This window comes from Callithrix jacchus, chromosome 2, assembly GCF_049354715.1.
Source record: "Callithrix jacchus isolate 240 chromosome 2, calJac240_pri, whole genome shotgun sequence".
Lineage (NCBI taxonomy): Eukaryota > Metazoa > Chordata > Mammalia > Primates > Cebidae > Callithrix > Callithrix jacchus.
In genome coordinates, this window is record NC_133503.1 from 69,687,391 (window position 1) to 69,830,557 (window position 143,167).

At 45.9% G+C, this 143,167-nt stretch overlaps 4 protein-coding genes and 1 pseudogene across 19 annotated transcripts in view; 3 read left to right on the plus strand and 2 right to left on the minus strand.

The window, feature by feature from the left end:
• Positions 1-1,831, plus strand: part of RNF44 (ring finger protein 44) — a 10,802-nt gene extending 8,971 nt beyond the window's left edge. For all 7 annotated transcript variants that reach the window (XM_078364680.1, XM_078364686.1, XM_078364682.1 and 4 more), the window contains one exon: positions 1-1,831. This exon is cut by the window's left edge and continues 511 nt beyond it. The gene's annotated coding sequence lies outside the window, so the exon portion shown is untranslated.
• Positions 1,832-15,305: 13,474 nt separating this feature from the next.
• Positions 15,306-76,939, minus strand: FAF2 (Fas associated factor family member 2). Of its 5 annotated transcripts, none has more exons than XM_035290672.3 (12): positions 76,837-76,939; positions 45,027-45,095; positions 38,249-38,383; positions 35,810-35,886; positions 32,860-32,998; positions 31,130-31,215; positions 30,939-31,030; positions 28,551-28,728; positions 26,252-26,423; positions 24,855-24,998; positions 19,694-19,727; positions 15,306-18,535 (listed from the first exon to the last, which is right to left on the minus strand). In XM_035290672.3, exons 1-12 carry the CDS (start codon positions 76,897-76,899, stop codon positions 18,525-18,527), a joined length of 1,200 nt encoding a protein of 399 aa, XP_035146563.1. In that variant the 5' UTR covers positions 76,900-76,939; the 3' UTR covers positions 15,306-18,524. The 5 variants fall into 5 exon arrangements, with proteins under 5 accessions (XP_035146563.1, XP_035146560.1, XP_035146559.1 ...); XM_035290669.3 differs by lacking the exon at positions 19,694-19,727 and adding an exon at positions 71,143-71,217; XM_035290668.2 differs by lacking the exon at positions 19,694-19,727.
• LOC103790524 (SAP domain-containing ribonucleoprotein pseudogene) lies at positions 61,488-62,295 on the plus strand (annotated as a pseudogene).
• A 30,708-nt stretch (positions 76,940-107,647) lies between the features above and the next one.
• Positions 107,648-125,151, plus strand: LOC144581376 (uncharacterized). Of its 6 annotated transcripts, XR_013532014.1 has the most exons (11): positions 107,648-107,694; positions 110,948-111,064; positions 113,361-113,428; positions 113,875-113,899; positions 115,662-115,735; positions 116,190-116,214; positions 119,584-119,651; positions 120,113-120,134; positions 121,133-121,197; positions 121,422-121,505; positions 121,654-122,894. XR_013532014.1 is itself a non-coding variant. In XM_078364691.1 (10 exons), exons 1-9 carry the CDS (start codon positions 107,667-107,669, stop codon positions 121,177-121,179), a joined length of 474 nt encoding a protein of 157 aa, XP_078220817.1. In that variant the 5' UTR covers positions 107,648-107,666; the 3' UTR covers positions 121,180-121,197; positions 121,422-122,894. The 6 variants fall into 6 exon arrangements, 5 of the variants coding, with proteins under 5 accessions (XP_078220817.1, XP_078220816.1, XP_078220815.1 ...); XM_078364691.1 differs by having other exon boundaries at positions 121,422-122,894; XM_078364690.1 differs by having other exon boundaries at positions 121,133-122,894.
• On the minus strand, positions 123,150-143,014 carry LOC108590349 (uncharacterized). Its single transcript, XM_078365973.1, has 5 exons — positions 143,007-143,014; positions 141,556-141,902; positions 141,069-141,277; positions 128,783-129,040; positions 123,150-127,033 (listed from the first exon to the last, which is right to left on the minus strand). Exons 1-5 carry the CDS (start codon positions 143,012-143,014, stop codon positions 126,671-126,673), a joined length of 1,185 nt encoding a protein of 394 aa, XP_078222099.1. The 3' UTR covers positions 123,150-126,670.
• Positions 143,015-143,167: the final 153 nt, after the last annotated feature.

The window sequence follows — 143,167 nt, forward strand, 5'->3', positions numbered from 1 at the left end:
GGTGTCACAGGCCATATCCTGAGCCCCAGGGCGGAATGCTCCCTCCTTGACCCCAAACAGCGAACTCAGGCTTCCAGCTCTGGGTTGGCTGCTGTGAGGGCGGAGTCTGGCTCCCTAGGGGACCCTCAACCCAGGCACAACATTCCAGCCTTGTCCTCAGGCTGGAGGGTGTCCCAGCCTAGCCCTGAGCTGGGGCACACGTAGCCTGAGGGGCCTGTATTCCCAGTGGCTGCCCCTCCCAGGGATGCGGTCAGACCTGTGCCCGATCTCCTCTCCCTCTGTCGTTTTGCATGAACGTGAGGAGCAGCAGTTTTTGTTTATTCATTTGGCCCAAAATCGCGTGTAGGATTTGGGGATGTGGATATTTAAGACATTTTTTTTTTCTTTTGGTTTAATGGGGGCGGGTATAGGGACCAACTGGGACCGAGTGCCCAGGGGGCCAAGCACGGGTGCGCTGCCCAGCCCACATGCATGCGTGTGCCGGGCTGGGTGGGACTGGGTGCCGGTGGTCGTGGGGCAGAGTTGGGGGTCTGTGCTCAGCTGATAACTGCCATGCACTGTACTGCACACGTCCCTTGAGCCCACTGGGACCAGATGCTTTTCAGGGCATTTCTCCCTCCAGCCAGGCCCCGTTTCCCACCTGCCTGGGCAAGTCTCCTCCAAGGAAGTCCCAGGAGGATCGGGACCAGGAAGGTCATGGACCCCCATCTCTTGGGGCCTCCCAGCCTGATCCCTGCCCTCCAAGCTCTGGAGGAGGCCCCTGTAGGGTCTGGCAGAGCTTCCCACCCTCCTTCCCTGGTCCTAGTCCTTTCCTGCCCTACCCCCAGCTGGGGTTGCTGCCCTGAACGAACCGCGTGTGGGGCCCTGCACATCCTAGCAGGCAGCCCCTGGCGCCTGCTGCCTCAGGGATGCTCCAACCACCCTCGTTCTCCCCGCAGCGGCCCTGGCTCCCACCTCCCACCCCAGCCTGCCGTGGGGTCCGTCAGCCTGGTCCCACCCCCATGGAGAACCCAAAGTCTTACTGTATATAACTCCAGGTGACGTTTCTATATTTATAGCAGTGTTGAAAACCCACGTGTTTTACACAGAAGCACCCTCTCCAACCCCCTCCCTTTCCGACCCCAACAAAAGGTTTTCAAACCCCTTGTGGTTCCTGGGGCAGGCGGAAACAGGCTCACAGATTGTGTGTCGGCTGCAGCATTGATTCTAACAAGCAGCTATTGAGGGGGGAAACAGCATTTCAAAAATCATTAAAAAACCAGATTTCTACAACAATTACTTAGGATGTTTGTGATTTGCCGACCTTGCTGTAGTTACCAATGATTTCCTGTGGTGGGGGCTTGCCATTGTTTACTCTTTTATTTACCAACTTCCGGCCTAGGCATGACAGTGGGCACCTTCCCCCAGCCCTGGCTGGGCCCAGCGCCTGTGTTCTGTGTTAGAAAGGTTTTATATATATAAAATTACATATATATATATAGAAATATATGTAATTTTGGGGGCCCTGTTCCTTGCACATTTTACAGTTACCTCATTTTTCCCATGTATGTATTTGAGAAAATGCTAATATATAGAGAAAATAATGGTTCTTAAAGCTTAAATGTGTGGTTTTTTCCATTCCATGGGATTCACATTGGTTTGTAGCATTTAACATAACTAGTATGTTGTATTATATATATGTGTATACTGATTGAAATTTTTAACAGATTTGTACTTTTTTTAAAATGAAAGTTGCTAGTTCTGCTTGACCAAGTAGTGCAATCATTATTTTTTTTAATATTGTTGCTGATTTCAGAGGGATATTCACTAATAAATGTATGATGTATACCAACGACCGCCCACGCTGCCTTTGGCTGCCTGTGTCTTTGGTGGGAGCTGGGATGGGAATGAGGCTAGGAGCAGACAGGGTTGCTCTCTGCTATGGAACTGTGGGGCAGCCGACACCCCCTCATCCATAGGGGTCTGCCAAGCCAGTTCAGTGGTGACCTTCTCTAAACTGTCTGCTTCACATGTGAGTTAGACAGGCTTCTGTTAGCAAGTGACAGGTTTCCATTTAACTGGTTTGAGGGAAAAGTCACTTATTGGTCTCCTGTCATTTGAATCCCAAGGTAGAGGCCAGTTGTGGTGGCTCACGCCTATAATCCCAGCATTTTGAGAGGCCGCGGCTGGTGGATCACTTGAGGTCAGGGATTTGAGACCAGCCTACCCAACATGGTGAAACCCATCTCTACTTAAGGATACAAGAAAATTAGCTAGTTGTGGTGGCACAAGCCTGTGGTCCCAGCCACTCAGGAGGCTGAGGTAGGAGAATTGGTTGAACTCAGGAGGTAGAGGTTGCAGTGAGCCAAGATGGGGCCACTGCACTCCAGCCTGGGTGACGGCAGACTCCATCTCAAAAAATAAATCCCAAGGTAGGTTCTTGTGTCGTGACTGGATCAGGAGCTCAGGCCAGTCATGGGGAAATAAGGTCTCCCCCATTTCACAACTTTTTGTTGGTTTCTTTTTTCAATAGGAATGAGTCTTACTATGCTGCCCAGGCTGGTCTTGAACTTCTGGGTTCAAGCAGTCCTCTCACCTTGGTCTCCCAAAGTGCTGGGATTGCAGGCGTGAGCCGCTGCACCTGGCCTGCAGCCTTGCTTTTCTCTGCGCGGTAGCACTTGGTAGCCCTTGCTCAGTTTCCTCTAATTTAGCATCACCTCTGGTGATGGAGAGTTGTCAGACCCACTTTGGTTGTGTCCCCACACCAGATCTCTTTAGTGATGTTTGGGAGTGAGAGCAGCATGACTGGTCAGGCCTTTTACATACTGCCCACCCTTCAACCCCACTGAAACTACAAAGAGCTGCAGCCCTTGGACCCAGGCTCAGTGGGGATGAAGTGCCCAGGACCCGTGAAGGAGACCAGATTGGTGATGAGGAATGTCAGCCAACTTCTTAGCATGTCACAGCAGTGTGGTCTAGAGCCAAACAGTGGGCTGGAGTAGGAGACCTGCGACCCTGTGTCTGTGATGCCACTAACCAGAGCCTTGGTCAGTGCATTTCTCTTTCCAGTCTTTGGATCATCTGCAAATTAGGGGACAAGATCAGTTGAATAGTTCTCTAAGTGTGTTTCTGAGAAAGTCCGCTGAGACCCTAACAGCGTTTATGCAAAAAAAAAAAACAAAGAGCTCCATGGTCAAATCAATGTGGTAAACTAAATGGTTTTTTTTTTTTTTTTTTTTCTGAGACAGTCTTGCTCTGTCACCAGGCGTCAGGCTGGAGTGCAGTGGCACGATCTCGGCTCACTGTAACCTCCGCCTCCCGGGTTCGAGCAATTCTCCTTCCTCAGCCTCCCAAGTAGCTGGGACCACAGGCGTGCGCCAACTACATCCAGCTAATTTTTGTATTTTTTTAGTAGAGACAGGGTTTCACCATGATCTGGATCTCTTGACCTCATGATCTGCCCGCCTCGGCCTCCCAAAGTGCTGGGATTACAGGCGTGAGCCACAGTGCCCGGCCATAAACTCCATGTTGAAGGTAACAGAACAGAAGCCCTAAGCAGGGCTTCTCTGAGGCTTGGCTATGATGATGGGCATTGTAAATCTCCAGCAGTTGATACTGTGGCATTTCCCCCATTTGGTTACTTCGGCCATGTGTAGGGCTCAAGTTACATTTCCTGGAGCACACTGGTACAAGGTGGACTAGAAGGGCGGTAGCCTCTGAGTTCCTGCGGCCCTATAGGTCTGAGAAGATTGTTGGGAAGTTTCCAAGCTTTTTATAATATTTCACAAAGGCTAAAGAAAAGTTACATGAACACATCAATGGATGCAAAAAAGTAGTTTGACAAAATTCTACAATTCTCCATGATAACTGTCAACAAGCTAGGAATAGAAAGTAAATTCCTCAGCTTGATAAAGAGCATCTACAGAAACCCCTGCAGCTAACATCATACTTAATGGTGGAAGACTAGATGCTTTTCCCTGAGATTGGAATGAGGCAAGGCTGTGTCCTCTTGCCACTCCTATTCAACATTGTATTGGAAGACCCAGCCAGCACAATAAGGCAAGAAAAAGAAACAAAAGGAAAGGGAACAATAAAACTCCCAATTTACAGCTGATAGGATGAAAATCCAGGTAGAAAATCTGAAGAATCTACAAAAAAAAACCTCTAGGACTAACGGAGTTCAGAAGGTTGTACGTACAAGATCAACATAGAAAAATTAATTGATTCTGCTGGGTGCCATGGCTCTTGCCTGAAATCCCAGCACTTTGGGAGGCTGAGTCGGGTGGATCATCTGAGGTCAGGAGTTCGAGACCAGCTTGGCCAACATGATGAAACCCCATCTCCACTAAAAATACAAAAATTAGCTGGGCATGGTGTCAGGCACCTGTAATCACAGCTACTTGGGAGGCTGATGCAGGGGAATCACTTGAACCCAGCAGGCGGAGGTTGCAATGAGCCAAGATTCCACCATTGCACTCCAGCCTGGATGACAAGAGTAAAACTCTGTCTCAAAAAAAGAAAAATTGATTACATGTGCTAGCAATGAACACGTGCTCTGTTGCCCAGGCTGGAGAGCAGTGGCGTGATCTCAGCTCACTGCAGCCTCTGCCTCCCAGGTTCAAGTGATTCTCCTGCGTCAGCCTCCCGAGTAGCTGGGACAACAGGTGTGCGCCACCACACCTAGCTAGTTTTTTGTATTTTTAGTAGAGTCGGGGTTTCACCACGTTGACCGGGATGGTCCTGATCTGATCTCATTATCCGCCTGCCTCAGCCTCCCAAAGTGCTGGGATTGCACTCGTGAGCCACCATGCCCGGCCTTGTTTGTTTTTTAAGACACAGACATGCTTGTGCTGGGCCTGGTGGCTCAATCCTGTGATGCCAGCACTTTGGGGTTTTGTTGTTGTTTGTTTCTTTGTGGCAGAGTCTCGCTCTGTCACCCACGCTGGAGTGCAGTGGCACGATCTTGGCTCACTGCAACCTCCACCTCCCGGGTTCAAGCGATTCTCCTGCCCCAGCTTCCCGAGTAGCTGGGATTACAGGCACCTGCCACCATGCCCAGCTAATTTTTTATATTTTTAGTAGCAAGAGGGTTTCACCATGTTGTCCAGGCTGGTCTTGAACTGAACTCAAGTGATCCACCCACCTTAGCCCCCCAAAGTGCTGGGATTACAGGAGTGAACTACCACATCTGGCCCTTTTTTGTTCTTTTCTGGGGGGGTGGCGGTTTTTTGGAACAGATTGTCACTCTGTCACCCAAGCTGCAGTGCAGTGGTGTGATCTTGGCTCACTGCAACCTCTGTCTTTCGGATTCAAGCGATTCTTACGCCTCAGCTTCCCAAATGGCTGGGACTATAGGTGTGCACCACCACATCCAACTTTTTGTATTTTTAGTAGAGACAGGTTTCTCCATGTTGGCCAGGCTGGGCTTGAACTCCTGGCCTCAAGTGATCTGCCCACCTTGGCCTCCCAAAAGGCTGGGATTAGCCACCACGCCCGATCTAATGCCATTAGTTCAGGAGGCAGAGGCAGGACAATCACTTAAGGCTAGGATTTGAGACCAGCCTGGCCAACATAGCAAGACCCTGTCTCTACAAGAAAAAACAAAAAAAGATACAGGCCGAGACGGGTGGATCATGAGGTCAAGAGATCGAGACCATCCTGGTCAACATGGTGAAACACCATCTCTACTAAAAATACAAAAAATTAGCTGGGCGTGGAGGCGGAGGTTGCAGTGAGCCAAGATAGCACCACTGCACTCCAACCTGGGTAACAAGAGCGAAATTCGTCTCAAAAAATTAAAAAATAAAAAATAAAAAGACACAGACATACTTTAAAATGTATATGAAAAGGTAAAAGAATGAGAATAGCTGAAACAATTTTGAAAAACAAGAATAGGCCAGGCACAGTGGCTCACGTTTGTAATCCTAGCACTTTGGGAGGCTGAGGAGGGCAGATCACCTGAGATCAGGAGTTCAAGACCAACCTGTCCCACATGGTGAAACCCTGTCTCTACTAAAAATACAAAAATTAGCCGGGCATGGTGGTGAATGCCTGTAATCCTAGCTAGTCAGGAGGCTGAGGCTGGAGAATCGCTTGAACCCAGGAGGCGGAGGTTGCAGTGAGCAGAGATTGAGCCATTGCACTCCAGCCTGGGCAACAGAGCAAGACTCCATCTCAGAAAGAAAAAAAAAAAAAAAAAAACAATAGGCCGGGCATGGTGGCTTTTGCCTGTAATCTTTGGGAGGCTGAAGGAGGCAGATCGCTTGAGCTCAGGAGTTTGAGATCATCCTGGGCAACCTGGCAAAACCCACCTGTACAAACAAAACAAAAACTAGCACAGCATGGTGGCACACGCCTGTGCTCCCGGCTACTTGGGAGGCTGAGGCAGGAGAATCACTTGAGCTCAGGAGGTGGAGGTTGCAGTGAGCCAAAATCATGCCACTGTACTCCAGCCTAGGTGACAGAGGGAAACCCTGTCAAAAGAAAGAAAGAGAAAGAAAGAAGAGAGAGAGATAAAGAAAAAAGAGAAAGGAAGGCAAGAATAAAGTGGGAAGAACTGTACCTGATTTTTTAAGAGTTACTGTAATAGCTTATTAGTCAAGACAATGTAGTATTTGCAGAGGGACAGAGAAAGACATCAATGGGACAGAATGAAGAACCCAGAAATATACACAAGTATATACACAATTATATACACAAGTATAGCCAACTGATTTTTAAACATTCAATGATGTTTAAAATGATTTTCAATAAATAAATCCCTGGGTCTGAAATACTATGCACAAAACAATTTAAAAAAAAAAAGACTCGGTGGCTCTTGCCTGTAATCCCAGCACTTTGGGAGGCCGAGGCAGGTGAATCATGAGGTCAACAGATCGAGACCATCCTGGTCAACATGGTGAAACCCAGTCTCTACTAAAAATACAAAAAATTAGCTGGGCATGGTGGCGCGTGCCTGTAATCCCAGCTACTCAGGAGGCTGAGGCAGGAGAACTGTCTGAACCCAGGAGGCGGAAGTTGCGGTGAGCCGAGATTGCAACATTGCACTCCAGCCTGGGTAACAAGAGCGAAACTCCGTCTCAAAAAAAAAAAAAGAAAAAGAAAAACAATAAATAAATAAATCTCACAACTTATACAAAAATTAACTTAAAATGGGTCATAGATTTGCAGGTAAAACATAAAACTAGAAGATGTTGAGAAGAAAACAGGTAAAAATCTAGGGCTAGGTGTAAAGGTCTTAGACATGATACCAAAAGCAAGCCATAAAAGAAACATCTATAATTGGACTTCATAAAAATTAAAACTTTTAATTTGCAAGCCACATATCTGACAAATAGCTCACATCTCAAATATATAAAGAAAATTTCAACCTGAGAAAGCTGAAGAGAAACTCTCAAAACTCAACAAACCCCAAAAGATCAACATACATTTTGCTAAAGAGATATTTCATGTACTCACAAAAATATGTTCCACACCTTTAGCCATTAGACAGATGCAAATTGAGCCACAATAAGGTATTTTTACACACCTATTAAAAGAACTAAAATAAAAAATAATGACTGTTGGCCAAGCTCGTAATACCAGCATTTTGGGAGGTTGAGGCAGGCAGATCATTTAAGTCAGGAGTCTGAGACTAGCCTAGCCAACATGGTGAAACCCTGTCTCCACTGAAAATACAAAAATTAGCCAGGCATGGTGGCACCAGCCTATAATTCCAGCTACTCAGGAGGCTGAGGCAGGAGAATGGCTTGAACCCAGGAGGCCTAGGTTGCGGTGAGCCAAGATGGCGCCACTGCACTCCAGCCTGGGGTACAGAGTGAGACTCCATTTCAACAAAAAAATAGGGGGTGGGAAGAGGATGGTGTGACTTTTAAAGAGGCAGAATGAGGAAGATCTTTGCAGTGATGGAACAGATCTCTATCTTGATCATAGTGTGGGCTACATACATCCACATGTGATGAAATTCATAGAAATTTATATAATACACACAGACACACACACAAATAGGTGCATGTAAAACTAATAAAATCCATATATTGTACCAATGTTACTTTTCTGGTTTTAAACAGGATGCTGCCATTTGAGGTTCTCAGGCAGAGGTTCTTTCTGTAATGTTTTTGCAATGTCCTATGACTCTTAAATTATTTCAAAATTTTGAAAACGTCGTTTGTGCCGAGCCATTCATTCAAAGTCAGGCCAAGTGCTTCTGTCTGAGCCAGGCACAGTCCTGGGCATCGGGCCTACTCCAGTGGACAAGATGGAGCTGCTGTCGCCAGGAAGCCGGCCCTCCCTTCCCAAAGGACCGTGGGACAATTAGCAAGTCAGCAATTATTTCAGAGCATAATGAGGGCCATGAAGGAAAAGTGACAAAGTCACAGAGGGTCTGTCGGCCCCTGACATAGGAGTGGCCTCTGAGAGGAAGCAGCCTTGAGGTGGGCGGGGCCTGAGTGGTAGGAAGGAGCGGGTCTGGAGAACAGCATTCCACACAGGACACAGCATGAACAAGGCAGAGGCAGGGTGGCGCTTGAGTGGGAGCTGGAGGGAGCTGGGAGTGGGGAAGTGGCAGAGGGGGCAGGGGCAGGGCCAGGTCCTGGGGCCTTACATGCCCTGGCATTTCATTGTCGTCTTGGCATCCAGGATTGAGGTATTTATTACCTTCTGTTTCTATTTGGAGAAAACAAGGCTGAGTCCTGGCTCTAGGCCCAGCTAGAAAACGGGAGTGTGAGGCAGCCTTGTAGTCCTCATTCCTGCGTTCCCCAAGTCAGAAAATCCACTTTGGTTTTGTTTGGTTTTTTGGCGTTTTGCTCTTGTTGCCCAGGCTGGAGTGCAATGGCGCGATTTCGGCTCACTGCAATCTCTGCCTCTCGGGTTCAAGCGATTCTCCTGCCTCAGCCTCCAGGGTAACTGGGACTACAGCATGTGCCACCATGCCTGGCTAATTTTGTATTTTTAGTAGAGACGGGGTTTCTTCATGTTGGTCAGGTTGGTCTCCAACTCGTGACCTGAGGTGACCTGCCCTCCTCAGCCTCCCAAAGTGCTGGGATTACAGGCTCGAGCCACCGCGCCTGGCAAGAATCCAGTTTTGAAAAGCCCGCATGGAGTCCCCAGCTTTGTTGCCCTCTGCACCTCAGAGGCCCCCTCTTCAGCCTGTCCTGCCTCCTGCCAGATCCAGGTATGCCCCTCACCTGCCACCGCCCCCGCCCAGCCACATCAGGAAGCAGAAGGTCTCTGGCCCTTGGAGGGATCTTCAGCAACAGAATATGTTTTTGCTTTTTTGAACGAGGAGACTGAAATCAGACTGAATCCAGCCCTGAATTTAAATCTGCTTTGCCATTTCAGAGAAAGGTGAAGGCTCTCAAAGGGGTAGGCTTGCAAGCTGGACTCGCCCTCCTCTTGTGTCTTCTCCAGCTTCCCTGCGGGAGAGATGGAGGTTAGTGGAAGAACCAGGATCCCAATCTAGTTACATTTTTGTCAGTTCCCACCTCTCTCTCCTCCCTTCCAGCCATGCTGCAGCCCTCGGGGTCCCCTGTGCCCATTCTAGCGTGCAGGCCGTGTGTCCCTTCTGCCCTGGGCCACTCACACTCTTCGTCCTGCCATGCTGCCACCTCACCTCTGCCAGACCCTTCTGCTTTCTTTCTCTTTCTTCTTTTTCTTTCTTTCCTTTTTAGAGGCAGGGCCTCTCTCTGTTGCCCAGGCTGGAGTGCAGTGGTGCAATCATAGCTCACTGCAGCCTTCACCTCCGAGGCTCAAGCCATCCTCCCACCTCAGCCTCCCAAAGTACTGGGCTTACAAGATGTGCACCACCATGCCTGGGCTCTTCTGTTTTCTTTACAGTAAAACTGTTATTACCTTCCTTGTAGTTCCCACTGAAGAAACGGAAGCCCACAGAGGGAACATGACTTGCCCATTGTATAATGCTGACTCCTTATTCCCCTCCTCATGCCCAATTTTTCTATTTGTAGTAGAGACGGGGGGGTTCACTATGTTGGTCAGGCTGGTCTCTAACTTCTGACCTCAGGTGATCCACCTGCCTCAGTCTCCCAAAGTGCTGGGATTACAGGTGTGAGCCACCATGCCAGGTCTAATTTTTATATTTTTAGTAGAGACAAGGTTTCAGCATGTTGGCCAGACTGGTCTCAAACTCCTGGCCTCAGGTGATCCACCTGTCTCGGTATCCCAAAGTGCCGGGATTACAGGCATGAGTCACCAGGCCTGGCCCACATTTTATGTGATTTTAACCAAAGTATATCCACAAAAAAGCTAGAAGCTGTCCCAGCACAGTGGCTCACTCCTGTGATCCCAGCACTTTGGGAGGCCAAGGTAGGTAAATCACCTGAGGTCAGGAATTCAAGACCAGCCTGGCCAACATGGTGAAACCCTGTCTCTACTAAAAATAAAAAAGTTAGCCAGGTGTGGTGGGGGACACCTATAATCCCAGCTACTCAAGAGGCTGAGGCAGGAGGACCACTTGAACCTGGGAGGCGGAGGTTGCAGTGAGCTGAGATCATGCCACTACACTCCAGTCTGGGTGAGAGAAGGAGACTTAGTCTTAAAAAAAAAAGCTGGAAGCAAATATGCCAAAATATTAATATTAATCATTTTGGATGATGGAAATTATGGTTATTTTTTCTTTATACTTTTCTGCAGTTCTCTTTCTTTTCTTTTTCTTTTTTTTTTTTTTTTTTTGAGACAGAGTCTTGTTCTGTTGCCCAATATTGGAGTGCAGTGGTGCGATCTTGGCTCACTGCAACCTCGGCCTTCCAGGTTCAGGCAGTTCTCCTGTGCTGTGCAGTTTGGCAAGGGCCCCAGCGCAGAGGCCCCTGACTTCTGTCTGGGAGCTGAACCTTGACCTTGGACAAATTGGGGCACTGAGAGCTTCTGAATGCTGCCATGTGAACTACTTAGGGAAATAGATTGGCAGCAGTGAGGAGGATGGAGCGGTGACAGGTATTTGCCTTTTTGTGACTGCTCCCACTATATATTCATGATCTCAATCTCACCTGGGTCCTCAATACTGCCCTGAAAACATTCTAAAGTTTTTCTAATATCTTAGTCTCTAAAGCAGCTGTTTCAAACCTTCCCCACTCTTCTGAGACCTCCGACGCTATCACCTCCCAGTAACCTGACAGAGAGAACAGAATCCATCACATGGGGATACTCTCCACTTCTACCTTCAAACTTGCAAATGCACTGACTTCCCATTGCTTCCTCCTCAGGTCACCACCCCAGGGACATCTTTCTCTGCCTGTATGCAACCTCTTCCTCTAACATCTCATTGCTTTTAGTGTTGGAACATAATGAAGTCTCTCGAATGTTAGAGCAACTAAATAATCCTTCCTCAGTGCTAGCTCCTCTCTGCCTTCTGTCCTGTCTCCCTCCATCGCTTTTACCCACGAGTTTTGTGAGTGTTCCCAGTATTGAGTCTTTCTACTTCCTGGCCTCCCATTTGTTACTTCTGCCTTCTGATACAATACTCCACTGAAATAGCACCTGTCAAGATCACCAGTGACCCTCTTTGTTCCTAAATCCAGTTGTTCCCATCAGAAACCTGGATGTCATCCTGAGTTTCACACTGTCACCCCCACATCTCATCGGCTTCCGAGGCTTGGTCATTGTGCCTTCTAAATAGTTCCTTTACCAACTACTCCATTCCCATGCCACTCCTCATCCAAGGTTGAGGCCATGTCGCCTCATATATCCCCTCCTGATATAGTTTGGATGTGTGTCCCCTCCAAATCTCATGTTGAAATGCAATCCCCAGTGTTGGAGGTGGGACCTGTGGGAGGTACGGGATCATGGGACAGATTCTTTATGAATAGCTTAGTGCCAAACCCCCAGTGATGAGTGAGTTCTTGCTCAGTTCACAAGAGATCTGATTGGTCAAGAGCCTGACACCTCCTCCCTCTTTCTACGGCTCCCTCTCTTGCTGTGTGATGCACCTGCTCCCCCTTTACCTTCCACCATAAATGGAAGTTTCCTGAGGCCCTCACCAGAAGCAGAGACTGGCACCATGCTTCCTGTATGGCCTGCAGAACCATGAGTCAATTAATACTCTTTTCTTTATAAATTACCCAGCCTCAAGTGTTTCTTTTTTTTCTTTTTTGAGACAGAGTCTTGCTCTGTCCCCAGGCTGGAGTGCAGTGGTGCAACCTCCGCCTCCTGGATTGAAATGATTCTCCTGCCTCAGCCTCCTGAGTAGCTGGGACCACAGGTGCACACCACTATGCCCAGCTAATTTTTGTATTTTTAGTGGAGACAGGGTTTCACTATGTTGGCCTGGATGGTCTCGATCTCTGGACCTCGTGATGTGTCCACCTCGGCCTCCCAGAGTGCTGGGGGGATTATAGACATGTGCCACTGTACCCAGGGAAAAGTTTTTGTATGCAACGAAAAGTCTAGGACGATAAACATCGGAATATTAACAATGGAGACCGGGCATGGTGGCTCATGCCTGTAATCCCAGAACTTTGGGAGGCCAAGGTGGATGGATCATATGAGGTCAGGAGTTTGAGACCAGCCTGGTGAATGTGGTGAAACCCTGACTCTCCTAAAAATACAAAAATTACTCTGGTGGCAGGCGCATGTAATCCCAGCTACTCAGGAGGCTGAGGCAGGAGAATCACTTGAAGCTGAGAGGCAGAGGCACTAAGCTGAGATTGCGCCACTGCACTAAAGCCGGGTGACAGTGAGACTTTACTTCAGGAGTTGTGGCAGTCAGTACTGGCTTGTGAGGGAGACGGGAATGAAGGCAAAGAGGTTCTGGTAGGAAGAACTGAGGCAAGTGCAGAGGGACAGAATGGCTTTGCGAGCAGATCAGGGACAGTGAGAGCTGGAGAGAGAAAGGCTGTGCTCGGAGGGACTGGTGCTGAGGTCTTGAGGGTGAAGCAGTTACAAGTGAAGCAGGGCACTGCTGGGAGAGGGCTGGGGGAAAGCAAGCTAACACTGGCTAAGCAGCCCAATGCCCAGTGCCAGACACCTCAGTCACTGGCTCACTTAAACAGCACCCCAACTTTACAAGGATGTGCTACTATAACATTTAGGGGTGAGGAAACAGGTTCTGAGGTCAACAAATATCATTGTCAGCAAGCAGCAGGACAATTTCGAACCTAGATTTGACTCTAAAGTCTCCATCACACTTTCACACAAGTTAAATCAGAAACAGTAAAACCAGAATTTCAGGGAATCCACGTATGTAGATGTGAGAGTCATCTAGGTTGCCAGGGGCGGTCAAAATGCCTATTGTTTTGAGTAAGACTTTTAATAAGTATAAAAAATTTATATATCAGTTGCTAACTTCTGGAGAATAGATAGTAAGCAGAACAGGACAAAGTAGTACAAGCATATGGCATGCTCTTCAGCACTGTCCTTCAGGACCACACACCAAAGTGGCAGGAAAGAAATACAGATCCTAACCGGTCGCAGCAGCTCACGCCTGTAATCCTAGCACTTTGGGAGGCTGAGATGGGGAGAACGTGAGGTCAGGAGTTCAAGACCAGCCTGACCAATATGGTGAAACCCCATCTCTACTACAAATACAAAAATTAGTTGGGCATGGTGGCTCCTGCCTGTAATCCCAGCTACTCAGGAGACTGAGGCAGGAGAATCACTTGAACCTGGGAGGTGGAGGTTGCAGTGAGCTGAGATCACGCCACTGCACTCCAGCTTGGGCGACAGAGACTCTATCTCAAAAAAACAAACAAACAAAAACAGATTCTGCCTCCTGGTGTCAAGATTCATGGAAAATGAGTGGTCTTTGCTGAAGGAGTTTTTTTTTTTTCTCTTTTCTTGTTTTTGCTGAAGGGTTTTTTGAAGTGGCATCTTCAAGGGAAAACCAGGTTTCAGTTAAAGGGGAAGAAACCTGGGAGTTTTAGGGCATCATTTTCTTAGCGAGGACGGACAGACAGGAAAGGGCAGAAGACGAGGAGGGGCTCAGCAGAGCAGTGGCCAAGCTGAGGGACCCTGGGGGCCCGAGGCTACATCAGGGTAAAAGTACACATGGAGCTCTGCCTGCCATACCAGAGAGAGGTACAAAGGAAAAAATGCCAGGCATTTAGCCACATCTAGAGTAATTATTCAGTAGTAAGCTACCACTGTTTTGAAAACAGCAACAGGAAGTATTCCAAACACCTACTATGTGCCAGGCATTGTGCAACAGCAATTCATCTTCACAGCAATGCCACAGTCAACTCTATTTTACAGATGAAATGTAGGTCTATGGAGTTAAAGCCAGAGCCAGACTCTAAAACCAAGTGTTGGCGGAGTGCAGTGGCTCACGCCTATAATCTCAACACTTTGGGAGGCCAAGGCGGGCAGATCACGAGGTCACAAGATCAAGACCATCCTGGCCAACATGATGAAATCCCATCTCTACTAAAATACAAACATTAGCTGGGTGTGGTGGCTTGCACCCGTAGTCGCAGCTACTTGGGAGGCTGAGGCAGGAGAATTGCTTGAACCTGGGAGGCAGAAGTTGCAGTGAGCTGAGATCGCACCACCGCACTCCAGCCTGGTGCCTGAGCAAGACTCTCTCCAAAAAAAAAACAACAAAAAACAAACAACAAAAACAAAAAAGAAAATAAAAGTTATTGGGCAGGCACAGTGGCCAATGCCTGTAATCGCAGCACTTTGGAAGACCGAGGTGGGTGGATCACCTAAGGTCAGGATTTCGAGATCCTCCTGGCCAACATGGTGAAACCCTGCCTCTACTAAAAATACAAAATTTAGCCAGGCATGGTGGCACACACCTGTAGTCCCAGCTACTTAGGAGGCTGAGGGCAAGAGAATCACTTGAACCTGGGAGGTGGAGGTTGCAGTGAGCTGAGATCATGCCACTGCACTCTAGCCTGGGCGACAGAGCAAGACTTTGTCTCAAAAAAAAAAAAGTTATTCTTGCAAGAAAATATTCTTATAAGACACACTCCCATAGAAAGGGAACAAACAATGACATCTATATATCGGGAGTTTCATACACATTTGATTTAATCTATAAACCTCAGGTGGATGGCATTATCTTCATTTATAGTTGGGGAAACTCAAGTTCAGGGAAGCTACAGAATTTGCCTGAGGTTGCAAAGCTGACAAACCAGAGAGCCCAAATTTGAACCCAGGCCTGTCTGCTTTCTCCTTCCATCATACTAAGTTGCTATTTTTCCACAGGGATACAACAGAGAAGACCTAACTCCATCCTTCTCTTTGATTCTCCCTTCCTTCTTGGCAACGCCACGCCATGCTCCTCCCTTCTGGTGGTTTTCAACCTCTCCTTCACACACAGAAAATTATCTACTACATCTGTCCTACAGAGAGAAGACCCACAGCCTGTTACAAAATTTTTGTTATAAAACATTTAATGTTAACCTACAATACAATGTAAACTTTTATGAAAAAAATTTGAAGTACACTAGATTTCTTCAGTAAATTATCACGTAACTATTCAGGTGTAGTACAAGTTGGGGCACTGCATCCTTTGTGGATGGATTTCCGTTGCTGCGTTCCTCACAAGTCATAAAAAACCAGTTGTAGAGTGGAGCACCAGATGATGATGCCCCTGATTTTGCATTCTGGGGGTTATCACTCCTTCTCATTTTCTGAAACTCTTTGCTTGGCCTTGGCACCATTAGCAATTTTCACAAATACTCAGTTGAAGGTTCTAGGTTCTTTTTAGCTTAGTTTTTCAAAGAGATAAGTATTACCCTCTGGCCATCTCTTACTCAAATATAATGGTGGAGACAAGCAAGGAGAAATTACTATTTGCTGCAGGAAATTCTGCAGAAGTGGAAGAAAAGACCAGAAGGGGCCCACTGAGGGTACAAATATTCAACTGACTCCAATTAGGTGTCTTTGCTTGGTCACTTCCCATGGTTATTCAGCTGCATCTTGGGAGCGCAGAACAAAACTTGAAACAAGTGTTTTTAGTTGACTTGCCATTTGGAAACAACAGCTGAAATATCCCAGAAGTGATGTGGAAACAAGAGCAAATGCGTGCAGATCGCCGGCTTCTCAGTGTTTTCCCCTTTGCAGGTCCCGTCAAACTTCCAAAAGTCCTTGGGAGTAACACAGATTGTACTGGCATTGACAGAATGTGCAGCCCATATCTGACTTAGGAGGAAAGAAAATGGCACCTAGGCAGGAGCACTAGGGTCACCAAGGAGACAGGTCTAGGGTCTCAGTAAAGCAGAACTGTTTCAAATGGGACCGGAAAGGGGCATGTACGTCCAGTGAAGCCTCTTGAAACCGAAAGTAAACGGGTAGGCCATGCCAACAGTTGTACTCACATAAAGGGAGACCCTTCTTAATATCAGGTCAGCTGACTTCCTTCACTGAACAACTTATCAAAAGGCAAGAGGCATAAAGTGCACATTGTGGAATGAGACTGAATTATCATGGAAAAATAATCCTAACTCCCCCAAAGAGGTGTGGACGAGATACCTATAGAGTGTACTAGCCTCACAAATGTCCTTAATACTCTCCTATATGCTGCCAGGGAACATATGTGAATTCCAGACAGGGAGGGAGGCAGACACTGAGTTAAATGGAAAAATTCCTCTGCACGGTTGTCAGCAGGAAGCAGATTTCACATAAAGTCAGCCTTAGATGGAGAACATGGGTTATCCTGCTGTTCACTCCAGATACGTTTTATTGACAATAGTCAGATGGTAATTCCCGCTTATGTAGCCTTGGGACAGCAGAAAAGAAAGAACAGAGAGCCAGGGACAGAACTCTATTTTCCTAGAGATGGTGTTCTAGACAGCTGTGTCAAGGCCACTGAAAATTTCTCAGGCTCTCCAGGTTAATTTCTGTGGGGTCCCTTACTCTACCATATGGGCTTTACCCCAACAACTAAGGACTGCAGAGGATAGTAACCATAGAATTGCTACCAAAAACAGTGGTCCTTAGGTTTTAGTTAAGCAAGAAAGCCTTTGGAGACTACAACTCTAACAAGTTATACTTTATGTTGATCTGAACCCCCCTCCTCACAGCATGGAAGAACTACAGTAACGTCAGTCAGTTGCAGTGGTACAACGAGCCTGCACCAGTCTAGCTACAGAACACTTTGGAATACTTGTCAGAGCACAATGGCATCTGTTAATACATGGCTTGACCCATGTACCCATTACCATAAACTCAACCACAGACGAGACATCCAGAGGTTAAAAAAACCTTATTACTTCAACACAGCAATAGAAAGGATAAAAGCTGCCTCCAGAAGGTGGCTGCATCAGAAACGAAAATGTGCCTTCTAATAGTTTACACAGGCTGGGAGTTCTCTCTTGGCTCCCTTCAAGGCCTCTGGTTCCTTCTATCCTTAAAACAGTAATATACTTCCACTGAGACAGACAGGGCACTCTCCTGTGGTTCTGCTGGCTCCACCACAGGCCCTGCTAGTCCTTTGGAAAGGCACCAGGCTTGGCAATTCAGGAAAGCCCAGGGCTGGGAGGAGCAGCATGCACATGTCTGAAGAGGAATGAAGAGCTGCTATCCTTTGGTTTAGACCCCATAACCACCACCTGGTACAGACTCCAAGGAAAAGCTGCAGTTGTGTGTATCTTTACATACACAGCCACTATGGGGGCACAAACCCAGATTTCCTCCCACTGCTCCAAGTGGGGTGCACAGGTGATAAGAAAGGACAGCAAGAGTTGGACCAAAAAGAATTACCTCTCTGGGAATGTGAGAGGGACAATGTCAGAAATAAGCACAAACCAGCCCGGGGCACTTTTATTACACCATTGTGGGCTAAAGGAGCCCAGAGCATAAACTCATGGGTTTAAAGAATTGGCTCTTTATCAAATAAACAAAAAAAAAATACACTACGTCAGCCTCATTCCTTTGGTCATTACAAAACAGAAACAAAGTTATTGAAAAATTATGGGCAGTTCAAGGAACATCTCTGCTTCTCTGCTCTGTGCTTTCTCTTCCCTCTCTTCCCCAGAGGTAGGAGAAGCAAGTCCTCAGGAGATGCTGCAAGTAGCTGGTTGATGGAGGTTTTTCACTTTTGTTTTCCATAAAAGCAAGAATGAATGAGAACTAGTGGGAATGTCCCCTTCCCAGATGGGACAATGGATGTGTTGAAGGTGAAGAGAGTCTGTTTGCTTGAAGATGCATGTGCAGAGGCCATAGGAAGGGTGGGCTTGCTGAGTGGGCACGTTCGTTGCTAACCTTGCGCGCGCGCACACACAGGTTGTAACTCTTCTGGGCAGCATGGTTTCTGATCCTTCCTAAGGATACAGCAGTCTTTTAAAAAAAATATTGTATTATAATAATAATAGGAATTTCTCTCTCGTTTGTTTTTTTTTTCCCCCTGTTGTTGCTGTTTTTTAATTTTTTCCCCATTTCTTTTAGGGACTGGGGTAGGAGGGGAGAAGAAGAAAAAATGTCATTCGTCAGTTAGGTCCTGAACAAAAAGAACTTCTGTGTGGCTGAGTCCGGCCTCCTGTAGCGTAGGGGGATTGGGCCACTCCTCTGAAGGGATGCAGGGCAGCACTCGCCTGGGAAAATTGGCTTCAATCTGAAACTTTTCAGGGCTTTCCTTCAAGGAAAATAAGAAGTCATGGATTACCTGTAGAAAAGTCATATAGAAAAAGAATGGTGGTGAGAAAAAGAGAAACACACCCACCCACACACCCCTATGAAGTCAAATATCCCCCAACTCTACCTAGGATGATTCTATATGAAGAAACACACACACACACACACACACACACACACACGAAGTCAAATATCCCCCAATTCTCCCCAGGATGACTCCATATGAAAGCGCACACACACACACACACACACACACACACACACACAACTATGAAGTCAAATATTCCCCAATTCTCCTTAGGATGACTCTGTATGAAAGACACACACACACACACACACACACACACACACACACACTATGAAGTCAAATATCCCCCAATTCTCCCCAGGATGACTCTATATGAAAGAATCACATTACATTGTAATTCTAGATCTTTTCATTTCCCATGGCATATACACGGGCCAGCCCTTTTAAAAGAAATTACACAAGCCCAACGCTAGTCCTACTCTGAATTAATCTGTTTCTTCTTTGACATGTCTAATAAAATGCTAAAAAACTTAGAAATAATCACAAAGTTATAGAAAAATTTTTCTTTAAATCAGTTGAGAGTGAAGTGCCAACTGTAAGACACATGCCCTCAAGTATTCTGAGGTGATCACAGAATCACAGGACAATCTTCTGTATAAGCACAACTTTACCCTCAAAGTCAGGAAATGTAACTGACACGTTATTTCTGTAATACATTATCTTACTACTTAGGCCCCAAAGTTTTGCCAATTATCTTTTATAAAATAGCAAAAGGATCCAGTTTTAAGCCCATCAATCAATGTGTGGATAAAGAAACTGTAGGGTGTGTGTGTGTGTATGTGTGTGGGTATGTATGTATGTATATGATGGAATACTTCTTAGCCATAAAAAGGAATGAATTAACGGCATTTGCAGTGACCTGGATGAGACTGGAGACTATTATTCTCAGTGAAGTAACTAGAAATGGAAAATCAACCATCGTATGTTCTCACTGATATGTGGGAGCTAAGCTATGAGAACGCAAAGGCCTAAGAATGATACAATGGACTTTGAGGGGAAGAGTGGGAGGGGTGAAGGATAAAAGACTATAAATAGGGTGCAATGCATACGACCTGAGTGATGGGTGCACCAAAATCTCATAAATCACCACGAAGAACTTACTCATGTAATCAAATACCACCTGTACCCCAATAACCTATGGACAAAAAAATACAATCAGTCAATAAATGTGTTGTACTGATCTGTCAAATCTCTTAAGTGTGGAACAAATCCTCAGTCTTTCCTTGATTTTCATGACCTTGAAATGTTAAAAAATTGCCAGCTGGTTATTCTGCAAATGTCTTTCCATGTATTTCTCTGGTGTTTACTCACAATTAGACTCTGATTGTGTGTCTTTGGCAGGAATATTAGAGAAATGCTGCTGCATTCTACTCAATACATCCTATTCAGGAGCGCAGTTTCAATTTGTTCCATTACCTATGACGTTCACTTTGGTCACTTGTCTATGGTGGTATCTGCCAGGTCTTTTCACTGTAAGTCAGTTTCCTCTTTGTAATTGGTATTTTGTGGGGAGGTACTTCGAAACTATGAAGCTGGTCTGTTCCTCAAACTTTCAAATCTATTTATTTAAATCAACATAGATTCATGATTTCCTATTTATTCAACAGGTTACAATGTTACTATCATTATTTAATGTTCAAACTGTGCCAGACAGAGTCAGCCTGAATGTGCCTTTCTGACATGTCCCATCATTCTCTGAACAATTTCTTGCTTTCTGGCACCAAGTGCTCCAGGTTCCTTTTGTGTATTTTGTAGAGACGAGGTGGGGTTGGGGGTGGGTGGGTGCAGTATCTCCCTATGCTGCCCACACTGGTCTCTAACTACTGGCTCACAGGATATTCCTGCCTTGGCTACCCAAAGTGAAGGGATTACAGGTGCAAGCCATTGTGCCTGGTCTGACCTTTTATTTTCCCTCCCTCAGCCCGAGAATCAGCCATTTCTCCAAGGAGTCCTTGGTTCTTCTGCTATTGAGGAGTTGCTGCTCCTAGGCATTCTCTATGGACAGAGCAAGAGAGCATGTGTACATGTATTTGTGTGTCCCGGAATTCTGCATCTGCATCTACAAAAAATATATACATATAAAAATAATTCCCCTCCCCACGTAAACACCTATCTTCTTATACACAGACTCCTTACCCCATTCTGGCTTTGACATCCCACCTTGGGCCAGTTGGGTTCTGGCTTTCCTGCACATGCCTCCACGTGTGGACACTTTCACATTATCAAGATCTGACAACTGATATGAATCTCATCTCTGTGGGAATGCCCTCCTCGCCCTGCTCTGACTCTGAAAGGCACAGGTAAAATCCTTACTGAGAAGGAGGCAGTATCAGGAGAGTCCGTGATGCTAAGTGTGTGAGATGCCTGTGGAACAGGCCACTGTTGTTTCTCCCCATCTCTGCTCTGTGAGCCTCTCCATCTAGCATTCTACTTCTAACAACAATTCTACCAACCCTTTTCAGATCAACCCCAAAGATGAGAAACATGCCATTCAAGTTATTTTTCATTTTGGGGAGGAATCTATTCCTATTTTCTTTTTGTTACACCTCTCAGAATTATGAATTCTCTGGGTTTTATCCCCCTCTGTGTGAAGCAATCCTTCCTTTATTTTTTAAACTTACCTTGTTAGGGAATTTTTTTTTGAGGCAGGTCTCACTATGTCGCCCAGGCTGGAATGCAGTGGTGCAAACACACGACTCACTGCAGCCCCTCAACCTCCCAGGTTCAAGCAATCCTCTTGCCTCAGCTTCCCAAGAAAGTGGGATCACATGTGTATAACATCATACCTGGTTAATTTTTTAAATTTTTGTAGAGGCATAGTCTTGCCATGTTGCCCTCTTTAGAGATTTTTAATGGGCTATAAGTCCAGAGTTTAAATAATAAATCCATGTTCCTCTCATCTAATCCATTCATGATTTTATAAACTTCTCATATTTTAGTCTATCAACCTCACTCATTTTCAGTTTCCTTCTCTTTTTGCAATTCCCATTAATGTTCACTCTTTCTTTTCTCAAGATGCATCAATTAGACTAACACCAACTATTCTTGGTATGAAACCTATATGGGTTTTATTTAAGAGAGAAAAAAATACTTTTTTTTAAAAGACAGAGTCTTGCTCTGCTGCCCAGGCTGGAGTGCAGTGGCATGATCTCAGCTCGTTGCAACCTCTGCCTCCCAGGTTCAACCAATTCTCCTACCTCAGCCTCCCTAGTAGCTGGGATTACAGGTGCACACCACCATGCCCAGCTAATTTTTGTATAATACACAGTTTCATCAGGCTGGTCTCAAACTCCTGACCTCAGATGATTCACCTACCTTGGCCTTCCAAAGTGCTGGGATTACAGATGTGAGCCACTGCACCTGGCCAAAAAATTACTTTCTGATTCCTTTTTAATCACTTCTTGAGAATACCTAACACTGGTACAAACTTGGCTTTTTTTTTTTATTTTTTCGAGATGGAGTCTCACTCTGTCGACCAGGCTGGAATGCAGTAGCAAAATCTGCACTGCAACCTCTGCCTCACAGGGTCAAGCCATTCTCATGTCTCAGACTCCTGGAGTAGCTGCACCACAGGTGCACGTCACCACGCCCAGCTAATTTTTGTTAGTAGAGATGTGGTTTCACAATGTTGGCCAGGTTGGTTTCGAACTCCTGGCCTTAAGTGATTTGCCTGTCTTGGCATTCCAAAGTGCTGGTATTACAGGCATGAGCCACTGCATCCAGCCGGCATTTTTTATTTACCAATGACAAAGGGTTGATAACCATCAGGAAACAGATTATATTACTACCAGAGGTCCCTTTTGGTTTGCAATGGACAGAAAAATTAGTTCTGGGCTTTGGATCTCTTATACATTTATTTAAAACAAAGTCAGCTGCCTCTTTTCTAACCACTCATGGGACCTGGAGATTTTTCTGTAGTGTATGCCTTTTATCTTAACATTTCATTACTCTCCAGAGCCAAGCATTACCCAAATATCTGTCACTCCTCAAGATTATTTACGAAGGACCAAGTTCACAGAAAGGTGACACAAGGTCTTTTTTTTGAGATGGAATTTCGCTCTTGTCACCCAGGCTGGAGTGAAATGGCACGATCTCTGTTCATTGAAACCTCCTCTGTCTCCTGGGTTCAAGCGATTCTCCTGCCTCAGTCTCCCGAGTAGCTGGGATTTCACCATGTTGGCCAGGCTGCTCTTGAACTTCCAACCTCACGTGATCCGCCCACCTCAGCCTCCCAAAGTGATGGGATTATAGGTGTGAGCTACTGTGCCAGGCCATCTGTGAATGTTAAATTACAGGCCAGCACTACCAGGGTACTGTTTCTTTACATTTCTTTCCATCTCTAAGCCCCATTTATGACAAAGCCTTTCTCTCAGACTAATCTCAGGTGGTCATGATGTTCTTTTTTTAATAGGAACCCATCTAAAAAATCTTTAAGGATCAAATAGTTAATGAATGGTTGGCTCCCTTTTGGCCACAAGCCTATTCTGTTCCAGAATTCTAACAGATTTTCCTCTAAAACTCTGAGGAGAATAAATTTTGGTTAGGTTTCTCAAATATAGTTTTATCTATCAGAATTTTTGGGGTAGAAACTCCACATAGCTTGTGTGTACAATAGCAAAATTACTAGAGAACATGAAAGCTAAAATATATATACAAACCCATAGTTAGGAAACAGAGAAAACCAGGGGAAGGAAATTAACACTAACCACCAACTACGTGGTGGGTACTCTGTGAGACACATCCATGTTATCTCAATTTAAAAATCCAAAGTTAGAGACATGGGGCTGCAGTGGCTCACGCCTATAATCCCAGCACTTTGGGAGGCCGAGGCAGGAAAATCACCTGAGGTCATGAGTTCTAGACCAGCCTGACCAACATGGTAAAACCTCATCTCTATTAAAAAATTACAAAAATTAGCCAGGCATGGTGGTGGGCACCTGTAATTTACACCCAGCTACTTGGGAGGCTGAGGCAGGAGAATTGCTTGAACCGAGGAGGCAGAGGTTGCAGTGAGCCCAGATAGTGCCACTGCACTCCAGACAGGGTGACAAGGCAAAACAAAGTTAAGAAGTATGAGCACTTTCCCCAATATAAATAAATGAATAAGCGAGAGAGAAATAAAACAAGGAAGCTAGTTGCTTCTCTCTCACCAGAATGCCTTATAACTTTAATTCTGTAATAGTTCTCTGAGTCTTACATTCTATACTGGCCAATAAACTCCATGAATTCCAAAACTATGTCTCACTCATCTAAATGAACCCTAGAGTATCTAGCTCAGTGTACGACATACCTATCTTCAGTTTAAACTTATTAGAGGACAGATTATACTTCCAGTTCACTAATGGGAAATCTGAGCCCTGTGAAAGTTTTGTATCTTGCTCAGTGTTCACCAAACAAGCAGAAGCAATGAATGTACTATCCAGCCTCACCTGACTATAATGCATCCTCTTTTAATCATGAGGTTTACCTTTGATTATTCTGAGTGATAAGGGAAACCGCAGAATCCTAGGAGCTAGGCACAATGTGGATAACTTAATTTTAACAACAATCCTACTAGGGAGTGCCTATTATTAAACCCATTGTACAGATGAAGAAATTGAGGCTTAGAAATTAAGTAAATTAACCAAGGAAACATCTAGTAATGCTGGAAGAATGAAAATTTGATCCTCATGCTGTGAGACTCTGAGTTTCTGCTTTTAATGACTTCCATGTGGAAATGACAAACACTATTACATGACTATCATATATACAAAGTGGCCTCAGAAAATGGGGCTTCTTTTGGGCTTAGTAGAAAGGGAGAGACACTGCATCCAAACTGCAAATGCACTTATATTCTGATATGTCATCCCAGTGCTTTGAGGTCACTGGAGACAGAGCTTTTTCTACAGAGCAGGGGTTCTGGTGGGATTCTGAAGCCAATGCAAGAGGAGAGATGGAAGAGCCTCCCATCTTCCAACAAGTAAGTCTTTTGTGGGACTTTTATGTAAGGTACCTTTTTTTCTTAGCAGAGCCCAAACATGATTAAACAAAAACTTAAAAAGTGCTTTGAGATGGAAGCTAGAACTGAAGCGGCCTACAGTAGTCTATTGTACTCTTCCTGGTATCCACTGATGGCATACCTATCTCTCTCTCACTCTCTCTTTCTCTGTTCCCTGTTCATCAGAGTAGCAGATACTCCAACACCACTCTCCAGAGTCAGTAAAAGCTCCAAATCTATAGTCCAGATGCTACATACACTTCACAGAACTTAGGTGGTCCTTACTGTTAGAGACTGTGAAAAGTGGAATCGTCTCTCTACTCGAGAATCATTGGGTAATTTGAAGATGATCTTGACACTTTCAGGGTCATCAGGGGAAGGTTCAGGGGGTAGGCATTCCAACTTCCTTTCCTTTTCCTCTTGTAAATTCTGCACAGATACAAAGCAAAGGTTAGGGTATGGCTCAAGAAATAAATACAATGACCATGTAGCTTTCTTATGCAGTCAGAAGAAAAATTAGTGACTAAGTATTCTAAGAAAACCCTCTTGGGAACAGTCAAAAACAACATAAATTCAAAGTATTATTGCATCTCATGTATTATTTATTGACTATGTCTAGGTATTTAACCATTTGAGAAAAAAGGGAAAGGGAGCAGGGTGCCGTGGTGTGCGCCTATAGTTCCAGCTACTTGAGAGGCCACAGCAGAACTGCTTGAGCCCAGGAGTTTGAGGGTGTAGTGTGCTATAATTGCATTAGTGAATAGGCACTGCACTCCAGCCTGGACAACACGTAAGACCCATCTCTTAAAAGAAACAAAAAAACATAGTATCACATAATATCCTGAGCCAAATAAAAAAATAAAATAAAGAAGGACAAAAAAAAAAAAAACAAAAACAAATAGGCCTGGCCTTGTGGCTCATGTCTGTAATCACAGCACTTTGGGAGGTCAAGGCAGGTGAATCACCTGAGGTCAGGAGTTCGAGACCAGTCTGACTAACATGAAGAAACCCCATCTCTACTAAAAAATACAAAATTAGCTGAATGTGGTGGCGTATGCACAGCTACTTGGGAGGCTGAGACAGGAGAATCACCTGAACCTTGGAGGCAGAGGTTGCGGTGAGTCGAGACCATGCCATTGCACTCCAGCATGGGCAACAAGAGCAAAACTCTGTCTCAAAAAAAAAGAAAGAAAACGGAAATGGTTAAAAGACACTGGTTATAGGTAAGTGGTAATACATAATCAAACAAGATAATGTATGTCTCAGTCTGATTGCTAGGGAACAAAAACAACAAAACAAAAATAAAAAGACAATGAGTAAAACGCCAAATTAGCTAGTACTAGTATTAAGAATTATTTAGGGCCAGGCATGGTGGCTCACACCTGTAGTCCTAGCACTCTGGGAGGCTAAGACAGGCATATCATGTGAGGTCAGGAGTTCGAGAGCAGCCTGGCCAATATGGCAAAGCCTGTGTCTTTTTTTAAATTTTTATTAAAAAAAAGAATAAATATTAAATTGTAGGAAAAATTTAACCCATAATCCCAACATGTTCTAGTTTTTTCTTTTTTTTTTTCTCTTAGTCTGTTTAAGGTGGCTATAATGCTTTCCTTTCACATTTAAGACCAAGATGGCATAGTCTTGGCAGTTTGGAACCATAGGGAACAAAGCCACAGGTCCATTACCCGCCGCCGTCTCTCCTCTGCCAGCTTTTGCTGTTGCACCTCTTCCTCCTTCCGCCGCTTACGCTCCCGCTCCTCCCGTTTCTTTCTTTCTTTCTCCTGGTCGGCCCTGAGAGAGGCCAGGTAGGCCTCATCTTGCTGTTGTCTCAGCACCTGGGTCTGGTTTCTTTCTTCCCTGTGAACAGATTGAAAGCAAGAGAAGAAAAACAGCACTCTCACAAAGTTCTGTTTTCTTATATTGAAATTCTGTGTGTGTGTGTGTGTGTGTGTGTGTGTGTGTGTAAAAATGTTGATATTCTTAGCAGATGACTATTTCACACTGCCATAAGGGATTCAAAAAGCAGAGCATGGCAGAATCTGAATAAGCTACCTTTTTTCTCAGTTTAATTTGACAGAAAAGTAGACAGCAAGCTTTCCTCTCTGTTTTTAAAATAAAACTTTCCCCCTAATTCTAACAAACGTAACACAGTACTGTTATTATAAAGGGATCATCAGTATCATATTTTACATCAACCCCATTTTGGGTTACTGCATTTTTGTACTGCTCTCATAAAACCAAAACACACATATATATATCCATACAGATTGTAGCAGATCTGAAATATGTAGTTTTCAGAGTTATTCAGAGACTCAATAATCAAAGATGAAACACTAACATTTGGCATATCTATCTTCTCCCCAACAAATTTTTGTTTTCTCTTAGCCAAAATATTTAGCCAATCAAAATAGTTGAACAGATGAAACATTCTTGCTTTATACTTTCTTTAAAAATTAAGATAAAATTTACATGCAGTGAAATGCACAGATCTTAAATGTACAATTCAATGAATTTTGATAAATGTAACCACATAACCACCACTTCAAGACTAAACATTTCAGTTACCTCAGAAAGTTTCCTCTTTTACACATTTTTTTATTCAGTTAAAACAGCACTTTATTTATAGGGTTTTGATCTTGCATTTTTCCTTTTTTTTGGGGACAGGGTGTTGCTGTTGCCCAGGCTAGAGCGCAGTGATGCAATCATGACTCACTGCAGCCTCAACCTCCTAGGCTAAAGTAATCCTCCCACCTTAGCTTACAGGTGTGTGCCACCATACCTAGCTAATTTTTATATTTTTTGTAGAGATGGGGTTTCACCATGTTGCCCAAGATGACCTCAAACTCCTGAGTTCAAGCAGTCTTCCTACCTCAGCCTCCTGAAGTGCTGGGATTACAGGCTTGAGCCACCGCGCCCGGCCCCGAACCTTAATTTTAATTTAAGGAAACCATCACAAATTGCAAACAAATTATCTCCATGTATGCTATTTATAATAGCAACAAACTGAAAATAATCTAAAAATCCTGCAAGAGTGGCCTGGTTAAATTATGATGCATTTAGACAATAGAATGTTATACAGTAATTAAAAAAAAATATGGCAGAATAATATTTAATGATGAGGGAAAAGGCTGTGATATATTCTTATATGAAGGGTTGTAAAAAAGTGTTATCCCAATTTTACTAAAAAAAACCTGTATGTATATAGGGTGTGTGTTGTGTATAAAATTAAAAAGAAATATAACAATGTTAATGTGGTGGTAGGATTATCAGTGATTTTATATTTCTTCCTTGTGCTTTTTTGTGGTTTGAGGATTTCTTATGATTAATGTACATAAGTTATGTATTGGAGAGGAGTTATAATCATTCTACCTTTTTTTTTTTTTTTTTAACATTTAGGTGCTTTATATTATATTCAGCTATTCTAAATGCCATAATATACATTCTTGGGCATAGAGGCCTGTCTTTATTTTGTTTATTCATTCATTAATTATTATTTTTTAAAGACAGGAACCTTCACACCAGTCTGGAGTGAAGAGGCACAATCAGGGCTCATTGCTGCCTTGAACTCTTGGGCTCAAGCAATCCTCCTGCCTCAGGCTCCCAAGTAGCTGGGACTACAGGCATGTACCACCATGCCTGGCTAATTTATTTTTTGTAGAGATGGGGGTCTCACTTTGCTGCCCAGTATGGTCTTGAACTCCTGGGTTCACATAATCCTCCTGCCTCAGCCTCCTAACATGCTAGGATTTCAGGTGTTAGCCACTGTACCCAGCCCTTGTCTTTATTCTGAAAATCTCTAAGAACACATTTTCTGATATAGAGTAATTTAGGTCAAAGTATGTAAATATTTTGACAATAAATGGGCAAAGCTAAAAGCTAACAGTGGCCCAATGCAGAGAAGAAGCCAGGATCCGTAGAGTCCCAGGTCAGCCCTCCAAATTTACAACTGGTCTCTCTCTGTTCCAGATGGGAACTCCCTTGTACCTTTCTAGGCGTTCTGACACCAGGTAAGTCTGGTTAGCATCCATGATAAATGTCAGTTGGTTAATGAGGTCATCAGGTTGAATGAGGCCTTCTAGTCGTCCCACCACAGTCATCCTTCGGTCCTTCAGCATAATCATGGCCAGGAATGGATAGGTATTCTCTCGTAAAGCCTGTGAGACTGACAAAAAGACCCAAGAGATCAAGCGCAGGACTTGATGGTGAAAAAGATCAATTCTTAGACTTTCTACAATGAGTGAGAAAGAATGGTTTTAATCCTGGTTGGGCAAGACAGGAGGTATCATTTAGTCTCTCCCTTTTACCCCCCTCCTAGTTTCTTTCTTTCTTTTCTTTTTTGGAGCCAGGGTCTCACTATGTTGCTCAGGCTGGTCTCCAGTGACCCTCCCACCTCAGCCGCCTGACTAGCTGGATTACAGGAGTGTGCTGCCATGCCCAGTTTCTCCCAGTGATCCTCCCACCTCAGCCTCCTGAGTAGCTGGATTACAAGAGTGTGCCACCACGCCCAGTTCCTCCCAGTTTTGTAATCTTTTGTTTTTGTTATCCATCTGCATGCTTATCCCTAGGTCATTCACTAGAATAGGACAGATTTTCCTTGTGGTGGTGTGGTTGTTGTGATGATGCTAGGGAAGGGTGCAGAGTTCAAGGGTAATGTCTGCTTAATGGTAGGAAAAAGATCTATAAAGAATCTGGCACAGTTTTTCCCTGAGGGCTCAAGCCCTAAAAGGGCACAAGGCTTCAAGTCTCAGCTGGATGCTACTGAAGATAATCTCCACCATCATCTTTTTTTTCTCTTGCCTAATCCTTTCTTTACCCTTTCTCCCCATGTATCTTTTTTCTATCCTTAAAAAAGGTTAGTTTTTCAGTTTTAAAAGAGCTTATTAATAGAAAACTGAGGCTGGGCATGGTAGCTCACACCTTTAATCCCAGTATTTTGGGAACCCAAGAAAGATGGATCACTTGAGGTCAGGAGTTTGAGACCAGCCTGGCCAACATGGTGAAACCCTGTCTCTACTAAAAATAGAAAAATTAGCCGGGTGTGGTGGTGCATGCCTGTAATCCCATGCCACTGCACACCAGCCTGGGGAACAGAATGAGACTCAGTCTCAAAAAAAAAAAAAAATTGGTTTCTAAATGACCAAGATTTTACCATAACAGAGTTTTACCTATGTTTTTCTTTATGGTGTGAAAGAAGAGATTTTATAAACTTCTATTAAAAAAAAATCCTTACTTTCCTTCTATTCACAACCTCCCTTCCGTCCCCGCAAAGCCATATTAGAATGGCAAAATGCATGCAGGCATTTAGATGTTTAAAAACAATTAGGTGTAAGATTCAGATTCCAGGATGCAGGGATAACATCTGCCACATCTTTGGTTCTCAAGACATGGCACAGTATATGGCATGCTAATATATACTCAAAGGTTGCTGGATAGAAGTAGCCGCAAAAATGAATACATTTTTCTTCACTGGATGCCTTTTTATCTGTACTAACTGTCTAAAAATACTTATCTCCAAAGAAGAGTTACTGTCAGCAAAGATCTGAACTTTCCAAATCCATATCAGCACTCAGGTACTCAAACAATTGACTCACTGTGCAAGGACTCTGTTAAAATTGCTGATGAAGAGAATAATCTCTTCAGTAAAAAGCCCATTAAGATTAAAAGCAAGCTGCTAGCCAAGACTGGGTATTTCTCTGAATGTGACAGGCTTTGGCAATGCTGAATGTGAAGAATGAGCTTTAGAATCTGGCAGACCTGGTTGTACTCTAAAACTTGCTAATTATGGTGGGGTGGGACGTGGTGGCTCATACCTGTAGTCCCAGCATTTTGGGCGGCTGAAGTGGGCTGATCACTTGAGTTCAGGAGTTCAAGGCCAGCCTGACCACATGGTGAAACCCCATCTCTACTAAAAATACATAAAAATTAGCCAGGTGTGGTAGTGCACACCTGTAGTTCCAGCTACTCAGGAGGCTGAGGCAGGAGAATCGCTTAAATCTGGAAGGTGGAGGTTGCAGTGAGCTGAGATCATGCCACTGCACTCCAGCATGGGAGACAGAGCGAGACTCCATCTCAGAAAAAAAAATAACTTAGTTAAATAAAAAACAAAAAATTAAAACTTGCTGATCGTGTGATCTTCAGCCAGTGGCTTAAACTCTCTGAGCCCGTTTCCTAAATCATAAAGTGAAGGTAATATGACGCCCCACAATATTGCTCAGGACTGCTGAGAGGATTAAATGACACAATATAAAACAGCAACTAGCATTGTATCTACCACAGAAAGAACACCCTTGTAATAAATGGCACGGCATGTCTTTCCAGACTACTTCAAAGATACTCCAACAATCTCAATGAGGCAGAAGAAACGTAACTTACCCCTGTATCCCTCAGGTTTGTTTGTAGAGCATGCCCAGAAGAGCATCCTAGTGTTTATTAGTGAAATAACCTCGGGTGCACAGAGTGTGTTGCTGTGGAAAGGTATGAAAAGGACATGAGAACAACTCGCTGACTAAAAACTGTCAGCAGAAAGAGTCAGAAAAGAGAAGGAAAATGATCAATCCACTTACCGACAAAACTCATCAGAGTCCTGGTGATCATCTCCATGAAGATAAACCAAAAGAAAGCGAAGCTCCCGTTTGGCATCGTTAAGTGCCTGTGAGAAACAGAAGATCACTAATTATTATGAAGACTGTGCCTTGAGCTTATATTTAGGCTAAGGGTCCTAATGGATACAGCTATGTATTTAGGAACAAAAGGAAAAATAAGGAAGAAAGGTGAGCGAGAAATCAAAAAATACCTGAGCTCCTACCTTCACACCCCTGGCATTGTTCTCCCTATAGAAACTCCATGCTAACAAGCTTTAATGAAAAGGTTTTAGTGTTGTTAGGATTCAAACAGATACATGAGAGTAGACAGGCTTACAAATACAGGTTCCCAACAAATAACAGAAAAGTCAGCTGCACCCACAGTCTAAAGGAAGATAAAAACAGGAGAATCTAACCATATGAAAGGGAGGTGAGAATTTTTCACAGCTATAACATCTTTTAAGTAAGAAATAACTGGAAAGACAATCCTGATCCCAGGCCATATATCGAGTAGGAATGATGGACTATAGGACCCAAAGGCATTCTAAAGAGTATAGAGTGTAAAAGACCTTCAAAGACAAGGCTGGTGTCCAAGACTTCTGTGCATGCTTTTGCATGTGCATGCTCCTCAGCACATTACACTGTAAGACTGCTGACACAGCCAAGGATGGTATACCCTCAGGGTCATAGCAGAGAGGGTACATGGGAGGTGCTCATCTCATTCATCTCTGTATCTCTAGCACTGAGGACACTGCCTGGCATACAGTAGGTGCTCAGTGTTTGCTGAGTAGGGTGGAAACAGCCAGCTAGGAGACTATGATAAAAAACAGATGTGGGAAAATCAAAGCAGAAAGCAAGGGTGAGCATTTTTCTCTGTCTCCAGATAGATTCAGGAATCCTGGAGGCTGTATAATAGAACCCTCTTTTGCCTATTCCCAGAGCATTCCCATAGTTTTCCCTATTATTGTAGTGTTAATTCTATGTATTTCTCTGGCAAACTAGAGATATACCTAACACCCACAGAACTCTAATTTTTCCTCCCCTGAATACTGAGGTCTGAGTTAAAGGTCTATGTGGCTGAGGCTGAGGCTGATGCTACCCTGAGTCTATGGTCTATGTTCTTATTCAATTCTGTATGAGATCAAAGAAGATTTAGGCTTTGCCTCCAAGGGGCTTACAGTTTGGTAGCAGAGATTAGATAGGAACATAAACAACTATAATATAGGAAAGAATATGAAATTGCTATCAATTTTTAAAAGCTATGGTAGAACAAAAGGAAAGATTGATATTCTAGATTGTGAGATAAGGCAGGATAGGGTGCAACAATCACGGATAGTTAGGAGCAAATGAGCTAGTTTAAGGACTAGCAAGATTCCAATTAGCAAAAATGTGAGGAAGGCATTCTATGTAGAGGGACCAGCAAAAGCAAAGTCACAGAGGTAGGCAAGTATGAAATATGTTCAGGGAATGGATCAGCTGGAACTGAGGGTATGGTAAAATAAGTTGTGTAGAAAAGACCTCAAAAGAAGGATGCATCAGATCAAAGAGGGGCCAACTAAAAGGTTTGGTCTTTTTATATTACCCCGTGTGAGCCGTGAAGAGCTAATTAAGGTTTTTGAGTAAAAGAAGGACATGATCAGTGCTGGGCTATGCTTTCCTTTGAGGATAGAATCATTTCAGTAAGTTGACATCTATATGGATGTGGCACTGACCTGGCTGTACGTTCCCTGGTAGAAGACAGGGTGTGCCCTCCCATATTTCTCTTCAAAAGAGTGCATAAATGAAACAATGTCCCCAACAGGGTCAGTGACCCGGCTGCGAGGGTCAGGCCGTATAAAACGAAGAGCAAACCTGGGGAGGAAGGAATAAATATCACATGAATCCAGCTTACTATAGTGCATATGGAGCGGGCCAATTTGTACAGATTCCTGTAACAGAGCCAGAGGCATGCCAACAAAGGGAGGTGAATGATCTGTGAGTGGACCATCAAATCTCAAGAGTAGAGTCTGGTTCAAAAGCCATAAAGCACCAAGTGTTACACTATTGCCTGTTCAAAAAGAATGCAAACTACTGGGATTGTAAGTTCCAACACTGGTCTATATAATCCTGAGTATTTTTTGCAGAACGATTTAGGGCTAGAACGGTTTGGAAAGGAAGACACAGTATCCAAAAAGATCATGTGCCGGGCTATGCACCCAGATTCTCTAGAATGGTACCATCTAAACACTGCAGCCACTAGTCAAATGTGGCTCTTCTAAATTTAAATCTATTCCATACAGTTACAATTCAGTTCCTTAGTAATGCTAGCCACATTTCAAGTGCTCAATAGCCACATGTGTTTAACGGCTTTCATATTGAACAGTGGAGATACAGAACGTTTTTATCATCACAGAGAGTTCTACGTGATAGTGTTGCTCTAGAACAGAGGTCACTTTCTGGTTGTCCTACTTGTTTCTGTTTTCCTGGGATTCTGAATATTGAGTTCACAACCCCAAACTATTCAAATTATGGATAGGAACTTCAAATCTGAAGTTGCAGTCATTATTTACTTGCTCTTCAAAGGGGCAAGTAAATTTTGCTTGATGATTTATGGTAGATGGTACCCATGTAAGAAGTTATAAAACTGCTCCACAATACCCTGGCAAATGTGGAGTATTGGCAGCTTTTGTAAAGTGAAGAATACAATTCCTAATGGTACCACACATCTGTTTCTAAAGGGCCTATTCTAGTTGTATAGTACCATTTATTTATCCTTTCGTTTCCAGAGAAGGCAATGGGACAGAGACTAATGTGCTACGTAACATTCAACAAGTTGGTTGGATGATACAGCTGCATTAAAATTAGTAATACATGCCATGCATATCTTCCCTAGGAAAGCAAACGATATTCATTTACTTGAAAAACTTTCAGCACAGAAAAGGTGACTAAACTATGACACTTTCCTTACTAAAAAGTGAACCAATTCATTATCCCCACAAATTTCCCATGTGTACACAATTGTACTTGAAATTTCTCCCAAGTAATCAAACCAAATTCATTGACACAAACATTCCAGAGCAAATTAAAAACACAAAATGTAGGAAATTGTATACTTCAGGGGAACGGTTAAACATTCTTTAGAAGACTGATGTTTAAACTACTTTCTTTGAAATTAAGCATTTTAGAATTATCTCTTTTGATGAGTGAATAAAGGCTTTCTTTTTCCTCATTACACTATATTCCCATGAGCTACACAATTTAGGACAATCAGCTTTTTTTATTTTTTAGAAAAAACAGAAATGTCAACTTAGTTTCTATTGATTTTAAAGATTTTTACATGTTCATTCTTAAATAAAATGGGGATGGAAACAGTACTAAGTAGTTAAGTGGTGACCACAAAGAATGTTGCTAAAGCAAGAAAGCCGTTAAGCAGACAGCCTCATAAAACACCAAGGGGCCAATATAAAAGGTACTATCTGACCCTTGTACTTATGCAGCTGCTGGACCCTCACCTTCAGCCTCTGCTCCCTAGAGCAGGACAAAGGCTGACCCATATTTGGAGGGAGGTTCAGGTTCCCTGTATATGCAAGGCCCATACTACATATCCCAGCTCCATCTGCTGGCCTGGATGCCCATGAACACTTTAGTTCTCCATAAAGCCTAGGTGTGGCTCTAGGCCAGATAATCCAATCCTGACATGCTAGGAAGTTGCGCCCCATTCAGTGTCTGGCCTTGGACCCTCTGTAGCTTACAATGATGAGCTCTTTTAATAGTACATAAAGGAAGCTAGAAGAAAGGTGAGGGTATAAAGCAAATGCGTATATACATAAAAGGGTTCCAGTGTTTGCAACAGGTTGCCAGAGCAAAGTGAAAAGGTACAGAAGGTGCTAGGCGTGATGGCTCATACCTGTAATCCCAGCACTTCAGGAGGCCAAGGCAGGTGGACTACTTGATGCCAGGAGCTGGAGACCAGCCTGGCCAACAAAGTCAGACTCCATCTGTACTGTCTCCACCAAAAATACAAAAATTAGCCAGGCATGGTGGCACATGCCTGTAATCCCAGCTACTTGGGAGACTGAGGTATGCGAAGCAGTCAAACGCGGGAGGTGAAGGTTGCAGAGAGCTAAGATTGCGCCTCTGCACTCTAGCTTGGGCGATAGAGCAAGACTGTGTTTCAAAAAAAAAAAAAGGAAAGAAAAGGTATACCAGGAGTGTCTAGAGAGGTGCAACTATTGTGGGAAGAATCAAGGGCAAACTGGGTAATCTCAGAGCAAGAGAATTTGTTGGGATTGTGAGTAGTCAGGTGGAAAAGTAGTTTAAGAAAAAAGTTCTAAGGAGTGTAAAGCTAGGAGAAGATGGTGGTTAGGAAAGGGTGTGGACATCAACTAGGAAATGCAGAGGTGACAAATATGGTGGTGGTGGGGGAGACAAATAAATATAGCCAGACTGGTTTTTTGCAAACAATATGTAAGACTAATTTAAAAATAATTCCATTTCTCAATGCCTGCCAATGGTTCAACAATTTAAAATATTTTTATACAGTATTAAGACAGTTCGGGAAGAGTACTCAATCTCATGACAAATTGGAAAGTTAACACTGATACAGCATAAAACTTATTTTGGCCTAAATTTCAGCTCCAAAGTCTTACTATGCTACTAATACGTAAATACAAAGGTACATACCTAAATATATCAAGTATCGTGTAATAGGTAAACCGGAATGGAAGCATTATCAAGTAATAACCCCATCCAAGCAGCCCCTGAAAGTCCAAAAACAAAGTTAGACGAAATTCTCTCAATCCCTAATACTTCATCAAATGGCTAGTTCAGATTTTCTCATTCTTTTTTGTCCTTCCATGTGATTTGTTCCTCTAAAATATGGTTCCCTCTTCCTGGCCACTTCATCCTTCCTAAGTGCCACCATCTCTGGTCTTATTTCATCTTCTTATCATTTTCTTTTTTGCGGCATAATTTTTGTATTAAATCTGGTTTAAGGCCCAGCACAATGTCTCCTGCCTATAATCCCAGCACTTATGGAGGTTCAGGCAGGTGGATCAACTGCAGTCAGGAGTTCAAGACTAGCCTGGCCAACATGGTAAAACCCTGTCTCTACTAAAAATACAAAAATTAGCCATATGTGGTGGCAGGCACCTGTAATCTCAGCTACTCAGGGAAGCTCAGGCAGGAGAATCGCTTGAACCCAGGAGGTGGAGGTTGCAGTGAGCTGAGATCACGCCACTGCACTCCAGCCTGGGTGGCAGAGTGAAACTCTGTCTCAAACAAACACCAAAACTGCTTTAATACTTTTTTCCTGCGGCTACTTATATAATTGTCAAATTCAATTGCAAGTTAATGTCCCCCAAATGATACATATTCATTCTGTCCTTTTTAGATTTACGTATCAAAATATGGTATATAGAAATAGGCCAGGCTCAGTAGCTCACGCCTGCAATCCCAACACTTTGGGAGGCCAAGGCAGTTGGATCACCTGAGGTCAGGAGTTCGAGACCAGCCTGGTCAACAAGGTAAAACCCTGTCTCTACTAAAAATACAAAAATTAGCCAGGTGTGGTGGCTAACACCTGTAATCCCAACACTTTGGGACACTGAGGCAGGCACATCACTTGAGGTCAGGAGTTTGAGACCAGCCTGGCCAACATGGTGAAACCCTGTCTCTACTAAAAATATAAAAATTAGCCAGGTGTGGTGGCTCAAGTCTGTAATCCCAGCACTTTGGGAAGTTAAGGCAGGCAGATCACTTGAGGTCAGGAGTTTGAGATCAGCCTGGCCAACATGGTGAAACCCAGTCTCTACTAAAAATACAAAAATTATCCAGGTGTGGTGGCACCTGTAATCCCAGCTACTCAGGAGGCTGAGGCAGAAGAATTGCTTGAACCTGGCAGACGGAGACTGCAGTGAACTGAGATCACACCACTGCACTCCAGCCTGGGCAACAGAGGGAGATTCTGTCTCAAAACAAAACAAAACAAACAAACATAAAAACCTAAAATAATGTTTATAGAAATAGCAAAAAAGATAACCACTAACTAACCTTAGACATTGGTATATAAATGTTAATGCTTATTATTATTATTGCTGTTACTAATTATTAAAACTAGCATACATCCAGGGCTCTATAGTGTACAAAGCATTTAATAGATGTCACACTGTGTTAACCTGAGACATGTTCTGTGTCCATGGCCAGGATGGAGCCCCATGGCTGACATGGGAATCTGCTACTGTACTTCAGAAAACCACAAAGCACTACTTAGAAACATGTTTTAAAACATCAAGTAGGCCAGGCACAGTAGCTCAAGCCTGTAATTCCAGCACTTGAAAGGCTGAGGTGGGCAGATAACTTGAGCTCAGGAGTTCAAGACCAGCCTGGGCAACATAGCAAGACCTCATCTCTACAAAAAATAAAAAAAATTAGCCAGGATGGTGTCACACACCTGTAGTCCCAGCTACTCAGGAGGCTGAGGTGGAGGATTGCTTGAGCCCGGGAGGTCAAGGCTGCAGTGAGCCAAGATTGTGCCACTGCTCTCCAGCCTGGGCAACAAGTGAGACCCTGTCTCAAACAGAACAAAACAAAACAAAAAAAATCAAGTACTCCACAAAAAGGCATGATGATGTAGTATATTCTAATTGCTGCAATGTTAAAGGGATGGGAAGACTGGCTCTTTATTCATGTCTGGATCCCCAGTAGCAAAATACCAGGTTACTGAAGTGCTCTTGTATGTCTGTTGAATTTAAGTGAATCACCTCCTTGCTATTAGTCCTTCAACACTTACTTCAAAGATGTGGCCAAAGTTCCTACAAAGATTCCATGTACTTCCCCAAAAGTAGTTTAAGATTAACGGAAGCAACAAAGAACTTGAGTAAACAAATTGGAACTTAAGAAGTAAAAAACACTCTCCAAATAACTGGCAAAGAATAGAAAGAAAATGAGTAGTTTCTATATCAATTCATTGAGGAATCAAGGCGAAGTAATATACCCAAGGGGCCAAGTCTAACTAACAGGTTTATATTCTAAATACTTATTTTGCTCCTGTCACAGGGAGATCAATAAGTGAATTAACTCATAAATAAAAAAGGGGGAAATTCCAGCTATGAAATAACTTGCCCTTGGCTGAGGTCTTGAGACAACATAGCTGTAGATCCTGTGGTCAGTTGTATTAACCTGCAGGGGTCGTGATGGAGGCGGGTTGAAAACACTAGGTACACCCTCTTGCTCATTCAGTCTGTCCTGTACAGCAGCCTGAGAAGGAAAACAGAGTAGCAAGAGTTTCAGTGATGCTCAAATCAACCCAGAAAAAGAGGTGACACAACTATCGCTTGGTATTCCAAAACAAAATGGTCATTAATACACCAAAAGGTTACCTGAGGAGTGTACCTTCACGGACCTTTTAACTGGCTGTACTGGGAGGCAATGTAGAGTGACAGCTCCAGAATTCATACACAGTAGGGGAAGGCAAGGAAACTTGTCTGGAAGCTACATTTATGCAGCAAGCACACTGCCTTTATTCAGATGGTATGTATTATTTAGGGTGGCTGGAATATAAAGTGCTTCACTGTACAATCCCAAGAAAAGCCATCCTCAGAGAATACAATGTGGGTACCCTGGAGTTATGCAGTGAAGCAGTCCTGATGAGTGCCATCTGATGAAGGGCTCTGCAGCAGAGGAACTTCAGTCTGATCCTAGCTCCATCTCTCAGAGAAGTTGCTCAATGTAGGAGCCTCAGGCTGGGGGCAGTGGCTCAAACCTATAATCCTAACACTTTGGAGGCTGAGGCGAGAGGACTGCTTGAGCCAAGAAACCAAAAATATGAGACTAGCCTGGGCAATGAAGCAAGACCCTGTCTCTAAAAATAAAAAAGAAGAAGAAGAAGAAACATATGAGCCTGAGTTTCCTCATGTGCCAAAAAAGTAACAACATTTACATAACTAATAGATGTGTGTATACATAGAAAAAAAAAAAGAGAGAAGAAACAATACTTCTCAGAGTTAATTTGAAAATTTAATGAGTTGGCCATACAAAAACATCCGAATACAACTCCTGGCAGACTACTGATACTCAGTTTAAAAAACTAATTCCCTCCTTAACTTTGTCCTTAAATAGATATTTGTCTCAATGTAGTAAAAAAGTTGACCTTATTCAAAGAGATGTCTGGCCTTTGCCTTTTGGAGGTAATCCATGTCAGACCTAAAAAGTATGTCTTTGTTACCAGATTTTAGGTTGTAGCTTTAACACCCAGTAATCTTAGGATGAAAGCTGGCCTTACCAGAAAGACCAACCATGTGGGGTTTAGAGTGGGGGACTTTGGACAACTTGTTTTCAGTTGACTTGAAGATTGAGTTCAACCATGTGGGCGGCCAAGCAAAACAATCATGATTATATAATGATGCCCTAATAAATACTCTGGAAGCACCTGGTAGGCAATACTGTGGTCCCTCCTTATTCACAGGGATATGTTCCAAGACCTCTAGGGGCCGCCTGAAACCAGGTAGAGTACTAAGCCTGAAAGCTGTTAATCGAAAGGTATTTCTCTTCATGTCTTCCACTCAAAAACTTAATGCCTTTTCCATCTTAACTAAGCACTTTCATGCACTGTGGCCATAATTTTTGCAGTCAGAGGTGTGACAACAAAACTAGCATGAATTTCTTTTTCTTTCTTCACAATTTCACAAACAGAAGCTAGATCTTAGCAACCTCAGCATACAATTTTTTAATTTCCAAGTCAGGAACTTTAACCATTTCACATAAAGGACACATTTCCTGACTTCTCTTGGGCATATCTGAGTTGCCAGTATCACTACTCTTGTGCTTTGGGGCTAATATTAAGCAAAATAGGGGGACCTCAACAAAAGCACTGTAATAGCACAATAGTTGATCTAAAAACAGCTACTAAGTGATTAACAGGTGGGTCCTGTATACAGAGTGAAGACGCTGGACAAAGGGACAATTTGTGTTCCGGGTAAGGTAGAGTGGAACAGAGTAAGATTTCATCATGCTTCTCAGAACAACATGCATTTTAAAACATGTTTATTTCTGGAATCTTCCACTTAATATTTTCAAATCATAGTTGCCTATGAGTAACTGAAACCACAGAATGTGAAACTGGGGGTAAGAAGGGGCTGCTGTACTTCATACATACTGTCATACATCTATGCCAAGAAGGTAATGTGTCCTGACTCTGCAGGAGCGTAGTATGCAAGCTTCATGTCTAAAATCCTTTAAGACTCAGCCCTATTTTTTATTTATTTATTTTGAGACAGTCTAGCTGTCATCAGGCTGGAAGGCAGTGGCGTAATCTCAGCTCACTGCAACCTCCACCTCCCAGGTTCAAGCAATTCTCCTGTCTCAGCCTCCCAAGTAAATGGGATTACAGGCATGCATCACCACACCCAGCTGATTTTTGTATTTTTAGCAGACACAGGTTTCACCATGTTAGCCAGGATGGTCTCACACTCCTCATGATCTGCCTACCTCAGCCTCCTAAAGTGCTGGGACTACAGGTGTGAGCCACCACGCCTGGCTAACTGTGCTATTTGTCTCTTCCTTTAGCTGATTTTAATCTCTGTGCTCCCTATAATAAACTATAATCATGACTATAACAGCTTTCAGTGAGTTCTGGTGAATTAACAAATATGAGGATGGTTTTGCAACTCTCTGAAATTGCAGTTGGTTTCAGAAGTGAAGGTGGTCTTTAGGAGGGCACTGTGCCCTCTAAACTCAATAACTGGCTTCCAACTTTGCAGTTTGGCTAATATCAGGTGGTCCCCTGGTTTTATAATTCAATGAGTAAAGAACAGTCTTTTAACAAATGGTGCTGAGATAACTGGATATCCAATGCAAAAGAAAGTGGATCAACCCCTGGATCACACCATACATAAAACTAACTACAAACACATCAAAGACTTAAATGTAAGAGCTGAAATTATAAAACTCTTAAAACAAGGGTATAACTCTTCACAACCTCAGATTAGGTAAAAGTATCTTAGATATGACAACGAAAGCACAAGCGACAAAAGAAAAAAGTAGATAAAACTGGACTTCATAAAAAATGAAAAACTATTCTGCATCAAATTATACTATCATGAATGGGGCAAGATGGCATGCACTGTAGTCCCAGGTATCAGGGAAGCTGAGGCAGGAAGACTTCTTGAGCCCAGGAGTTCAGGATTATAGTGAGCTATGATCACACCACTGCACTCCAGCCTGGGCAACGGAGCAAGACTTTGTCTCTCAAAACAAAAAACAAAAACCACAAACCACTATCAAGAGAGTAAAAAGATAACTCACAGAATGGGAGAAAACGTTTGAAAATCCAATATGAGATAAGCGCCAGGCATGGTGGCTCATGCCTGTAATCCCAGCACTTTGGGAAGACAAGGTGGAAGAATCACTGGAGCCCAAGAGTTTAAGACCAGCCTGAGTAATACAGAGACCCCCATCTGCACAAAAAATAAAAAATATTAGCTGGGTGTGGTGGTGTGTGCCTGTAAGTCCTAGCTACTCAGGAGGCTGAGGTGAAAGGATCACTTGAGTCTGGGAGGTCAAGGCTGCAGTTAGTCATAATTGTACCACTGTACTCCAGCCTGGGCAACAGAGAGAAACCCTGTCTCAAAAAACAAAAACTGGCCGGACACAGTGGCTCACGCCTGTAATCCCAGCACTTTGGGAGGCTGAGGCGGGTGGACCATCAGAGGCCAGGAGTTTAAGACCAGCCTGGCTAACATGGAGAAACCCCGTCTCTACTAAAAATATAAAAATTAGCCAGGCGTGGTGGTGCATGCCTATCGCCCCAGCTACTTAGGAGGCTGAGGAAGGAGAATTGCTTGAACCCAGGAGGCAGAGGGTGATGTAAGCCATGATTACCCCACTGCACTCCAGCTTGTGCTATAGAGTGAGACTTGATCTCAAAAAAAAAAAAAAAAAAATCCTTTCACAGCTCAACGTGAAAAAGACAACCACATTTAAAAACTGGCAAAGGACTTGAATAGACATTTTTGCAAAGAAGATATACAAATAGTCAACAAGAATATAAGAAAATATTCAACTTTAGCCACTAGGCAAACATAAATCAAAACCATATAGAGATAGTACTTCACACTCACTATGTTGGGTATGATTTAAAGACAAATATTAGTAAGTGTTGGTGAGGGTGTAGAGAAATTGGGACCTTCATACAATGCTGTTGGGAATTTAAAGTGGTATAATCCCTTTGAAAACAGTGTAGGGGCTGGCGGACACAGTAACTCATGCCTGTAATCCCAGCACTTTGTGAGGCCGAAGAGGACAGATCATCTGAGGTCAGGAGTTTAAAACCAGCCTGACCAACATGGTGAAACCCCATCTCTACTAAAAATACAAAAATTAGCAGGCATGGTGGTGCATACCTGTAATCCCAGCTACTCAGGAGGCTCAGGCAGGAGAATCGCTTGAACCCAGGAGGTGGAGGTTGCAGTGAGCTGAAATCGTGCCACTGCACTGCAGCCTGGGTGACAGAGCAAGCAAGACTCCGTCTCAAAACAAAACAAAACAAAAAAAAAACAGTCTAGGAGCTCTTCAAAAGGTTAAATGTAGTGTTATCATACTTATCAGCAAAGTCCATTCCTAGGTATATACCCAAGAGAAACAAAAACACACATTCACACAAAAACTTGAACACTAGGGCTCGGTATGGTAATGTGGGCCTGTAGTCCCATCTACTTGAGGCTGAGGTCAGGGGAATGCTTGAGCCCAAGAGTTCAACTGCAGTGAGCTTTGATCAAACCTGTACTCTAGCTTGGGTGACAGAGTGAGACCTTGTCTCTTAAAAATAAAAATAAAAAAAAAAGCAAAACTCTTCAGATCCTCTGTTCCATTTCCTATCCACTCATTTGTCATTTATTTATTATTATTATTAAATTATACATTGGGCCGGGCGCAGTGGCTCACGCCTATAATCCCAGCATTTTGGGAGACCGAGGTGGGTGGATCATGAGGTCAAGAGATCGAGACCATCCTGGTCAACAAAGTGAAACCCTGTCTCTACTAAAAATACAAAAAAATTAGCTGGGCATGGTGGCGCACACCTGTAGTCCCAGCTACTTGGGAGGCTGAGGCAGGAGAATTGCTTGAACTCAGAAGGCGGAGGTTGCGGTGAGCCGAGATTGTGCCATTGCACTCCAGTCTGGGTAATAAGAGCGAAACTCCATCTCAAAAATAAATAAATAAATAAAAATACTTCGAGTTCTGGGATACATGTACAGAACGTGCAAGTTTCTTATATACATAGGTATACGTAGGTATACACGTGTCATAGTGGTTTGCTGTACCTATCAACCCGTTATCTACATTAGGTATTTCTCCTAATGCTACCCCTCCCCTATCCCTCGACAGCCCCCAGTGTGTGATGTTCCCTTCCTGTCATTAATTACAAACTGAAATTCTCTAGAATTAAGTTCCACAAGAGTAGGGACTTGGCCAGATGTGGTGGCTCCCACCTGTAATCCTAGTACTTTGGGAAGCTGAAGCAGAAGAACTGCTTGAGCCCAGGAATTCAAGACCAGCTTGGGCAACACAGCAAGACCCCGTCTCCATACAAAATTTAAAAATTAGGTAGGCATGGTGTTACATGTTTGTAGTCCCAGCTATTCGGAAGGCTGGGGCAGGAAAACTGCTTGAGCCCAGAGTCAAAGGCTGCAGTGAGTGAGGTATGATTGTGCCGTTGCACTCCAGCCCAGGTGACAGAGGAAAACCCTGTCTCAAAAAAAACTAAAAAAGAGTAAGGACTTATTTTGTTCACTGGTATAATGCCACAGCCTAGAATTTAATAGCTCAAAAATGTGTTGAATATCTAAATCATATTAGAAATATGGTTTTAGGAATCCAGCGCCCTATTTAAATAGTATATAATAATTAAAACAGTAACTTGAGATCAAAAGGATATTGGACAAAATTCAACATCCACTCAATATAAACTATTAATATGCTAAGAATGGAAGAGAAGAGTCAAGAGATATTTATTTCTGTATTATATGCTGATAATACAGCAGTTAAAACAAACAAATCTCTGCTCTCATGGAGCTTACATCCTTGGGGATCTATCTCATAGTAACAACCAACATCATACTTGCTCATAAAAAATCAGAGGCATGGCCAGGTGCAGTGCCTCACACCTGTAATCCCAGCACTTTGGAAGGCTGAAGCAGGTGGATCATCTGAGGTCAGGAGTTCAAGACCAGCCAGGCCAATACAGTAAAATCCCACCTCTACTAAAAATACAAATTAGCTGGGCGCAGTGGTGTGCGCTGTAATCCTAGCTACTTGGAAGGCTGAGGCAGGACAATCACCTGAACCTGGGAGGCAAAGGTTGCAGTGAGCCAAGAGCACGCCACTGCCCTCTAGCCTAGGAAACAGAGCGAGACCATCACACACACACACACACACACACACACACACACAAATCAGTGGCATTATAGTAAGGACAAAATGCTATTACCATTATCAACTGAGTGTTTTAAAAGTTCTAGCTAATTCAATGGTCAAGGAAAAGAGATGCCAAGAACATGATTACCTAGACAACCCCAAAAGAATAAACTATAAAATATGTAGGAAGAAGGTTCCCATCAAGACATCTGGTTAAAAACTAAATATACAAAAACCAATTGTTTTCCCAACAAGATACTAACAAACAGTAAGGGGTGGGCACTATATTGAGGGATTTAGTCACAAATTTTTCTATGATTTTACAAACTTTCTCACATTCTTTACCTTCCCACTCTCTTATTTTTAGAGTCATAATTCTGAAAAAAACAAATCAACTGAAAAGATGCCTGCTTTGGAAAAACATATGGTTTTGATTCTTAATCAGACCAGAGAAAAAGAAATAAGCTCAGAATGTATCCTATTATACCTCTATGTTCCAGTTATGCTGTTCCAAGGTATGACGACACTGATCCATAGATTCTATGCCAGTAAGATCCTGAAAAGATGAATGAAAACAAAAAGTTACTTAGAGAAAAACCAACAGTATATATGTGAGTAGTTTTACACCAAACACTGCTGCTAAGAAAATATACTAAAAATGTTAAAAGTGGATGTTAAAGTATGGTAAACCTTCAGATTCAGAATTTACACAGTTAGCTAACTGTTCTAGGCTCATACAGAAGTAAAAAAATGATAATTCCTTTTAAAACTTCAAGGCTTTCAACTAAGAGGACTACTGATTCAGATCAATATTCTTCTCTCAAATTCAAGTTTTTAAGGATTTTTCAAACTGTAGGCTAAGCAAAATATTATTTTCTTTTTCTTTTTCTGAGACAGAGTCTTGCTCTGTCCCCCAGGCTGGAGTGTGGTGGGGTAATTTCAGCTCACTGCAACCTCTGCCTCCCGGGTTCAAGCAATTCTCCTGCCTCCTCAGCCTTCTGAGTAGCTAGGATTACAGGCATACACCACCACACCCAGCTAGATTGATTGATTGATTGATTGATTGAATGATTGAGACGGAGTTTCGCTCGTTACCCAGGCTGGAGTGCAATGGCACGATCTCGGCTCACTGCAACCTCCGCCTCCTGGGTTCAGGCAATTCTCCTGCCTCAGCCTCCCGAGTAGCTGGGATTACAGGCACGCACCACCGTGCCCAGCTAATTTTTTGTATTTTTAGTAGAGACGGGGTTTCACCATGTTGACCAGGATGGTCTCGATCTCTTGACCTCGTGATCCACCCGTCTCGGCCTCCCAAAGTGCTGGGATTACAGGCTTGAGCCACCGCGCCCGGCCAGTTTTTATATTTTTAGTAGAGACAGGGTTTCACCATGTTGGCCAGGCTGGTTTTGAACTTCTGACTTTGTAATCCACCTGCCTCAGCCTCCCAAAGTGCTGGGATTACAGACGTGAGCCATCACACCTGACCTAAGCAAAATATTATTTAATGCTAAACAACTATTCTATTTATAGTACAGATTGACCATCCCAAATCTGACATCTAAAATGCTCTAACATTTTTCGAAACATTTTGAGTGCTGACATGTCTTAAAGGAAATGCAGAGTGGACCATTTCAGATTTGAGATACTCAACCAGTATAATGTAAATATGCCAAAATTGAAAACAATCCAAATCTGAAACACTTCTGGTTCCAAGCATTTTAGACAAGGAATACTCAACCTCTACAACAATGACGTAATGCACCCTTCCTGTAAAATGTCATGCCTTTCATTAACTTATTTCATTTTATAGGTTGGTATTAACTTAGTTTATAATACGAACTGTGTGAAACTTAACTCCCCCTCCTTTTTTCTTCTTTTTGAGACAGAGTCTAGCTCTGTCACCCACGTTGGAGTGGAGTAGTGCAATCACTGCTCACTGCAGTCTCAACCTCCCAGGCAGAAGCAATCCTTCTACCTCAGCCTCCTGAGTAGCTGGTCTTGCAGGGATGGACCATCAAACCCAGCTAATTATTTTATTTTTTGTAAAGACGGGGTCTCCTAATGTTCTCCAGGCTGGTCTCCAACTCCTGGGTTTAAGCAATCCTCCTGCCTCAGCCTGCGAAAATGCTGGGCCTCCCAACGTGCTGGGTTTATACTCATGAGTCACCATGCCAGGCTTTACCACTCTTTCGTATGCAGATGACTCCCAATTTAATTTGGACCCACCATCACTTCTGAAATTTAGCAGCACATGTCTAACAGCCTATTCAACATTTCCACCTACTTGTGGCACCACAACCTCAAATTGATCATTTAACACCACTGTATCTGTTAACAACACCATCGCCTTCCAAAATATGCAGGAAAACTCGGTGCAATGGCTCATGCCTGTAATCCCAGCACTTTGGGAGGCCAAGGCAGGCGGATCACTTGAGGTCAGGAGTTCGAGACTAGCCTGGCCAACATGGTAAACCCTTGTCTCTACTAAAAATATAAAAATTAGCCTGGCAAGGTGGCAGACAAAATTCCAAAATCTTTGGCCTGGCATTTAAATGTTTCTATAATGCTGTCCCTACCTGCCTAGCTTTCAAGGTTATTTTTCTTCCTTCCCTTCCTCCCCTTTCTTTCCCTTTCTCTCTTTCTCTCTCCCCCTCCTTTGCTCTTTCTTTCTCTCTTATACAGGGTCTCGCTATGTTGTTCAGGCTGGTATCCAGTTTTGGGGATCAAAAGATATTCCCATCTTAGCCTTCCAAAGTACTGGGATTAAAAGCGCGAGCCGCTGCAGTTATAGTATTTTCTCACTATTTCCCTTCAGATGTCCAATACTCAGCAAATCTAATGTATACATCTCATACCCAGAATTTCCACAGAGCTAAACTCTAGCATTCCTTCAGAGCCTAATATAAAAGCCAAAACCATCCATCTATCCATCCATCCTTTCATTTGACAAATGTGTGCTGCCTGCCTATTTTGCCCAGCACTTAACTATGCTGGAGGGATATAAAATGAGTACGATATAGTCTCTATCCTCAAGAAACTCCTCTAAACAATCAGCAATCTTCAGGGCAAAGAGATTGATCTCAACCTGACACGAATGTAGTGGTATGGACTGATGAGTCTGAAAACGGAAGTTCTCGCCTAATTCTGTACCCTATGGCCAAAGACAGGCGCATTTTAACTCTGAATTTAGTTTCCTTTATGTGCAATGTAAAGGGTTTAATGTGGAATGCGTTTCTTTTTTAGAGCTTAAAAAAATACATAAAATTCAAAAACTGAAGTTTGGATTCTTTAGGTATACAAAGTTTTCATTTTTTATAATTACATATATGTAGTACAAAAACTTGCAATAAAAAATTTTAATGTTTAAAATACAGTAAAAATTTCAATACTGAAATTGAAAAGTTCCTTTAAGAACCACTGACTTTGACAGTTCGGAGTCTGGATTTTAAGTCCTGACCATTAGAGGACTCTTCTCATTTGGCTATTCCCTTATGGCTTCTAATAAGACCCCTTTAATTTTCAATTTCCTATATTACAACCCACTAAAGAACTGAGATGTCCAGGGTTCCTCCTTCTCACTGTGGATTCTCTTTAAGAATTGGACTCTAGGCCAGGCATGGTAGCTCACACCTATAATTCCAGCACTTTGGGAGGCCAAAGTGAGTAGATCACTTGAGGTCAGGAGTTTGAGACCAGCCTAGCCAACACAGTGAAACCCTGTCTCTACTACTAAAAAAAAAAAACAAAAAAACTTAGATGGTCATGGTGGAGCACACCTGTAGTCCCAGATACTTGGGAGGCTGCAGCAGGAGAATCACTTGAACCCATGAGACAAAGGCTGCAGTGAGTCAAAATCATGCCACTGCACTCCAGCCTTGGTGACAGAGTGAGACTCCATCTCAAATAAAAAGAACTGGACTCTAATCTTATACTTTTCCCAGTATGCAAATGACTGCTCCCTCCTCTAAATACCTAAATGGCTTTCTACCTCTCTTATGTGACTACTGTTTCCTTTATGATTATTTACGTTAATTCTACTGCCTTCTTAGAGAGCGTAATATAAGTTCCCTGACAGCAGGGAACAATTCACTATAATATTCACGGCCGGGCGCGGTGGCTCACGAGGTCAAGAGATCAAGACCATCCTGGTTAACATGGTGAAACCCCATCTCTACTAAAAACACAAAAATTAGCTGGGCATGGTGTTGCGCACCTGTAGTCCCAGCTACTCAGGAGGCTGAGGCAGGAGAATTGCTTGAACCCAGGAGGCGGAGGTTGCGATGAGCCAAGATCGTGCCATTGCACTCCAGTCTGGGTAACAACAGTGAAACTCCGTCGCAAAAAAATAAAAAAAATAAAAATTCACTAGTACCAAGCGCACAGTAAGGACTTAAACAGTTGTAGAAAAATCAGTCCAAGTTAAAAAGACCTTTTTGTATAAGCTTCAAGTCATCATAGCTATAATATGAAATCCTCTAGATATTATTACAAAATCTCACGGTACATTAATACACTCAGGTTTTGTTTTGGGATTGGTTGTTTTTCTCTTTTTTTTTTTTTTAAAGACAGGCTCTGTCTAGCTCTGTTGCCCAGGCTAGAGCACAGTGGCACAATCTTGGCTCACTTACAACATCTGTCTCCCAGGCTCAAGTGATCCTCCCATCTTAGCCTCCCGAGTAGCTGAAACCACAGGTGTGCACCACCACGCTTGGCTAATTTTTGTTTTTCTGGGGTAGAGACAGTATCTCACCATGTTGCCCAGGCTGGTGTTGAACTCCTGGGCCCAAGTGATCCTCCTGCCTTGGCCTCCCAAAGTGTTGGGATTACACACATGAGCCACCACACCTGGCTACTGGGGGTTTTAATTTCAAATGTTCTGACTAGATGCCAAGCTGGTTGTTAAAAAATTACAAATTTGGGCCGGGCACAGTGGCTCATGTCTGTAATCCCAGCACTTTGGGAGGCCAAGGCGGGCAGATCACGAGGTCAGGAGCTTGAGACCATCCTGGCTGACATGGTAAAACCCCGTCTCTACTAAAAATACAAAAAAAATTTCCCATGTATTGGTGGGGGGAAAAAAAAAAATTAGCTGGGCGTGGCAGTGCATGCCTGTAGTCCCAGCTACTCAGAAGGCTGAGGGAGGAAAATTGCTTGAACCCAGGAGGTAGAGATTGCAGTAAGCTGAGATTGGGCGACTGCACTACAGCCTGGACGACAGTATGAGACTCCATCAATAACTAACTAACTAACTAATTTGTAGAATTTTTCCTGAAAATCAGTAAGTCAGGAAAGAGTTCAGAAAGTAGTGTTTGTTCTTTTTTTTTTTTTTTTTTTTGAGATGGAGTTTCGCTCTTGTTATCCAGGCTGGAGTGCAATGGCGCAATCTCGGCTCACCGCAACCTCCGCCTCCTCGGTTCAGGCAATTCTCCTGCCTCAGCCTCCTGAGTAGCTGTGATTACAGGCACGTGCCACCATGCCCAGCTAATTTTTTGTATTTTTAATAGAGACGGGGTTTCACCATGTTGACCAGGATGGTCTCAATCTGTTGACCTCGTGATCCACCCGCCTCGGCCTCCCAAAGTGCTGGGATTACAGGCTTGAGCCACGGCGCCCGGCCAGTAGTGTTTGTTCTTAAAGCTCCTCAGCTGATTCTAACATATGGTCAACCTGGGAAATCCATGGTATTGATATGTAATTCTAAGTAGGAGTAGAGATTATAAATCCCTCACTAAAATAACTTTTAGGCTAGGTGCAGTGGCTCACACCTGCAATCCTAGCACTGTGGGAGGCCAGGCTGGTGGATGGAGACCACCTGGGCAATAGGGAGAAACTCCATCCTTTAAAAAAATACAAAAAAATTAGCCCTGTGTGGTGATGCACCTATAATCCCAGCTACTCAAGAAGCTGAGGTGGGAGAATCAGCTGAGCCTGGGGAGGTCAAGGCTGCAGTAAGCGGTGCCACTGCACTCCAGCCTAGGTGACAGAGAGACCTCACCTCAATAATAATAACCTTAAATAAATTATTATAAACGTTGTAAGAGAGAACAATCAGAGTGACTGTATATCTTTAATATACTGAAACACTTAACCTAATTTGCAAGCAAAACACTTGTTAAGTAGTGAAGCAGGGTGAGCTGGAAACCCAACTGAACAAGCCTGCTTTCAACCACTACTGATCAGTACTAAAACTATGCCCCAAAAATAAGTGATGCTGGACACACCTGGGACAGGATTATTCATTCATGTATCCACATGTATTTGTATATCCAGGATAAAGATACAGTCCCTGCCCTCTTTAAATTTTCATCCGAGTAAATGGAGACTGGTCAAAACAAATCACACATACAGAAGAAAACACACTAACAAAATTTTCATTTTGTTCTAGAAGATTCCTTTAGATTGGGTGCTCAAGGAAAGCCTCCTCAAGGAGATAATATTTGAGCAGAGAGCTGAATGAAAGATAAGGGGCCAGCCATGGGGAAATACCTGGGAAGAGTATTCCAGGCAGAAGGCCAACATATGCAAAAACTTTGAGACAGACAGAAACCCACAGAACTCGGAGGATCTCTAGATGGAACACACAGAATTTGACAAAAGAATCCAATTATATGGAAAATATGTGAAACAACCTCGCCACAAGGGGGTGGGGTTGCTAACTAAGAAACTTTGGAAATGAAATCTGTAAGATTAAAGGCAACAGGAACTACACGTAAGCACTGTCCTCTAGTTGGTAAGGTTTTTCCCATGGGAGTATGTATTAATTCTGAAGCCACTGTATCTCCTCCATATATATCCCAGAACTGAACAATTAAGTAAACAGATGGTGAATGGTGAAAGTCAGTTTTCTCACTGTGGAAGTGGGAGGTGACAGATAATCAAAAGAAGAAGACTAGAATAGAGTGGTAATGATAGAGCTGGAAACATCAACTCGTGTTTAACTTAATATAGATACAGATGATTGCATACAGAAAAATTTAGTTTAGTATACATACATGCATATCCCTTGCTCAGTCAGCTGAAGGCCCTACAAGCAACAACATCCCAGTAGCAAGCACACCTAATGTCCAGATCTTGGTTTCTAATAACACTCTCTAATAAAAGAATCAGGGCTCCTTGAAGAAGTAGCTGATGCTAGGACTGGGGCAGGAAAGATGTAAGACACGCCTAGAGAATCTTGTAGTAAAAAGGATAAAGGAGGCTGGGAGTGCTAGCTCATGCCTGTAATCCTAACACTTTAGAAGGTCATGGTGGGAGGACTGCTTGAGGCCAGGAGTTCAATACCAGCCTGGGCAACACAGCAAGCTCCCATCTCTACCAAGAAAAAAAAAAAAAACGGATAGAGGAGTCAACTGAAAAAGATCCCAGTGGCAACAGCTGGAACAATTTGAGCAATAAAATAAATATGCATGACATAAATACATGGATGAATAGATGGGGGAGAATAGAAAAATATCCTGCGCAGAAGAATTCCAAGCAATTTCTTTTCACTCCTTCCCAGGATGGTCTAGGCATGGTGACTTCCTTCCAAAGAACACAGTATGGAAACAGTGGCAGGGAGGATTAACAGTGGAGAAACCTGACAAACCCTATCAAAGGTAGGTGATCAAGGCCAAATCATTGACAATGAAAATAGCACTTTACCTCTGTAATCTTTCTGTCAAAAACCCATAATCTCAGCCCCAATTATGAGAGAAACATCAGGCGAATGTCAATTGAGGAAAAATAATCTATGAAAATACCTGACTGGAACTTCTGAAAACTGTCAAGGTCACCAAAAACCACAAAAGCTCAAGAAACTGTCACTGCCCAGAGGAACCTAAGATATGACTACTAAATGATCCTGGAACGAGAAAAGAGTATCAGGTAAAAACTAAGGAAATCGGAATAAAGAATGGACTTTTGTTAATAACAGTGTATCGAAACTGGTTCAGCAATTGTGACAAGTGGACCATACTAATAATGTAAGGTGTTAAATAGGAAACACTGAGTATGAGGCTTATGGGAATTTTCTACATTATCTTCACAATTTTCTGTTAAACTAAATCTCTTCTAATGACAAGTTTATTTAAAAAGTTAAAAAAAAAAAAACATAACTTGAAGGAGGGAGGAAGCACTGGAGGCAGAACCAGCTTGGCAAGTTGACAGATAAGGTCTGAGAAGTAAGCAGGGGAGATCATTCATGTCAGGCAATGTTTTTCCATTTTACCCGTATGAGAAGCACATGAGGAGCTTTTTTTTTTTTTGGTAGAGATGAAGATTTCACTACGTCAACCAGGCTGGTCTCAAACTCCTGGCCTCAAGCAATCCTCTCACCTTGGCCTCCAAAAGCATGAGCCACTGTGCTGGGCCTATATGAGGGAAACGCTACAAGCTGGGTGCAAGTAAATCTGTCTAAAAAGAACAGAAGATATACAAACCTCTCATTGCTAAATCTGACAGGCTTTTAAAAAATAAAAATAAATGAAAAGAATGGAAAAAAGGTGGAAACAAACTGCCAGACAAAAGTAAAAACACTATTTCATCACACTAAGTGTACCGTATGGGAACTACCTGACCTCACTGCTAGTCAGCAGGATGGTTTTCTAGTGATCTCTTCAAAAGGTCAAAGTAAGCTGGTGTGTTGAACTCATTTGGCAGTCACTGTCTAGAAACAGTTGCATTCACAATGCAGACAGGGTAGGCCACCTGGATGTTCTGTAAGTTTTTTTTTGTGTGTGTGTTTTTAATCCTAGTATAGTTAGGTAAAGTTTAAATATTAGAGAAAGATTAGAAATGGGGCAGGGTGAGAGGCTACCCTGTGGTGGTTTACATTTATATATTTCCTCCCAGTTCCCCATACTCCAAGAAGAGAGTTTTAAGGCTTGATTCAACCTCCTTTACAATTAAAAAAAATTATCATATGGGAAACTGTTTAATGGTCTTTTCTTCTCCATCCTACACTGTATGTATGCTGAGAAGAATCCATTCATCTCTGCCTTTGATCTTTAAAGGAGTCTTCTGGGGTTTTCTCTCCTGGCTTGGGAACCAACTTTTTCTTTTTTTCTTTTTTTAATTGAGACAGTGTTTCTCCATGTTGGTCAGGCTGGTCTCAAACTCCTGACCTCAGGTGATCCACCCGCCTTGGCCTCCCAAAGTGCTGGGATTACAGGTGTGAGCCACCGCACCAGGCCTTTTTTTTTTTAAGATGGGGTTTCACCATGTTGGTCAGGCTGTTCTTGAACTCCCGACCTCAGGCAATCCGCCTGCCTTGGCCTCCAAAGTACTTGGATTACAGGCATGAGCCACCATGCCTGACCGGGAATCAACTTTTTCACACCACCTCTCACATTACTACATACAAGTCAAGGTTGGGGAGCCTTCTTCCGTTTCTCTTACCTGTGTGAGAATCCTTTTTTAGATATTTAAAATTTTGCACAGTCTTATTTTACCAAATACTCCCTTATACATTACTCTTCATAACCATGGTTACATAATACTCTACGTGGCTACAACAATTTACATATAGATGTTATGGCTGCTTCCAATTTTCACTATTAAAACAGCACTATGATGATCTGGGGTCTGTGTGCGGGAGGGCAGGAAATAGGGGAGGGACAGTGGGGAGTGGGGAGTTGGGGAGAGATAACATGGAGAGATATGCCAGATATAGGTGACGGGGAGGAAGGCAGCAAATCACACTGCCATGTATGTACCTATGCAACAATCTTGGGGTACTTGTATTCACCCCAAAACCTAAAATGCAATTAAAAAAAAGAAAAATATTCTATCATAATGTACATCTTCAAGGATAATCTTTATTTAAAAAAAAATAGCACTATGATGAACACTACTGTTTATAAAGTTTGCCTGTGTTTAGGATTTCTTCCCTAGGATCCAGGTAAAACTTAGGGTCAAAGAACATACATTATTTTTAGAGTTCTTGACCCACAGTCCCAAATGCATTTCAAAAGGACCATTCCAATTTACGATGGAAGGGCTGGGTTCAATGTGAGTCAAAGGCTAAGTACGTCCCAAGCCAATATTCATCACCATTTCAGTGCCAACCTAAGTTTTGCAATGACAGCTTTGTTCAGAGAGAAAGAATACTGCAGTTTTGGCTGGAGACATTCGATTAGCTTTGCTCCAATTCTCTGCTCAGCAATAAATAATGTTTGGCCATCAGCACTTCTGAAGAGAGGTAAAACAGAGAAGCAGAGGAATGCTAGACTTACCTCAGTCACAGGCTTCAAGCTGCTACCAAAGTAATTCCTTCAGAACTAAGATAATGTTTTATTTTTTGAGATGGAGTCTCAGCTCTGGCGCCCAGGCTGGAATGCAGTGGTGCAATCTTGGCTCACTGCAACCTCTGCCTCCTGGGTTTGAGCGATTCTCCCACCTCAGCCTCCTGAGTAGCTGGGATTACAGGCACACGCCACCATGCCCAGCTAATTTTTGTATTTTTAGTGGAGATAGAGTTTCACCATGTTGGCCAGGCTGGTCTTGAAACCCTGACCTCAGGTGATGCATCCACCTCGGCCTCCCAAAGTGCTGGGATTATAGGCATGGGCCACAGGCCCGACCTAAAATTTTTGTATTTTTTAGAGACAGGGTCTCCCTGTCACTAAGTCTGGAGTGCAGTAGCTTGAGCATAGCTCACTATAACCATGAACTCCTGGGCTCAGGTAATCCTTCTGCCTCAGCCTCCCAAGTAGCTAGGACTACAGACACATACTACCATACATGCCCACCTGTTTTTTGTTTTTTGGGGGGAGGTATAGATTGGGGGTCCCACTATGTTGCTCAGCTTGGTCTTGAACTCCTGGCCTTAAATGATCCCCTCACCTCAGCCTCCCAAAGTGGTGGGATTACAGGTGTCAACAAATGTGCCCAGCCCCATAATTCTCTTTTAAAAGAAACTTTATTTTGAGGAGGGACTCTATTTACGTCTATACTCCCCAGACCCAGTGCAATGCCTTGGCATAAAGTAGGAAATGTTTGAATAAATGAATGAATCCTACCCCAGCCTAACAATCAACTTTTGTTTCTTTATCTCTGTTTAGTTTTTTTTTTTTTTTGAGACAAACTCTCGCTCTCGTTATCCAGGCTGGAGGGCAGTGGCAAGATCTCGGCTCACCTCAACCTCCGCTTCCCAGGTTAAAGTGATTCTCCTGCCTCCCAAGTAGCTGGGATTACAGGTGTCTGCCAACACATCTGACTAATTTTTGTATTTTTAGTAGAGACAGGGTTTCACCATGCTGGCCAGGCTAGTCTTGAACTCCAGACCTCAGGTGATCCGCCTGCCTTGGCCTCCCAAAGTGCTGGGATATCAGGCGTGAGTCATCATAGCCCGCCTTCTGGTTTCTTAAACACTGATCTTCTCATTATTACTCATTTATTGCTACTCCGTGTTAGGAACTAACCTAGCTATCTTTACATTTTCTCAACAATCCTGTAAGAGAGATATTGCTATCCTGACCATTATCAGTTGAGAATATTGAATCTTTGAAAAGAATTATGTGAAAGTAAGTGCTTTAGTAAGCACTTACTCTATACCCATAACAATTTGGGTATAGAGTAAGTGCTTACTAAAGGTCAGCTAAGATTTGCAGCTCTTTAGAACTCTGGTTTACATTAAGATCTACTGACATCTGGCTGGGGGTGGTGGCTCACACCCGTAATCCCTGAACTTTGGGAGGCCAGGAGTTTGAGACCAGCCTGGCCAACATGGCAAAACCCAGTTCTATACAAATGCAAAAAAGTTAGCCAGGTGTGGTTACGCATGCCTGTAATCTCCAGCTACTTGGGTGGCTGAGGCACAAGAATTGCCTGAACTTGGGAGATGTAGGCTGCAGCGAGTTAAGATCATACCACTGTACTCTAGGCTGGGCAACAGAGTAAGGCTCTGGCTTAAAAACAAAAAAACTACTGACCTCTAAGGTGGCTTGAGATAGCACTGTACATAAACAGCTGCAATAGACATAAAGGTTAACTATGGCACTCCCTTCTTTCTCCAGTCTTTCAGGGCCAAGTATCTAATGTTATCAACTGCTACCACGAATCCCCTACTGGTCTGGGACAGACAGGTGACAGAAAAAAAAAAAAAAAAAAAGAAAAGAAAAAAAACCCATCCATTAGGCAGGTCCATCCCAGTCTGTCTTACTGAGAAAAATCCCTTGCTCCATGATCCTTTCCCTCCTTCCTCCTTCCTTCAGAGATACAAACTGACTTTCCAAGGATTTTGGAGAGCACTGCATTTAATTACAGCAAGTTAAACAAAAATGCAATTGCCTCACAGTATTAGTGAGAGAAAGGTATTATTTACCTTTGGGGTATTTTACTAGAGACTGAACCCCGATCAAACTCTAGTAACATGCATAGGGAAGATTGGGGAATTGTGTGAACTATTCTATACTACTTTCCTACTTCAGCTTTGGTCAAACATCTAGTAAAATGTATAGGCGAAATTGGAGAAGTGTGTGAACTACTTTCCTACTCCAGCTTTGATCAAACTTCCTCCTCTTCCAAGAAGGTGTCAGTCACTTGGAGACTAGCTTTTGAAATACTGTGATCCCTGATCTACCTCTTGCTAAAGCATGACTCAAAGAAGATATTACAAACAATAGATGGTATGTAGTATTTTAACCAGATGGCTCAAACGACTATTTGGATAGGGTTTGGGTAACTAGGGTATAATCTCCTCTTTCTCCTCAAAGGAGTTTATCTTTCCATATCTCATCAGTTTATACCAACAAACACTGCATGGGGTTGGTGTGAAATCTCAGCTGAGATCTAAGTACTCTAAATTTCAATTGGCTTGTTGGCTCTGGCTTGCTAAGATTGCACATTTTAGGTCTTGTTTTCAGTTATTCCCAAAGAGAAACTAGGCAAAAACTAAGAATCTTTGTTCTCTTCTTCCGACCACACAGACAGCTTTGCTTTGCTTTATGTAACAGCCAGTATGCCTTTTCTGATAGTGGCAGGAGAAATGAAATCTGAAATCTGTGCAGGAAATTATAAGCGATCAAGGCTAGGCTCTGACCTACAGCAATTTACACTCTTACACACACTCAGATCTTCATTATTCACATTTAATTACTAATACTCCAAATTAAGTACCAGCAGCTCCTCCATTTACTAAACATCTATTACCATATAATAAAATAGATACAGTAAATTTTGAAACCCTTATTTTCATTACTGAGAAAGCCAATGATTCAAAAAGTTACATTCCTTGCCTAAGAATATCCAGATAATGGTAAGTGGTGAAGACTGAAATCTAGACTAACCACTTCCAAAGTCCAGATTCTCTCTTATGCCAAATGCCTCCTATTATTACTTGAAATCGTTTTATTTATTTTGAGATGAAGTCGCCAGTATGCTTGGCTAATTTTTGTATTTTAGTAGAGACAGGGTTTCACCATGTTGGCCAGGCTGGTCTCCAGCTCCTGACCCCAAGCAATCCACTGGCCTCAGCCTCCCAAGGTGCTGGGATTACAGGCGTGAGCCACTGTGCCCAGCTAAAGTAGCTTTCAATAAATCCTTCATTCAGAAAATGTCTGTTTCTGGCCTGGGCATGGTTGCTTATGACTGTAATTTCAGTACTTTGGGAGGCCAAGGACAGCGAATCACCTGAGGTCAGGGGAAAGCGGATCTCAGCGGTTCAAGACTAGCCTGGCCAACATGGTGAAACCATGTCTCTACTAAAATACAAAAATTAACTGGGTATGGTGGCAGATGCCTGCAATCCCAGCTACTCAAGAGGCTGAGGCAAGAGAATTGCTTGAACCCAGGAGGAGGCTGCAGTGAGCCGAGATTGTGTCATTGCACTCTAGCCTGGGCAACAAGGGCCAAACTCCTCAAAAAAAAAGAAAAAGAAAATTTCAATTTCTTTATTGTATATACTAGTAGCTGAGTATCAGTCCATAGATGTATATAAAATTGTTCTCCTTTAGGCACAAGATCAACAAACATGTTGATACAGTTTTTCTCTATGGACAAAGGGCTCAGAGTCAAATAAAACTAGGATATGGGTATATATCTGGCCAGGCTCGGTGGCTCACACCTGTAATCCCAGCACTTTGGGAGGCCGAGGTGGACAGATCATTTGAGGTCAGGAGTTCGAGACCAGCCTGGTCAACATGGTAAAACCCCATCTCTACTAAAAATACAAAAATTGGCTGGCTGTAGTGGCTCATGCCTGTAATCCCAGCTACTTAGGAGGGTGAGGTGAGAGAATTACTTGAGCCTGGGGTGGAGCCGCGCAGTGGAGGTTGCAGTGAGCTAAGATTGTGCCATTGCACTCTAGCCGGGGTGATTAGAGCAAAACTCTGTCTCAAAGAAAAGAAAAGAAAAGAAAAGAAAAGAAAAGAAAAGAAAAGAAAAGAAAAGAAAAAAGGGTGCATATCAAATACCAAATTTGCAATATAATATCGTAAAGATTTTGAAAAGTTCTGCTTTTAGAAAAAAAAAAAATTTAACTTCACAACTTCATATAAAGGAAGGTCTTTTTTTTTTTTTTTTTTTTTAAAAAGTAACATCCCTTGAAGAATGTTCACTTAGAATCAGTTTGGCAGCTTGGACAACACAGTGAGTTGTCTCTCAAACTCACAGTGAGTTTCTCTACAGAAAATATAAAAATTAGCTGGGCGTGGTGGTATATGCATGTAGTCCCAACTACTTGGGAGGCTCAGGTGGGAGGATCACTTGAGCCCAGGAGGTTGAGGCTACAGTGAGCTATGGTTGTGCCACCGTACTCCAGCCCAGGTGACAGAACAAGATCCTGTCTCAAAAAAAAAAAAAAAAAAAAAAAAAAAAGCTTGGAAACCACCAGATGTGGAACCAAATGGTTTGCGCAAATAAACCATTATTAAGATAACAATATCTTAATCTTTTTTTTTTTTTTTTGAGATGGAGTTTCGCTCTTGTTGCACAGACTCAAGTGCAATTGCATGATCTGAGCTCACCACAACTTCCCACTCCTGGGTTAAAGCTTTTCTCCTGCCTCAGCCTCCCTAGTAGCTGGGATTACAGGGGTATGCCACCATGTCTGGCTAATTTTTAGTAGAGATGGAGTTTCTCCATGTTTGTCAGGCTGGTCTCAAACTCCTGACCTCAAGTGATCTGCCCACCTCAGCCTCCCAAAGTGCTAGGATTACAAGCTTGAGCCACTGTGCCCGAACCCCCATATCTTAATCTTAAATAATAGATTGTCAAATATTTGATAACTGATTAGACCCAATGGCAGTACACAGGTGTGGATGTTTAATATGTAAATATTTGAATATACAAAAATATCAAATGAATAAACATTTCCAAAAAGAAACCCACAATATTCTTTATCCAAGCAATTAAGAATAGGTGATGGCCGGGCATGGTGACTCACACCTGTAATTCCAACACTTTGGGAGGCCAAGGCAGGAGGCTTTGAGGACAAGGATTCAAGCCCAGCCTGATAAACATGGAGAAATCCCATCTCTACTAAAAAAAGAAAAAGAAAAAAAAAAGAATAGGTGGAAGAAGCGTCTGAGCTTTGTTGGAAAGTTAGAGACACAAGCAATTCTAATTTGTGCAGCAACAATAGAAAAATTTAAAGCTGGGCTCAGTGGCTCATGCCTGTAATCTCAGCACTTTGGGAGGTGGAGGCGGGCAGATCACCTGAAGTCAGGAGTTCGAGACCAGCCTGGCCAACATGGTGAAACCCCATCTCTACTAAAACTACAAAAATTAGCTGGTCGTGGTGGCATGCGCCTGTAATCCCAGCTACAAGGGAGGAAGAGGCAGGAAAATCACTTGAACCTGGGAGGCAGATGTTGCAGTGAGCCAAGATCGTGCCACTGCCCTCCAGCCTGGACAACAGAGCAAGACTCTGTCTCAAGGAAAAAAAAAAAAGTTAAAAAGAAAAAAGGCAATAACTCTTAATTCCAATTCTACCAAGCACTAGCTTGGTAACCTTAGGTATCTTTCTTAGGTTTAGCTGCCTCATTGGTAAAACATAAATAAAAATAGTGCTTAGTTCCTTGGGTTGTACAGATTAAAGTATGTTATTATTAAAGCTATTATTATTACTGAGAAACATGAGGTCTTCCAGAATCTGAGAGAGGGAAAAGAAAAAAACATGAAGGAAACATTAAAGAGACATTTATAAAGCATTGTAAGACGAGCCTGAACTAGCTTAAAAGGTTCTGAAGTACTACAGTTAGATTTTGGGAGAACCAAATAAATTATCTTTCATTAATGCTTTTTCTTTTTTTTTTTTTTTGAGATGGAGTCTCATTCTGCTAGAGCGCAGTGGCACTATCTCAGCTCACTATAACGTCTGCCTCCCAGGCTCAAGTGATACTCCTGACTCAGCCTCCAGATTATAGGAGCATGCCACAAGGCCTGGCCAATTTTTTTTTGTATTTTTAGTAGAGATGGAGTTTTGCCATGTTGGTCAGGCTGGTCTTGAACTCCTGACCTCAAGTGATCCACCCGCCCAGCCTCCCAAAGTGCTGGGATTACAAGCGTGAGCCATCTCGCCCAGCCCAATTTTGTATTTTTAATGGGGATGGGGTTTTGCCATGTTGGCCAGGCTGATCTCGAACTCCTGAACTTGGGTGATCCTCCCACCTCAAACTCCAAAAGTGCTGAGATTACAGGCGCAAGCCACCACGCCCAGCCTTTCTGATCCATTCTTGTAACATCACTGTAAAGTTTAAAAATATTAGTCATTAAATGTAAGACCTAAAACTGTAAAAGTCCTAGAAGAAAACCTAGTAATATCATTCTGGACATTGGTCTTGGCAAAGAATTTATGACTAAGGCAACAAAAATTGAAAAGTGAGACCTAATTAAACTAAAGAGCTTCTACACAGCAAAAGAAACTATCAACAGAGTAAACAGACAAAATGGGAGAAAACGTTTGCACACTACGAATCTGACAAAGGCCTAATATCCAGAATATATAAGAAACTTAAGGAGGGGTAACAAGATGGTTACTGAGACGGTGGAGCTCCATAAGCTGAAGCTTGCTGAACTAAAGCAAGAAAGTCTTGCTCGTGGTTTGGAGCCAAGGGAATAAAGCAAGATCTTATCCACAGACTCCAGGCATATCTTGAAGAACATGCTGAAGAGGCAAATGAAGAAGATGTACTGGGAGATGAAACAGAGGAAGAAGAAACAAAGCCTACAGAGCTTCCTGTTGAAGAGGAAGAACCCCCTGAAAAAACTGTTGATGTGGCAGCAGAGAAGAAAGTAGTGAAAATTACATCTGAAATACCACAGACTGAGAGAATGCAGAGAGGGCCAAAGGATTCAATGTACCTGTGAGCTTGGAGAGTAAGAAAGCGGCTCAGGCAGCTAGGTTTGGGATTTCTCCAGTTCCGATAAAAGGTCTGTCATCTGATAACAAACCTATGGTTAACTTGGATAAGCTGAAGGAAAGAGAGCTCAAAGATTTGGTTCGAACGTCTCTTCAATCTCCAGAAAGTCTGAAGATGACGAGAACCTGAAAAAGAAGGAATGATTTGGGATTGTCACAAGTTCAGCTGGAACTGGAACCACAGAGGATATAGAGGCAAAGAAGAGGAAAAGAGCAGAGCACTTTGGGATTGCCCGAAGAAAAGTTAGTGTTACTTTCTGTCCTCCAGTGTTTTCCATTTCTCTGATTCTTCTTGGTCACATATATACCTAAATGCACAGTCATGTGCCTATGTCCTGCCTTGCAATGAGGGAGCATGTACCCCAGGTACATCCGTGAACTGCAATAGCAGTTTGACTTATTGCTGTTTCAGCTTTAAGGTTGTTTTGTTTCTGTTTTTGATTATGTTGCTTGTTAATAAAAAAAGAAAAGGAAAAAAAAGAGGGGGGGGACTTAAACAATTCAGTAAGCAAATAATAACAATAACCCCATTAAAAAATGGGCAAATGCCAGGCAGAGTAGCTCCTACCAATAATCCCAACACTTGAGGAGGCCAAGATGGGAGGATCACTTGAATCAGAAGCCCAAGATCAGCCTGGGCAACATAGCAAGACCCTATCTCTACAAAAAATTAAAAAATCAGTCCAGTGTATGGTATGCACCTGTAGTCTCAGCTCCTCTGGAGGCTGAAGTGGGAGGATCATTTGAGCTGGGAGTTTGAGGCCACAGTGAGCTATCATCACACCACTGTATTTCAGCTTGGAAGATAAAAGCAAGAAACTGCCTCCAAAAAAAAAGGGCCAGGCATGGTGGTTCATGCCTGTCTGTAATCCCAGCAGGCTGAGGCGGGCAGACTGCTTGAGGTCAGGAGTTAGAGACTAGCCTGGCCAACACAGTGAAACCCAGTCTCTACTAAAAAGACAAAAATTAGCTGGGTGTAGTGGTATGCACCTGTAATCCCAGCTACTTGGGAGGCTGAGGCAGGAGACATTGCTCAAACTTGAGAACTCTGTCTCATTCTGTCACCCAGGTTGGAGTGCAGTGGCACAATCTTGGCTCATTGCAACCTCCATCTCCCAGGCTCAAATGATCCTCCCACCACAGCCTCCAAAGTAATTGGGACCACAGGCCCATACCACCATGTCTGGTGAATTTTTTGGATTTTTGGTAGGGTTGGGGTCTTGCCATGTTGCCCAGGCTGTTGTTGAACTCCTGAGCTCTAGTGATCCACTGCCTCAGCCTCCCAAAGTGCTGGGATGACAGGTGTGAGCCACCGTGCCCACCCCAGGCACTTCTCAAAAAAAAAGGCCTACATAGGGTCAGGAGTGGTGGCTCATGCCTGCAATCCCAGCACTTTGCGAGGCCAAGGCCAAAGGATCACTTGAAGCCAGGAGTTCGAGATCAGCCTGGCCAACATGGTGAAATTCTGTCTCTACCAAAAAAAAGTACAGAAGTTAGCCAGGTATGGTGGCATGTACCTGTAGTCCCAGCTACTTGGGAGACTGAGGTGGGAGAATCTCTTGAACCCGGGAGGCGGAGGCTACAGTGAGCCAAAATCATGCCACTGCACACCAGCCTGGGCAACGAAGTGAGACCCTAAGAAAAAATATATATATAATATATATTTATATATAATATACTATATTATATATAGTTATATAATGTATAATATATATTTATATATAATATAATATATTATATAATATAGTATATATATTTTTATATAATATATATATTATATATATATTTTTATATAATATATATTATATATATTTTTTTATATAATATATATTATATATATGTGCACATGGCCAAAAATAGTCAATATCACCAATCATTAGAGAAATGCAAAATCAAAACCACAATAAGATACCATCTTATACCAGTCAGAATGGATATTACTAAAAAGTCAAAAAATAACTAGATGTTGGCAAGGCCACAGAGAAAAAGAAATGCTTACACAACGTTGGTGGGAATGTAAATTACCTCAGCCACTGTGGAAAGCAGTCTGGAGATTTCTCAAATAACTTAAAAAAAAAACAAAAACAGAACTATCATTTGACCCCGCAATCTCATTACTGGGTATACACTCAAAGGAAAATAATTCATTCTACCAAAAAGACACCCACTCATATGCTAATCACAGCATTATTCATGAAAGCAAAGACATGGGGATCAGCCTAGATGCCCATCAACAGTGATCTGAATAAAGAAAATGTGGTACATATACACTACATAATACCACACAGTTAGAAAAGGACAAAATCACGTCCTTCGCAGCCATATGGATGCAGCTGGAAGCCGTCATCCTAAGCAAATTAATGCAGAACCAATAAACCAAATACCACATTCATACAGAGGTAAATACTGAGTACACATGGATACAAAGATCAGCACAACAGACACTGAGGACTACTAGATGGGGTAGAGTTGGAGGGCAAGTGTTGGATACTATGCTCACAATCTGAGTGATGCGATCATTCATAGACCAAACCCCAGCAACAAATAATTTACTCATGTATCAAACCTGCACATGTACTCCCTTATCTAAAATGAAAGTTGAAAGAAAAAACAAAACAAACAACACAACAACCACACACACATACACGCACACAAAAATATATATGTCATTTTGCAGATACAGAAACTGAGGCCTAGAAGGCTTGAGCAACTGTCAGAGATCTCAAATTGCCATGTTCCTAATATGGAGCTCTTTCTCTTACCCTGCTGCAAAGATAAGAATATGGTTAACTTTCTATGCTCAAAAACCAAAAAAATAAAAGTAAAAAGGAAGCTGAGGCAGGCAGATGGCTTGAGCCCAGGAGTTTGAGACCAGACTGGACAACATAAGAAGATCATGTCTCTATTAAAAAAAAAAAATTAGGCCGGGCGTGGTGGCTCAAGCCTGTAATCCCAGCACTTCGGGAGGCCGAGGCGGGTGGATCACGAGGTTAACAGATTGAGACCATCCTCGTCAACAAGCTGAAACCCCGTCTCTACTAAAAATACAAAAAATTAGCTGGGGATGGTGGCACGTGCCTGTAATCCCAGCTATTCAGGAGGCTGAGGCAGGAGAATTGCCTGAACCCAGGAGGCAGAGGTTGCGGTGAGCCGAGATGGCGCCATTGCACTCCAGCCTGGGTAACAAGAGTGAAACTCCGTCTCAAAAAAAAAAAAAAAAAATTAGCTGGGTGTGGTAGTGTGGGCCTGTAATTCCAGCTAACTGGGAGGCCAAGGTGGGAGGATTGCCTGAGCCCAGGAGGTTGAGGCTGTAGTGAACTGCACTCCAGCCTGGGCAACAAAGTGAGACCCTATCTCAAAAAAAGAAAAAAAAGGTTAACTGGAATTCTGGCTTTCCTCTTTTCTCTAAAAATAGGAAACTTAATGCTGTTGGAATTGCTTTAACAAAGAGAGATAAATAAATTAAAAAAAAAAAGAATACAGTAACAAATCTCTCTGGGATTGAGATTTCTGATGAATCATTCATTCAATAGATACTGAGGATCTATCATGCAGCAAATACAAAACAAATCAGTTTGAACCCCCCAAACTCTGTAGAGTTAAAAAACATGTAAATATTATTATTATGATAATTACTACACACCAGTAAACAAATCCTTAAGTCCTTCAGTGAACTTATCAAGGAAGAAATCAAGGTTCTAAGCTGAAAACTAGTGGAAGGAGAAATTTCAGGATGAGGGAAGAGTGAGTATGGAGGCATGAGAGGGGATAATATGTTAGGGGAAAAAGTATCACTGGAATAGAAACGGAAAGGGTAAAACTGCAAGGTTTGACAGTAAAGTGAGACCATAAGGTGCAAAGAAAAATTTTATGCTGCTCTAATCAATGCCACTCCAATTACTTTTGTTAGAAATATTATTCTGAAGTCAGATGTGGTGTTTCATGCCTATAATTCCAGTACTTTGGAAGCCTGAGGCAGGTGGATCACTGAAGGCCAGGAGTTCAATATCAGCCTGGCTGACGTGGGGAAACCCTGTCTCTACTAAAAATACAAAAATTAGCTGGGTGTGGTGGCGCATTCCTGTAATCCCAGCTATTCAAGAGAGGGAGGTGGGAGAATCGCTTGAGCCCAGAGGCCGCAGTGGGCCAAGATGGCAGAATGGTACTGCAGCCTGGGTGACAGAGACTCTGTCGAAAGAAAGAGAGGGATGGGGAAGAAAGGGAGAGAGGGAGAGGGAGGGGGAGGGGGAGGGGGAGGGAAAGGGGGGAGGACGGAGGAGGGGGGAGAGAGAGAGAGCGTGCGCGCAAGACCGCACGCGCACAGACACGCGTGCGCAAATTCCAGCACTTTGGGAGGCCGAGGTGGGCAGACTGCTTGAGCTCATGAGTTTGAGATCAGCCTGGGCAATACAACAAGACAAAAATACAAAAAAAATACCTCTACCTTGGATACAGAATCGAGGTTCGTGTTCTAAAAAAGAAAAAAAAGTATAAAAAATACCTACAAAAATACCCACACACAAAAATACCCGATGTCATAGTGTTTGCCTGTGGTTCTAGCTACTCCGGAGCCTGAGGTGAAGAATGGCTTGAGCTTGGCAGGAGCGGAGGTTGCAGTAAGCCGAGACTGCAATGAAGGGAGACCTTGTCTCAACAAAAGAAAAAAAATTCCAGTTGGGTCTAGAAATCTAGTATCAATATGGAAAGCATCTCAAAGCAAGGGGGAAAAAAATTAAGCTATAGAGTTTTGTTTTGTTTTGTTTAAAGACTGTATTTCTTAGAGCAGTTTTAGATTTACAGAAAAATTCAACAGAAAGTATAGTTCCTGGCTGGGCACGGTGGCTCACGCCTGTAATCCCAGCACTTTCAGAGGCTGATGGATCACAAGGTCAAGAGATCGAAACCATCCTGGCCAACATGGTGAAACCCCATCACTACTAAAAATACAAAAATTAGCTGGGCGTGGTAGCGCATGCCTGAACCTGGGAGGTGAAGGCTGCAGTGAGCAGAGATCATGCCACTGCACTCCAGCCTGGTGACAGAGTGAGACTCTATCTCAAAGTTAAAAAAAAAAAAAAAAAAGTATAGAGTTCCTGTTTGGTCCTCATCCCACCTCACCCCACCCCAGTTTCTCTCATTTTTTTTCTTTTTGAGACAGAGGTTCGCTCTTGCTGCCCAGGCTGGAGTGCAATGGGGCGATCTTGGCTCATTGCAATCTCTGCCTCCTAGGTTCAAGCGATTCTCCTGCCTCAGCCTCCCAAGTAGCTGGGACTACAGGAATGCACCACCATGCCTGGCTAAGTTTTGTATTTTTAGTAGAGACAGGGTTTCTCCATGTTGGTCAGGCTGGTCTCGAACTCCCAACCTCAGGTGAATCGCCTGCCTCGGCCTCCCAAAGTACTGAGATTACAGGCGTGAGCCAATGTGCCCTGCCTTTTCCCACTGTTAATATCTTACATTGGTGTGGTACATTTGTTGCAAGTGTACATTATTATTAACTAAAGTCCATAGGTTACATTAAGATTCACTCTCTGTGTTGTAGATTCTATTTGGTTTTACCAAATGCATAACGACATTTATCTAACCTTACAATTCATAAAGAGTTACCGAGCATAGTTCCACTGCCTAAATATCCTCTGTGACCCATCTATTCCTCCTTTCCCCCAACCCCATCCCTGACAACCACTCATCTTTGCACTCTCTATAGTTCTACCATTTCCAGAATGTCACATAGTTGAAATCAGCCTTTTCAGACTGGCTTCTTTCACTTGACAATATGCATTTAAGGTTCCTCCATGTCGTTTTAGGTGTTAATACTCTTATTTTATGCTCAATGATATTCCATTGCATGGATGTATCACAATTAATCCATTAACCTAATGAAAGACATTTTGGTTGCTTCCAAGTTTTGTCAATTATGAATAAACCTGCTATATTTGTGTGCAGGTTTCTGTGTGATATAAACTTTCAATTCATTTAGATAAATGCCTAGGAATATAACATGCTATATATAACTATATAACTATAACATAGTACATCAGACTATGTCCCAAAGTAGCTGTCCCATTTTGCATTCCCACCAGCAATGAGTTTCTGTTGTTCCACATCCTTGTCAGTATATGGTGCTGTATTTTGGATTTTAGGCATTCTAATAGGTGTCTGTGCTGGTATTTCATTGTTGTTTTAATTTGAAATCCCTTAAGGACCTCAAATCCTTAAGATCTGAGCATTTTTTCATATGCTTACATGCCATCTATCTTCTTTGGTGAGTTGTCTGCTCTAATCTTTTGTCTACCTTTTAATTGAGCTGTTTCCTTTAAGTTTAAAAAATGTATTTTGGGCCAGGCATGGTGACTCATGCCTGTAATTCCAGCACTTTGGGAGGCCAAAGTGGGCGGATCACCTGAGGTCAGGAATTCAAGACAAGCCTGGCCAACATAGTGAAACCCCATTTCTACTAAAAATACAAAAATTAGCTGAGCATGGTGGTACACACCTGTAATCCCAGCTACTTGAGAGGCTGAGGCAGGAGAATCACTTGAACCCAGGAGGAAGTGGAGGTTCCAGTAAGCCAAGATCATGGCATTGCACTCCAGCCTGAGCAACAAGAGCGAAACTCTGTCTCAAACAAACAAACAAAAAAACAAATCCAGTTGGTCTTCATTACTACTTACTATGCTATGCAGAGTCTATAAGACAAAGACAGAAGTTTTCTTACCCAATGAGAATGGAACCATAACTGATCAATTAACTGAAGTGAAAGTGAGTTATAAAAATATTCTATATAGTCCAGACGCCGTGGCTCACGCCTAGAACCCTACCACTTTGGAAGGCCGAGGCAGGTGGATCACAAGCTCAGGAGATTGAGACCATCCTGGCTAACATGGTGAAACACTATCTCTACTAAAAACACAAAAATTAGCTGGGCGTGGTGGCACATGCATGTAGTTCCAGCTACTTGGGAGGCTGAGGCAGGAGAATTGTTTGAACCCAGGAGGCAGAGGTTGTAGTGAGCCAAGATCATGCCACTGCACTCGAGCCTGGTAATATAGCCAGATTCCATTACACATAAACTTCTATACATTATGTAAATATTTCATTTTAACATCAAATATTCACATTTACACAGCAACCTTTTGATTAAAAGCCTATTCTTTTCTTTAGGGAACAGATTCACTGTTACTCCTTGGATCTTTTTTATTTTTTATTTTTCGTTTTTTGAGAGGGAGTCTCGCTCTGTCAGCCAGGCTGAAGTTCAGTGGTGTGACCTCGGCTCACTCTAACCTCTGCCTTCCGGGTTCAAGCGATTCTCTCCCCTCAACCTCCTGAGTGGCTGGGATTAACTCCTGAGTAGCTGGGATTACAGATGCACACCACCATGCCCAGCTAATTTTTGTATTTTTAGTAGAGACGGGGTTTCATCATGTTGGCCAGGCTGGTCTCAAACTCCTGGCCTCAGGTGAACCACCCACCTCGGCCTCTCGAAGTGCTGAGATTACAGGTGTGAGCCACTGCACCAGCTATTTTTTTACTTTTTTTGGAGACAGTGTCTTACTCTGTCACCCAGGTTGGAGTGCACTGGGGCAATCACGGGCCACTGCAGCCTCTACCCACTGGACTAAGGTAATCCTCCCACCCCAGCCTCCCAAGGAGCTGGGATCACAGGCCCACAGGCATGCGCCACCACGTCCAGCTACTTTTTTTTATTGTAGCTTTAGTAGAGATGAGGTTTCACTACGTTGCCCAGGCTGGGATTTTTTAGCATAACCCACACTGATTTGATTTCTTTAAGTGGAGTGCAACCTTTAATGTTTGCCAAACAGTAAGTGCATATAATCTTGTATCTCAATGATTTTTCCCAAACTCATTTACAGTTAACTTGCCCACAGCTAAATGAACAACAATTTTTTTTCAGCAATTTACCTGGATAGAGCCCATCTAAAGGTTTTAATTTAGTTTTCATATGAATAAAAACTCTTTTTGCACTGGTATTTTATTGGTTTATGCAGTATTTAATTAAATGTACATAACAAACATAACCAGCACACACTAGTTTGGGAGCAAACATAACTACCTCTTTTCAGGAATACAACTTAACTGGTGCAGAAACGCTTGAGCATATTACAGAGTAGCATTTAGGGAAAGGAGGATAACTGTTCCAATTAATCAGTCAAGTGAAGGTTAAGGTTAAGAGAGCTTCCACATTAAGCGTTTGTAGATCTGTATATGCAGAAGAAGACAAAAATACACAAAGATAAACAACAAACCTGGAATTAGAATGGGGGACTAAAATAAGATTTCATTACTTTTAAAAATACAATTGTATGTTGTTAACTTGCCACAAGCAAGTATTATTAGATTTTTTTTTTTTTTCTGAGACAGAGTCTGGCTCTGTTGTCAAGGTTAGAGTACAGTGGTGTGATCTTGGCTCACTGGAACCTCTGCTTCCTAGGTTCAAATGATTCCCGTGCTTCAGGCTCCTGAATAGAAGGGATTACAGGCCTGTGCCACCAAACCTGGCTAACTTTTTTTGTATTTTATTTATTTTTGAGACAGAGTCTCACTCTGTCACCTAGGCTGGAGTGCAGTGATGCGATCTCGACTCACTGTAACTGCCGCCTCCAGGGTTCAAACGACTCTCCTGCCTCAGCCTCCCGAGCAGCTGGGATTACAGGTCCATGCCACTAGGCCTGGCTAATTTTTATATTATTAGTAGAGAAGGGAATTTGCCACGTTGGTCAGGCTGGTTAGACTCCCAGCCTAAAGTGATCTGCCTGCCTCGGCCTCCCAAAGTGCTAGGATTACAGGCATGAGCCACCACACCCAGCCTACTAGATTTTTTAAAGTAAAAAATTAAGAGAATGCGGTGAATTAGGTAATAGTATCTCCATCTTTTTTTTTTTTTTTTTTTTTTGATAGAGTCTCGCTCTGTTGCCCAGGCTGGAGTGCAGTGGTATGGTCTTGGCTTGCTGCAACCTCCACCTTCCGAGTTCAAATGATTCTCCTGCCTCAGCCTTCTGAGTAGCTGGGATTTCAGGTGCCTGTCACCATGCTTGGCTAATTTTTTTGTATTTTTAGTAGAGACGGGATCTCATCGTGTTGGCCAGGCTGGTCTTGAACTCCTGAGCTCATGATCCACCCACCTCAGCCTCCAAAAGTGCTGGGATTACAGGCATGAGCTACCACTCTGGGCCAGTATCTCCATTATATAGCAAATGAAAGAGGTTCAAAGAAGCAAGAACCAGTTCAAGATCGCAGAACTCACCAGAAGCTGTTGAAAAGTTAAGTCGTGTTTGCCTGGATTTTCAAATCTCTTGTTTTCTCAGCAGTGCCACATTCTCTGGCAAAAAAAAAAAAAAACCCCTCAAATGGACCACGGTATGTTCTGTTTAAAATACATGAACAGAAAGCGCCATTTTTTTTTTCCCTTTAGGTAACAGGTGAAGAAGCTAAAAGAAAGATTTTCAAAATGAGTTATGAATTTGATTCTATAGCCCAGAGTGCAGGTTATCATTTAAAAGGATGAGGGTCATAAATTTCTTCCTCCGTTATAAGCAGAAAAGGGATCATTTCTTCCTCTGCTGGCCTGTAAAACTCCTTCAGTTCCCCCTTCTCTCTGTCCATGTCATCCTTCTCCAGCTGTTCAAACAGCAACTGAGGGGCAGTAAACCAAGGCACTAGAAGAGTCTGCTATATTTGGAAATTTGGGAAAATGAACCCCAATAAAAGTAACCTTCCACATACCTGCATTAGCTCCCCTTGAAACCTATGTCCTTATTCTTTCCCATTTGAAATAGCTTAAAACAATTGCCTGCAATAGTTATTCATATTCAACTGGTTCCAAAATAAACAGAAGTGCAGAACTATAGAAAAATCTTAGAAGAAATCAAATGGGCTGAGAAACATGGTATTAAATAAAATGCCTTGGGAAGTTCTAACCAAATCATGTCACAAAAAAAGTGAAACATGGCGGGGCACAGTGGCTCACGCCTATAATCCCAGCACTTTGGGAGGCCGAGGCAGGTGGATCACGAGGTCAAGAGATTGAGACCATCCTGGTCAACATGGTGAAACCCTGACTCTACTAAAAATACAAAAATTAGCTAAGCATGGTGGCGCACGCCTGTAGTCCCAGCTACTCAGGAGGCTGAGGGAGGAGAACTGCTTGAACCTAGGAGGTGGAGGTTGCAATGAGCCGAGATGGTGCCATTGCACTCCAGCCTAGGCAACAGAGCTGGCCCCATCTCAAAGAAAAAAAAAATTTTTTCCTGTAATCCCAGCACTTTGGGAGGCCGAGGCAAGCGGATCACGAGGTCAAGAGATCGAGACCATCCTGGTCAACATGGTGAAACCCTGTCTATATTCCTGGGTAACAAGGGCAAAACTCCGTCTCAAAAAAAAAAAAAGTGAAACACAGGAAACCTGAGATTTCCAAAATATTTTACTTTCACTAATTTCAATATACCAAGTGAGGAAACATATTAAGAACCATCTCCTAGGAGTGCCATCCTGTTCTGTCCTGACCCCTATGGAGATTCCAAAGACAAGTTCCATACTGTTAGTGAAGCAAACCTGAAACCTAATGTAACTCCCCAGTTGAAAAATCCTTTGATGGCTCCGTTCATCTACAGAGTAAAGTTTAAACCATTGTGAACAGCTTTGAAAGGCCTCCAATATCTGGCTCTAATTTACCTTTCTAGTCTGATTTTCCACTTCCAGTTCTCTTCAGTTCATTACCACAGACACTTCACTTTCCCATCTCCCTACTGTGCGTAAACTATTTCTTCAGCTTTGAATATTCTTCTGCCCAACACCTGCTGAAATTCTATTCCTCAGGCCGGGTGTGGTGGCTCACACCTGTAATCCCAGCACTTTGGGAGGCTGAGGCAAGTGGATCACGAGGTCAAGAGATCAAGACCATCCTGGTCAACATGGTGAAACCCCGTCTCTACTAAAAATAAAAAAAAAATTAGCTGGGCATGGTGGCACGTGCCTATAATCACAGCTACTCAGGAGGCTGAGGCAGGAGAATTGCCCGAACCCAGGAGGCGGAGGTTGCGGTGAGCCGAGATCACACCATTGCACTCCAGCCTGGGTAACAATAGTGAAACCCCATCTCAAAAAAAAAAAAAAAAAAAAGAAAGAAAGAAAGAAAGAAATTCTATTCCTCTTTCAAAGTAGCAAGGTATATTGGTAAGAGCTCAGCCTTCAAATCCAGATCTAGACCCACGGGAATTCCATGACCTAACAGCTTAATCATCTCAAGCAAATACATTAAAAGATATGTTTCCTTACAAATACCACCTATGGTGCTTTATATAAACTGCGGTAAGGATTAAGCATAATAGTTATACATTAACACAATGCCTAAGGCATGGTAGATGCTTAATAAATGTAAACTGCTAAACCATCCTTCTCCCCTCATGAATACTCTTGGTCTTCCCTAAGCTCCCACAGTACTCTTTTAAATACAGCATTATGGCCAGGCATAGTGGTTCATGCCAGCACTTTGGGAGGCTGAGGCAGGAGAATCACTTGAGCATAGAAGTTCAAGACCAGCCTGGGCAACATAGGGAGACTTTATTTCTACCAATAAAAAAAAAAAATTAATTTGCCAGGCATGGAAGCACAAGCCTGTAGTCCCAGCTATTCAAGAGGCTGAGGTGGAAGGCTCAGCTTGAGCCTGGGAGATTAAGACTGCAGTCAGCGTGATCATGCCACTGCTCTCCAGCCTAGGCAACAGAGCTGGCCCCGTCTCAAAGAAAAAAAAAAAAAATTACCCAGGGTTGGGTGCCTCGACTCCTGCCTGTAATATCCCAGCACTTTGGGAGGCCGAGGCAGGTGGATCACCTGAGGTCAAGAGTTTGAAACCAGCCTAGAACACAGGGAAACCTCGTCTCTACTGAAAATACAAAAATTAGCCAGGCATGGTGGCAGGTGCCTATAATCCCCGGTACTTGGGAGGCTGTGGCAGCAGAATTGCTTGAACCCGGGAGGCAGAGGTTGCAGTGAGCCAAGACCATGCCACTGCACTCCAAACTGGGAGACAGAGCAAGACTCAGTCTCAAAAACAAAGAAACAAACAAAACTTAGCCAGGCACTTCTAGTTCTAGCCACTTAGGAGGCTAAGGTTGGAGGATCACTAGAGCCCAGGAGTTTGAGGTTGCAATGAACTATGATCACACCACTGCACTTCAGCCTGAGCGATAGAGATATGTTGTCTCAAATAAATAAATAAGTGTATACATTCATTATTCATGTGTGTACTTTACTTCTCCATTAAGTTATACATAAGATGGCTGTGGATATGAAATCTCTACCATTCTGTTTGTGCAAGTTATTTGACCTCTCAGAACCTGTTTCTTCATTATTAAAATGAACAAGACTAACCCTTTACAGTGTTATATTAAAAGGTTTAGGCCAAGCATGGTGGCTCACACCTGTAATCCCAGAACTTTGGGAGGCCTCTGCGGGAGGATCACGAGGTCAGGAGATCAAGACCATCCTGGATAACCCAGTGAAACCCCATCTCTACCAAAAACACAAAAAAATTAGCTGGGCTAAAGAGTTAAGGGGCCAGGTGCAGTGGCTTACACCTGTAATCTCAATACTGTGAGAGGCTGAGGCAGGAGTTCAAGACCAGCCTGGCCAACATAGCAAGAGCCCTGTCTCTACCTTAAAAAAAATTTCTTTTTAAAGGAGTTAATGTACATCAACTGCTGCTTGGTATAATGTTTAGCATCTACTGAGTTTCAACAAATGTTTGTTTAATGGCAATCTAGATAATGAATCTTATCCAGCAATTGCTTATAGAATGCAAAAATGTTAAAATGCATTTCCCCTTTGGGAGACCGAGGCAGGTGGATCATGAGGTCAGGAGATGGAGACCAGCCTAGCCAACATGGTAAAACCCTGTCTCTACTAAAAATAAAAAAATTAGCTGGGCATGGTGGCATGTGCCTGTAATCCCAGCTACTCCAGAGGCTGAGGCAGGAGAATAGCTTGAATTGGGAAGTTGAAGGTTGCAGTGAGCCAAGATCGCGCCACTGCACTCCAGCCTGGCAACAGAGCGAAACTCCATCTCAAAAAAAAAAAAAAGATGTATTTCCCTCAATAAATCCAATTTAATAAGGCAATCTTAATACAACTGGAACCTGCCACCCATCTAACATAGATTCCCACAGAAGATAAAATGGAGGTTCCTATGCACTTTACACCAGAAATGCTATAATACATTCATATTCATGTTCTTCCAGTATGAGACTGAATATACCATAATTTATAACTCACATTACTTCATTGCAGTTAAACAATATGTTAGCTTAGCCTTGAAGAGATATAAGGGGTAAAATGGGCAGCCAAAGTTAAACAGAACTCTGAAACTGGTGGTCTACCTGGAAGTGTAAGATGGTTATTCTGCTATTTACTCATTCTTTAACTATAATTTGCTGTGTCATCAATTCAATTTCTCTACCAAAAATTCCAGTCAAATGTCAATTACATCTATGACAGCATTTTTCCATTTATACACTGCCAACCCACTGTTCAATTTAGGAAGGGAAAAATATAACCACTTCAAAATTTATTATAGTGAAGTGGAATTTACTATAGTGAATTGAGGAAATTGCAGAAAAGTGGGAACTCGCCAAAAAAAAAAAATTATCTCAACGTTTGCATTGCACAGTCAACTGTATACTGACATATAAGTTGTACGACACAGAAGTCAGAAGCCTGGGAAGGGTTCTGGAAGATGGACACAGCTTTACATCTGACACCACCACTTTCTAGCTGTGTAACCTAAGCATGTTATTTCTTAATTCTGATACTCTTCATCTGTAAATCAGACTGTAACAGTATGAACCTCATAGGGTTGCTGTATTAAACGAGGTTATGTATGCTAAGTGTTTACAAAATACTTACATCTGAAATAGTAAGTGGGATTCTACCTAGCAGTGCTTAGCACTAAGGTTCTTCATAAATACAGCTGAAGAAATGAATATTCACAGATTTTACATAAGGAAATAAGTGTATCAATAACTTTAGGTCTGTCCTAAGTCAAATTAATAGCAGAAACACTATTGGGGGCATTCTACAGTCTACAAAGCCCTTCTGACACCCATATGTTCATTTGATCTCCAGAACATCCTCGGGGGGTAGATATTTTTAAGACAGTCCTTTCAGAGATAAGGAAACTGGTAACAAAGTGCCAAGGCTACCCACCCTATTGGTCTCCTCCAACCATTCTCCAGCTCAGGGTTAAGTGATTAGTGGCAAATGTTCCTAAGCTGTATTAACATAACATTCCTGCAAGTTACCACCCTCTTCAAGCATAGTCAAGCACAGGAGTCCAGGAATAAACCCAAAGTAATAAATCCCGTCAGAAGCCACTGACGACACTTATCATCTTGCATTGTTTCCTCACTCGGTGTCCTCCCACACCTTTAGGGCGAGGACCAGGTCTGTGTGTAGGTGCCCCCTCCCCGACCGGAACCCCCAACAGGAAACCTGGTATCCAAGCGGCCCCAGTAAACGTTTGTGGAAATGGCATGGGATGCTGCTGGCAGAAGGTTTTCCAGAGCCCCGAACTGACGCCAACTCCGCGGTGGGGATTAAGCATCTCCGGCAGATACAGACTCGTTGGGCGGAGAGGGTCCGACCGGTAACCGGGCTGGGAAGGACGGTTGAGAGCTGGCGCCGCTAAGGGAAACCAGGGAAGCTGACACGCTGAGGGCACACGGGCACAGACGAGGCGGGTCTGGCCGCAGCGATGGCTGGAAGGCTGGGGACCAACAGAGGCTCGGGGGCCGGGGGAATCAGGGCAGTTGGAGTCTGGGGGGGAGGGGGCCGGCCTGAACGTCTGAGAAGGATCTGAGCCCAATCTGAGGAGGGTTCTGAACTCCTCTAGGGGCCCACTTCCCATCCCGCGGAGGCATTTGCTGCACCGAGTACTCGCTGCTACCTGAAACTGCAGCAGCTTCTCTGTCTGCTCCTGGGTTAGATCCCGCTCCTCAGGCGCCGCCATTTTGCCGCCGCCTCTACGCTCCTGACCCGTCCGCACCGTCACCCGCCGGAACTGACCTCAGCCACAACTACATCCGGTCTGAATGGCTGCCGGCGCGCAACTGCGTCGGCGCGAGCTGGCCCACTACCCCCCCCCCCCCACGCTCCACCTCAGGCCGTCGCCAGAGGGCGCCACGCTTGGGCCTATCCCGAACACTTAAGGAAACTGCCGAGGGATTGTCGGTACGAGTCGTCTTTACCGTTTTTTGTTGCTGTTGTTGTTTGAGACGGAGTTTCGCTGTTGTTACCCAGGCTGGAGGGCAATGGCGCCATCTCGGCTCACCGCAACCTCCGCCTCCTGGGTTCAAGCAATTCTCCTGCCTCAGCCTCCTGAGTAGCTGGGATTACAGGCGTGCGCCACCACGCCCAGCTGATTTTTTGTATTTTTAGTAGAGACGGGGTTTCACCATGTTGACCAGGATGGTCTCGATCTCTTGACCTCGTGATCCACTTGCCTCGGCCTCCCAAAGTGCTGGGATTACAGGCCTGAGCCACCGCGCCCGGCGTCTTTACCGTTTAAGCGACGAAAGGATCTGCTCCAGACCTAAGATTCCAGCGCAGTCTTGCAGAGCCGTGAGGGCCTGAATGTGCCTCCAGAAGCTACAGAACGTCCCGAATGGCTTTCGGCTGCTCTCTAATCATTTTCCGGCAACCTCAAATACTCTTGGAAGTTCCTCTGGGGATGTGACCGTTCTGAAATATCAGCCGTTTGATCGTTAGCCCCTGCCCTAAAGTTTCCAAAAGCCCCTGACCATCTCTCGGGAGGTTCCGAAAGGCTCTGCATACTGGCGCTGCATTTCCGACGCTGCCTTTGAAGCAGAAGCTGTGGGCAGGCTTCGGCCACCTTCCCATTGCCGCTTTGGGGGTCTCTTGCTAGGAAGGTCTGGACACGGCTCCCCGAATCCTCGACAATTCATGTCGCCCCCAGCCTTCGGCAGAGCTTTCCTTCTACCCCCGTGGCTACGGCGCTGGAGCCCCAGCCCGCCATCTGCTTTTCCGTGCCTCGAACCTTGTCCCTTCGCACGACTGGCCCCTTGTCCCTGTGACAGGCGAAGAACGATCCCTGGACCGGGATCAGGAGACCCGGGTTCCAGTTGCCACCTTGCCAAGTGCTGGACATCCTTGGGCAAACCCCTTGGGCTCCATTTTGCCATTGGTTGAATGAGATTCCCCAAGAGCCCCTGACGTGCTGCCGTTGCTCCTTCTCCAGGCAGTCCCCTGCCTTTCCCTGACGTGTTTATACTGCCCTATCACCACCCCTCAATCTCTATCTTCCTCTGCACGTCTCTTGCCCCTTCTAGTCCGCCATCTCTCTTTATTTTTTTGCTTTGTTTTTTTTTTCCTCTTTTTTTTTTTTCTATTTTTAGTCTGCCATCTCTCTTTAGATTTCCCGTTTTCATTTCCATTTATCCCACCGTCCGCCTCCCCTGCCCACCTTCCAGAGAGGCCTCGGTCTGGTACACACTTTTCCACTGAGGACCTGTGTGATTCCCAACAAGCCTCCCGGCCCCTGCACCCCGCTGCCCGGTGTAATCCCCATCTGTGGAATCCCACCCTCGTACCCTTGCAGGGTTGATCCGGTGAGTCAGAAAAGGCTTTGAAAGCTGGTTCTCCGACGAGTACATGAAATTTTGGCTACTTCTTTCAGGCCTTTATCAGGTCTTACCAGGTCTGCACAAACCACAACGTCCTGGAAAAACATCACATTGTCCACCCTGAAAAACAAAAAAAAACGTGCAAATTTGGATCTGCATGTGAAATATCTCCATTTAAAAATGGTGTCAGCCGGGCACGATGGCTCACCCTTTTAATCCCAGCACTTTGGGTGGCCAAGGCAGGTGGATCTCCTGAGCTCAGTAGTTCAAAACCGGCCTGGCCAACATGGCAAAACGCTGTCTCTACCAAAAATACAAAAATTAGCTGGGGGTGGTGGTGGATGCCTGTAATGGCAGCTACTCAGGAGGCTGAGGCAGGAGAATCCCTTGAATCTGGGAGGCGGAGGTTGCAGTGAGAACAGATCGGCCACTGCGCTCCAGCCTGGGTGACAAAGCGAGACTCCATCTCAAAAATAAATAAATAAATAATAAAAAAATATAAAAATGATAGGCTGATCACGGTGGCTCACGCCTCTCAGGTTCAAGTGATTCTCCTGCCTCAGCCTCCCAAGTAGCTGGGATTACAGGCATGTGCCACCAAGCCCAGCTAATTTTTGTATTTTTGGTAAAGATGGGTTTCTCCAGGTTAGCCAGGCTGGTCTTAAGCCCCTGACCTCAAGTGATCCACCTGCCTCAGCCACCCAAAGTGCTGGGATTACAGGCGTCAGACACTGTGCCTGGCCTTCTTTTTTTTCTTCTTTTTTTTCCCTTCCTTTCTTCCTTTCTTCCTTCCTCCTTCCCTCCCTCCCTCCCCTCCCTCCCCCTTCCCTTCCTTTCCTTCCTTCTTTTCCTCCTTCCTTCCTTCACTCCCTGACACAATCAGTGATAAACTCAGAATACTAGTTTATCATGTCTTAGAAGGATCTCAAGTGCTGTTAAATGCTCAGAGCACTAATTTTTCCTTCCTTCCTTCCTTTTTTTCCTTCTTTCTTTTTTTTTCTTTTTTTGGGGGGCCTCTCTCTGTTGCCCAGGCTGAAGTCTAGTGGCATGATCATGGCTCACTGCAACCTTCACGTCCAGGATGCAAGTGATCTTCCCACCTCAGCCTCCCAAGTAGCTGAGACTACAGTCACTCACCACCACACTAGGCTAATTTTTTTTTTTTTTTTTTGAGACGGAGGTTGGCTCTTGTTGCCCAGCTGGAGTGCAATGTGGCGATTTTAGCTTACTGCCACCTCTGCCTCCCAAGTTCAAGTGATTCTCCTGCCTCGGCCTCCCAAATAGCTAGGATTACAGGTGTCTGCCTCCACACCCGGCTAACTTCTGTATTTTTAGTAGAGACGGGTTTTCACCATGCTGGCCAGGCTGGTCTCAAACTGCTGACCTCAGATGCTTCACCTACCTCCACCTCCCAAAGTGCTGGGATTACAGGCATACGCCATCGTGCCTGGCTTAATTCTTTTATTATTTATTCTAGTTTAGTTTATGTTCTGGGATACATGTGCAGAATGTGCTGGTTTGTTACTGGGTATGAAGTATTGAAATGCGAGATTATAAAATTAACATGAGACAAAAGTATGCTAAATTGCAGGGTCTTTATTGCCTGGCAACCACTGAGGACTCAGGTCTCTCCAACCCGTGGCCCCGAATGGAGGGTGACAAGACTCTTTTATACCCGTAAACCACCTCCGGGGGTGGGGGTGAAGGGATTCAGACATTCTGAGGGCCAGGGGATTCCGTAAATCACCTCCCGGGCAGAGAGGAGGAAGCGGGTCTCCGGACATTCCAAGGGCTAGGGGACTTGTTGTCACTTAGATTGTTACCAAAGTGGTTTACAGAAGTCAAGATAAGCGTTAGTTTACACATTGTCTGGGCAGAGGTGGGATCCCCAGATTTTTAGTTACTTATTACAAGTCGTAGGAGCCAGGATGGAATTAACTTGGGCTGCTTATTCTGGTCATTACTGGCAAGCAAAGGCCGGCAATTCTGGTAGTCACTGATAAGAAAAGGTAAGCAGCTTTACATAGTGAGCACTTTGCAGAGCAAACTAGCAGTTTTATTTACAGAAGCCAAGGTTAGCAGTCATTGTGAGGAGAATGGGGCAACTTATTTTTGGAAGACAGCTTTTGTCTTTTATAGAATGGTGTTGCTCAGGTTCCAGCTATAGCACAGGTATACATGTGCCAGGGTGGTTTGCTGCACCTATCAACCTGTCATCTAGGTTTAAGCCCCGAATGCATTAGGTATTTGTCCTAATGCTCTCCCTCCCCTTTCCCCGAACCTCTGGAAAAGCCCCGGTATGTGTTGTTCCCCTCCCTGTGTCCATGTGTTCTCGTTGTTCAACTCCCACTTATGAATGAGAACATTTGGTGTTTGGTTTTCTCTTCTCATACTCCAGAGCTCAAGCAATCTTCGTGCCTCAGCCTTTGAAGTAACTGGAGTAACTGGGTGCCTGTAGCACCACACCCTGTTTATATTTTAATTCAAAGTGGATTAAAATTTCCACCCAGGGCAAGAGGATTGCTTAAGACCAGGAGACCAGACTGGGCAACACAGCAAGACCTCCGTGTCTATAAAAAATAGTAAGTAAATCAGATCCTTTCATGCTTCTGCTTAAAACCCTCTATTGGCTTCCCATTGCCCTTCGAATAGAATCCAAGCTCTTTACTATGGCCTAAAATGCCCTATGGCTGGCCCCCATGGCTTCTCTGACCTCATTAGTGCCAAGTCATTTCTCTCAAGCCTTAACCTCATGATTCCTATTTATACATTAAGGACTTTACATCCCAAGGACCCTCTTTCCTCGAGTCCTCACATGATTGGCCCCTTTTGACATTCAGATCTCAGCATGAGAATGATGCATTCTCACAGAAGACTTAAACATGTTGTGTTTTCCTCAAAGCATTTATTACACAGCATTATCTTGTTTACCTGTTTATTGTACCTCCTCACTCTGGATTCTGTAAGGGTTATAGAAACCACGCTGGTTTGGGCCACCACTGAATCCCCAGTGCCTAAAACTGGGTTGCACATGGAGTACAAGGTCTAAATATTTCAGGCTAGCTCCTTAGAACAAGAGCCTAGGAACATGGGTGGACTCACAAGAGTAATGCTGTGGGTCAAGATGGCTAGGGGGAGACCTGTGTTTTTTTTTCTTCTTTATTATTTTTAATTTTGTAAGTTCTATGTTTTGATGATACCTGGACTAGAAGGGGAGACCTATGTTAATTCTAGCTAAAAAATTATAAGCTTGCTTGGCTCAGAGTACACTGAAATTTATACCCCGAACTAAACTATATTATTGGTGCAGTTAATTAGAGATCAAGCAGCAACAGGAGGCCTAAGGTAAAGACCATCTGAGAGCGCAGTGACACTGGGGAACACCGCAGAGTGGTTGCCAAACAGGCAATACCGCTCTGATTCCATGAATGCCTTCTCAACATGGAGACTGCATGAGGGTCTCGTAAAGAGGGCTTATGCAAAAATATCTGAGAACAGAGGTGACCTCTGCTCACAAGATCCGGGAGGGTCTTTGCAGATGGAAGCTGGCAAGGACGAGAAAAGTCTTGCAGGGCAGAGATCATGGAATGCCTCAGACTCTGCATTGGAATGTGGAGTGATTTTAATTGCTCTATGTCCTCAACGCTCGGGAGAGAAAAGCCCCTTGATGCACTGGGTGTGGTCAGACTGGGTGGCTCCTCATCCACTATACTTCTGATGTAGCTGCACCCTGATAACAATTGGTGATAAACTCAGAGTACTGGGTTAGCATATCTTAGAAGGATCTCAAGTGCTCCCCCGACCCAGCTATCTTACCTGCCCCTTTACCCTCCCCTTCCACTACCAGAAAATCAGTGAGATTATGCACATAATAAAAGTGTTTGGAACCCAGAGCTCCGGGCCAAAGCAGTTCCCACACTTGCCTTGGTCCCTTGGACCCCTGCTATAAATTCTACTCTTGTGTCTCTGTCTTTTTTTTTTTTTAATTTTTTATTGCATTTTAGGTTTTGGGGTACATGTGCAGAACATGCAAGACAGTTGCATAGGTACACACATGGCAGTGTGTTTTGCTTCCTTTCTCCCCTTCACCCACATTTGGCATTTCTCCCCAGGCTATCCCTCCCCACCTCCCCCTCCCACTGGCCCTCCCCTTTTCCCCCCAATAGACCCCAGTGTTCAGTACTCCCCTCCCTGTGTCCATGTGTTCTCATTTTTCATCACCTGCCTATAAGTGAGAATATGCGGTGTTTCATTTTCTGTTCTTGTGTCAGTTTGCTGAGAATGATGTTCTCCAGATTCATCCATGTCCCTACAAACGACACAAACTCATCATTTCTGATAGCTGCATAATATTCCATGGTGTATATGTGCCACATTTTCCCAATCCAGTCTATCATCAATGGGCATTTGGGTTGGTTCCAGGTCTTTGCTATTGTAAACAGTGCTGCAATGAACATTCGTGTGCATGTGTCCTTATAGTAGAAAGATTTATAGTCCTTTGGATATATACCCAGTAATGGGATTGCTGGGTCAAATGGAATTTCTATTTCTAAGACCTTGAGGAATCGCCACACTGTCTTCCACAATGGTTGAACTAATTTACACTCCCACCAACAGTGTGATGTGTTCCTGTGTCTCTGTCTTTATTTCTTTTTCTCAATCCCGCGTCACTGCTGGGACTAAGGACACCCACGTAGGTCATTGGGGCTGGTACCCCAACATAACACCAAGGGAATAAATTGGGACATAAAGCCACTGCCTGTGGGATACAGAGAGATGGGATTTAATTAAAGCACCTCAAATCAGAATATAAAAGAAGGAGCACTTCAACTTCAAGTTTTGGGCTAGGAAATGCTGATAACAAGTAATTTTAAGGCAGAAATATTTTATTGCTCTTAAAAAAAAACTGTAAAAAAAATTGCATGATATGTGAACTATGAACAAGTTTAAATTACACCCGAGCTGGCGGAATGGAAAAGGGAGGAAAAGCAAGAGACCTACTTAGAGATGGTTTAAATAACCCATTTGCAGCCAGGTGTAGTGGCTTATGTCTGTAATCCCAGCACTTTGAGAGGCCCAAGCAGGTGGATCACAAGGTCAGGAGTTCAAGATCAGCCTGGCCAATGTGGCAAAACCCTGTCTCTACTAAAAATGCAAAAATTAGCCTGGCCTGGTGGCATGTGCCTGTAGTCTCAGCTACTTGGAAGGCTGAGACATGAGAATCACTTAAACCCGGGAGGCGGAGGTTGCAGTGAGCAGACATCGTGCCACTGCACTCCAGCTTGGACAATAGAGTAATACTTCATCTTAAAAACAAAACAAAAAACATCCATTTGCATTTAAATTGTCCCTACAATCTTAGCGTCCACCTAGTTGTGGGTGAGGGCATGTTTCCCAGGAAACATAGTGTGGGTTCCATTGAACTGCTTGCTGCAATGACCATCTGGACACTTTGGACACCTCATGCCACAAACCTTCGAGTGGAGGAGTTGTCAGAACAGCAGGGTAATCCCCCTATTTACAATGGGGGTCCAGGGTTGCTGTTACACACCACAGAGTCAGGAGTGTGTCTGGAGCCCAGGGGACTTACTGGGCCGTCTTTTGGCACCTCCACACCCAGTGATAGAAAACAAGTAATTGCAACAACCACAGCCTGACAAGGCAAGGTAATGAAAGGCTGAGATCCTTCAGAGATCCAGAAAGTCCGGATTGCACAAGCTGGAAAAGCATTCAGGCCAATCAAAGTACTAGTCAAGGGTGAGGGAAATGCAAAATGAGTAATGAAGGAGGGAGATGAGGATTACCACTTACAGCCTTGGGACCAGCTGCAACTGCAGAAAGCTTAGTTTGTTTCACCAGCTAGCTCACCTTAAGTCTTTACTTACGAGAGAGAGTTGGTGGCTACTACATCAAAGGGGATTGTTATGAATGTTTGGACTCCTACTGGCCCTCTGGGAAGGATAAGGGCATTTTGTTCCTATAGCAGTGGAGAATCCATATAATAGTATGGGACTGCATACAACGGGAGGGAGTGAGCAGTGCAAGGGAGGAAATGCATCTAACACCTCTTAGATTTCACCTGAGATCTCTGCAGTCTTACCTAATCTCCAAGGCCCTCGGTCACTTGTTACACCCCCAGCCACTTACTTCTATGGTGACGAGTTCTACTTAGATGGATTCTGCCTGGCCACCCCCATGGTGACCAGCTTGCACAGACCCAATACAACAGTACGTCACTCGCACCTACACTACAGGCTTCAGACTCCCGCTCTGGAGCTTTCCTATTGCTACTGGAGCAGGAGACACCATGGACCGGCATAGTGCGTACCCTTGTGTGATCAAGAAGTTTAGGGGGAGTAATGCCCTGTGGGCCAATTTTTTGGTGCATAAGAGATGGGCATGGGAAACCTGAACGAGCCAGTCCTTCAAGATGGATCCTGAGTGGCCAACTGGGCCTGAATTCAAAATAGAGCCAAGCAGCCATTTGCTGGCTCTAGATCACCCACATATCCTGCATTCCCAGAAACCCACATGCTCATGTAACATTTGGACGGTCATTGCTGTCTGTTCTTCTTCATTCTGTCTGAAATAACAGCTGCTGGAAAATCCCATTTCACCTCCTGAACTGCTATTGCTTGGATATGGTTTATTTGGTTCCACCAAGTCTCAGGTTGAAGTTTGACCCCCTATGTTGGAGGTGGGGCCTTGTGGGAGGTGGTTGGGTGATGGAGGTGGATCCTTCATGAATAGCTTGCTGCTGTTCTTGTAGGAGGGAGGGAGCTCTCACTCTTAGCTCCTAAGAGAACTGATTGTTGATAAGAGCATGCACCTCCTCCTCTCTCTCTTGCCTCTTCTCTCTCAATGTACAAGCCTGTTCCCCTTCATCTTTTGTCGTGAGTGGAAGCTTCCTGAGGCCTTCATCAGAGGCAGATGCTGGTGCCATGCTTCTTGTACAGTCTGCAGAACTGTGAGCCTAATAACCCTCTGTTCTTTACAAATTATGCAGTCTTAGGCATTCCTTTAGAGCAACACAAACAGACTAAGATGTGGATCTAATCAATAGACTGTGACCTGTATCGACCAATCAGAACTCAACAAGTATCAATCAATCAGAACCAGACAAGATTGCCTCCCTCATTTATATAAGTGGACCATAATGAGAACCTGGGCATAACTTTCTCTATAAAAGACAACCCCTCTCTTTGTTCTCTTGTAAGGCATCTTTGTTTTTACTGAAGGCTCCATCTCTCTGGTTTGCAAACTGTTCATTGGAATAAAGTCTCTCTTTCTTTTTTAAAAAAGACAATCCTCAGCCAGGTATGGTGACTCATGCCTGTAACCCCAGCACTTTGGCAGGCCGAGGCAGGTGGATCATCTGAGGTCAGAAGTTTGACACCAGTTTGGCCAAAATGGTGAAACTCCATCTCTAATAAAAACAAAAATTAGCCAGATGCAGTGGCTCACGCCTGTAATCCCAGCACTTTGGGAGGCTGAGATGGGCGGATCATGAGGTCAACAGATCGAGACCATCCTGGTCAACATGGTGAAACTCTGTATCTACTAGTCCCAGCACATTGGGAGGCTGAGGCGGGTGGATCACGAGGTCAACAGATCGAGACCATCCTGGTCAACATGGTGAAACCCCGTCTCTACTAAAAATACAAAAAAAAAAAAATTAGCTGGTCATGGTGGCGTGTGCCTGTAATCCCAGCTACTCAGGAAGCTGAAGCAGGAGAATTGCCTGAACCCAGGAGGAGGAGGTTGCGGTGAGCTGAAATCGCGCCATTACACTCCAGCCTGGATAACAAGAGCGAAACTCCATCTCAAAAAAAAAAAAAAAAAAAAAAAAAAATCAGCTGGACGTGGTGGCATGTGCCTGTGGTCCCAACTCAGGAGGCTGAGGTGGAAGAATCGCTTGAACCCAGGAGGCGAAGGTTACAGTGAGCCGAGATTGCACCACTGCACTCCAGCCTGGCAACAGAACAAGACTCCATCTCAAAAAACAAAAAACAAAAATTAGCTGGATGTGGTGGTGGGCACCTGTAATTCCAGCTACTTGGGAGGCTGAGGCAAGAGAATCACTTGGACGCAGGAGGCAGAGGTTGCTGTGATGCCGCCTGAGTGACAGAGAGAGACTCCGTCTCAAAAAAAAAAAAAGACAATCCTTGTCAGTGGAGTTTATATATTTATTTATATATTTTAGATAGGATCTCAGCCAGGCACGGTGGCTCATGCCTGTAATCCCAGCACTTTGGGAGGCTGAGGCAGGTGGATTCCTTGAGTTTAGGAGTTCAAGAACAGCCTGGGCAACATGGTGAAACCCCCACTCTACAAAAAATAGAAAAATTAGCTGGGTGCATTAGCACATCCCTGTAGTCCTGAGGCAGGAAAATAGGGTCTGGAGGCAGGGAACATAAGGCCGATTCACGCTTCAGCTATGAGAGGAAATATCCTTTCCATAGGGTGTACACTGTAAATAACTTCATCAACTTTACCTCATCCTCTCCATTTTGATATGGTGTACTGGAATTAACCAGTGGAATCCTCTAGGGGATATTTAAACTCCCAAAAATTCTGTAACGGAGCCCTTGAGCCCCTATGCTTGGGCCCACTTTCACATTGTAGAGTGTACTTTCATTTTCAATAAATCCTTTCATTCTTTTCTTGCTTTGTTTGTGTGTTTTGTCCAATTCTTTGTTCAAGACTCCAAGAACCTGGACATCCTCCGCTGTTAACAATCCCAGCTACTCAGGAGGCCAAGGCAGGAGGATTGCTTGAGCCCCAGAGGTCAAGGCTACAGTGAGACCTGATTGAGCCACTGCACTCCAGCCTGGATGACAGGAATAAATTGTCTGGAAAAAAAAAAAAGCCGGACTTAGTGTCTCATGCCTGTAATCCCAGCACTTGGGGAGTCCAAGGTGGGTGGATTACCTGAGGTTGAGAGTTCAAGACCAGCCTGGCCAACATGGTGAAACCCTGTCTCTATTAAAATACAAAAATTAGCCAGGCATGGTGGCACATGCCTGTAATCCCAGCTACTTGGGAGGCTGAGGCAGGAGAATCACTTGAACCCGGGTGGCAGAGATTGCAGTGAGCTGTGATTGCACCATTGCACTCCAGCCTGGGCAACAGAGCGAGACTGCATCTCAAAAAACAAAGCAAAAACAATACAGTAATGTGTATATATTCCTTTTTTTTTTTTTTTTTCTGAGACAGAGTCTCATGCTGTCACCCAGGTTGGAGTGCAGTGGTACAATCTCAGCTCACTGCAACCTACACATCCTGGGTTCAAGTGATTCTCCTGCTTTGGCTCCTGAGTAGCTGGGATAATAGGCACCTGCCATCATGCCGGCTAACTTTTGTATTTTTGTAGGGATGGGGTTTCACTATATTGGCCAGGCTGGTCTTGAACTCATGACCTCAGGCGATCCGTCTGCCTCAGCCTCTCAAAGTGCTGGGGTTACAGGCATGAGCCACTGTGCCTGGCTTATATATTCCTTATAGGTTATATCCTAAGAACAAAAAGAAAAGCAAAGGAATCTGAAATGGTTTTAAATAATCCTCGTGTCAATAACATTGCTATTGCTATTTTATTTATTTTTATTTTGTTTTGTTTTTCTTTTTTGAGACAGGGTCTTGCAGTGTTGCCCAGGTTGGAGTGCAATGGTGTGATCTCGGCTCACCGCAACCTCCACCTCCCTGGTTCAAGCAATTCTCCTACCTCAGCCTCCCAGGTAGCTAGGACTGCAGGCACGCGCCACCACGCCCGACTAGTTTTTAGTAGAGACAGCATTTCACCATGTTGGCCAGGCTATTCTTGAACTCCTGACCTCGAGTGATCTGTCCGTGAGATTACAGGCTTTGAGCCACTGTGCTCAGCCTGATATTGCTATACACACACACACACACACACACACACATACACACACACACACACACCCTCCCAGTGAGTCCTGAAACCATAAACAGTACCAAATCTGAATGCTGTCAGTTGAAACTTGTTTCTGTTCATCTCTCCCACCTACAAATTTTCCATCTGAACTAAGCAATTATCACATACTGTGGTATAATTTTTGCAGTTTAGGGTGTGACAGCAAAACTAGCACAAATTTCTTTTTCCTTTTTTTTTTTTTTTAAGACAGGGTTTCATCATGTTGGTCAGGCTGGTCTTGAACTCCTGACCTCAGGTGATCCGCCCACCTTGGCCTCCCAGAGTGCTGGGATTACAGGCGTGAGCCACTGCGCCCGGCCTTCTTTACAATTTCATAGCTAGATTTGTTTCTATCATAGATCTTAGCAACCTCAGCATACAATTTTTTTCTTATTAAATCAAGAACATTCACCTTTACACTCAAAGAAAGCAATTCGTGGCATCTCTTTGGCTGCCAGCATCACTACTCTTGTGCTTTGGGACCAATATTAAGGAAAGTAAGGGGGACCTAAACGAAAGCACTGCAGTGCCGAAACAGTGGATCTGCTAATAGCTGCAAAGCAACTAATGGGTGGGTGGTGTATTCATCGTGGAGACGGTGGACAAAGGAGTGATTCACATTCCAGGGAGGATGGAACAAGAGGATGCAAGAGTTCATCACACCCCTCAATTCAATACTTGTGAATTATTTCTGGAATTTTCCATTTAATATTTTTAGACTGTGGTTGACCACAAGTAACTGAAACGATGGAAAGTGAAATCAAGGATTATAGGGGACAACTGTGTATATATGGAGACAGCAAAAAAGAGTAATTATGTTATGCATTAGAACCAAGATATTTGTGAAAGAGAAAATGAATACATCTAAAATCAAAGAGAGTAAATACAAATATTACTTTAAATTTAAATTAGAAATATCAGTAAGAGAACAATGCATTTTCTCTTTCAAACAGAAAATGTATTTCCTAATTTTGTTGACTAAAGAGGTTTATAAGAAATAATTAGGCTGGGTGCCGTGGCTCTCGCCTGCAATCCCAACACTTTGAGAGGCCAAGGAGAGTGGATCAACTGAGGTCAGGAGTTTGAGACAAGTCTAGCCAACATAAAGAAACCCTGTCTCTACTTTAAAAATGCATAAATTAGCTGGGCATAGTGTTGTGCACCTATAATCCTGGCTACTCGGGAGGCTGAGGTGGGAGAATTGCTTGAACCTGGGAGGCGGAGGCTGCAGTGAGCCAAGTACACGCCACTGCACTCCAGCCTGGAAGATGCCATCTAAAAATATACATATATATATGTATGTATGTGTGTGTGTGTATATAAATATAATATATATATTATAGTTGCGCCTCTCGGGTTCAAGCGATTCCCCTACCTCCGCCTCCCAAGTAACTGTGACTATAGGTGTGCACCACCACTCCTAGCTAATTTTTGTATTTTTAGTAGAGATGGGGTTTCACTGTGTTGGCCAGGCTGGTTTCAAACTCCTGACCTCATGATCCACCTGCTTTGGCCTCCCAAAGTGCTGGGATTACAGGCGTGAGCCACTGCACCCAGCCACAAAATCCAATGAAGAAATGATTGATTCCAATATGGGACAGGACATGTAAAGGATGAACCAGGAACACCTTGCTGTACCAGAAAGTAGTCAAACTGTTACCTGACACATCAAAACATCAGAATGTTAATTACATTGGAACAAGTCTGAAGAGGCTCCCACTGGCCAAAGACTGAAAAATTTAAGCATCAGTAAGTATAATGTCAGCTGGGTATGGTGGCATGCACCCAGCTACACAGGAAGCTGAGATGGGAGAATCACTTGAGCCCAGGAGGTCAAGGCTGCAGTGAGCTAGGATTGCACCACTGCACTCCAGCCTGGGCAACAAAGTGGGGCTTTGTCTCTAAGATAATAATGATAATTATAATGACTATCCTTTCTCCACTGAATTGCCTTTGTAACTTCGTTGCAGTGGTTTGTATATGTGTAAGACTTCTAGACTCTATTCTCTTCCATTTATCTATTTGTCTTGATGCCAATACCATTGTCTTGATTACTGTAGCTATATAAAATATCTTGAAATCAGATCATGTTAATTATCCAGCTTTGCTCTTTTCTAAAGTTGTTTTGGCTGTTTTAGGTCCTTTACATTTCCAAACAAATTTTAGAATCAGTTTGTCAATTTCTTTCTTTCTCTTTTTTTGTCCCCCTGCCCCATCAATTTCTTTGTTTTATTTCTTTAAAGACTTATGGGAGTTTTATTGCATCCTTTTTTTTTTTTTTTTTTGAGAAGGAGTTTCGCTGTTCGATCTCGGCTCACCACAACCTCCGCCTCCTGGGTTCAAGCAATTCTCCTGCCTCAGCCTCCTGAGTAGCTGGGATTACAGGCACATGCCACCATGCCCAGCTAATTTTTTGTATTTTTAGTAGAGATGGCATTTCACCATGTTGGCCAGACTGGTCTCGAACTATTGACTTAGTGATCTGCCTGCCTCGGCCTCCCAAAGTGTTGGGATTACAGGCATGAGCCACTGCGCCCTGGCTAGCGTGTTTTTTGTTTTGTTTTGTTTTTTAGATGGAGTTTCACTCTTGTTACCCAGGCTGGAGTGCAGTGGTGTGATCTCAGTTCACTGCAATTTCCGTTTCCTGGGTTCAAGCGATTCTTCTGCCTCAGCCTCCCAAGTAGCTGGGATTATAGGCATGTGCCACCACGCCCAGCTAATTTTTGTATTTTAGTGGAGACAGGATTTCTCCATGTTAGCCAGGCTGGTCTCAAACTCCCGACCTCAGGAGATCCACCTGCCTCAGCCTCCCAAAGTGCTGGAATTACAGACATGAGCCACCACACCCAGCCCTCTTTTCTTTTGTCTTTTAGGGTCAGGGTTGTCACTGTGTCACCCAGGGTGGAGTGCAGTAGTGAGATCATCACTTACTGCGTCCTCAAACTCCCAGGCCCAAATGATCTTCTCATTTCAACTTCCTGAGTGGTTGGGACCATAGATGTGCACCACTATGCCTGGCTCATTTAAAAAAAAATTTTTTTTTTTTTTTGGTAGAGCTGGGTCTCCCTGTGTTGTCCAGGCTGGTCTCCAACTCCTGGCCTCAAGAGATCCTGTCATCTCGACCTCCCAGCATGGGATTCCAAGCATGAGCTACAATGCCTGACCTGAAACTTATTTATTTGTTTGTTTGAGATGGAGTTTTGCTCTTGTTGCCCAGGCTGGAGTGTAATGGTGTGATCTCGGTTCACCACAACCTCCACCTCCCAGGTGGAAGCAATTCTCCTGTCTCAGCCTCCTGAGTAGCTGGGATTATAGGCATGCACCACCATACCCAGCTAATTTTTTGTACTTTTAGTAGAGATGGGGTTTAACCATGTTGGTCAGGCTGGTCTCAAACTCCTGACTTCAGGTGATCCACCAGCCTCGGCCTCCCAAAGTGCTGGGATTACAGGCATGAGCCACCGTGACTGGCCAAAACGTATTTATATAGTCATTTTGTGCTTGCCAATGCTAGCTGATTTCTTGCTTTTTCAACTTAGTTTGCTGAAAATTCTGTATATCTGCTTTAAATGAAGGCTATTTCTGCAGCTGACACCTTCAAAGAACATAGGAAAATAATTTTCATGGGTGATAGGGGAGAAGTGGTGGGGATAGACTAATACGGAGTGGTAGTTAACAGTATAGTAATGATATCAAAGATGTTTTCTTTTAAGAAAGGCAAGAGAATGTTTTGTAAACAGCAATATAAATAAGAATTGAGACATTTTTAGTACAAAGACTCTAGGCATAAACAAATACAAACACAAAACAAAAGTCTCTCAATACATTGTGTTTCTTATAAATCCCTGGATAATAAAATTAACATCAAAGAATAAAATGCCAACATTTATCAAATTATGTGTTTTACAATTAGGTGAATCCCAATTACAAAAAGAATAGGTAACACTGGCATGACTAAAGACATGACTTAACCCTAAAAGAAAATGAGGTTTTTTTTTTTTTTTTGAGACAGAGTTTCGCTCTTGTTACCCAGGTTGGAGTGCAATGGTGCAATCTCGGCTCACCGCAACCTCTGCCTCCTGGGTTCAGGCAATTCTCCTGCCTCAGCCTCCCGAGTAGCTGGGATTACAGGCATGCGCCACCATGCCCAGCTAATTTTTTGTATTTTTAGTAGAGACGGGGTTTCACCATGTTGACCAGGATGGTCTCGATCTCTTAACCTCGTGATAGGACTTTTTATTTTTATAGCTGTGTCCCACTTAGAATCACTTTTCATCTAAAAAAAAAAAAAAAAAAAAAGAGGGCCGGGAGCGGTGGCTCACGCCTGTAATCCCAGCACTTTGGGAGGCCGAGGCGGGTGGATCACGAGGTCAAGAGATCAAGACCATTCTGGCCAACATAGTGAAACCCCATCTCTACTAAAATATAAAAAATTAGCTGGGCGTGGTGGCGCGCGTCTGTAGTCCCAGCTGCTTGGGAGGCTGAGGCAGGAGAATTGCTTGAACCCGGGAGGCGGAGGTTGCAGTGAGCGGAGATCGCGCCACTGCACTCCAGCCTGGCGCCTGGTGACAGAACGAAACTCTGTCTCAAAAAAGAAGAAGAAGCAATTTCATGAAGTGCTAATTTTAATCAATTTACATCTGCATAAGGACTTCCAGCCTTCTCCTGCATATTCCAGTACGTAATTCTTCCCTTTCAGGCTAGACAGCACTGAAGTGATTTACAGCTGGACTCACAGTTGCACATACCAGTGAAAACATTAGACTGTCCTCTCCAATTTTGAAGACCTTCTCTTTTTCTGATTAGTATTTATACAGTAGGGCCTCCCTTAGCATAGCAATACATGTTAAATGAAATTAAAAATCAGAGTAAATTTAAGGCTCTTCCTGCCTTTGAGAAAAATTAAAAAAAAAGAAATGAAGGCTATTGTACATGAAACAGGCAGCTGCAAAGTCCACACTAGGAGCCTCAGCCTCCTCTGCCATCCAAAGCCGCAGAGCTGAAAGAGAAATAGAGCTCAAAAAGGAAACCAGCACTCCGCCATCTCCTGCAAAAACAGCAAATCCCGCGCCAGCCTCGGCTTTCTGGGACCCCTGGCTCTTCATCCACGCCTGCCCAGAAAGGGCTGTCCTGTTTGCTTCAGGATGCCGCTTTGGCGCTGGAGACCTGCGCTGCACGCCGACTGCCTGCCAGTGAGCTCCCAGCTGAGGCCAGGTGGCCAGTGACTGCAGCCCGCTGCCCAGCGCAAGCAGAAAGGCGCTTCTCCGGGCCGGTGCGGTGGCTCACGCCTGTAATCCCAGCGCTTTGGGAGGCCGAGGAGGGTGCATCACGAGGTCAAGAGATCGAGACCATCATGGTCAACATGGTGAAACCCCGTCTCTACTAAAAATACAAAAAATTAGCTGGGTACGGTTGTGAGTGCCTGTAATCCCAGCTACTCAGGAGGCTGAGGCAGGAGAATTGCTTGAACCCAGGAGGAGGAGGAGGTTGCAGTGAGCCGAGATCGCGCCATTGCACTCCAGCCTGGGTAACAAAAGCGAAACTGCTTCTCAAAAAAAAAAAAGAAAAGAAAGAAAAGAAAAGGAAAGGAAAGGAAAGAAAAGAAAAGAAAGGCGCTTCTCAAAGCCTCTGTTCCATCGCTTGGCACTCCAGGCCACCTTTGCGCTGGCCTGTCCGGGAACCCGTAGCCAGCAAGACTTATCTTTGCCTAGCAGCTGTGGATGCGGCAGCACCGGATGTCGCTTTTGTCATCCCCAGTGCGTGCTGGGGCGACGGCTGGAGGGACAGTGGCTCTGGCCGACAGGTCTCGGTGTCGGGGTGCCGTGCTAAGCCTGGCCACCCCCTGTCTGCCCCGGTGTGGCAGACGCGGGAGTGTCACCTCGGGGCAGGGACTCCGGAGCACTCAGCTGCTGCGCGCCCTGCTCGGATCACTGTCGGGCCAGGCGGTGCAGGCTTCTCTGGAAGAGACAGCGCAAGGCGGTGGATGGGAGCTGGGCAAGGCCTGGGCTTAGCTAGAAGTAGGGCACGGGCAGGAGTGGGGCGTGTGTGGAGTAGGGGTGGGAGCAGGGCGCAGCAGGTGCAGGATGCAGGTGGGAGCGGGGCACCGGCTGGCAGGGGTCGAAACAGGTCGCGGTAGCAGCAGAGCAAACCTGGACAGGGGTAGGAGTGGCAGTAGCAGCCAGGTGCCTGGGAGCCGGGCGGTGCTGGAAAGGCCACCGGTAGCCTGGGTCTGCACACCTCTGCAAGCACAGCAGCTCCTTTCACCAGGTGCGCCCTTTCCACAGAGTCCTGGCTTGGCCGTTTCCACTGCACAGAGGGCAGGGAAGCAAGGCTGGGATGCAAGATCTGGGACTGCTGGGGTTGCAACCCAGAGGGTTCTGAGAACAGTGCTCTCCACGCAAGCCTCCAGCCCTACAACTCCAGGTTCCCCCACAAAAAGCACTCCAGCCATTTCTCAGAGGCAGAGGTGCAGTGGAAATTGGCCTCTGTGCGAACAGAGCGGGGAGGAGGGGAAGAGCTGGGTAGGGAGGGGCAGGAGAGCCTTTGTCAGCATCCAGGGCAGTGCAGAGGGTGGGGGGTCCTGGAGGCCTGGCCGGGAAGAAATGTAACCAGGTGTTGGAAAACAAGAGTTAGGGAGCTGGAGGCAGAGGCCTTGGTCAGCAGGCAGCAGTGGCTTAGGCAGTCAGGTGGGGGAGGGGCAGGCCTCTCACAGTCAGGCCCAGAGCTGGTAAGTTTCAGCTGTCTGGGAGGTTTCCTGAGAAGCCAAGACCATTGAGACAAATGTAACTTTCTTTAAGACTTTGATGATCAATGCCTATGTTTATTCAAAGAAGCAGTAACTTCTTCTATAGGAGAATGTGGCCAGGTTCAGCCTCATGGAGAGGGGGTGCCCTTCCCCACTCTACCCAGGAGAACACAGTCTTAAAGTTACATTTGTCTCTATTGCGTTGACTTCTCAGGAAACCTCCCGGAGAGCAGCAGCAGGGAGCTGAAACTTACCAGCTCCAGGCTTGACAGTGGGAAGCCTGCCCCTCACCCCTCAGGACTGCCTAAGCCACTGCTGCCTGTTGACCTTCATTCTCCCAGGAGTTCAGTAATGCACTTTATTTTATTGTCCAAAGAGAGTCAGAGCTAAGCCTACAGGCTTCGGGGTGAGCCCTGCCGTGAGAATCCAGGCCCTGGGAGGCTCAGCCACCTTCTCTTGTGGGAGGGAGGTCTCAGCCCCACCTTGCCGCCTTACCTGCCCTTGGTATGGACACACCCTTTTATGCTACCAGCAGCATAACCCAGTGGGGGTGACTGGGTGCACACCTGCCCAGGTGCAGCTGCCAGGCTTCTGGTCATGGCCACCTCCAACCAGGCTGCTCCTGGGACACAGGTGCTCCTGCTTCGGCTCTGTTTTGGCTTACAGGTGTGCATCACTGGGCTTGGATTCGCATTACATTGACCGCAGCCCTGCAGTGGAACCTAATAAAAGCGCCTGAAGCAACTAAAAAAAAAAAAAAAAAAAAAATTCCCAGGAGAATGAAGAGGGAAGGGGTGGGCCTGAATAGCCCCCTCCCCGCACCTCCCAGGTGCCCCTCTGGCCAGACCCTGGCTGACGCTGGACAGGCTGACTGATGTGGCTCTGGTCTGTTACCAGCCTCAATCCCGTCAGCTGGAGGAGCTGAAGCCATGAGGCCCAAGTGGCCGGTGTACAGTGCTTACGTGGCACAGAACGTCAGGAGGCCCAGACCACAATAGTCTGGGCTTCCCATCTGCACAGGTGACAGCACATACCCACGGGTGACAGTATACACCGTATGCTGTGTAGGGCTGATGGCCAAATGTGAGACTGGCCTGCCAGAGCCCACACCTGTCTTCTGTGTCCTGGCTCAGCCACAAAATTCTAGTTCTCCCCAGGGAACAAAAATTAGCTGGGCATGGTGGCTCATGCCTGTAGTCCCAGTTATTCAGGAGGCTGAGACAGAAGAATCTCTTGATCCAGGAGGCAGAGGCTGCAGTGAAGTAAGATCACGTTACTGCACTCCAGCCTGGGTGACAGAGGAAGAGTCCATTAAAAAAAAAAAAAAATTAGCCAGGCATGGTGGCACGTGCCTGTAATCCCAGCTCCTCAGGAGGCTGAGGCAGGAGAATCACTTGAACCTGGGAGGCAGAGTTTGCAGTGAGCCGAGATTGCATCACTGCTTCAGCCTGGGAAACAGAGTAATTGTCTATCTCAAATAAATAAATAAAAGCAAGTCTTTCTGTTAATGTATAAAGGTTGCATGCCCAGTAATGCAGGTCTTCTAAGCGGTCCACAGGTGTGTCAGTCATTCCTGGGAACTGTCAGGTATAATTTTGTGTGACTATAGGATCTCATTTGCCCTTGACCAAAAACACAGTGTGGAGGGTATGTATATGAAGACTTGGAGGGGCTGCTACAGCATGCCAAGACCCAGCCTGCAGCCTGGGAATCCTGTGCCACTGTCTGGCGGGGCATCTGAAGATGTAGCTTTGGGGCCATGGGAGGGCTCAGGGCCAACACTTATGGGTGCATATTTTAGGGCTGGGTGTCAGAAGCCAGGGGTGCTGCTGCACTGAGGATGGGATGCAGTGTGTGGCACTGGGTGTCAGGGGGCAGGGTTGCTACAGTGCAGAGGACAGAGGTGATGCAGTTGGGGGGGGGTCCTGGGCATCAAAAGTCAGGGTGACAGAGCAGGAGCACCATCATCTCAGACAGACACCGCCACTTTAAGTTCCAGCTCCCTTTCTAGCCTCATGCATTTCAAGGAAATCACTTCTCTTCCAACTACAAGCAACCAGAAAGAGCAGACAGTAAAACACAGAGGAGACAACTTGGGCACAGAGGGAGGTAGGGGGAAAGTCTCTTGGGTAACTGCCAAACTTCACCCTTATACAATGGATCCCTGTAAAACAGTGGGCCTTAATAAGCACAGTTCTTTTCCTTCAGGTGCGCTAAGATAGGGAAGCTAAAAGCAGATGTGGGGGCATGCCTGCAGCTGCAGAGAGATGCATGGGAACAGACACACAACTCTGCCTCCCAGATAAGCACAACAGAGACACAGAAGCAGTGCAAGCTGCTGATAAACTCTCCCACCCTGAATTTTTTAAAACTTTTTTTTTTTTTTTTTTTTTTTGGAGATGGAGTCTGGCTCTGTCTCCAGGCTGGAGTTCAGTGCTGTGATCTTAGCTCACTGTAACCTCTGCCTCCCGTCTTCAAGTGATTCTCCTGCCTCAGCCTCCTGAGTAGCCAGGACTACAGGCATGCACCACTATGCCCGGCTAATTTTTGTCTTTTTAGTAAAAACAAAGTTTCACTCTGTTAGCCAGGATGGTGTCAATCACCTGACCTCGAGATCCACCCACCTCGGCCTCCCAAAGTGCTGGGATTACAGGTGTGAGTCAACGCCCCCGGCCCCAAAACTTTTAATCTGTAAGAGAGTGGGCTCTGACCGAACTCAGCCAGATGCCCCTCTGGGTTTGTTTTCTCTAAAATAAACCTGTATTGACTGGAGAAGCACCTTTTGTGTTTCTTTCCTCTTTCTTTAATTCTTACAAGGGGTGCTGCTGTGCTGAGAATAGGGAGTACAGGTTTGGGAGCTGGGTGTCAGGGGTGCTGCTGTGTTGGGGACAGGGGATCCAAGGCAGGGGTCTGGTTGTCAGGGAGCAGGGGTTCTGCTGTGCTGAGAATGGGGAGCAGGGTTAGGGTTTGGGTGTCAGAGGGCAGAGTTATTGCTATGCTCAGGACAGGGGGTCCAAGGTGGGGGTTTGATTGTCAGGGGGCAGCGGTGCTGCTGTGCTGAGAACAGAAGGAGCAGTGTTGGGGGCTGGGTGTCAGGGGACAGGGTTGCTATGGTGCTGAGGATAGAGATGGTACAGGGGAGGGATCCTGGGCATTAAAAGGCAGGGATGCTGCTCTGCTGAGTCCAGGGGGTGCAAGGTGGGGTTTGGCTATCAGGGGGCAGGGGTGCAGCTGTGTGAGGATAGGACGTGCAGGGCATTGGCTGGGCATCAGGGGTGGGGTTGCAGCTGTGCTGAGGACCGGGTATGCAAGGGAGGGGCTGGGTGTTAGGGTACAGGGGTGCAGCTGTGCTGAGGACTGGGTACAGGATGGGGCGCTGAGTATCCGGGCAGGGGTGTAGCTGTGCTGGGGACAGGGGGTACAGGGTGAGGTGCTGGGTATTAGGGCACAGGGGTGCTGCTGTGCTGAGGACTGGGTACAGGATGGGGGGCTGAGTTCGGGGTAGGGGTGCAGCTGTGCTGTGGACATGGGGTATATGGTGGGGGCTGGGTGTTAGGGCACAGGGGTGCTGCTGTGCTGAGGACCAGGTATGCAAGGCAGGGGCTGGGTGTTAGGGTACAGGGGTGCAGCTGTGCTGAGGACTGGGTACAGGATGGGGTCTGAGTTCAGGGTGGGGTGCAGCTGTGCTGTGGACATGGGGTATATGGTGGGGGCTGGGTGTTAGGGCACAGGGGTGCTGCTGTGCTGAGGACCAGGTATGCAAGGCAGGGGCTGGGTGTTAGGGTACAGGGGTGCAGCTGTGCTGAGGACTGGGTACAGGATGGGGTCTGAGTTCAGGGTGGGGTGCAGCTGTGCTGTGGACATGGGGTATATGGTGGGGGCTGGGTGTTAGGGCACAGGGGTGCTGCTGTGCTGAGGACCAGGTACAGGACGGGGGCTGACTGTCAGGCAGGGGTGCAGTGTGCTGGGGACAGGGGGTGCAGGGTGGGAGCTGGGTGTCAGGGGCTGGGAGTGCAGTGGTATTGAGAACAGGGCATACTGGGCAGGGGCCGGGCATGGGGGCAGGGGTGCATCTGTGTTTTCTTCTTCAGGACAGGGTCCTCCAGCACCGCCTGGGGGAAGGAAGCCAGAATAAAGGCTGAGTAGAGCGCCACCCAGGCCCTCAATTCCCTCTGTCCCTGGAGGTGGCTGCATTTTGATTGTGGATGTCTTCTTCTGGACGAGGAAAGCAGTTAAGGCCACTTTCTGGTGCTGATGCTGTGCTACTCAGCCCAGCTGTGCCCTCTCTGTGCATCCCACTTCCTTTTCTACCCACAGCGGTTTCCCTGTGAGTGACTTCAGAGAATCCTGAACAGCAGCCATGGGCAGCCCAGGAGCACTCCAGGGGGAGCCTCAGCTCTTGCCTGGCTGCTCTAGGGCTGGGGGTGCAGTAGGGAGACTGCCGCAGGGACCTCAGGAGCTGTCACATGGCAGGGAGAGGCCCCAGTCAAGACCCTGTGTCATGATTTCTTCCACACGTGTGTGTGGCAGTGTGTGGGGGACTAGGCAGTGGCTGCCAGACAGGGAGCATGTCCCAGTCCCAGCTGCAGGGGACCACAGCAGCAGGGCCATCTCTCCCTGCTCATCTGCGCCTGGGACTTCCAGGGCCATCTTCCATGCTCCATGGGGCCTCTTGGGAGGCTGCAGGTCAGTGTGACTCAGAGAGGTCAAGTTCACGGTGGGGGGGCGGGGGGGGGCCTGAAGGCCATGACGCAGGCACTGCACCCCTGGGGTCTGGGAGGGGTGAGAAGGTTCCAGGTCTCCCCCACCTGGCTCCTGCATCAAAGTGGCAGTGAGGCTCCGGCTTGGGGCTGAAGGAGGTGATGCTGTGCCCCCAGAGGCAGGCTGCACTTACCCCAGGAGACCTTCGAGAACAGGCCCTCTCCTGACCCAGGCTCGAGGACACTTGGCAGCCCCTGGGGTCCTGCCTTTTCTCCCAGCATTGGCCTCCCTCCTGGAGCTCTAGGGTCAGGCCCAGGCCTGTGGATGGCTCTGAGCAGATGATCCTGGGCCTCCATGGAGCTCTGGACATCAGGGGGTGCCCAGCTCTGTGATCGTGGGGGGCCTCCGGGATCCACTCCCCTCTACCGCCAAGCCTAGAGGCTGTGAATTCTGCGGATCCTGAGCTGTCCTCTCTGAGAGCCCGGGCAAAGCAGGGGTTGGATGAGAGCAGTCAGCTAGGTGTCTTTATTCCCACAGTGCCATTCTGCTTGGCTCCTGCCCCCTAGAGAGCCCGGGGCAGGGAGATGGTGCAGGCAGGACCTTGAGGGTGGCAGCTGAGGCACACCTGGCTCCTAGGGGGAACTGGTGGTCCGCCCTGAGCAAACATTGCTGTTGGGTTTTTTCCTCATGGGTGGCTCCACAAATTACAGCAGCCCAGTCAGCACACTGAAGTTCACCTGTGTACCTGGACAGGTGTGCACACACCTGATGGGCCAGTGGGTGCAGGCTTTCCTCCCAGGTATCAGCAATACAAGAGGGGCTGGGGCCAGCTCAGGGGAGATGTCTGTGGCCCTGCAGGTCCAGGTCCTGGGGCACCGGAGCCGCTTCCCAGATTCAGGTGCTGGCAGCGGTGCTTCTGGTCCTGGCCCTGGGCTCCTCAGTGCCCTGGGCTGCTGATGTCTGTGTCCTGCAGAAGCCCAGCGTTCCAGGGAAGAACCTGAAGAGCAGTGTGACCCTGGGCAGGAGGCAGGGGAGGCAGCACGGCGGCCATCCCAGTCGCTTCCAGTTCCCTCTTGTGTCTCTGTGATTCTAGAAAATTCTCATCCATGTATTCCTGAAAGAGAAAAAGAAAAAATGTAATTTGCTAGAATTTAATCAATGATCTAGGGGATGCTGGGGGCAGTGTGCACTCCTGGTGTCGGGACCTGAGGGTGGTGAGCTGGGGGTGCAGCATGAGCTGGGGTGGGCGAGGGCTCACTGGGTTCCTTTCTTACACTGTACTTGCTGTTGAAGCCAGGACTGGTCCTGGGTGGGCCAGGGGTATCTTCATAGTCTGCACCCCTCCTGCTCATCCATCATGGCCTGTGGGGCATCTGTTGCACCCCAGGAAGCCTAGGCTCCCTTCCAGCCCACACTGAGCTGAGGCGGGGCTCTGGGCCTGGCTCTCCTCACCTGGGGAAACAGGGCTCACAGGCGCTTGGTGGCGTGGGCACGTTGCTTTGCCATAACAAGGGCCAGCCTGGCTGCTGGAGCCAGCACTGATGGGCAGCCCACAGGTCGTCTCTGCAGGAGACTCCTCTGGCAGGTCACACACAGGATGCCTCACCGACCTGTGAAAGGTCATGACCCAGGAAGTGCTCGAATCTTCTTTGCTCCTCCAGCCACTGCCCACCGGTGCCTGTGAGGGCAGGTGAGACTGTTGTGGTGACAGGACACCCTCAGTCTCAGGAGCTAATGCTGTCCACTCTTGTCTTGCTTGTGGCACAGCCTGGCATGTCCCCCAGGCTCTGGGATTGGTGGCCGCACCTCCAGCCCCTGTATCCGGCCATGTGCACAGGAGGGCACAGAGCCTTGAGGAGCTTGAGGCTTAAACAGCTCTGAGGCTTAGGAGGGGCTACTGTCAGTTTGCCTGTGTTCCATAGAATCTGGTCACATGGCCCTTCTCACTGAAAGGGAGACTTGGAGTACAGAGGACACAGGACTGGGGCGCTTGGGACTGTGCCTGCTCACACTCCTGCCCGCGGCTGCTCATGCTTCTGCCCACTGGCTCTTCTGCCCTTATCCTGGTGGCACAGCAAAGACTGGTGGTGGGCAGAAGCATGAGCAGCTGGGGACAGGGAGGGGACACAGGTGGCATATAATTACAGTTAACTTTTATTATTGAGAAGTTCACATAACATAACCTTTTTGTTTGTTTGTTTGTTTGTTTGTTTGTTTGTTTGTTTGTTTGTTTTTGGAAACAGGGTCTCATTGCCCAGGCTGGAGTGCAGTGGCACAATCTCAGCTCACTGCAACCTCCACCTTGTGGGTTCAAGAGATTCTCCTGCCCTCCGCCTTCTGAGTAGCCGGGATTACAGGCACACACCACCACACCCTGTTCATTTTTGTATTTTTAATAGAGGCAGGGTTTCACCATGTTGGCCAGGCTGGTCTTCAACTCCTGACCTCAAGTGATCTGTCTGCCTCGACCTTCCAAAGTGCTGGGATTACAGATGTGAGCCACTGCGCTGGCCAAAATTTACCATTTTTATGTGGGTGATTTGGTGGCATTTAGCACAGTCATAGCATTGCACAGGTGTCACCTCTGTGTGATTCCAGGATGTTTCCACAACCCCAGAAGGAAACCCGGTACCCCTTAAGCAGTTGCTCCCTGCCTGCCTCCATGGCCCCTGCTAACCCCAGCCTGTGTTCTGTCTCTGTGGCTTGGCGTCTTCTGGACATTTCATCTGGACCTTTGTCTGGCTTCTGTCACTCAGCAGAAGGTCTTCTGGGTTCCTCTGGGCTGTGGCATGTGTCAGGCCCCCTTCCTGTGAGGGATGAATAGTGTTCTATCACCCGTTCATCTTGGGACGGACACATGGGTACCTTCCACCCTTTGGCCATTATGAAAAGTGCTGTCAGGGACATCCCTGTTACAAATATCTGAGTCTCTGCTTTCAGTTCTCTTGAGTATGTACCTAGGCCCCAGGTGTGAAATTGCTGGGTAATTGTTTGGTTTTTTGAGGAGCTGCCATGCTGTTTTCCACAGTGGTTGAATCATGTTTTATTCTCAGCAGCAGCACACAGGGGTCAGTGTTTATCACGTCCTCACCTCCCCATGTTATTCTCTGGTGTGTGTCTAACCCTGGCCACCCACCTTTCCCTGGTGACAGTGCTGGGGACATCTTTTCCTGGGCTTGCTGGCCAGCTGCATCTCATTGGAGTGGCATCTCTTTGGGGCCTCTGCCCATTGTCCCCAGGATGGCTATCCTGGTATGTGGCTGACTTCACTGTCATGTCTCCATCCAGGGCTTCTGAGAAGTGGCTGTGTCTCCTGGGCGGCCGTCCTGCCCAGGACATATGGCTGATTTCACTGTCCCATCTGCACCCAGGGGTGCTGAGCAGCAGCTTCGTCCAGAGGCGTCTCCATCAGTGTCTGAGCCCCAGGTCCCTTTTGAAGCAGGTATGGGATCATCTGATTTCTCTTGTGGGCACAGAGTCACCACAATCCATGGGAACTCTGAGAACATTCTCAGAAGACCTCCTTCCCTGTAACGTCAGCTCATGTCATTTTAGAGGTGTGAGGAGACTTGGGTCCTAGTCACAGTTCCACCATGAGTGTGAGAGGCGAATGCTGGGCCTTCGTTTCCCAGCACAGAATGGGGAGAGGAATGTTCGTGTTCTCCAGTGGGTGGCTCAGGTCGGGTGTTGGAGGAAGAGCTTGAGGAAGTGAGGGCTGTGCCTGTGTGTGCAGGGATGGTGGCACCTCTAAGGCCAGGGCTGGCTCCCATCTCTGCTCCTCCCGCTGCTCCTCCAGGCCACTCCTCTGGGGGCCCAGGAGGAGAGGTGTCTGCAGAGGCCCTGCACTCCACACTGGGTCCCCTGCTCTGCGTTTTGTGAAGAAGGAATTTAAGTCTGGGATGGAGGCTGCACTGCCATGATGGTGACTTTTGTCCTCATCAGACACCAGGGAGGTAGCTGCCATTGGCATTTATTGAGTGCCCAGTGTATGCACTAGGCTGTGCCTGCATCTGCAGAGCCCAGGGTTTTCTTGATGGTTTGGCAGAGAGACGCAGAAATTGAGGGCACTAAAAATGGGAAAGGCTGTCGGGTTTTCCGCATGGAGGCCCTGGCTTATAGATGAGTGCAGCTGGGCCGTGAAGCCATGAGCTGAGGCAGCTGCTCCCAGAGTGAGGCTCCAAGGACCATCCCGTCACTCCAGCCTGCCCCAGGCCTCTCCTCCACACCTGCTCAGTGCCTGGCATCAGACCATGGTGTGATGGGCGACCCGATGCCTCGTTATGCCCCTTCCTTTTATGTTTAGACACAACAGCTGCCCAGCTTGCATGTTCCAGTCAAGGGCATAAGACTGACAGAACGGATTCTGTGGCAGTGAAGGTACCAAAGTGTAAACAGCACCTAAAGCCAGGCCCGGCAAGGGTTGAGACACACCCCCCTCAACTTAAGGAATAAACTGTTCTGACTGCCACGGGGTTTCTTTTTCTCTAGCGGCTAAATAAGCAATATTCACAGTTGTAGCTCAGTGTCCGGCACTGACTAAATGGCCCCCGACCCCTGTTCCAGCAGCCATAGCTACAGCTCCAACTGGACAAGAGACTGATTTCAGCAACTCTGCCCTGGGAAGAGACCACCTGCCATGCGCTGGTTCTGGCCGGTTTACAGAGGCTGTGCCCTTGTGTGCCTTTGTGTCCTGAAAAGACCTTTTGAAGTATAGGGCCTAATTGTAATAAATTTAAATATTAAGTCTCCACCCCATAGTGAACCTGGGTCACGTGTTACATGTATGTGTATTAGGTGTGCATGCATCAGGGCCACCTCATGAATATTCATGGCTTCTCCTGTAACCTGTTGAAGGTTTCTATTCAGCCAGCCTGTCCAGAGTAAAGCTCCTGTCCCACCCAGCTCCTCTGCCCATGTACCGGGGTCTGGCCTGGGCAGGAGGCACACTTCCAGCCTGCAGGATGGCCACCTTGGGTGGCCATAGGCTTTCCTAAGAAATCAAGTCTCTTCCCAGAAGCTCTTTAGTTTAATTAGGTCTTACCAGGCTTCAGCGACAGGATTTACCCATGTAACAAACTGCACATGAAGCTGAACCTAAAGTGAAGTGGAGGAAAAAAGTCTCTGCTAGTTTTCTGAATGTATAAATCTTGTGGTTCCTTTAAGTTAATGGAGTGAATTAAATGGTTCCTTTGTAGAGCAGCATTTCAGGTCTACATTAGCTTTCTTTACCTTGTTACTCCGTAACCCTCTGGTTAATTTCCCTGAACATTTTGTTCACTTGTCAGTCAACTCACAGTGGCTGAGGCAGAAGGAAAACCACCCGTCTTACCCTTGGCCTGTGTCATAGAGCGGCAGGTCTTTTATCTCATGTTTGAGAGGGTATCTCTGTGCTGGAGATTTTCAAACAGGAATTTGCATCTGGCTTTTTAAAGGAGTTTGCAATTTCTTTGCTCTCCTCTTGACAGGTTGGGGTCTGTGCCTCCTCTCGTGGGGCTGGACACTAGTGCTCACTTGTCACAGACAGGTGATGTGGAGGGGATGCTGTTTGACAAGGCCATGAGCCTCTGCCTGGTTCACTGCGGTCACTCACCTGTGGAGCCCTTGGCTACCAAGTCAAGGCTCTGAATGTCCTGAGACTGCCCAGCTACTTGGAAGCCCAGGACACCAGAGAGTCTCCTGTAGGTCCTCCAGCCAAGCCCACTGATCTCAGCAGACCTGTGAGTGATGTCACCTCCAGATGATGCCAAACCTTGCTGTGGATTCAGCCCCAGCCAGTGACCCTTCTCTGCAGTCCCCAGACATCAAGAAGTAGCAAGAAGCTATTTTTTCTGTGGTTTGCATGAATTCCTATCCCTGTGAAGCATGAGCAAAACAAAAAGGTTGTTTTATACCAGTATTTTGGAGTATTCATTTAAAAAAAAATTCACAACAAACGCACCAGAAATAACACACTTACAGCACATTCACAAGGTACAGAAGGCGGCACACTGAAATCTGGGTTTCTGCCTTGCCCTCTTCTGCAGCCTGCCAGCTCCTGCCTCTGATGTAAAACCTGTTAAGTTTTTGTACATTTTTTCCTTAATTTTTTATGAAGATTTATTTATTGACGAAGTCTCACTCTGTCACCAGGCTGGAGTGCAGTGGCATGATCTCAGGTCACTGCAACCTCTGTCTACTGGGTTCAAGTGATTCCCCTGCCTCAGCCTCCCAAGCAGCTGGGACTACAGGCACATACCATCATACCCGGCTAATTTTTGGTATTTTAGTAGAGACAGGGATTCACCATATTCACCAGGCTGGTCTTGAACTCCTGACCTTGTGATCTGCCCGCCTTGGCATCCCTAAGTGCCAGGTTTACAGGCGTGAATCACCTCGCCCAGCAGGTTTTCTTTTTTTTAACTTATTCTCTATTTTTTTTTTTTTAATTTCTTCCCCAGTTTTCATTGGAGATGTGAATCTTTTCCAGTTTTTTCTTAGGTCTCACCACTGACTCTTTTTCTCTGTCTCATGCATGAATACATATGCATATATATGTGTGTATATATATTCATGTATGGTGTATAGTATGCGCAAACACACATTTTTCTGTTCAGTTGTTAGCAATTATAATTCTCTATTTAGACAGGTAATATTACCTGTTTCTTCCCAAATCCCATCAGTGACCTCAACTAGGTAGTCCCTGGAAAAATGGAAACATCTGTATTAATGCAGCTTTCATACCTCATCAATGTCACATTTGATTTAATAGTTCTTAAAGCTTGTGATGGATCTGCAGTGATGGAAATTTGCACTGAACCATTTCCTATCTTAGTGGGTATTTGTTATAAACAGGATAACGCTCTCATTTTTATTCTCTAATTTTCAGCTGTTCCGTGTTTTGCGGGGCTTGTCAGTTGCCTTCCAGGTGCTAACTCTCATGACGAGATAATAAGAATGGGTGTGACTGGGTGTTGACTGATGAGCCAGAACACATTTAATCCTGGAGTCTGAGGTTATCAGAACACCCCACTCAGAAAATCATTCTTCATATATTTTCATACAACACATTGGTGAACATAAAATGCTTCTTTTTTCTTCATCTTTGAGTGAACAGCCAGGCTTTCATGTGTACATTCACAGAGAGATCTTAAAGAGATTCAGAAATTAGTAAGTTTGTAACTTAGTTGCACACAGAGAAAAATAGTAGATAATATAGACAGCTGATAAGAGAAGACTTTATACAATTACTGTGAGTTGTACTCTTAGAGATCAACTTTTAAAAATTAAATTTATACTAAGGCAAATTAAACTTTAATCTGGAGCAAATTTAAAATTGCTGAAAATAGAAATTGTTGAATATAGAAATTGTGGCTGACACAGGAATAGTAAGAATGGGTGGGACAGTACTTCATGTCAGGGTAGGAATCTCATTTTATTCTGAATGTGTTAGTTTTGACCTTCTTCACCCTGAAATTTTCACTATCAAATATTTGTAAGGCAAGTCTTCTTTCCTCATTTAACATTTATTTAATACACAGAGAATAATACTGAGGGTCTGGGATTCCAGTTTTGAAATGAAACATGGACTCTGAGTGACCCTTGTCCCTGTGAAAGTGCACCTGTCTAGATAGCGGCAGTTGGACCCCATAGTGTGGCACATGTTCCTGTGTTCATTTGCATACTCTTATGACCTGTCGCTGAGGTCACATGATGATGTATATCCTGTCTTCATCCCAACTGACAATGTGTTTCAACTCTCAGCTAGACTACTAGTCAAGATGGGAGGCCTCTGTTCCTGCCTTGGAGGTATGTTCATTTCCATCTTCCCACTGCAGTTTCTTCAGATTTTAGGCCACTTGTACTGAAAATGTCTTCCTGCATTATTCTTTTCCCAGGTTTGTACATCCAGTTTGTCTACAGATGTACAAATTTACTTTAGAGTTTTATGTCTCAATTTGTATTTTTGATTCTGCTATAAAACTTTTTACCTTAAATATTTTTCTCTGTTTAGAAAAATGTACTGTTCTCCAGGCCAATTTAGTTCACTCATTCATAGAGTAGATCCAGAAGAAACACCACAACCTTGCCTTAATCATGTCAGGAACTCTCGATACCAAATACAGTAGGAGCCATTCCATGAAAGGCAGAGAGATTACAGGCCAACATCTTCTAAACTGAGTTGTGAAACTCCTAAATCAAGTTGTGGAAAAACTTGACTCCAGAGAATATTAGAAAATAAACTGAGATTTTCTGAAGGGAAAAATTATCCTAGTTAAGAGGTTTTGGGGACTGTTTTAAATTAAAGGCATTTTAAAAAAATAAACAATCAAGTGGATATAAAAAGTTACAAAATAGAGAAAATTAATATTAGAAGTTACAAAAGGTAGATGAAAATCTTACTTTGCAGTCAAAATGGACTGGGTTAGATAGATTTATTTATAAGGTGTTATTAAAATTAGCTACAATATTAAAAATACACTAATACGAAACTAAAATTTTGGTTTAAAAAATAAGCTTTTTTTTTTTTAAGATAGATAATTTGTTCTCAGTGAAATACAACAGGTAATAATTTTTCATTCCAAAATCTGTTTTTACTTTTAAACTTCTCAGATTTATACCTCAGAGGTTTGACTTTTACTGTGTCTCTTTACATGTAATTTACAGGTCCCACACCATTGCCTTCTGTTTCTTTTCTCCTGGAAAAGGAGCATCTTTACACTTGGCTTGGATGATAACTCTCACCTTTAAATTTTCATCAGCTTCATTAACTCACTTCCCCACTCCAACCTGGGTTCTAATTCTGCTGCTGTAATGCTAAACTGCTTCTTTTTATAGGCCCCAATTACTAATGTTGGTCTCAGATGTAACATGATTTTGTACTCTTGGCCTTTTGATATGTCTTAATGTTTCAGGTGAGCAGGAAACCACCATGCTATTAGTTAGAGCCAGATATTCCCCTGCTCAAGTTACTACCTCTTCTGCTTACATTCCTCTGTAATTCAGCATTCACTCATGACTGAACACATGCTGTGTCTCATTAAATGTGAGTGCCTTTCTCATCAGGTGTGACTTCTAAGGTATTCAATGGACTTCATTTAAACACTGCTCACTCTCAGGCAGGCCTTAGTTCAGCCTGCTCAAAGGGTTGCTCAGAAGGGTAGTCAGTGAGACAGTGGGGGTCACAGATTTCATTCATTAAATCACTGAAGTGCCAGCCCTGATGGCCATATTTTCAGTTAACTGTTCATGCAGGGTTGGTCAGTTGAAGGGAAGCTGATTCTTGGCAGAGCCATCACGTGGCAGTTGCCTTAGAATATTCTGAGTTTTAGAACATCTTGGGGCCAAGCAGACCCCTGGTCCCTCAGGGTGGTCACTGGTCATGAGGGTGTTCACCGCCAGGCAACTGGCAGTGTGAAGCTGCTAAGGAGGATGGCCTGACATTTGAATTTATTCATCAGGGAGGCTTTGTTTGCAGGAAGGTGCCATATCTTAGGTCAAGAATTAAAATCTAGAAACAGAAGTTTTGTTTGAATGATTGAGCTCTTTTTCTGGACTTAGCCACCTCCTGGCATCCACCTTCCTGAAAAGACCCTGGGGAGGAGGATTGAGAAAGGGAGTGAAAAGAGCTCCTGGTTCAGGGTCCAGGCCGGGATTTAGAGGTCTCAGGTATTCAGAGACCTCTTTCCTGGAGAATCATCTACATTCTTGTCCCAGATCTTTCAACCCTGAGTGCTGTGACTCTAGGCAGGTCACTTCAAATCTTTCATTTCACTTTCCTGAGCTGTCAACTGTGGGTGGTGGGCCCTGGCCTGTCCATTTAGCTGGGCCTATGTGGGCATCACAGGAAATAACAGATACTGTCCATGAGCACTGAAGCATCAGGCCCATGTGAAGGAGGAAGAAAATTTTATTCTCTACTATTCTGGAGCCCTATCCCCCAGCACCTTGTCATATTAACCACTGCCAAGGGCCTGGCTTACTTTCAGACATGTAATGATTGAACATGAACGGCACTCAGCAGGCACTGCATTGCTTCAGGCATTACCTCTGTTTAATTACTTTTGGCCTTAGGACATAACATAGCCCATTATGAACATGTGACACTCAGAAGAGGAAACTGAGGCACAGAAAGGTCTATAGAACCCCTCAGGTTCAAGTATTTCCAAATAAGGACCGGACCTTTGTGCACCAGGCCCTGCGCTCTTGGTCACTCCATCTGCCACCTTTCTACGTTGTCTCATCTCAGCACAGGGGTTTGCCTGCACAGTCGGTCTGCACAGTTTTTAATGCAGCCCACAGTGCAAGTGTTTCCTAATGCCCAACTCAGATTCAGGAGGCTTATCCCTGCAGATGGTGGACAGTGGACCATGGATCAAACATGGAGCCCAGTGGTCCCCAGCCTTTCTGACAGCAAGAGGGACCAGTTTCATGGAAGATAATTTTTCAGTGGGGTGGGGTGGAAGGGTGCTTTCAGGAAGATTCCAGCACGTTTATTGGGCACTTTATTTCTATTATTATTACATTTTAGTTAATGAAATAATTATCCAACTCACCATAATGTAGAGTCAGTGGGAGCCCTGAGCTTGTTGTCCTGCAACTAGACAGTCCCATCTGGGCGTGCTGGGAGAGAGTGACACATCATCAGCCATTAGATTCTCACACAGCGCATGCAGCCCAGATCTCTGTGCAGCTCACAGTATAGTTTGCGCTCCTCTGAGACTCTAATGTTATGGCTACTGTGACAGGAGGCGGAGCTCAGGCGGTGACGGGAGTGATGGGGAGTGGCTGTAAACACAGATGCAGCTTTGCTCCAGCCAGCTGCTCACCTCCTGCTGTGCAGCCCGTTTCCTAACATGCCACAACTATGTGTGGCCCAGAGGCCAGGGACCCCTGATTTAACCTATTTCCCATTTAGAAAATAAAAGTGCAGCTTGCTGGCAGCACGGTGTTCTTGGGGACACAGGAAATGGGTTAAACTGTGAATAAATGATTACTCATTTCTCTATAGTCTTCTGCAGCAAGATGCCAACAGCTGTCTTTATTTTAATACATTTCCTAGGACGTTGCCTCGAAGAGGAAGAAGACATTCCTTCAGAAATAGAGCACACGCCGTCAAAGGAAGTATCCTGCCACCGACCACTTTATCATCTTAGCACCGACCCTTTGCCACCTGGAGGTACTGTGGAAACTCAGTTTCTCACTCTTGCAAGCATAAGGATTCCAGATTCTTCAGTGTCCTATGCTGCAGACCACTCTAAAATTGCTGCACTTTATTCCTCTTTATTTCAGGTGTTCAAATTGAAATGTATCAAGTCAATCACTAGTGCTACAAATGCAGAAGTGAAGATGTATTTCCACTTCCAGCTTGGTTCGCTTTTAATAGTAAAGAACATCTCAATGCAAGGTTTAGATATTTAGCTGATTGTTAGACAGTAGCTAAAATGGAACTCTTCCTGAGATAGTGTGGCCCCATTTTCAAACAAATGGACATCACGTGAAACTTGTAAATGAACATAAAAGTTGAAGTACTACAGAAAGTTCCCAGATGCCCTCCCCACTCAGTACCCTTTTTGTGATCACAGCTTACACGAATGTGGTGCATTTGTTACAGTGGCTGAACCGATAGTGATATCTTCTTATTAGTGAAAGTCTGGAGTTCACATTAAGGCTCACCATGTGTTGTGCAGCCTGTGGATTTTGACAAACTCATGTCATTCATCACCCAGACAGAAGAGTTTTGCACCCAAAACATGACCTGTGCTGCACCTCTTAATCCCTTTCCTCTTTTCTCAGGACCCCTGACTGCTATAGATCATTTATTTTACTGCCTCTATACATTTTCCCCCAAATTTTACAGAATTGGAATCATAAAGCATGCAGCCACTTAGGACTGATTTCACTTCACAATATACATGCAAGATTTTTCATGTCTTTTAGTAGCTTAATGGCTTACTCATTTTTACCAGCGGGTCATATTCCCTTGGGTCCATGTAACGATGTGGGTTGGTGCACGCACCTCCTGAAGAGCATCTCAGCTGCTTCCAGTTCAGGTGACTTTGAATACACGTGCCCTTATTCTTGTGCAGATTTTGTAATGGGAATAATTTTAAAATTTAACTGGGTAAATGTTTACAATTTTAATTGGTTGTTTATATAACAAGACATTGTCTTCCTTTGTAAGAATTAGGAAGAATTCAGTAAAGTCACATGGGTATTTTTTATAAAGCTGTTGTTGATTCCATTTCTATAGTAGACATAAGCCTGCTCAGGTTATCTGACTCTCCTTAGGGTATAGTTTCTGCCTTTGGAGGAATGCGTCATTTCCATCTAGGCTGTCAAATCTGTGAGCGTAGATTTGCTCTAAGTATTCTTTATTACCTGCTTGATATTAATGGGATCAGCAGGAATCATTCCTCTTTTTATTTATATTTTTTGTAAATTGTGTCTTCTAGCTTTTCTTTGTGGTGAGCCTGGCTGGAGGATTATCAATTCTATTTATTTTTTCTATGAAGCAGCTCGTTTTTTTTGTTTGTTTGTTTGTTTTGTTTATTTTATTATTTCTATTATAATGATTTCTGCAAATTGTTTGTTCTATTTTTGTGTCTGCGTTACATTACACTATACTTTTTTCTCTAGTTTCCTAGGTGGAAGGTAAGAACACTGAATTAAGATTGTTTTTAGTTTTTTCTTTTTTAAAAAGATGGAGTCTTGCTCTGTCTCCAAGGCTGGAGTGCAGTGGCAGGATCTCAGCTCACTGCAACTTCCACCTCTCAGGTTCAAGCGATCCTCCTTTCTCATCCTCCTGAGAAGCTGGGATTATAGGTGACCACAACCATGCCTGGCTAATTTTTGTATTTGTAGTAGAGATGGGGTTTTACCAAGTTGGTCAGGCTTGTCTCAAACTCCTGACCTCAGGTGATTCACCCACCTCAGCCTCCCAATGTGCTGGGATTACAGGCATGCACCAGCACATCCGGCCTGCTTTTAGTTTTCTACACAGCGTTGTGAATGGAACTAATGCCACTGAAGTGTGCATTTAATAAAATAATCCATATTATGTATTTTTCACCACAATAATGATTTAAAATTCAATGATACAGATGATAAATGCAGCAGGAGCATAGGTAGATTCAGGAACGTTAAACATTGTATCCTTTTTGTCAAAAGAGGATACGTACCAGGCCTCTTTCTGTGCAGAGACCCTGTCCTGGAGTCATGCCGTGCACTTGTGTGCTGCCTATGTGAACACTGCCTACTTCACAGTGATGAGGGTGGCTTAGCCAGAGACCCGAGGCTCTGTCCCCCAGGGCTCTCCTGGTGGTGTCGTTTGCCTTCCTTTACCACCAAGGAGGGTGGCCCAGTGGCAGCTCAGCCCCTGCTCCTACACACCCCAGCCCTGTGTCCTCAGCACCCAGGGCTGCCAGAACACCTTCAGCAGCTCCCATGGCTGACAGTGTCTCTCTGTTTCCTAGAACATCCAATAAACTGGGAGAAATCCTCTGCAAGAGCTTTCGCACAACGCATTAAGGATTGTGAGCCTGTAAGTCTTCTTTTTGACTGAGATGGGAATTTTTTTTTTTAATTTTATTTTGAATTAAAATATACAAATCTTACCATGAACATTATAGATGAGTTACAGAATTTTCTGGTGGGCAAAGGTATGTGAGTGTCCATTACCAACTTGGAACTTGTTCCAGATGGCACCCAGAGAGGACAGCTTCACTGACAAACTGCATGGCAGAGCATTTTTTTCAGGGGAAATGCATTCTTCTGGAAACTAGTGATGACTTTGCAACAAAATCATTTTGAAAATCTTACAAAAAATTCTTGTGCCTTTCTGCAAGTGTCCTCTAGGTTTTTTATATGAGGGTTATTGACTTGAGAACTATTTCCCAACTGGTTTTCTAATGTCACCAAGTGAGGAAACCCATGCACATGGGACACAGCATGGTCTGAGGCTGACGGTGTTTTCCTTTCTCTCTGCAGATGATATCAGCTATGCAGAAGCATGGTACGTACCATAGGATCACCCCTTTGCTCATGGAGAATTGTAAGAAAGGGGACACATTCCTCCCTGCTCTTGCTGGAGAGTCACACGAATTTGAGCTTCCTGCTGGAAATTAGGTTTGGGTGGTTTGGTGTAAAAAAAATGGAGAACTTAGTTAACAACTGTGGCCATGCACTCTAGTTCCCAGAAGCAGTGATGTCATTTAAATAGGAACGGGGGTGCATCAGGGTGGGGAGGCATGGAGGAGAGAGTCTGTGTGGAGTGATGGGGAATGTCTTTGGGAGCGTGTGTGCATTTCTCTACAAACCGTGGTCCTCTGTGCAAAGCACGATCCAAGGATCAGTGTTCTAGAAACCAAATCCCATCCCCGCTGCACACTCGACATCAGTCAACACTTTCATGCTTCATTACTGCTATACCTGAAGGTTTGTTTAATATCCCCAGTCCTCAGATTGGAGAGGGTGGAGAAATGAACTGTTTCCTGAATGGAAAAGGCAAATGTGAACTCAGGAATGGGTGAAAGGTTGATGTGATGGGCTGCTACTCTGCAGGCCTTGAGTGGCCCTGATATAACTCGTCACCACACCAGGGAGTGCCAGCATCTGTGTGTGCATGGGGAAGGATGACAGCCTAGAGAGGTCCCAAATGCTAGCCATGAATACAGGATGTTGTCAATGATGATGAAAGGCAAGGTAGCAGTACGGTGGACTTTGGGGTGGTCATTAATGTGAAACATACATGGGGAGTCAGGCTTTTGGCTGCAGTGGTGGGGTCATTTCTCAGCTCCTGTTCAAAAGCAGAGAATAATCAGGGACATATCCTGTTGTATTTAAAAATATGATTGGACCCAGTGGGGAGGCTGATGCCTGTAATCCCAGCACTTTGGGAGGTTGAGGCAGGAGGATCACTTGAGCCCAGGAGTTTAAGATCAGCCTGGGCAACGCAGTAAAAACCACATCTTTACAAAAAGTACAAAAATTAGTCAGGTGTGGTGATGTGCTCCTGAAGTCCCAGTTCCTCAGGAGGCTGAGGCTGGAGGATTGCTTTGGCCGGACAGGTTGAGTCTTCACTGAGCGATGATTGTGCCATTGCACTCCATCTGGGAAACAGAGTGAGATCCTGTCACAGAAAATCAAACCAAACCAAAAGAAAAATCATGATGACCACAGCCTTAGAAATGCTCCAGCTTAGTAACACAGACACCAAGAGACAGGGTGTTAGCTTGGTGCCCACCTTCCCTCTGGAATCTCTAAAAGCTGGGTTAGAGAGGGTCAGCACCCCCACGTTCTGCCCCCAGGACAGGCTGTCCCAGCGTCAAAGCAAGTGTGAGTGTGAGCAGTAACGAACTCCGCAGACACACACACATGGTGTATGGAAAACAGAGTGGAAGGACAGATAGCACGTGCTAAATAGGGGTCACCTTTAAATGGGAGGAAAACAGATTTTCAAAGATTTGATTCATTGTCCTAAAAACAAATGGTTAGTGAATAAATAGAGTATTTTGGTTATAATTAAATATTCTCTTTAAGAAAAGGTTGCTTTTTAACTTAATTTTATTTTTCCCTCTTGGGTGGATTCTAGAGATGAAATGACTTTGGAAGGACCCAGAAAGGGAGGGCAAGTGAGCTCAGGTCAGATTAGGAGGCAGGAGCCCTGAGAGGCTGCCCGGACACACAGCCTGCCCTGAATGCTGTACTCTATTCTAGAAAATCTTTCTTCCCTGCTCCTCCCTGCACCTGCTAACAGTCACTTTGTGTCCTCCCAGCTGACTGGATTGCGTCACTAAAGGGTCACCTCGCCGACAGAACATCAAGTGGCGAAGCCTCATCATCTGTTAAGGTCAGGCCACCTGGCTTTGTCTGACAAAAAGTTCTTTCTTAACTTTATCTAATTGAATTAAAATAAGATATGATTATATGATTATAGCTGACTTATACAGTGTCTTTGGTGGGGACAATTTCGAGTGAGTGTTCCTCACTGAGGCTCAATGTTAGGAGGAGAAAATGGCAGCATCAGCCACACATTGAGTGGCTATGACCTTTTTCCTTAGACACTTGATTATCTCCTTGGAACTAAGTCACTTAATTGCCAAGCGGCATGGACTTAGAGGAAACACCCTCCAAGAAAAACTTGTGTCGTTAGCATGAGTGGGTTTGTCCTGTTCTTCTTTTGGGTTCCTTTGAGTTGAGCACCTTTTGCCATCTGATTCCTAGTGTCAACAAGTGAGGAAAAGACCTGTGCACACAGGACACAGCATGGGCTGGTGCTCAGGCAATGTTTTCTGTCATTACAGGAGGCCACAGGAGGCCGGAAAAGGGGTACGTATGGGGGAATCCTCCCGTGTGGATGAATAATCCAGATGATGAGGAACGTGTGTCTCGCTGGCTTTCCTGTACACAGGCAGCGGGAGTTGAGCTTCCTGTTGTGAATGAGGACCTAGGCCGTGATGGGAGAAGTGGCTGTTCCAGATAAGGATCGATGGGCACATTCTGCGGTCCCTGAGAGCAACAGCGTTCTCTGTCTGTGGGGTGGGGTTGTGTGCATGGGAGTGGTGTGTGTCTGTGAATGTGTGTAGTGTGACCTTGACTGTGCCTGGCTGTGTGTGGGTTTCCCTAGGTACATGTCTCTCCCTTATTAGTGTCCACATTCTTAGTGAAAAATGCCTCACTCTTGTAGCCTGACAAGAGCATAGGTAATTATTAGTGAAGATGTCAGCTTACAACGTGCGTAGTTTATGCATGCAAAGGACACTTCAGTTACCCAAAGGAAATCCTGTCCACACCTAAGCAAATGTTCATTGGGTGCTAATGGAACAAACCTGTCTCAGGATCCTAACTCATTCATTATTTTTTCATTGGGAATCTGCTTCTAAACCTCATTTTCAATAAATATCACCTGGTAACAGGCCTTCATGTTGCTCCTGGCATTGGAGTGGTCATGACACCTCACTGTGGCCACTTCCCTCCTTCACAAGCCTTTTCTTTTTTGCTTTTTTCTTTTTGAGACAGTTTCGCTCTTGTTACCCAGGCTGGAGTGCAATGGCAGAATCCCGGCTCACCGCAACCTCCGCCTCCTGGGTTAAGGCAATTCTCCTGCCTCAGCCTCCTGAGTAGCTGGGATTACAGGCACACACCACCGTGCCCAGCTAATTTTTTGTATTTTTAGTAGAGATGGGGTTTCACCATGTTGACCAGGATGGTCTCGATCTGTTGACCTCATGATCCACCCGCCTTGGCCTCCCAAAGTGCTGGGATTACAGGCTTGAGCCACCGCACCCGGCCCCTTCACAAGCCTTTTCTACTCAAGCCCTCAGAATTGATCCTCCATGACCGGTCTTCAGCATGCAGAGTGGGGCGGGGCTCCTTCCTGTGCAGGGAGACCCTGGGGCAGCCCCATGCTATAACCAGTTTTGGTAGGAGACTGAGAAAAGTGGAGCCTGCACGGAGGGTTGGGGTAAAATCACATGACTCTCTCCACTGTGGCCTCATATTGACCATCAGCTAATGTGGCCCAGAATAGATAATGCCGGGGCAATGTAGAGGCCCAGCCTCCAGCACTCAGCCCAGTCATGGTTTCTGTGTGCTCAGCTCAGGGAACACAGGAAGAGGACAAGGGGACCAAGGGCTTTGCCCGAGGGCCTGAGAGGTAGAGTGAGCCCTTGCCTTCCTCCTGGCAGGATGTCCAAGGCTCAGGCATGAGGTGGGAAAGACAAGACTCGGCTGTGGGATGGCAGAAGCTCCACGATGCTTCTCCCATTACACCCTCTGTTGACAAATGTTCTTCTTTGCCACAGAGCCCTGTGAAAAACAAGTCAAGGTGGTTGATTTCAGTCCACATGAATATAAAATGAGCCAAATTATGGTTTGAGCATAATTTTTTTGGATTGTGCATTTGGTAGAAACTTATTGTATGCAATTTGCATTGCTATGTACGTGACAGTACTTTCCTACTTTTCCATATGAGGCCATGTGATTTTAAAATGTCCCTTGTTTCCCTCAAAAGTATGTCCTCAGAACCAAATTCCCCTAGTCATCTTTAATCTCTAGAGCACAGTTTTTGTGTGACACCTTGGTGGCCTTCTACTGTGTGCGATTAAAGGTACAAATCAGTGTTACCAACATTGAGGTTCTAAAAATTCATGGCGAGCTGTACAGTGCGCTCCATGAGCAGGGCACAGCCTTGGCCCCTCGGCCTCAAAAGTAACATGATGCAGAGGAGCAGGAAGAAGACATGAAGACATTCATGCCATGGGGAAGGCAAGGTTGAAAGGCCGGGAGAGATAGTTCAATGTCATGCCCTGGGTGCAGCCAGGATGTTTGGGCCGCATCTACGGGGAATGAGCAGAGCTTGGACTTCAGGGCTGGCGTGAGCACTGCCCGGCCACCGTTCTATGAGCCTGGAGAGAGGAGCCGCTGTTTCATTTGTCTTCTTCACCTTTCTGTGATGATGGCAATAACACAATCAGAAATTAGTGAGAGGCAAAGAACAGAAGGGAGTTCCTAAGATATCTGACTTAGATGAGGGGATATGATGAGCAGGGGTGGACATCAGGGTCGGGTCAGACATAGCACCAACCCCAGGCCTGCTATCCCTGTGACTGGGACAGAGAACAGCATTTACTTTTCCCCAGCTTCTGGAAGTTGACTGACAGCCGGTCCTTGTGTAGATGCTGTTGGCCAAGGTTGGTCTATCCCAGAATCCCATTTAACCAAAGGAAGCCTCACAGCCCCTGGCCAGGGCAGCTGCATCACACTAGTTGCAGCAGAGGTGGGAGGGGAGCCAATTCCAGTGCAGGGTGAGCTTGGGAAAGGGAGGGGCTGCCCCAGAGGCCAGGTGTTCCTGCACATCTCCCTTCTGACCCATAAGACATCACTTTGCCAGTTTTTCTAAGATAGGCTTGGAATCATCAGTCTCACAGTCTGTGACCTGCCATTCATCAATGAGAAAATGCTGGCCCTGGCTGGTCACTGTCAGGGCAGGGGCTCTGTCCTTCTTCCTTCTCATCCCAGGGCTTAGCCCTGGGCAGCCCATCTTGGGGGCCCCAGTGATGTTCTCGTGCACACAGCCCTGTACTGAGAAAGCACGAGTGTGAAAAGGCTTCCCGGTCACCCTCTGCAGTCTGCTGAGTCATACAAATGCAGGTTCCTGTGTGGGTTCTGATTCAGGGTCAGGGAAAAGTGTGTGGGCTCCCCTCCGTGTTTGCTGCTGTTGTCCCATCTGCTCCTGAAGTCTGCAACTAAGGATTAAAATAATAAGTATTGTGAATAGCTCACCATCATGGCTTAAAGTCCAATAAAATGGATGTTAACTGCAGTAGGAGCATAGGTTTATTTAGGAAAGTTAAGTGATATAGTAACCTTTTTATAAAAGAGGATACTTACCAGGCCTCTTTCTGTGTGGAGACCCTGTCCTGGAGTCCTGCCGTGCACTTGTGTGCTGCCTCTGTGAACACTGCCTACTTCACAGTGATGAGGGTGGCTTAGCCAGAGACTTGAGGCTCTGTCCCCCAGGGCTCTCCTGATGGTGTCCTTTGCCTTCTTTCACCACCAAGGAGGGTGGCCCAGCGGCAGCTCAGCCCCTGCTCTTACCCCACCTCCTCCATACACCAACCCTGTGTCTTCAGCACCCAGGGCTGCCAGAGGGTCTTCAGCAGCTCCCACGGCTGACAGTGACTCTGTGTTTCCTAGATTTCAAAAAGGAAGTGGCAGGAATGTTCGGCGTGATGAGCCCAGAAGCTGCCGTAGCTCTTTATTGGGTAAAGTCCTTATTCTTTGTCTGAGATGGGAATTTTATTTCTCTTGGTTTCTTTCCACTTCATTTAAATTATGTCATGCAAATCTCACCATGGAAATTATAGATGAATTGCAGAATTTCTTGGTGGGCAAATGTAAGTAAGAGTCCATTACCAACGAAGAACTGATTCAAAACGGCACCCACAGATGACAGCTTTAGTGACAAACTGCATGGCAGAGCATTTTCCTCATGGGAAATGCATATTTTTATAAAATCATGGTGACTCTGCAACTAAAATCATTTTGAAAATCTTCATGAAACTTTTGTACCTTTCCACAAGTGTCCTTTAGGCTTTATTTTCTGGCCATGGCCTCAAGCACTGTTTCCTTTCTGAGTGTTTAATGTCATCATGTAAACAAAAGACCTGTGCACAGAGGACACAGCATGGTCTGATGCTCACAGTGTTTTCCTTTCTCTCTGCAGAAAAACGCATCTTTGGAAAGTGGTACGTACTCTGGTGTCATCCCTTTGCTAAGGAAATATCGTAATGTTGAGAAACTGACACTTTTCTCCCTGCTTTGGCTGGAGAGCCACCCTAGTGTGACATTCCTGCTGGAAATGAGGTTTGGACAATTTGGTGTAAGAAAAATGAAAAGTTTAGCCAACACCTGTGGCCATCCACTCTAGTTCCCAGAAGCAGTGATGTCATTTAAAAAGGAACAGGGGTACATCAGGGTGGGGAGGCATGGAGGAGAGAGTCTGTGTGGAGTGATGGGGAATGCCTATGGGAGTGTGTGTGTCAATTTCTCTAGAAAGGGTGTTCCCCTGTTCAAAGCACATATGAATGTTCTAGAAACAAACCTCCATCCCCATTGGACACATCACGTTAGTCAACACTCATACTTTGCCACAGCTGTACAGGGAGGGGAGTTGAACATGCTGAGTCCTGAGATGGAAGAGGGTGGAGAGATAAGTTACCCAGGCTGTCAATTTCCTGAATGAAATAGGCAAAGTGATCTCAGGAATGGGTGGTAAAGAGTGGAAGGACAGGCTGAAACTGCATCAGACAGCTCTGTTGGAAGTTCTCACCACGCCAGGAAGTTCGAGCATGTTTGTGTGTATATAAAAATAAGATATACCCTAAAAATACGGTTAGTGAATAAAATGTTTTGATCACAAATCAGTTTTTCTTTTTGAATAAAAGCTGCTTGCTATTTTGTAGAAAGTCTCCAAAAGGGATGATATTCACAGAAGCACCACAGGTGTGTTCTTAAAAGAAAATAAGCTTGAAAGGACACAGGAAAAAAGGGCAAATAAGCTCAGGTCAAATGAGACGTCAGGAGCCTGAAGAGCCTGCAGGGACACACAGCTTGCCCTGGGTGCTGTGCCCTGTTTCAGATGGGCTATTTCACATTGATGAGGTGACCTAAGGCAAGAAAACCTCTCTTAACTGCTCCTCTTCTGTACCTGCTGAAAGTCACTATGTCCTTTTACTTCCAACAGAAATTAAAGTGGTGGAAGAATACCATGCAAGATTCTTCCCTGAGTAAAAGCCACCACAGGGGAAGGTCAGTCCACCTGGTTTGGTTGGAGAAAAGATTTCTTAACTTTATCCTTTTGAATTTCAGTACGGTAGGAGAATCTGACCCTATTTGTCATAGGTGATTTATACAGTGTTTTTGGTGGGGAGAATTCTGAGAGTCTGTTCCCCACTGAGGCTTGATTTAAGACAGGAGGAGAAAATGGCAGCACCAGCCACGCACTTAGTGACAGTGAGCTTCCTCCTCTGCAGCTTGATTCCGTGCTTGGGGCAGAATCACTTCACTGCCAAGTCACAGGACCTTGAGAGGGAATATCCTGCGAGAACGACGTTAGCGTGAGTCAGTTGTCCTGTTCTTCTTCTGTGTTCCTTTGACTTGGACACTCTTTCCCATCTGGTCTTCTAATGTCAACAATGAAGAAAAGACCTGTACACTCAAGCCTCAGGATGGTCTGAAGCTCACAGTGTTTTTCTCTCCATGCAGGCAGAGGAACCCTCCAAGAAAAAAGGTGTGTATTCTGGGAGCGCTCCTCCGCTCAGGAAATATCTTGAGTGTGGCAACAGGTGGCACTTACTCTCCTGCTTTTGCTGGAGAGCCGCTTTGGTTTGAGCTTCCTGACAGAAAGGAGATAGGGGCAGTTTGGTTTAAAAAACGCTCAGTCCATCCAGTAAAGAACTGTGACCATCCTCTCGAGTCCCTGGAGGCAGAACTGCCATTTAGATGGAATAGGGTGGTGTATGTACCTCAGGGCGACGAGGTATGGAGGAGAAAGCCGTGTGGAGTGATTGGGAATGTCTTTAGGAGTGTATGTGTGTTTTCCCACAAAATTCAGAAAAACTGTCTAAAACATTGAATTGCTACTGCACATGTCACCTAAATTCACCCATTCATCCTCCACCACGGCTGTACCTGAAGGTAAATGTCATATCCTCACTCCTCAGACAGAGATGGTGCAGAGATGGATTTCCCAGGCTCTGTCTCCCAAATGGAAGAAGCAAATGTGAACTCTGGAAATGGGAGGAGGGTTGATGCAGTGGGTCACCAGGCGGCCCTGGTAGAACTCGTCATTATGCCAGGCAGTTCTGGCATCTGTTTGTGCATGTGCAAGGATAAGAGTCCTGAGAGGTCCCAAACACTCTCTGTCATTTTAGGGAAGTCTCAAGGGCTGCCGGACACAGGATATCAGTAGGTATATGTTATGCTGGACTTTTCTATGTGCATTTATTAATGTGAAACACAGAGAAGCGAGCTCACAGGTGGTTGGTGGTAGTGGTGGCATCATTCCTCAGCTCCTGGTCTGAAGCAGAGAAATAATCAGGGACGTACTCTATTGTGTTCGATAACCCGATTTGCTCAGGTGGGCCGGGTGCATGGCTCATGCCTGTAATCCTGGCACCTTGAGAGGTCGAGGCGAGGGGATTCCTTGAGTCCAGGAGTTGGAGATCGGCCTAGGCAACGTGGTGAAAGTTCATATCGACTAAAAATACAAAAAGTTACCTGGGTGTGGTGGCGTGCGTTTTGTGCCAGCTACCTGGATGGCAGAGTGGGGAAGGTCACTTAATCCCTGGAGGTGCAGGTTCCAGTGAACGGTGATCATGTCACACCACTCCAGCTTGGGTAACAGAAGCCATCTGCCAATTGAAAAAAAAAAAAAAAAAAAGTAATAAGTGGAAAAATGCTTTAGTTTAGTAGTAAACACAGTCAAGACACAGCGCTGACTGTGATCTCAAGGAACCACTTGGGTGTTGGGCTCCCACTCACCTTCCCCGCAGGAACCTGCTGCACGGCTGGGATGGAGAGCTCTGGTCAATTCCCCCACCTGCTGCTCCCCTGACAGACTGTTCCAGTGTCAGAGCCAGTGTGAGTGTGAGCAGCAATGGACTCTTGACACACGCAGATGTTGCGTTGAGAAGGTCAGTGCAAGGACAGATAGCACTTGCTAAATAGGGGCGTCCTTTAAAGGAGAGGACAACTAAGTATTTTCAAAGCTTTATTGTCTTCAGTACAGAAGCCTGGTGAACATACCGTGTATTTGGCTCAAAGGAGATGTCTCAGAAGAAAGGTTGCTTTTTACCAAGTATAACATATTGCAGAATGACTGATGCACACAGAAGCACCAGAGGTGGATTCTAGGGGGGAAATGAGATTGGAAGGACTCAGGAAGGGAGGGCAAGTGAGCTCAAGTCAGATTAGGAGGCAGGAGCCTGAAGAGCCGGCAGGGACACACAGCCTGCCCTGGGTGCTGTGCCCTGTTTGAGATGGGCTATTTCACGTTGATGGGGTGACCTGGGGCTAGAAAACCTCTCTTCCCTGCTCCTCTTCTGCACCTGCTGACTCACTCTGTGTCCTTTTACTTCCCACAGAATATACCTTGCTGGAAAAGTTCTCCTACCAATCCTCAGATGAGGAGGAGCCACCACAGGGGTAGGTCAGTCCACCTGGTTTGGTTGGAGAAAAGATTTCTTGACTTTACCCTTTTGAATTTCAGTACGGTAGGAGAATCTGACCCTATGTGTCATAGGTGATTTATACAGTGTCTTTGGTGGGGAGAATTCCGAGTGAGAGTCTGTTCCCCACTGAGGCTTGATTTAAGACAGGAGGAGAAAATGGCAGCACCAGCCACACACTTAGTGACAGTGAGCTTCCTCCTCTGCAGCTTGATTCCGTGCTTGGGGCAGAATCACTTCACTGCCAAGTCACAGGACCTTGAGAGGGAATATCCTGCGAGAACGACGTTAGCGTGAGTCAGTTGTCCTGTTCTTCTTCTGTGTTCCTTTGACTTGGACACTCTTTCCCATCTGGTCTTCTAATGTCAACAATGAAGAAAAGACCTGTACACTCAAGCCTCAGGATGGTCTGAAGCTCACAGTGTTTTCCTTTCTGTCCATGCAAGCAGAGGAACCCTCCAAGGAAAAAGGTGTGTATTCTGGGAGCGCTCCTCCGCTCAGGAAAGATCTTGAGTGTGGCAACAGGTGGCACTTTACTCTCCTGCTTTTGCTGGAGGGCCGCTTTGGTTTGAGCTTCCTGACAGAAAGGAGATAGGGGCAGTTTGGTTTAAAAAACGCTCAGTCCATCCAGTAAAGAACTGTGACCATCCTCTCGAGTCCCTGGAGGCAGAACTGCCATTTAGATGGAATAGGGTGGTGTGCCTCAGGGCGGTGAGGTATGGAGGAGACAGCCCTGTGGAGTGATTGGGAATGTCTTTAGGAGTGTATGCGCGTTTTCCCAGAAAATTCAGAAACACTGTCTAAAACATTGAATTGCTACTGCACATGTCACCTAAATTCACCCATTCATCCTCCACCACGGCTGTACCTGAAGGTAAATGTCATATCCTCACTCCTCAGACAGAGATGGTGCAGAGATGGATTTCCCAGGCTCTCAGTCTCCCAAATGGAAGAAGCAAATGTGAACTCCGGAAATGGGAGGAGGGTTGATGCAGTGGGTCACCAGGCGGCCCTGGTAGAACTCGTCATTATGCCAGGCAGTTCTGGCATCTGTTTGTGCATGTGCAAGGATAAGAGTCCTGAGAGGTCCCAAACACTCTCTGTTATTTTAGGGAAGTCTCTCTCAAGGGCTGCCTGACGCAGGGTATTAGTAGGTACGTGTTATGCTGGACTTTTCTATGTGCATTTATTAATGTGAAACACAGAGAAGCGAGCTCACAGGTGGTTGGTGGTAGTGGTGGCATCATTCCTCAGCTCCTGGTCTGAAGCAGAAAAATAATCAGGGACATACTCTATTGTGTTCGATAACCCGATTTTCACAAGCATTCGACATGCTCAGGTATAAAGGTGTGGTTTTTTCTTTCTGCATGTTAATGAGAAATGGAAGGAGTTTTGTTTCCATGGGCGTCGCGTGTGCTCTGCTCATCCCCATGATTCATTCCCTGATGAGCAATATCTTTTCCAGGAGGCCCGGTCTCTCCTGCCTGTGCCATAGGAAACATGAAAGCCGTGGGTTTTGCAGGGGGAGGGGGCATAGTGTCGTTTTTGAATGGGAACAAGAGATGAGTGTGTGGATGTGGCATTCAGTACTGTATGGGGAGTGAGGTGGGACACGGCCCCTCACAGGTGCTCTGTCACCCTGGACACAAAGTCCTTCATGCATGTGCCAGGAAGTGGCAAGAGCTTACCCTCTCCCTCTGCACTCTGGGGACCTGCAGCAGCACCTTCCTGTCCAGCCCTCAGCATCTGCTCCTGGTCACAGGGCACTCCCTGGCTCTCCTGAAATAGAGAATCCTCCTTTGGGATTACTCAGTGTGCCCCCATCCTAGAGACCCAAGGGGGAATCCCATGCTGGAGCACGGCTCTGGCCTCCACTTCTCACCCAGTCCCTAGTCCTTGAGCTACGAATGGAAGCTGAATTGGTTTGGAGAATTCAGTGTCCAGCTGTCACCGAGGTCCTCTGTGGCCAGCAGGAATCCTAGGGTGTGTGTGTGGAGTGGCTGTGTGTTGCTGCAGGCTCACACCCTTCTTATAACCTGGTTCCTGGAATCCACTGGGCCCAGGACAGAGCCGCTGGGCAGCTGGCACCAGGGTCACTTGTCTTGTTACACCCTCCGTTCTGGCCTGACATCCTTGTCCTGCACCCCACACTGCAGTCAGGCCCAGCTTGTTTTCTGTGTCAGGCCTGCCAGGTGCCCTCCCGCCCAGTCCTCCCACATCTCAGGTAAAACGGGCAGGGCCCGTTCATTCATGTGCTGAGAACCACAGTCTCCCTTGAGGATTAAGGCAGTGGGACATGGGGCTTTGTCTAGAGTCCCGTTACAGCGTTTCTAAGCTTCCAGTAGCTTGTGGAATTCTTGTGAGGGTTGAGTATTTTCCAGGTCCCTAAGGTCATCCCAGGCATACAACAGTCAATCTGTGACATCAGTTGTCACCCCGTCCCACAGGCTCCAACTGAGCCCCAGGTCTGTGGCAGGTGCTGCCCACCTAGGGTGCAACCCATGGGTTTATGGAAGGCCTGGTGGTGCAGTCCTGCTCTTCCCTCCTGTGTTTTGTTGGAGAGCAGCGGGATTGGTGATAGGGAGAAAAGACATGGGATTCATCAGAAGAGCAGAGATAGGCCCTAGAGGAGGAGGGAGGGAATCACATACTGTGCACAACGTCCTGGAAATGGTGGCTGCCTCTTGGAGGAATGGGATGACACAGCCTTGGCCTTCCCTGCCTGGGCAGTTACAGGATGTGAGGGCTGGGAAAGTGTATGGGAAGACAGAGGCTCCTCCCTCGCTGTAGGAAGTGATCCAGGCTGCGGAGGATCTGGAGATGAGCACACCGAAGCCTGTGGGGTTGGCTCCGCAGCCTCAGGACAGCAGGGGCCGAGTGCCTCCTCAGGTCTCACTCTCCCCTTTCCTTCCCATGGCTGCCCCATCACCACTGCTGCTCCCAACACCCTGAAGCTGCTGGAGCAGATATGGAAGAGTCCAAGAGTGCAGACGACCATCAGCACGTAATTGTCTCCTTCCTCTTCTCTCTCACCCTCTGACTCATGAGCTCCTCTAGCTCTGGCCTTCTCCCTCTTTCCCTCTCATCATTCTCCTGAGGGACCTGGTCTTATCGTGGCAGTCAATGCTCTGGGCCTTCAGGGCCCATAAAGTCCCTCTGCAGCCCTCCTGCCCACTGTCTTGGCATTGTCCTGACTCCTGGCCCCAGGCTGCAGTGCTGAATCTTGTTGAGCAATTCCACAGGGTCCAGGCAGGAAGCCCGGCTGGGGTCAGAAGAGCTTGGCCCCACCCTACTGGAGGGGTTCCCAGTGACATCTGGGTCTCCTCTGGGGACCACCCCCCAAAGCTGCACTGGGGATTCTGGACATGCACAGTTGTTTTCTTCCTCTCAGATGCCAACAAGTCCTCTCCTGGCACCTGTGGAAAAAGCAACAGAGACAAAGCCTGAACAGGCAGAAGAAATATGAGTGTGCAGGGGCAGCATGACAAGGGGAAGGCAGAAAGTGCCTGTGTCCCCACGTCTGCCCCACTCTCCTGCTATCCCATCAGGACACCCGGTGAGTTCAAGGAGGATGAGGATGCTGAAGAGCCTCACCTGACCTGTTGTGACCTTTCTTTGTTATGCTGGAAATCCCTACAGGCAGGTGAAGGATGCCCAGAAAGCATCCTCCAGGGAACACACCCTCTCCATAGCAGCCCGTGAGCCTGCTGGGCTGAGCCCTCCATGGGCTGCTCTAATGAGGGAGAAGCTGAGGTGCTGGTCTAGCTACCACATGCAAGATTCCAAAGCCACACACCGTATTCTTGTCTGCAGTGCCACTGAAGCTCATTTGAGGGGACCCAGCTCTGCCCTCCCAGCCCCTGAAGCCCACAGGGAGCATCACCAGGTCGTCACGAGCAGACATTGGGGCTGACCATGAACCCCCATGTTTCATGCTTCCTGGGAAAGGTGTGAGAGGGAGGGAGGCACCCCCGGGCTTTGCCATGCCAGCAAGCAGCCCACCCAGCCCAGCACTGGACACCCGTGGGCACTCAGTAGGTCCTGGCATCAAGTAGGGGAAAAGCCAGAATCCAGGACCCCTGGGGTGTGCCCAGTCCCAGCAGCTCCTCAGCCTCCATGGAGCCCTGGGGCCTGGGGTGGCCTCCTGGCCCCATTTCTCAAAATGAGGTTGGAGGCTTCTGTGTGTGGAGAGCACTGGCTTGGGCATCGATGGTTCTTTGTCTGTGTCCGATGCCAACAAAAGAAACCCCTGAAGACAAGTCAGGGCTGTGGTCACTTGGGAGAAGTTAAGGGGCACGATTCAGGGAGCCACTGTTTTAAATGTATTTTACTATTCAAAATTATACACATATGAATGTATGTTTTATACATATACATACATTTATTATACATCACACACACCCTGTTTTTCATTCTTTAAAAAGTAGTGTTTTCTGTAACCCTTTTATGCTGGAATGTATTACGTGGGAAATGTGTGTTTTGCTAAAGCATAATGATTTCCTAAATGAAAATGTGCAGACAGGGTTGGTGGGGTGTTGGAAGGACCAAGTATTCTTAGGCTGTAACGATGACGTGCTCCAGGAAGCTGCACACATTTAACGTGCAGTTCTTCCATCTGGATGGCATGGAGGGTCCAGGGAAGAGGGCAGGTCCCCACCCCGCCCTGTGTCATCAGACCTCCTGCTCTTCTCAGGGCCTGAGGGCATAGGACTCTGCCTGTGAATCCTTGAGCCTCCCCCTCCCTCTGCATCTGTTTCAGTATCAGGGGTCCAGCTCCCTGAAGTTGCCTGTGTGCGTGCCTGGACTCAGTGCCTCCTGCAGGAAATTTAGAGACACTGTGCACACGTAACCCCCTCAGCCAGGCCTCAGACCCCTGTGGACAGACTCTGGGGAAACCTGGGGCCCAAGGTTACCTTCCAGGGCCTGAGGAGCCCTCTGAGACCTGCACACCAACCCCAGGGAGCCCCTTCTCCCTCCGCCTCTGTGCCCCGCAGTGACCCTCACACCTCTGTCTGTGTTGCAGATTTGTCGAACATCTGGAAGGGCCAAGACACAAGACCTCACCCTGGCCCAGCAACCATCTGGATCGGGAGAGTTTTGGGGATTGTGCTACACTCTCTGGACTTTTATATTCTCTCATTTAATTTTTAAAAAAATATTCTTACTTGATTCAAGATGGCATGGTAAGAACAACTCAGGATCGCAGCTCTCAGTGAATGCGCAGAGGATGAGTCAAAGCCGCATTTCCAGACGGATCTTTCTTGCCCACAGAACAAGGAAATTCCCAGGTGTAGGAGAGACACGGGACGCAAGCACAGCCGTTTTGGCTGATGCGGCCGCTTCAGCCGGCGCCGCAGCGCAGCAGCACTCCGCAACACTCCGCACAAAACACACTGGTCCGGGTGCCCTGCTAAACCAGCAATCTGAGATTTGGGAGGGCAGATTAGCATATCCATCTGATTAAACGGGACTTGGACAGTGAGCCAGACCAGGAGATTCCTGGGAAGTGGCATCTGAGCCAGGGCAGTGGCTCGCTGCACGGGAAATCACACAGATCCCAGTGCCCTAACAGTGGGCGACTGAAACACCTGGGAGAGAGCCATCCGTTCAACTTAAAAAAAAAAAGAAAGGTGCTCTGAGGCAGGGAGCCAAGCGAGCAGGCTCGGTGGGTTTCACCCCCACAGGGACAAACAAAATGGCAATTTGAGACACTCTGGGTGAAGAGTTTCACTGCGGGCACAGCTGAACCCAGGATGGTGCAGCTCGGTGGGGGAGGGGCGTCCGCCATTACCGAGGCAATCCGTCCCTACTGAGGTACACTCCCATTGCTGACACAGCCTGCCGTTGCCGAGGCAACCCAACATAACAGAGAGACTCCTCCGCAGGGCAGAGCCCGTGGTAGCAGGGCAGAGCCTGCAGCAACAGGATGGACCCCACATCAGCAGGGCGGAGCCTCGGCAGGCAAATACTGACTAGACTGCCTCCTAGCTGGGCAGGATAGTGCAATGGACACTCATAAAGAAAGCCCCAACTCCCCGAGACAGAGCAAAAAAAAAAAGGGTTTTAAGAGTTCTGCTGCAGCAGACATAAACGTAGCAGCCTAACAGCCCTGAATGAACAATGGAGCTCACAGCTCAGCATTTGAGCTCCTATAAAGTACAGACCGTCTCCTGAAGAAGCTCCCTGACCCCTGTATATCCAGAGTCAACTCAAAAAGGACTGATCAGACTGACATTCTGGGACAAAGATAGCAGAAGAAGAAATTGGTAGCATCCCTCACTGTTCTGCAGCTGCTACAGGTGTACCCCAGACAAGCAGGGCCTGGAGTGGACCTCAGCAGTCATACAGCGGAGGGGCTAGACTGGTAGAAGGAAAACCAAGTAACAGAAATACTTCATTATCAACAATCTGGGCATCCACTCAGAGACCCAATCGAAAAGTCAGCAGCTACTCAGACGACAGGTGGACAAATCCACAAAGATGGGAAGAAACCAGCGCAAAAAGGAGGGAAACACCTGAAACCAGAACACCTCGCCTCCTACAAAGGACCAAAACTCCTCACCAGCAAGGGAACAAAGCTGGACGAGAATGACTGTGATGAAATGATGAAATCAGACTTCAGAAGGTGGGTAATGAGAAACTTCTGTGAGCTAAAAGAACATGTTCTAAATCAATGCAAAGAAACTAAGAACCTTGAAAAAAGATTCAAGGAAATGATAACAGGAATGGATAATTTAGAGAGGAATATGAATGAATTGAAGGAGCTGAAAAGCACAACACGAGAACTTCACGAAGCATGCACAAGTTTCAACAGCCGAATTGACCAAGCAGAAGAAAGAATATCAGAAGTCAAAGATCAACTCAATGAAATAAAATGAGAAACCAAGATTAGAGAAAAAAACGCAAAAACGAATGGACAAAGTCTCCAAGAAATGTGGGACTATGTGAAGAGACCTAACCTACGTTTGATAGGTGTACCAGAAGGGGACGAAGAGAATGAATTCAAGCTGGAAAATACTCTTTAGGATATTATCCAGGAAAATTTCCCCAACCTAGCAAGGCAGGCCAACACTCAAATCCAGGAAATACAGAGAACACCACAAAGATACTCTGTAAGAAGAGCAACCCCAAGACACATAATCGTCAGATTCACCAGGGTTGAAATGAAGGAGAAAATACTAAGGTCAGCCAGAGAGAAATGTCGGGTCACCCTCAAAGGGAAGCCCATCAGACTCACAGCAGATCTCTCGGCAGAAACTCTACAAGCAAGAAGAGAGTGGGGGCCAATATTCAACATCCTTAAAGAAAAGAACTTTCAACCCAGAATTACATATCCAGCCAAACTGAGCTTCATAAGTGAAGAAAAAATAAAATCCTTTGCGAACAAGCAAGTACTCAGAGATTTTGTCACCACCAGGCCTGCTTTACAAGAGCTCCTGAAAGAGGCACTACACACAGAAAGGAACAACCAGTACCAGCCATTCCAAAAACACACTAAATGCTAAAAAGCATCAACAAAATGAAGAATCTTCATCAACTAACGGGCAAAACAGCCAGCTAGCATCAAAATGGCAGTATCAAATTCACACATAACAATATTAACCCTAAATGTAAATGGGCTAAATGCACCAATCAAAAGACACAGACTGGCAAAATGGATAAAAAAACAAAACCCATCAGTGTGCTGTATCTAGGAAACCCATCTCACATGCAAGGATACACAAAGGCTCAAAATAAAGGGATGGAGGAAGATTTTCCAAGCAAATGGAGAGCAAAAAAAAAAGCAGGAGTTGCAATTCTCATCTCTGATAAAATAGACTTTAAAGCAACAAAGATCAAAAGAGACAAAGAAGGTCATTACATAATGGTAAAAGGATCGATACAACAAGAAGAGCTAACGATCCTAAATATATATGCACGCAATACAGGAGCACCCAGATATATAAGGCAAGTTCTTAATGACTTACAAAGAGACTTAGACTCCCACACGATAATAGTGGGAGACTTTAACACTCCACTGTCAATATTAGACAGATCAACCAGACAGAAAATTAACAAGGATATCCAGGGCTTGAACTAAGACCTGGAACAAGCAAACCTGATAGACATTTATAGAACTCTCCACCCCAAATCCACAGAATATACATTCTTCTCAGCACTACATCACACCTACTCAAAAATTGGCCACATAATTGGAAGTAAAGCACTCCTCAGCAAATGCAAAACAATGGAAATCATAACAAACAGTCTCTCAGACCATAGTGCAATCAAGTTAGAACTCAGAATTCAGAAACTAACCCAGAACCGCACAGCTTCATGGAAACTGAACAAGAGCCACTTCATGGCTCTTGAATGTTGACTGGATAAACAATGAAATGAAGGCAGAAATAAAGAAGTTCTTCGAAACCAACGAGAACGAAGACACAAAATACCAGAATCTCTGGGACACATTTAAAGCAGTCTCTAGAGGAAAATAGATAGCAATAAGTGCCCATATGAGAAGAGTGGAGAGATCCAAAATTGACACCCTATCATCAAAAGTGAAAGAGCTAGAGGAGCAAGATAAAAAAAAACTCAAAACCTAACAGAAGACAAGAAATAACTAAGATCAGAGCAGAACTGAAGGAGATAGAGACACGAAAAACCCTTCAAAAAATCAGTAAATCCAAGAGCTGTTTTTTTGAAAAGATCAACAAGATAGACCACTAGTCAGACTGATAAAAAAGAAAAGAGAGAACAACCAAATAGATGCAATAAAAAACGATAAAGGGGAAATCACCACAGATTCCACAGAAATTCAAACCATCATCAGAGAATATTACAAACAACTCTATGCACATAAACTAGTAAACCTGGAAGAAATGGATAAATTCCTGGACTCCTGTGTCCTCCCAAGCCTAAACCAGGAGGAAGCCAAAACTACGAATAGACCAATAACAAGGTCTGAAGTCGAGGCAGCAATTAAGAGCCTACCACACAAAAAAAGTCCAGGTCCAGATGGGTTCACAGCCAAATTCTACCAGACACACAAAGAGGAGCTGGTACCATTCCTTCTGAAACTATTCCAAATAATCCAAAAAGAGGGAATCCTTCCCAAATCATTTTATGAGACCAACATCATCCTGTTACCAAAACCCAGCAGAGACCCAACAAGAAAAGAAAACTTCAGGCCAATATCCATGATGAACATAGATGCAAAAATCTTCAATAAAATACTGGCAAGCTGATTGCAATAGCAAATCAAAAAACTTATCCATCATGATCAAGTAGGATTCATCCTGGGGATGCAAGGCTGGTTCAACATACGCAAGTCTATAAACATAATTCACCACATAAACAGAACCAAAAACAAAACCACATGATGATCTCAATTGACGCAGAGAAGGCATTTGACAAAATTCAACAGCCCTTTATGCTAAAAACCCACAATAAACTCGGTATTGGTGGAACGTATCTCAAAGTAATAAAAGCTATTTATGACAAACCAACAGCCAGTAACATACTGAATGGGCAAAAACTGGAAACATTCCCTTTGAAATCCGGCACTAGACAAGGATTCCCTCTTTCACAACTCCTATTCAATATAGTACTGGAAGTTCTAGCCAGAGCAATCAGGCAAGAAAAAGAAATAAAGGGTATTCAAATAGGAAAGGTGGAAGCCAAATTGTCTCTATTTGCAGACGACATGATAGTATACCTAGAAGACCCCATCGCCTCAGCCCAAAAACTCCTGAAACTGATAATCAACTTCAGCAAAGTCTCAGGATATAAAATCAATGTGCAAAAATCACAAGCATTCCTATACACCAATAACAGACTTATTGAGAGCCAAATCAAGAACGAACTGCCATTCACAATTGCTACAAAAAGAATAAAATACCTAGGAATACAACTCACAAGGAACGTAAGGGACCTCTTCAAGGAGAACTACAAACCACTGCTCAACGAAATAAGAGAGGACACAAACAGATGGAGAAACATTCCATGTTCATGGTTAGGAAGAATTAATATAGTGTGGCTTGCCCTGCGGCCCGCAGCTGAGCATGTCATCCCCACTTTGGCCCTGATCTACAGTAGGTGGAGGGTCTGTGTCATCAAGCTGATCCTGAGTGGGGGTGTCATCAGCTCATGGTTCTGTCCTCAGGCCCAGCATGGCCGGCACAAGGATGGCACTGGGATTATCCATGAGCTTGGGGCCCCCTCCACGTTGGCAGAGAGCACGGCTCTGCTGTGGCCAACCCAGGCCCAGCTCTTTTTCTCCCTCTCCCTGGGGTGCTTGGGAAGACGGGGGCTGTGTGGCAGGCCTACCAGTTGGACACACACTCTCTGGGCAGCTGAGCCCAGGAGGACGAAGGCAGCCAGGAGCCAGGCTATAGACTGGAGGGAGCTGTCGGGGAGCAAAGGGGCTGCTGCTGGGCTTGGGTTGGGCAGAGGGGGTCACCTGCACCCTCTCTCTTCACTCCTGGGGCCGGGCCTCTGCAAAGACCTGGGGGGAGGTGGCAGGAGTGTTCTGCCTGATGGCACCCCCTAACTTGGCCTGCAGCCCCTGTGCCTCCAGAGATTAAGGGGCTATCGGTCCTCACTGCACATCCTGCAGGCCTGAGAAAGCTGGGCCTGCACGTCCTGCTGGGCACCCCACACTGCTGCTCTCTGCTGTGTGGTTTTGGGCAAATCACTTCCGCTCTCTCCAAGCCCCAGTTTTCCCACTTGCAAGATGTGGATTGGTCCTAGGATCACTAAGAACTACAGAGCACAAGCCAGGCACCGTGGCTCACGCCTGTAATCCCAGCACTTTGGAAAGACAAGGCGGGTGGATCACGAGGTCAAGAGTTTGAGACCATCCTGGCCAACATGGTGAAACCCAGTGTCTAATAAAAAATACAAAAATTAGCTGAGCATGGTGGCATGCACCTGTAGTCCCAGCTACTGCCAGGAAGGGTGGGAGCACAGAGTGGTAGGAGGAGAATTGCTTGAACCCAGGAGGCAGAGGTTGCAGTGAGCTGAGATCGAGCCACTGCACTCCAGCCTGGCACCTGGTGACAGAGCAAGACTCTGTCTCAAAAAAAAAAAAAGAACAACAGACCACAAACAACATGGTTAAGAATAAACTGTCAAGCCGGGCATGGTGGCTCACACCTGTAATCCCAGCACTTTGGGAGGCTGAGGTGGGGGGATCACCTGAGGTCAGGAGTTCAAGACCAGCCTGGCTGACATGGTGAAACCCCATGTCTACTAAAAATACAAAAAATTAGCTGGGCCTTGTGGCAGGTGCCTATAATCCCACCTACTCAGGAGGCTGAGGCAGGAGAATCACTTCAACCTGGGGCGGGTGGAGATTTCAGTAAGCAGAGATCATGCCGTTGCACTCCAGCCTGGGTGACAAGAGTGAAATTCCGTCTTAGAAATAAAAACAAACAAGAAGAATAAATGGTCTGGCTCATGCACACAGAGCCCTCTGCTGTCACCTGCCTCCTGAATGCTTGGTTTGCTACAGCTGCTGTCTCACTGTGACCCTGTGTTATCGTCATAGCACAGGGGGCAAGCCTCAGTGGTGGGAGGGGATGCATATGAGCTGAAAGGGGCATTGTAGACTGAGTAGAAGCTTGCTGGCCCAGGAGGAGAGCACGCAGGCCAGAGCCAGTGACTTTGGGCCCTCAGATAGATGGGACAGATGGAGCATGGTGTGGGCGATGAGGCCATGGAAGCAGGCTCAGGTCCCCACCCGCCTCGGGCCCCAGTCCTGCTCCCTGGATGTACTCTTGATGGTGGCAAAGCTGGAACTTCAACCCCACTCTGTGCTCCCACCCTTCCTGACAGCTCTTCTGGGCTCCAGTCCTGGGGGACACCAGCCCTCAAGCCCAGCCCACATCCAACACTGGGGAGCATGACTGGAACCACAGAGCTCACAACCATACACCTGCCAGAGAAGCAAGAACCACAAAGAATGAGAATCCTAGCACTGGCAAGGATGTGAAGGAGGCAGCCGCACAGTAATGATAGACAGTGTCCAGACACCAATGGAGAATCCTCCTTTCTCAGTACCTCCTGCTACAACAGGAACAGCAAGCATGCACTTAGCACTGTCTGTGAGAGCACGGTCGTACACACGTGTGCATTCCACACACCTTCACACTCCTGCGGTAGGTTCCCTATTGCCACCGTACAGATAGAAAGCTAGCACACAGAGGTTAACGTGCTCCAAAATACATGACCGTTAAGAGATTGTCTTGGGAAGACAGGATTATGGGAAGCTACTATTTATTCTACAGATGTCTGCATAATTTGCATTTCTGCATTTTATAAAATGTAATCATCTTTCTTCCATCAGCCCTGGAAACACTGCTCTCCCTCCTCCTAGGTTGGCTGTCCAAGTGATGCTCACCCACCAGACACTCCTGACCCTACTCATCCCCCACAGCCAATTGGTCACCAAGTGGCCTCCATGCTCAGAGCTGAAATGGGCTTTGCAGACTGAGTAGGAGCTTGCTGGTCTAGGAGGAGGTTATCAAGGGTGGGGTGGCTGGGAGTCCCAGGTCCCTGCCCCCACCTCTCCTCACCATCCTGACCAAGTACTCTGCATCCTTGCCATGGACACCTTCTGGCTGCAGAGCCCCTACTGGGCATTCCAGGGCTGCTGTCCCTCCACCCAGCCTCCTCCCCACCCCACTGCTGGCCAGTCTCAACGGCTCTCCCCTGGATCACAATACCAGTGTCTCCCCACTGGCCCAGTCCTTGCTCAGGGGTCAGACAATCTTTCTAGAACACAAGTCCCTCTCCTGCTTAAATCTACCTGTTTGCTGCTTCTGGGCAGAATCTGGAGCCTCCTTGGCCTCCCTGCCACTCACCTGATGCGGCTCCAGACCTCCATGTGCAGGTGATCTGGAACACTCCCTCCCCACCTCTGACATTTGAGCTCCTGTGCGGCTTCCCCAGCATCTCACGCCGAGGCTTTCCACCCGGGACTCCTGCACTTTTCCATAGCTTCACGGAGCAGCTGCTCATTATCACTTGTTTTTTTTTTTTTTTGAGACAGAGTCTTGCTCTGTTGCTCTGTGTAGTGGCATGATATCACTTGAACCCGGGAGGCGGAGGTTGCAGTGAGCTGAGATGTTGCCACTGCACTCCAGCCTGGTGACAGAACAAGACTCTTGTCTCAAAAAAAAAAAAAAAAAGAATGTGTGGGCAGGTGTGGCAGTGAGGGGAAGAGAGGCACAGGGTACCAGGAGGGTGAAGAGGCTGTGCATATAGGTAAATGCCCGGCGAGAGGTGGACCCTGGGGGAGCTGTCTGGGACATGCAAAGGTCTCTGGAACAGCAAAGTAAAAACGGTGCCACGGTACCCAGAAATGGAAGATTTCACCTGGCCAGCCCTCTAGGGCATTCCCTGGGGAATGTGGACAACAGCCTGTGTGCCTGTCCTTCTTTCCCACTTGGCCTCCATGCTGTTTGAAACCAGATACCAGACACCTATTACCTCCCTGAAATGAGCCGTCTATCATCTAGAGAGTCGTTTCACCCTTCTGGCCTTAATTTCCTAATGTCCAAAACAAGCACAATGAGGTTTGTGCCATAAAGTTAAAACCTATACATGCCCTGCTGTGAAGCAATTTAAGAAACCATTTTGGCCGGGTGCGGTGGCTCACGCCTATAATCCCAGCACTTTGGGAGGCTGAGGCGGGTGGATCACGAGGTTAAGAGATCGAGACCATCCTGGTCAACAAGGTGAAACCCCGTCTCTACGAAAAATACAAAAATTAGCTGGACATGGTGGTGTGCGCCTGTAGTCCCAGCTATTCGGGAGGCTGAGGCAGGAGAATTGCTTGAATCCAGGAGGCAGAGGTTGCTGTGAGCTGAGATCATGCCATTGCACTCCAGTCTGGGTAACAACAGCGAAACTCCGTCTCAAAAAAAAAACCATTTTACATCGAGGCGTGGCTCACTGCCGGACACTGCACATCTGTGCATGTTCATGCACGTGCCAGTGCACGCTTGCTACTTAACACAAACCAACCTTCATTCGGTAGAATTTAAGGTAGCTTTGAAGCTAGTGTGTTGAGGGGGTGATGATAAGGGCTTCCCCTAAATCCACCTGAAAGTCTGAATTTTGTCCTCTAGCAGGAAGGGCCTGTACCACTAGCCCAAGAAGCTCGTGCTTATCTTGAGGATGGGTGGGTGGGGGGTGCTGAAGGCTCAGATCGGTATTTTATAGCAGTACCTTTGGGGCAGAATGGAGACAAATTTCTGGAAGATGCTGGAAGCAGGGAGTGGTGATGAGGTTGAGAGGGGCTGCACCTGCTGGGAGCATGGGCTGCCTGAGTACCCCGAGGGGGTGGAGACCGGGAGGAGGGGGCCTGAGCAGATGCTAAGCTCCTAGCACAGGGCCGCAGTAGGGCAGCCAGCTGTGCCAGGCAGTCTTCCTGGCTTCTTTGGGGTCAGGGCTCTCCTTGCGGGCCAGGAGGACGAGCGGTGTTATTAGACAGCCCAGCTGGCGCAGAGGTGGCCCCCCAGTGCTGCTAAATTGGGGCCACCAGCTCCTGCCGCAGGAAGAGGGAAATGCAGGCAGGATGTCCTCTTCTGTGGCCAACAAGTCCTTTCCCATGAACCCCTGCTGACCTTCCCGGCCACGTGGCCAGCTCCCTACTTGCCACCTGGATCTGCCCAGGCCTGGCTGAGGGCGAGGGTGGAGCGGGCCTCGGACAGGTCTGGGGGTGTGCCTGCCGTTTGCCCCGTCCAGCCTGGCCATGGCTGGCACCCTGAACCTCCTCCGGCAATGAATGCCCGCACCTTCCTGCTCCCAGACTTGTCTGCTCAGCGTAACCGGAAAACCCAGATTCCAGAGGAAGCCAGTGTCTGAAAAGGAATCCCTGGCTCCAGCTGGACACATGACCTGAATCTTGCTGAGTCTAGGGGGTGTGAGAGGCTCTCCAGACCCCTCTCCCTGCCCACCCCCAACTCCGAGGGGCATCTAAGAGGAACGTGGGACACAGGCTAGGCCTTGGTGGAGAGAAAACTGCCCTGTGGAGGAAAATACCCAAACTACAGCAGGATGGTGTAAGCCAGACACAGAGAAGAACCTCCCTTTTGCAGCTGATTTCACTTAATTTCCCTGGGTTCCCCAATTCCCCTCTGCCCCATCACACTCAAGTGCTCCCAACTTTCCTCCTTCCTTATCTGGCTGGTTGTATCAGCTGGGGTCTCCCAGGAAATCCCATTAGACAACTCCACCCTGAGTCCCTGCTCCTCTCCCAGGGTCTCCCTCTGATAAACTATTCTTGAAGCCAGAGACCTGGGACTTCCCCCATCCCCATCATCCCCAGCTTCGACCTGCCTCCACCCCAATTTACCCCCTGGCTTTCTCTACTTGCAGTTCCTCAGCTCCTGTCTCCCCGGACACCAGCCTCCTTGCTGCTGGCACTGCCCCATCTCCAGCCTCGTCTCCCGCTACCTCCCATCCACTCCTTCCAGACGCTACCCTCACCGGACCACTCATTTGTCCACATTCACCATCTGGACTTTCCTGTCTCGCGGCCTCTGCAGGGTTCTTTGCCCTGCTTGGAATTCCCTGTCCTGGAGCTCTGCAGACCTCTCCAAGAAACTTTCAGCTGGAAGCAACACTGCCTTCCTGTGCAGCTTACAGCCACCAGCTGTGCCTCACCAGGGCCCCTGAGCACTTTCATCCCTGGGCGATAGGGATGGGTGCCAATGAACTTGCAAGGGTGCCAATGGCCTCTCTCTAGACTAAGCCCCAAGAGACATCGGCGACCTACTCTCTCTACCCGGGGAAAGCTGTGGAACTGGAGCAGGAAAGTGGGTCTTGGAGTCAGCCCAAGCACACGCAACCCCTTGCCAGCTTGTGCCATGGCTATGCTTGGGGAAACTGAGGTGCAGGGCGCAGAAAGGAGGGGACTCGGGTCACACAGAAAGGATTTTAGGGGAAGAGGCAGGACAAGAGTCTGGTTCTATGACCAATAGCACACTTTTAAGGGGTCAGCTTCAGGGTGCTCAGGCTTGAGGCCTGCTCCTACCCCTGGCTACCCTGATGCCTGACTGCAGCTAAGGGATTGTGCTCCCGCTGTGAAATCCCCCAGCAGGCTGGGAGGTCCCGGGGTCTTCAGCCTAGCAGGAGGTAGAGCAAAGTGCACGGCTCAGGGAGGGATGACTCTGTCTCCACTGTCATCTCCCCACCAGCCAAACCCAGGTCCAACCCCAGACACTCCACCCCATGGACCCCCAGCTAACATCCTCTCTCCACCTCTTCTTAACTGGCTGGGAGTCACTGCACTTACTGGAGGGAATGGCTTCATCTCCCTTCACCCCAAAACCATGTGGGAGTGCCAGGACACTGGCCTCGCCTGGTTCTCCTTATACCTGCAGAATGTTCCCTGTATCCCTGGAAGCCCCCTGGCCCTCTGGCCCCCTCCCCCAGGGTCCCCTGCTGGGTCTGTCCTCTGCTTCCTCTCCAGCTACGCAGCCCAGCCTCAGACACTGCGCCCAGGGGCCTGTCCCATGTTTCCTCCAGGTTAAGTGTCTCTCATTCTACAGCCCTGTCAGCCACTCAACAAACACATATTGAGAGCCCCGTCCTGGGCTGGGTACAGGAAGGCCAAGGGCAGTGCCCTGATCAGACCTGTCAGACTTAGAGGCCCAGACCGATGTTCTCCTCCCTACTCCCCTGGTTAAGTCAGACCTGCCCCCTCCCCTGTCCTCTGCTCTTCAGCCAGTGAACGTACACGTGGTAGACAGAAGGCGGGCTTTGTTAGGCTTACTTTGGGCCTCCTGGGGACCTTGGGGGAGTGGCACATGTCCTTGGTCTAAGCTTCTCCATGTGTCAAATGGGTCTGACACTCCCTGTGAGAACTATAAGCATGTATAGCCACTGTTTAATTCCTATGGGGTGCAGAAATGTTGAGGTCCCCATCGCTGGCCTCAGGGCTCCCAGCACTCCCCGGCTCAGACAGTGGGAAACTCTGACCCCGCCCTTCCACCTTTAGATTTGCAGGGACACCAGCTACGGGTGGACTCGCAGCTCATCCTCTCAGCTTCCTTCCTGACACCTCTATCCAGCTCCTCTCCCCGACCTCATCCCCCCCAGTCCCTCTCTCCAGCCCTTCCGCCTTTGCCTTAGGTATGGGTCTCTCCCCACCAGCCAGAGCGGCCGGAACACAACACAACCTGAACCCTGCCTCTCCTGTGCAGGGGACCCACCGGTGGGGGCCTCTGCTCCCCAGCTGGCCTTCAAGGCCCCAGTCCCCTCGAATCCGGAGAGCCCCGGCCTTCCACCTCTTCTGCGGCGCTGATAGCCCTCGACTGGCCTCCTCAAAACTCGCCTTCAGTTGCAGTGTGCACCTGCACCCGTCTGCCTCGGGCGCGCGGTAGTCCCCAGCCCCTGCCCTCGAAGTCCCCGGCCCAGGGAAGGTGGAGGTCCATCTGGAGCGCCCTCTGGGGGACCCACCGCGAGTGCGGACTCCGGGCGTCGGGAAGTGCGGACTCCGGGCGTCGGGAAGTGCGCACCCAAGTCTGGGGCCGGGCCGGGATGCCCGGGATCTCCGGTGCGCGTGGGTTGGGACCAAGAGGCGCGCCGCGGGGAAGCGAGTAAGGGCACGAAGGATCCAGGCCCAGGGCGCAGCCCGACGGGGCCCGGCTCCGAGGACGCCGAGCCACCTACAGAGAAGCGGATTCGGGGGCTGGGAAGGCTATCCCTGCGCGGAGGCGCGGCCCGGCCGCCCTGGCCTGACCCGGCTGCAGTCCCCGCCCGCCTTTTCCTCATCCCGAGGTCCTGGGCCCCGAGCGTCGTGCTCCCTCCCGCGCCCGCGCTCCCGGGCCACGGTGTCCCCTGCCCGTCCCCCGGTCGGTGCGGTCGCGGCGCCCGCCCCAGGCGCGCGGTACCCGCTCTGCGGCCAGCCCAGCTCTCGGGCGGGCGGCCAGCTCGCCGCGCTCACCGTCCAGGAGTCCGAGGCAGAGCCACAGTCGCAGGCACGGCGCGGCGCCCCGCTGCATCTCCGGCCGCTGCGCGCAGGTCCGACCTGAGCGGCCGCGGTCGGGGCTGAGAATGTCCGCGCGCGCGGGCGCGCCCGGGACGGGGCGGGGCGGGGTTCCGGGGGGGCGGGACAGGGATTCAGGCCGCCCCCCGCGCCCCTCAGTCCCTCCCAGCCCTCCGCGTGGCGTCCGGCCCACCCGAGCAGTGTGCGCACGACACCGCGGCGTCCAGGCCCCCTCCAGGCCGCTTCCGGCGGGGGGACGCGGGGAACGCAAACGGCCTAGGTGTGCGCTCCAGAGGGAATGGAGCCTGGTGGGCAAGGGGGGACAAAATGCGGCACGCGCTCTTTTCTGTACTTTCCATCAATAAAAACTAGTTTAGAGTAAGCACAAAGTAATACATGTAAAAATAGCAGTATGTTAAATCTTTGAAAACATTGGCACCAGCCGGGGCAACATAGGGAGACCCAGTCTCAAAAATAAATAAGCAAATAATTTTTTTAAAAAAGCCGAGCTTCGTTGCGCGCGCCTGTAATCCCAGCTAGCTACTCCGGAGACTGAGGCAGGAGAATCCCTCGGGAGACGGAGGTTGCAGTGAGCTGAGATGTTGCCACTGCACTGCAGCCTAGGAGGCAGAGTGAGACTCCAGCTCAAAAAAACAAAAACAAAAGCAAAAACAAACAAAAGCCATTCAGCAGTCTTTAACTACCTGCACAATATGGATGGAAGCTGCACCCTAGAGCGGGATGCCCGGGATAACCGACCCCCACCCTGCAGGCCTGGCCTCTGCTTTAAGACCCCCCCCAAATGTTTTGTTCTGAGCTCCATCAGGATGGCGGCCCCCCCGACCCGCTCCGCCCCAGCTTTTTAATAAAGCGACAATTTACTTTTGCTTTCTGACTTGGCAACCCTCTGACAGACTTCCGTTCTCTTCTCAGTTTGTCTTTAGAATTTTCCTGTTTAATAATAAATCCCAGGACGATGACTGTCTCATCCTCCCTCCCTGCTTTTTGTTTCATTCACATTTTCTATCCCCCTTACCTCCGCCCCCCAAAGCACATTCATCCTCGCCAAAACCGAGTAGACTTTTGATAACTACCAGCTCTCTCAAATCCAAGTAAGAATTGGCTACATTATTAAGTTGGAATCACAAACCAGTGAGAATAGTTTAGATAATTTAATAAATAAGGTTGAAGAAACTAGGTAATCAAATGATACATGAAGTTAGGTATTTATCAATCATATATTTATTTTCTTCTTTCTTTAGCTTTGAAAGATTTATTGTGAGATGTAACACACTTACGGAAAGTACATAATATATCAGCATACTATAAATGTGAATGGTAAAGCAACAAACACCTGCGTTTCCATTCCCCAGGCCAAGGGACATAGTGACATCCCCACATCCCCTCACCTTACCATCACAAACGATTCTCCTGCCTCAGCCTCCCAAGTAGCTGGGATTACAGGTGCCTGCCACCACGCCCAGCTAATTTTTGTATCTTTAGTAGAGATGGGAGGTTGACCATGTTGGCCAGGCGGGTGTCAAAGTCCTGACTTCAGGTGATGCACCCA

Coding starts and splice junctions, on each gene's coding strand:
- FAF2 (XM_035290668.2), bottom strand. CDS start 76,899: ATGGCGGCGCCTGAGGAGCGGGATCTAACCCAGGAGCAGACAGAGAAG. Junction 38,384..45,026: donor AGCATAACTGGAACATAGAG/GTATAATAGGAT, acceptor TTTCCTTCTCAG/GCTGCTGTACAGGACAGACT. Junction 31,216..32,859: donor ACCAGGGAACGTACAGCCAG/GTCAGTGCCACA, acceptor TGTTTCTCACAG/GCACTTAACGATGCCAAACG.
- LOC144581376 (XM_078364689.1), top strand. CDS start 107,667: ATGGGAGGCCTCTGTTCCTGCCTTGGAG. Junction 107,695..110,947: donor CCTCTGTTCCTGCCTTGGAG/GTATGTTCATTT, acceptor TACATTTCCTAG/GACGTTGCCTCGAAGAGGAA. Junction 116,215..119,583: donor CACAGGAGGCCGGAAAAGGG/GTACGTATGGGG, acceptor TGTGTTTCCTAG/ATTTCAAAAAGGAAGTGGCA.
- LOC108590349 (XM_078365973.1), bottom strand. Junction 141,278..141,555: donor CTGCCTCGGACTCCTGGACG/GTGAGCGCGGCG, acceptor GCTTCTCTGTAG/GTGGCTCGGCGTCCTCGGAG. Junction 129,041..141,068: donor GCCCGGAGTCCGCACTCGCG/GTGGGTCCCCCA, acceptor CCCAAATCTCAG/ATTGCTGGTTTAGCAGGGCA.